A 144,179-nucleotide genomic window follows, 5' to 3' on the forward strand; every position below is an offset into this window, starting at 1 on the left:
GTACCATTTTGGTGTGGTTTGGTACCGTATGGATGTACTCGTACGGTATTCTACCGTTTTTGTGTTGTTTTTTACCGTATGGATGTACTCGTACGGTATTGCACCGTTTTGGTGTGGTTTGGTACCTTATGGATGTACTCGTATGGTATTGCACCGTTTTAGTGTGGTTTGGTACCGTATGGATGTACTCGTACGGTATTGCACCGTTTTTGTGTGGTTTGGTACCTTATGGATGTACTCGTACGGTATTACACTGTTTTGCTGTGGTTTGGTATCGTATGGATGTACTCGTACGGTATTGCACCGTTTTGGTGTGGTTTGGTACCTTATGGATGTACTCGTACGGTATTGCACCGTTTTGGTGTGGTTTGGTACCGTATGGATGTACTCGTACGGTATTGCACCGTTTCGGTGTGGTTTGGAACCGTAACGAATTACTCGTAAGGTATTGTACCATTTTGGTGTGGTTTGGTACCGTATGGATGTACTCGTACGGTATTGCACCGTTTTGGTGTGGTTTGGTACCTTATGGATGTACTCGTACGGTATTGCACCGTTTTGGTGTGGTTTGGTACCTTATGGATGTACTCGTACGGTATTGCACCGTTTTGGTGTGGTTTGGTACCGGATGGATGTACTCGTACGATATTGTACCATTTTGGTGTGGTTTGGTACCGTATGGATGTACTCGTACGGTATTCTACCGTTTTTGTGTTGTTTTTTACCGTATGGATGTACTCGTATGGTATTGCACCGTTTTGGTGTGGTTTGGTACCTTATGGATGTACTCGTACGGTATTGCACCGTTTTGGTGTGGTTTGGTACCTTATGGATGTACTCGTACGGTATTGCACCGTTTTGGTGTGGTTTGGTACCGTATGGATGTACTCGTACGATATTGTACCATTTTGGTGTGGTTTGGTACCGTATGGATGTACTCGTACGGTATTCTACCGTTTTTGTGTTGTTTTTTACCGTATGGATGTACTCGTACGGTATTGCACCGTTTTGGTGTGGTTTGGTACCTTATGGATGTACTCGTACGGTATTGCACCGTTTTGGAGTGGTTTGGTACCTTATGGATGTACTCGTACGGTATTGCACTGTTTCGCTGTGGTTTGGTATCGTATGGATGTACTCGTACGGTATTGCACCGTTTTGGTGTGGTTTGGTACCTTATGGATGTACTCGTACGGTATTGCACCGTTTGGGTGTGGTTTGGGCCCGTATGGATGTACTCGTACGGTATTGCACCGTTTCGGTGTGGTTTGGAACCGTAACGAATTACTCGTAAGGTATTGTACCATTTTGGTGATGTTTGGTACCGTATGGATGTACTCGTACGGTATTGCACCGTTTTGGTGTGGTTTGGTACCTTATGGATGTACTCGTACGGTATTGCACCGTTTTGGTGTGGTTTGGTACCATATGGAGTTACTCGTACGGTATTGCACCGTTTTGGTGTGGTTTGGTACCGGATGGATGTACTCGTACGATATTGTACCATTTTGTTGTGGTTTGGTACCGCATGGATGTACTCGTACGGTATTCTACCGTTTTTGTGTTGTTTTTTACCGTATGGATGTACTCGTACGGTATTGAACCGTTTTGGTGTGGTTTGGTACCTTATGGATGTACTCGTACGGTATTGCACCGTTTTGGTGTGGTTTGGTACCGTATGGATGTACTCGTACGGTATTGCACCGTTTCGGTGTGGTTTGGAACCGTAACGAAGTACTCGTAAGGTATTGTACCGTTTTGGTGTGGTTTGGTACCTTATGGATGTACTCGTACGGTATTGCACCGTTTTGGTGTGGTTTGGTACCATATGGAGTTACTCGTACGGTATTGCACCGTTTTGGTGTGGTTTGGTACCAGATGGATGTACTCGTACGATATTGTACCATTTTGGTGTGGTTTGGTACCGTATGGATGTACTCGTACGGTATTCTACCGTTTTTGTGTGGTTTTTTACCGTATGGATGTACTCGTACGGTATTGCACCGTTTTGGTGTGGTTTGGTACCGTATGGATGTACTCGTACGGTATTGCACCGTTTCGGTGTGGTTTGGAACCGTAACGAATTGCTCGTAAGGTATTGTACCATTTTGGTGTGGTTTGGTACCGTATGGATGTACTCGTACGGTATTGCACCGTTTTTATGTGGTTTGGTACCTTATGGATGTACTCGTACGGTATTGCACTGTTTTGCTGTGGTTTGGTATCGTATGGATGTACTCGTACGGTATTGCACCGTTTTGGTGTGGTTTGGTACCGGATGGATGTACTTGTACGATATTGTACCATTTTGGTGTGGTTTGGTACCGTATGGATGTACTCGTACGGTATTCTACCGTTTTTGTGTTGTTTTTTACCGTATGGATGTACTCGTACGGTATTGCACCGTTTTGGTGTGGTTTGGTACCTTATGGATGTACTCGTACGGTATTGCACCGTTTTGGTGTGGTTTGGTACCTTATGGATGTACTCGTACGGTATTGCACCGTTTTGGTGTGGTTTGGTACCGGATGGATGTACTCGTACGATATTGTACCATTTTGGTGTGGTTTGGTACCGTATGGATGTACTCGTACGGTATTCTACCGTTTTTGTGTTGTTTTTTACCGTATGGATGTACTCGTACGGTATTGCACCGTTTTGGTGTGGTTTGGTACCTTATGGATGTACTCGTATGGTATTGCACCGTTTTAGTGTGGTTTGGTACCGTATGGATGTACTCGTACGGTATTGCACCGTTTTTGTGTGGTTTGGTACCTTATGGATGTACTCGTACGGTATTACACTGTTTTGCTGTGGTTTGGTATCGTATGGATGTACTCGTACGGTATTGCACCGTTTTGGTGTGGTTTGGTACCTTATGGATGTACTCGTACGGTATTGCACCGTTTTGGTGTGGTTTGGTACCGTATGGATGTACTCGTACGGTATTGCACCGTTTCGGTGTGGTTTGGAACCGTAACGAATTACTCGTAAGGTATTGTACCATTTTGGTGTGGTTTGGTACCGTATGGATGTACTCGTACGGTATTGCACCGTTTTGGTGTGGTTTGGTACCTTATGGATGTACTCGTACGGTATTGCACCGTTTTGGTGTGGTTTGGTACCTTATGGATGTACTCGTACGGTATTGCACCGTTTTGGTGTGGTTTGGTACCGGATGGATGTACTCGTACGATATTGTACCATTTTGGTGTGGTTTGGTACCGTATGGATGTACTCGTACGGTATTCTACCGTTTTTGTGTTGTTTTTTACCGTATGGATGTACTCGTATGGTATTGCACCGTTTTGGTGTGGTTTGGTACCTTATGGATGTACTCGTACGGTATTGCACCGTTTTGGTGTGGTTTGGTACCTTATGGATGTACTCGTACGGTATTGCACCGTTTTGGTGTGGTTTGGTACCGGATGGATGTACTCGTACGATATTGTACCATTTTGGTGTGGTTTGGTACCGTATGGATGTACTCGTACGGTATTCTACCGTTTTTGTGTTGTTTTTTACCGTATGGATGTACTCGTACGGTATTGCACCGTTTTGGTGTGGTTTGGTACCTTATGGATGTACTCGTACGGTATTGCACCGTTTTGGAGTGGTTTGGTACCTTATGGATGTACTCGTACGGTATTGCACTGTTTCGCTGTGGTTTGGTATCGTATGGATGTACTCGTACGGTATTGCACCGTTTTGGTGTGGTTTGGTACCTTATGGATGTACTCGTACGGTATTGCACCGTTTGGGTGTGGTTTGGTACCGTATGGATGTACTCGTACGGTATTGCACCGTTTCGGTGTGGTTTGGAACCGTAACGAATTACTCGTAAGGTATTGTACCATTTTGGTGATGTTTGGTACCGTATGGATGTACTCGTACGGTATTGCACCGTTTTGGTGTGGTTTGGTACCTTATGGATGTACTCGTACGGTATTGCACCGTTTTGGTGTGGTTTGGTACCATATGGAGTTACTCGTACGGTATTGCACCGTTTTGGTGTGGTTTGGTACCGGATGGATGTACTCGTACGATATTGTACCATTTTGGTGTGGTTTGGTACCGCATGGATGTACTCGTACGGTATTCTACCGTTTTTGTGTTGTTTTTTACCGTATGGATGTACTCGTACGGTATTGCACCGTTTTGGTGTGGTTTGGTACCTTATGGATGTACTCGTACGGTATTGCACCGTTTTGGTGTGGTTTGGTACCGTATGGATGTACTCGTACGGTATTGCACCGTTTCGGTGTGGTTTGGAACCGTAACGAAGTACTCGTAAGGTATTGTACCGTTTTGGTGTGGTTTGGTACCTTATGGATGTACTCGTACGGTATTGCACCGTTTTGGTGTGGTTTGGTACCATATGGAGTTACTCGTACGGTATTGCACCGTTTTGGTGTGGTTTGGTACCAGATGGATGTACTCGTACGATATTGTACCATTTTGGTGTGGTTTGGTACCGTATGGATGTACTCGTACGGTATTCTACCGTTTTTGTGTGGTTTTTTACCGTATGGATGTACTCGTACGGTATTGCACCGTTTTGGTGTGGTTTGGTACCGTATGGATGTACTCGTACGGTATTGCACCGTTTCGGTGTGGTTTGGAACCGTAACGAATTGCTCGTAAGGTATTGTACCATTTTGGTGTGGTTTGGTACCGTATGGATGTACTCGTACGGTATTGCACCGTTTTTATGTGGTTTGGTACCTTATGGATGTACTCGTACGGTATTGCACTGTTTTGCTGTGGTTTGGTATCGTATGGATGTACTCGTACGGTATTGCACCGTTTTGGTGTGGTTTGGTACCGGATGGATGTACTTGTACGATATTGTACCATTTTGGTGTGGTTTGGTACCGTATGGATGTACTCGTACGGTATTCTACCGTTTTTGTGTTGTTTTTTACCGTATGGATGTACTCGTACGGTATTGCACCGTTTTGGTGTGGTTTGGTACCTTATGGATGTACTCGTACGGTATTGCACCGTTTTGGTGTGGTTTGGTACCTTATGGATGTACTCGTACGGTATTGCACCGTTTTGGTGTGGTTTGGTACCGGATGGATGTACTCGTACGATATTGTACCATTTTGGTGTGGTTTGGTACCGTATGGATGTACTCGTACGGTATTCTACCGTTTTTGTGTTGTTTTTTACCGTATGGATGTACTCGTACAGTATTGCACCGTTTTGGTGTGGTTTGGTACCTTATGGATGTACTCGTATGGTATTGCACCGTTTTAGTGTGGTTTGGTACCGTATGGATGTACTCGTACGGTATTGCACCGTTTTTGTGTGGTTTGGTACCTTATGGATGTACTCGTACGGTATTACACTGTTTTGCTGTGGTTTGGTATCGTATGGATGTACTCGTACGGTATTGCACCGTTTTGGTGTGGTTTGGTACCTTATGGATGTACTCGTACGGTATTGCACCGTTTTGGTGTGGTTTGGTACCGTATGGATGTACTCGTACGGTATTGCACCGTTTCGGTGTGGTTTGGAACCGTAACGAATTACTCGTAAGGTATTGTACCATTTTGGTGTGGTTTGGTACCGTATGGATGTACTCGTACGGTATTGCACCGTTTTGGTGTGGTTTGGTACCTTATGGATGTACTCGTACGGTATTGCACCGTTTTGGTGTGGTTTGGTACCTTATGGATGTACTCGTACGGTATTGCACCGTTTTGGTGTGGTTTGGTACCGGATGGATGTACTCGTACGATATTGTACCATTTTGGTGTGGTTTGGTACCGTATGGATGTACTCGTACGGTATTCTACCGTTTTTGTGTTGTTTTTTACCGTATGGATGTACTCGTATGGTATTGCACCGTTTTGGTGTGGTTTGGTACCTTATGGATGTACTCGTACGGTATTGCACCGTTTTGGTGTGGTTTGGTACCTTATGGATGTACTCGTACGGTATTGCACCGTTTTGGTGTGGTTTGGTACCGGATGGATGTACTCGTACGATATTGTACCATTTTGGTGTGGTTTGGTACCGTATGGATGTACTCGTACGGTATTCTACCGTTTTTGTGTTGTTTTTTACCGTATGGATGTACTCGTACGGTATTGCACCGTTTTGGTGTGGTTTGGTACCTTATGGATGTACTCGTACGGTATTGCACCGTTTTGGAGTGGTTTGGTACCTTATGGATGTACTCGTACGGTATTGCACTGTTTCGCTGTGGTTTGGTATCGTATGGATGTACTCGTACGGTATTGCACCGTTTTGGTGTGGTTTGGTACCTTATGGATGTACTCGTACGGTATTGCACCGTTTGGGTGTGGTTTGGTACCGTATGGATGTACTCGTACGGTATTGCACCGTTTCGGTGTGGTTTGGAACCGTAACGAATTACTCGTAAGGTATTGTACCATTTTGGTGATGTTTGGTACCGTATGGATGTACTCGTACGGTATTGCACCGTTTTGGTGTGGTTTGGTACCTTATGGATGTACTCGTACGGTATTGCACCGTTTTGGTGTGGTTTGGTACCATATGGAGTTACTCGTACGGTATTGCACCGTTTTGGTGTGGTTTGGTACCGGATGGATGTACTCGTACGATATTGTACCATTTTGGTGTGGTTTGGTACCGCATGGATGTACTCGTACGGTATTCTACCGTTTTTGTGTTGTTTTTTACCGTATGGATATACTCGTACGGTATTGCACCGTTTTGGTGTGGTTTGGTACCTTATGGATGTACTCGTACGGTATTGCACCGTTTTGGTGTGGTTTGGTACCGTATGGATGTACTCGTACGGTATTGCACCGTTTCGGTGTGGTTTGGAACCGTAACGAAGTACTCGTAAGGTATTGTACCGTTTTGGTGTGGTTTGGTACCTTATGGATGTACTCGTACGGTATTGCACCGTTTTGGTGTGGTTTGGTACCATATGGAGTTACTCGTACGGTATTGCACCGTTTTGGTGTGGTTTGGTACCAGATGGATGTACTCGTACGATATTGTACCATTTTGGTGTGGTTTGGTACCGTATGGATGTACTCGTACGGTATTCTACCGTTTTTGTGTGGTTTTTTACCGTATGGATGTACTCGTACGGTATTGCACCGTTTTGGTGTGGTTTGGTACCGTATGGATGTACTCGTACGGTATTGCACCGTTTCGGTGTGGTTTGGAACCGTAACGAATTGCTCGTAAGGTATTGTACCATTTTGGTGTGGTTTGGTACCGTATGGATGTACTCGTACGGTATTGCACCGTTTTTGTGTGGTTTGGTACCTTATGGATGTACTCGTACGGTATTGCACTGTTTTGCTGTGGTTTGGTATCGTATGGATGTACTCGTACGGTATTGCACCGTTTTGGTGTGGTTTGGTACCTTATGGATGTACTCGTACGGTATTGCACCGTTTTGGTGTGGTTTGGTACCTTATGGATGTACTCGTACGGTATTGCACCGTTTTGGTGTGGTTTGGTACCGGATGGATGTACTCGTACGATATTGTACCATTTTGGTGTGGTTTGGTACCGTATGGATGTACTCGTACGGTATTCTACCGTTTTTGTGTTGTTTTTTACCGTATGGATGTACTCGTACGGTATTGCACCGTTTTGGTGTGGTTTGGTACCTTATGGATGTACTCGTACGGTATTGCACCGTTTTGGAGTGGTTTGGTACCTTATGGATGTACTCGTACGGTATTGCACTGTTTCGCTGTGGTTTGGTATCGTATGGATGTACTCGTACGGTATTGCACCGTTTTGGTGTGGTTTGGTACCTTATGGATGTACTCGTACGGTATTGCACCGTTTTGGTGTGGTTTGGTACCTTATGGATGTACTCGTACGGTATTGCACCGTTTTGGTGTGGTTTGGTACCGGATGGATGTACTCGTACGATATTGTACCATTTTGGTGTGGTTTGGTACCGTATGGATGTACTCGTACGGTATTCTACCGTTTTTGTGTTGTTTTTTACCGTATGGATGTACTCGTACGGTATTGCACCGTTTTGGTGTGGTTTGGTACCTTATGGATGTACTTGTATGGTATTGCACCGTTTTAGTGTGGTTTGGTACCGTATGGATGTACTCGTACGGTATTGCACCGTTTTTGTGTGGTTTGGTACCTTATGGATGTACTCGTACGGTATTACACTGTTTTGCTGTGGTTTGGTATCGTATGGATGTACTCGTACGGTATTGCACCGTTTTGGTGTGGTTTGGTACCTTATGGATGTACTCGTACGGTATTGCACCGTTTTGGTGTGGTTTGGTACCGTATGGATGTACTCGTACGGTATTGCACCGTTTCGGTGTGGTTTGGAACCGTAACGAATTACTCGTAAGGTATTGTACCATTTTGGTGTGGTTTGGTACCGTATGGATGTACTCGTACGGTATTGCACCGTTTTGGTGTGGTTTGGTACCGTATGGATGTACTCGTACGGTATTGCACCGTTTTGGTGTGGTTTGGTACCTTATGGATGTACTCGTACGGTATTGCACCGTTTTGGTGTGGTTTGGTACCGGATGGATGTACTCGTACGATATTGTACCATTTTGGTGTGGTTTGGTACCGTATGGATGTACTCGTACGGTATTCTACCGTTTTTGTGTTGTTTTTTACCGTATGGATGTACTCGTATGGTATTGCACCGTTTTGGTGTGGTTTGGTACCTTATGGATGTACTCGTACGGTATTGCACCGTTTTGGTGTGGTTTGGTACCTTATGGATGTACTCGTACGGTATTGCACCGTTTTGGTGTGGTTTGGTACCGGATGGATGTACTCGTACGATATTGTACCATTTTGGTGTGGTTTGGTACCGTATGGATGTACTCGTACGGTATTCTACCGTTTTTGTGTTGTTTTTTACCGTATGGATGTACTCGTACGGTATTGCACCGTTTTGGTGTGGTTTGGTACCTTATGGATGTACTCGTACGGTATTGCACCGTTTTGGAGTGGTTTGGTACCTTATGGATGTACTCGTACGGTATTGCACTGTTTCGCTGTGGTTTGGTATCGTATGGATGTACTCGTACGGTATTGCACCGTTTGGGTGTGGTTTGGTACCGTATGGATGTACTCGTACGGTATTGCACCGTTTCGGTGTGGTTTGGAACCGTAACGAATTACTCGTAAGGTATTGTACCATTTTGGTGATGTTTGGTACCGTATGGATGTACTCGTACGGTATTGCACCGTTTTGGTGTGGTTTGGTACCTTATGGATGTACTCGTACGGTATTGCACCGTTTTGGTGTGGTTTGGTACCATATGGAGTTACTCGTACGGTATTGCACCGTTTTGGTGTGGTTTGGTACCGGATGGATGTACTCGTACGATATTGTACCATTTTGGTGTGGTTTGGTACCGCATGGATGTACTCGTACGGTATTCTACCGTTTTTGTGTTGTTTTTTACCGTATGGATGTACTCGTACGGTATTGCACCGTTTTGGTGTGGTTTGGTACCTTATGGATGTACTCGTACGGTATTGCACCGTTTTGGTGTGGTTTGGTACCGTATGGATGTACTCGTACGGTATTGCACCGTTTCGGTGTGGTTTGGAACCGTAACGAAGTACTCGTAAGGTATTGTACCGTTTTGGTGTGGTTTGGTACCTTATGGATGTACTCGTACGGTATTGCACCGTTTTGGTGTGGTTTGGTACCATATGGAGTTACTCGTACGGTATTGCACCGTTTTGGTGTGGTTTGGTACCAGATGGATGTACTCGTACGATATTGTACCATTTTGGTGTGGTTTGGTACCGTATGGATGTACTCGTACGGTATTCTACCGTTTTTGTGTGGTTTTTTACCGTATGGATGTACTCGTACGGTATTGCACCGTTTTGGTGTGGTTTGGTACCGTATGGATGTACTCGTACGGTATTGAACCGTTTCGGTGTGGTTTGGAACCGTAACGAATTGCTCGTAAGGTATTGTACCATTTTGGTGTGGTTTGGTACCGTATGGATGTACTCGTACGGTATTGCACCGTTTTTGTGTGGTTTGGTACCTTATGGATGTACTCGTACGGTATTGCACTGTTTTGCTGTGGTTTGGTATCGTATGGATGTACTCGTACGGTATTGCACCGTTTTGGTGTGGTTTGGTACCGGATGGATGTACTTGTACGATATTGTACCATTTTGGTGTGGTTTGGTACCGTATGGATGTACTCGTACGGTATTCTACCGTTTTTGTGTTGTTTTTTACCGTATGGATGTACTCGTACGGTATTGCACCGTTTTGGTGTGGTTTGGTACCTTATGGATGTACTCGTACGGTATTGCACCGTTTTGGTGTGGTTTGGTACCTTATGGATGTACTCGTACGGTATTGCACCGTTTTGGTGTGGTTTGGTACCGGATGGATGTACTCGTACGATATTGTACCATTTTGGTGTGGTTTGGTACCGTATGGATGTACTCGTACGGTATTCTACCGTTTTTGTGTTGTTTTTTACCGTATGGATGTACTCGTACGGTATTGCACCATTTTGGTGTGGTTTGGTACCTTATGGATGTACTCGTATGGTATTGCACCGTTTTAGTGTGGTTTGGTACCGTATGGATGTACTCGTACGGTATTGCACCGTTTTTGTGTGGTTTGGTACCTTATGGATGTACTCGTACGGTATTACACTGTTTTGCTGTGGTTTGGTATCGTATGGATGTACTCGTACGGTATTGCACCGTTTTGGTGTGGTTTGGTACCTTATGGATGTACTCGTACGGTATTGCACCGTTTTGGTGTGGTTTGGTACCGTATGGATGTACTCGTACGGTATTGCACCGTTTCGGTGTGGTTTGGAACCGTAACGAATTACTCGTAAGGTATTGTACCATTTTGGTGTGGTTTGGTACCGTATGGATGTACTCGTACGGTATTGCACCGTTTTGGTGTGGTTTGGTACCTTATGGATGTACTCGTACGGTATTGCACCGTTTTGGTGTGGTTTGGTACCTTATGGATGTACTCGTACGGTATTGCACCGTTTTGGTGTGGTTTGGTACCGGATGGATGTACTCGTACGATATTGTACCATTTTGGTGTGGTTTGGTACCGTATGGATGTACTCGTACGGTATTCTACCGTTTTTGTGTTGTTTTTTACCGTATGGATGTACTCGTACGGTATTGCACCATTTTGGTGTGGTTTGGTACCTTATGGATGTACTCGTATGGTATTGCACCGTTTTAGTGTGGTTTGGTACCGTATGGATGTACTCGTACGGTATTGCACCGTTTTTGTGTGGTTTGGTACCTTATGGATGTACTCGTACGGTATTACACTGTTTTGCTGTGGTTTGGTATCGTATGGATGTACTCGTACGGTATTGCACCGTTTTGGTGTGGTTTGGTACCTTATGGATGTACTCGTACGGTATTGCACCGTTTTGGTGTGGTTTGGTACCGGATGGATGTACTCGTACGATATTGTACCATTTTGGTGTGGTTTGGTACCGTATGGATGTACTCGTACGGTATTCTACCGTTTTTGTGTTGTTTTTTACCGTATGGATGTACTCGTACGGTATTGCACCGTTTTGGTGTGGTTTGGTACCTTATGGATGTACTCGTACGGTATTGCACCGTTTTGGAGTGGTTTGGTACCTTATGGATGTACTCGTACGGTATTGCACTGTTTCGCTGTGGTTTGGTATCGTATGGATGTACTCGTACGGTATTGCACCGTTTTGGTGTGGTTTGGTACCTTATGGATGTACTCGTACGGTATTGCACCGTTTTGGTGTGGTTTGGTACCTTATGGATGTACTCGTACGGTATTGCACCGTTTTGGTGTGGTTTGGTACCGGATGGATGTACTCGTACGATATTGTACCATTTTGGTGTGGTTTGGTACCGTATGGATGTACTCGTACGGTATTCTACCGTTTTTGTGTTGTTTTTTACCGTATGGATGTACTCGTACGGTATTGCACCGTTTTGGTGTGGTTTGGTACCTTATGGATGTACTCGTATGGTATTGCACCGTTTTAGTGTGGTTTGGTACCGTATGGATGTACTCGTACGGTATTGCACCGTTTTTGTGTGGTTTGGTACCTTATGGATGTACTCGTACGGTATTACACTGTTTTGCTGTGGTTTGGTATCGTATGGATGTACTCGTACGGTATTGCACCGTTTTGGTGTGGTTTGGTACCTTATGGATGTACTCGTACGGTATTGCACCGTTTTGGTGTGGTTTGGTACCGTATGGATGTACTCGTACGGTATTGCACCGTTTCGGTGTGGTTTGGAACCGTAACGAATTACTCGTAAGGTATTGTACCATTTTGGTGTGGTTTGGTACCGTATGGATGTACTCGTACGGTATTGCACCGTTTTGGTGTGGTTTGGTACCGTATGGATGTACTCGTACGGTATTGCACCGTTTTGGTGTGGTTTGGTACCTTATGGATGTACTCGTACGGTATTGCACCGTTTTGGTGTGGTTTGGTACCGGATGGATGTACTCGTACGATATTGTACCATTTTGGTGTGGTTTGGTACCGTATGGATGTACTCGTACGGTATTCTACCGTTTTTGTGTTGTTTTTTACCGTATGGATGTACTCGTATGGTATTGCACCGTTTTGGTGTGGTTTGGTACCTTATGGATGTACTCGTACGGTATTGCACCGTTTTGGTGTGGTTTGGTACCTTATGGATGTACTCGTACGGTATTGCACCGTTTTGGTGTGGTTTGGTACCGGATGGATGTACTCGTACGATATTGTACCATTTTGGTGTGGTTTGGTACCGTATGGATGTACTCGTACGGTATTCTACCGTTTTTGTGTTGTTTTTTACCGTATGGATGTACTCGTACGGTATTGCACCGTTTTGGTGTGGTTTGGTACCTTATGGATGTACTCGTACGGTATTGCACCGTTTTGGAGTGGTTTGGTACCTTATGGATGTACTCGTACGGTATTGCACTGTTTCGCTGTGGTTTGGTATCGTATGGATGTACTCGTACGGTATTGCACCGTTTGGGTGTGGTTTGGTACCGTATGGATGTACTCGTACGGTATTGCACCGTTTCGGTGTGGTTTGGAACCGTAACGAATTACTCGTAAGGTATTGTACCATTTTGGTGATGTTTGGTACCGTATGGATGTACTCGTACGGTATTGCACCGTTTTGGTGTGGTTTGGTACCTTATGGATGTACTCGTACGGTATTGCACCGTTTTGGTGTGGTTTGGTACCATATGGAGTTACTCGTACGGTATTGCACCGTTTTGGTGTGGTTTGGTACCGGATGGATGTACTCGTACGATATTGTACCATTTTGGTGTGGTTTGGTACCGCATGGATGTACTCGTACGGTATTCTACCGTTTTTGTGTTGTTTTTTACCGTATGGATGTACTCGTACGGTATTGCACCGTTTTGGTGTGGTTTGGTACCTTATGGATGTACTCGTACGGTATTGCACCGTTTTGGTGTGGTTTGGTACCGTATGGATGTACTCGTACGGTATTGCACCGTTTCGGTGTGGTTTGGAACCGTAACGAAGTACTCGTAAGGTATTGTACCGTTTTGGTGTGGTTTGGTACCTTATGGATGTACTCGTACGGTATTGCACCGTTTTGGTGTGGTTTGGTACCATATGGAGTTACTCGTACGGTATTGCACCGTTTTGGTGTGGTTTGGTACCAGATGGATGTACTCGTACGATATTGTACCATTTTGGTGTGGTTTGGTACCGTATGGATGTACTCGTACGGTATTCTACCGTTTTTGTGTGGTTTTTTACCGTATGGATGTACTCGTACGGTATTGCACCGTTTTGGTGTGGTTTGGTACCGTATGGATGTACTCGTACGGTATTGAACCGTTTCGGTGTGGTTTGGAACCGTAACGAATTGCTCGTAAGGTATTGTACCATTTTGGTGTGGTTTGGTACCGTATGGATGTACTCGTACGGTATTGCACCGTTTTTGTGTGGTTTGGTACCTTATGGATGTACTCGTACGGTATTGCACTGTTTTGCTGTGGTTTGGTATCGTATGGATGTACTCGTACGGTATTGCACCGTTTTGGTGTGGTTTGGTACCGGATGGATGTACTTGTACGATATTGTACCATTTTGGTGTGGTTTGGTACCGTATGGATGTACTCGTACGGTATTCTACCGTTTTTGTGTTGTTTTTTACCGTATGGATGTACTCGTACGGTATTGCACCGTTTTGGTGTGGTTTGGTACCTTATGGATGTACTCGTACGGTATTGCACCGTTTTGGTGTGGTTTGGTACCTTATGGATGTACTCGTACGGTATTGCACCGTTTTGGTGTGGTTTGGTACCGGATGGATGTACTCGTACGATATTGTACCATTTTGGTGTGGTTTGGTACCGTATGGATGTACTCGTACGGTATTCTACCGTTTTTGTGTTGTTTTTTACCGTATGGATGTACTCGTACGGTATTGCACCATTTTGGTGTGGTTTGGTACCTTATGGATGTACTCGTATGGTATTGCACCGTTTTAGTGTGGTTTGGTACCGTATGGATGTACTCGTACGGTATTGCACCGTTTTTGTGTGGTTTGGTACCTTATGGATGTACTCGTACGGTATTACACTGTTTTGCTGTGGTTTGGTATCGTATGGATGTACTCGTACGGTATTGCACCGTTTTGGTGTGGTTTGGTACCTTATGGATGTACTCGTACGGTATTGCACCGTTTTGGTGTGGTTTGGTACCGTATGGATGTACTCGTACGGTATTGCACCGTTTCGGTGTGGTTTGGAACCGTAACGAATTACTCGTAAGGTATTGTACCATTTTGGTGTGGTTTGGTACCGTATGGATGTACTCGTACGGTATTGCACCGTTTTGGTGTGGTTTGGTACCTTATGGATGTACTCGTACGGTATTGCACCGTTTTGGTGTGGTTTGGTACCTTATGGATGTACTCGTACGGTATTGCACCGTTTTGGTGTGGTTTGGTACCGGATGGATGTACTCGTACGATATTGTACCATTTTGGTGTGGTTTGGTACCGTATGGATGTACTCGTACGGTATTCTACCGTTTTTGTGTTGTTTTTTACCGTATGGATGTACTCGTATGGTATTGCACCGTTTTGGTGTGGTTTGGTACCTTATGGATGTACTCGTACGGTATTGCACCGTTTTGGTGTGGTTTGGTACCTTATGGATGTACTCGTACGGTATTGCACCGTTTTGGTGTGGTTTGGTACCGGATGGATGTACTCGTACGATATTGTACCATTTTGGTGTGGTTTGGTACCGTATGGATGTACTCGTACGGTATTCTACCGTTTTTGTGTTGTTTTTTACCGTATGGATGTACTCGTACGGTATTGCACCGTTTTGGTGTGGTTTGGTACCTTATGGATGTACTCGTACGGTATTGCACCGTTTTGGAGTGGTTTGGTACCTTATGGATGTACTCGTACGGTATTGCACTGTTTCGCTGTGGTTTGGTATCGTATGGATGTACTCGTACGGTATTGCACCGTTTGGGTGTGGTTTGGTACCGTATGGATGTACTCGTACGGTATTGCACCGTTTCGGTGTGGTTTGGAACCGTAACGAATTACTCGTAAGGTATTGTACCATTTTGGTGATGTTTGGTACCGTATGGATGTACTCGTACGGTATTGCACCGTTTTGGTGTGGTTTGGTACCTTATGGATGTACTCGTACGGTATTGCACCGTTTTGGTGTGGTTTGGTACCATATGGAGTTACTCGTACGGTATTGCACCGTTTTGGTGTGGTTTGGTACCGGATGGATGTACTCGTACGATATTGTACCATTTTGGTGTGGTTTGGTACCGCATGGATGTACTCGTACGGTATTCTACCGTTTTTGTGTTGTTTTTTACCGTATGGATGTACTCGTACGGTATTGCACCGTTTTGGTGTGGTTTGGTACCTTATGGATGTACTCGTACGGTATTGCACCGTTTTGGTGTGGTTTGGTACCGTATGGATGTACTCGTACGGTATTGCACCGTTTCGGTGTGGTTTGGAACCGTAACGAAGTACTCGTAAGGTATTGTACCGTTTTGGTGTGGTTTGGTACCTTATGGATGTACTCGTACGGTATTGCACCGTTTTGGTGTGGTTTGGTACCATATGGAGTTACTCGTACGGTATTGCACCGTTTTGGTGTGGTTTGGTACCAGATGGATGTACTCGTACGATATTGTACCATTTTGGTGTGGTTTGGTACCGTATGGATGTACTCGTACGGTATTCTACCGTTTTTGTGTGGTTTTTTACCGTATGGATGTACTCGTACGGTATTGCACCGTTTTGGTGTGGTTTGGTACCGTATGGATGTACTCGTACGGTATTGAACCGTTTCGGTGTGGTTTGGAACCGTAACGAATTGCTCGTAAGGTATTGTACCATTTTGGTGTGGTTTGGTACCGTATGGATGTACTCGTACGGTATTGCACCGTTTTTGTGTGGTTTGGTACCTTATGGATGTACTCGTACGGTATTGCACTGTTTTGCTGTGGTTTGGTATCGTATGGATGTACTCGTACGGTATTGCACCGTTTTGGTGTGGTTTGGTACCGGATGGATGTACTTGTACGATATTGTACCATTTTGGTGTGGTTTGGTACCGTATGGATGTACTCGTACGGTATTCTACCGTTTTTGTGTTGTTTTTTACCGTATGGATGTACTCGTACGGTATTGCACCGTTTTGGTGTGGTTTGGTACCTTATGGATGTACTCGTATGGTATTGCACCGTTTTGGTGTGGTTTGGTACCTTATGGATGTACTCGTACGGTATTGCACCGTTTTGGTGTGGTTTGGTACCGGATGGATGTACTCGTACGATATTGTACCATTTTGGTGTGGTTTGGTACCGTATGGATGTACTCGTACGGTATTCTACCGTTTTTGTGTTGTTTTTTACCGTATGGATGTACTCGTACGGTATTGCACCGTTTTGGTGTGGTTTGGTACCGTATGGATGTACTCGTACGGTATTGCACCGTTTCGGTGTGGTTTGGAACCGTAACGAATTACTCGTAAGGTATTGTACCATTTTGGTGTGGTTTGGTACCGTATGGATGTACTCGTACGGTGTTGCACCGTTTTGGTGTGGTTTGGTACCTTATGGATGTACTCGTACGGTATTGCACCGTTTTGGTGTGGTTTGGTACCATATGGAGTTACTCGTACGGTATTGCACCGTTTTGGTGTGGTTTGGTACCGGATGGATGTACTCGTACGATATTGTACCATTTTGGTGTGGTTTGGTACCGCATGGATGTACTCGTACGGTATTCTACCGTTTTTGTGTTGTTTTTTACCGTATGGATGTACTCGTACGGTATTGCACCGTTTTGGTGTGGTTTGGTACCTTATGGATGTACTCGTACGGTATTGCACCGTTTTGGTGTGGTTTGGTACCGTATGGATGTACTCGTACGGTATTGCACCGTTTCGGTGTGGTTTGGAACCGTAACGAAGTACTCGTAAGGTATTGTACCGTTTTGGTGTGGTTTGGTACCTTATGGATGTACTCGTACGGTATTGCACCGTTTTGGTGTGGTTTGGTACCATATGGAGTTACTCGTACGGTATTGCACCGTTTTGGTGTGGTTTGGTACCGGATGGATGTACTCGTACGATATTGTACCATTTTGGTGTGGTTTGGTACCGTATGGATGTACTCGTACGGTATTCTACCGTTTTTGTGTGGTTTTTTACCGTATGGATGTACTCGTACGGTATTGCACCGTTTTGGTGTGGTTTGGTACCGTATGGATGTACTCGTACGGTATTGCACCGTTTCGGTGTGGTTTGGAACCGTAACGAATTACTCGTAAGGTATTGTACCATTTTGGTGTGGTTTGGTACCGTATGGATGTACTCGTACGGTATTGCACCGTTTTGGTTTGGTTTGGTACCTTATGGATGTACTCGTACGGTATTGCACCGTTTTGGTGTGGTTTGGTACCATATGGAGTTACTCGTACGGTATTGCACCGTTTTGGTGTGGTTTGGTACCGGATGGATGTACTCGTACGATATTGAACCATTTTGGTGTGGTTTGGAACCGCATGGATGTACTCGTACGGTATTCTACCGTTTTTGTGTTGTTTTTTACCGTATGGATGTACTCGTACGGTATTGCACCGTTTTGGTGTGGTTTGGTACCTTATGGATGTACTCGTACGGTATTGCACCGTTTTGGTGTGGTTTGGTACCGGATGGATGTACTCGTATGATATTGTACCATTTTGGTGTGGTTTGGTACCGTATGGATGTACTCGTACGGTATTCTACCGTTTTTGTGTGGTTTTTTACCGTATGGATGTACTCGTACGGTATTGCACCGTTTTGGTGTGGTTTGGTACCGTATGGATGTACTCGTACGGTATTGCACCGTTTCGGTGTGGTTTGGAACCGTAACGAATTGCTCGTAAGGTATTGTACCATTTTGGTGTGGTTTGGTACCGTATGGATGTACTCGTACGGTATTGCACCGTTTTTGTGTGGTTTGGTACCTTATGGATGTACTCGTACGGTATTGCACTGTTTTGCTGTGGTTTGGTATCGTATGGATGTACTCGTACGGTATTGCACCGTTTTGGTGTGGTTTGGTACCGGATGGATGTACTCGTACGATATTGTACCATTTTGGTGTGGTTTGGTACCGTATGGATGTACTCGTACGGTATTCTACCGTTTTTGTGTTGTTTTTTACCGTATGGATGTACTCGTACGGTATTGCACCGTTTTGGTGTGGTTTGGTACCTTATGGATGTACTCGTACGGTATTGCACCGTTTTGGTGTGGTTTGGTACCGGATGGATGTACTCGTACGATATTGTACCATTTTGGTGTGGTTTGGTTCCGTATGGATGTACTCGTACGGTATTCTACCGTTTTTGTGTTGTTTTTTACCGTATGGATGTACTCGTACGGTATTGCACCGTTTTGGTGTGGTTTGGTACCTTATGGATGTACTCGTACGGTATTGAACCGTTTCGGTGTGGTTTGGAACCGTAACGAATTGCTCGTAAGGTATTGTACCATTTTGGTGTGGTTTGGTACCGTATGGATGTACTCGTACGGTATTGCACCGTTTTTGTGTGGTTTGGTACCTTATGGATGTACTCGTACGGTATTGCACTGTTTTGCTGTGGTTTGGTATCGTATGGATGTACTCGTACGGTAATGCACCGTTTTGGTGTGGTTTGGTACCGGATGGATGTACTTGTACGATATTGTACCATTTTGGTGTGGTTTGGTACCGTATGGATGTACTCGTACGGTATTCTACCGTTTTTGTGTTGTTTTTTACCGTATGGATGTACTCGTACGGTATTGCACCGTTTTGGTGTGGTTTGGTACCTTATGGATGTACTCGTACGGTATTGCACCGTTTTGGTGTGGTTTGGTACCTTATGGATGTACTCGTACGGTATTGCACCGTTTTGGTGTGGTTTGGTACCGGATGGATGTACTCGTACGATATTGTACCATTTTGGTGTGGTTTGGTACCGTATGGATGTACTCGTACGGTATTCTACCGTTTTTGTGTTGTTTTTTACCGTATGGATGTACTCGTACGGTATTGCACCGTTTTGGTGTGGTTTGGTACCGTATGGATGTACTCGTACGGTATTGCACCGTTTTTGTGTGGTTTGGTACCTTATGGATGTACTCGTACGGTATTGCACTGTTTTGCTGTGGTTTGGTATCGTATGGATGTACTCGTACGGTATTGCACCGTTTTGGTGTGGTTTGGTACCGGATGGATGTACTCGTACGATATTGTACCATTTTGGTGTGGTTTGGTACCGTATGGATGTACTCGTACGGTATTCTACCGTTTTTGTGTTGTTTTTTACCGTATGGATGTACTCGTACGGTATTGCACCGTTTTGGTGTGGTTTGGTACCTTATGGATGTACTCGTACGGTATTGCACCGTTTTGGTGTGGTTTGGTACCGGATGGATGTACTCGTACGATATTGTACCATTTTGGTGTGGTTTGGTTCCGTATGGATGTACTCGTACGGTATTCTACCGTTTTTGTGTTGTTTTTTACCGTATGGATGTACTCGTACGGTATTGCACCGTTTTGGTGTGGTTTGGTACCTTATGGATGTACTCGTACGGTATTGCACCGTTTTGGTGTGGTTTGGTACCGTATGGATGTACTCGTACGGTATTGCACCGTTTTTGTGTGGTTTGGTACCTTATGGATGTACTCGTACGGTATTGCACTGTTTTGCTGTGGTTTGGTATCGTATGGATGTACTCGTACGGTATTGCACCGTTTTGGTGTGGTTTGGTACCTTATGGATGTACTCGTACGGTATTGCACCGTTTTGGTGTGGTTTGGTACCGTATGGATGTACTCGTACGGTATTGCACCGTTTCGGTGTGGTTTGGAACCGTAACGAATTACTCGTAAGGTATTGTACCATTTTGGTGTGGTTTTGTACCGTATGGATGTACTCGTACGGTATTGCACCGTTTTGGTGTCGTTTGGTACCTTATGGATGTACTCGTACGGTATTGCACCGTTTTGGTGTCGTTTGGTACCATATGGAGTTACTCGTACGGTATTGCACCGTTTTGGTGTGGTTTGGTACCGGATGGATGTACTCGTACGATATTGTACCATTTTGGTGTGGTTTGGTACCGCATGGATGTACTCGTACGGTATTCTACCGTTTTTGTGTTGTTTTTTACCGTATGGATGTACTCGTACGGTATTGCACCGTTTTGGTGTGGTTTGGTACCTTATGGATGTACTCGTACGGTATTGCACCGTTTTGGTGTGGTTTGGTACCGTATGGATGTACTCGTACGGTATTGCACCGTTTTTGTGTGGTTTGGTACCTTATGGATGTACTCGTACGGTATTACACTGTTTTGCTGTGGTTTGGTATCGTATGGATGTACTCGTACGGTATTGCACCGTTTTGGTGTGGTTTGGTACCTTATGGATGTACTCGTACGGTATTGCACCGTTTTGGTGTGGTTTGGTACCGTATGGATGTACTCGTACGGTATTGCACCGTTTCGGTGTGGTTTGGAACCGTAACGAATTACTCGTAAGGTATTGTACCATTTTGGTGTGGTTTGGTACCGTATGGATGTACTCGTACGGTATTGCACCGTTTTGGTGTGGTTTGGTACCTTATGGATGTACTCGTACGGTATTGCACCGTTTTGGTGTGGTTTGGTACCATATGGAGTTACTCGTACGGTATTGCACCGTTTTGGTGTGGTTTGGTACCGGATGGATGTACTCGTACGATATTGTACCATTTTGGTGTGGTTTGGTACCGCATGGATGTACTCGTACGGTATTCTACCGTTTTTGTGTTGTTTTTTACCGTATGGATGTACTCGTACGGTATTGCACCGTTTTGGTGTGGTTTGGTACCGGATGGATGTACTCGTACGATATTGTATCATTTTGGTGTGGTTTGGTACCGCATGGATGTACTCGTACGGTATTCTACCGTTTTTGTGTTGTTTTTTACCGTATGGATGTACTCGTACGGTATTGCACCGTTTTGGTGTGGTTTGGTACCTTATGGATGTACTCGTACGGTATTGCACCGTTTTGGTGTGGTTTGGTACCTTATGGATGTACTCGTACGGTATTCCACCGTTTTGGTGTGGTTTGGTACCTTATGGATGTACTCGTACGGTATTGCACCGTTTTGGTGTGGTTTGGTACCGGATGGATGTACTCGTACGGTATTGTACCATTTTGGTGTGGTTTGGTACCGTATGGATATACTCGTACGGTATTCTACCGTTTTTGTGTTGTTTTTTACCGTATGGATGTACTCGTACGGTATTGCACCGTTTTGGTGTGGTTTGGTACCTTATGGATGTACTCGTACGGTATTGCACCGTTTTTGTGTGGTTTGGTACCGTATGGATGTACTCGTACGGTATTGCACCGTTTTTGTGTGGTTTGGTACCTTATGGATGTACTCGTACGGTATTGCACTGTTTTGCTGTGGTTTGGTATCGTATGGATGTACTCGTACGGTATTGCACTGTTTTTGTGTGGTTTGGTACCTTATGGATGTACTCGTACGGTATTGCACCGTTTTTATGGATGTACTCGTACGGTATTGCACCGTTTTGGTGTGGTTTGGTACCGTATGGATGTACTCGTACGGTATTGCACCGTTTCGGTGTGGTTTGGAACCGTAACGAATTACTCGTAAGGTATTGTACCATTTTGGTGTGGTTTGGTACCGTATGGATGTACTCGTACGGTATTGCACCGTTTTGGTGTGGTTTGGTACCTTATGGATGTACTCGTACGGTATTGCACCGTTTTGGTGTGGTTTGGTACCATATGGAGTTACTCGTACGGTATTGCACCGTTTTGGTGTGGTTTGGTACCGGATGGATGTACTCGTACGATATTGTACCATTTTGGTGTGGTTTGGTACCGCATGGATGTACTCGTACGGTATTCTACCGTTTTTGTGTTGTTTTTTACCGTATGGATGTACTCGTACGGTATTGCACCGTTTTGGTGTGGTTTGGTACCGGATGGATGTACTCGTACGATATTGTATCATTTTGGTGTGGTTTGGTACCGCATGGATGTACTCGTACGGTATTCTACCGTTTTTGTGTTGTTTTTTACCGTATGGATGTACTCGTACGGTATTGCACCGTTTTGGTGTGGTTTGGTACCTTATGGATGTACTCGTACGGTATTGCACCGTTTTGGTGTGGTTTGGTACCTTATGGATGTACTCGTACGGTATTGCACCGTTTTGGTGTGGTTTTGTACCGGATGGATGTACTCGTACGATATTGTACCATTTTGGTGTTGTTTGGTACCGTATGGATGTACTCGTACGGTATTCTACCGTTTTTGTGTACTTTTTTACCGTATGGATGTACTCGTACGGTATTGCACCGTTTTGGTGTGGTTTGGTACCTTATGGATGTACTCGTACGGTATTGCACCGTTTTGGTGTGGTTTGGTACCGTATGGATGTACTCGTACGGTATTGCACCGTTTTTGTGTGGTTTGGTACCTTATGGATGTACTCGTACGGTATTGCACTGTTTTGCTGTGGTTTGGTATCGTATGGACGTACTCGTACGGTATTGCACCGTTTTGGTGTGGTTTGGTACCTTATGGATGTACTCGTACGGTATTGCACCGTTTTGGTGTGGTTTGGTACCGTATGGATGTACTCGTACGGTATTGCACCGTTTCGGTGTGGTTTGGAACCGTAACGAATTACTCGTAAGGTATTGTACCATTTTGGTGTGGTTTGGTACCGTATGGATGTACTCGTACGGTATTGCACCGTTTTGGTGTGGTTTGGTACCTTATGGATGTACTTGTACGGTATTGCACCGTTTTGGTGTGGTTTGGTACCATATGGAGTTACTCGTACGGTATTGCACCGTTTTGGTGTGGTTTGGTACCGGATGGATGTACTCGTACGATATTGTACCATTTTGGTGTGGTTTGGTACCGCATGGATGTACTCGTACGGTATTCTACCGTTTTTGTGTTGTTTTTTACCGTATGGATGTACTCGTACGGTATTGCACCGTTTTGGTGTGGTTTGGTACCGTATGGATGTACTCGTACGGTATTGCACCGTTTCGGTGTGGTTTGGAACCGTAACGAAGTACTCGTAAGGTATTGTACCGTTTTGGTGTGGTTTGGTACCTTATGGATGTACTCGTACGGTATTGCACCGTTTTGGTGTGGTTTGGTACCATATGGAGTTACTCGTACGGTATTGCACCGTTTTGGTGTGGTTTGGTACCGGATGGATGTACTCGTACGATATTGTACCATTTTGGTGTGGTTTGGTACCGTATGGATGTACTCGTACGGTATTCTACCGTTTTTGTGTGGTTTTTTACCGTATGGATGTACTCGTACGGTATTGCACCGTTTTGGTGTGGTTTGGTACCGTATGAATGTACTCGTACGGTATTGCACCGTTTCGGTGTGGTTTGGAACCGTAACGAATTGCTCGTAAGGTATTGTACCATTTTGGTGTGGTTTGGTACCGTATGGATGTACTCGTATGGTATTGCACCGTTTTTGTGTGGTTTGGTACCTTATGGATGTACTCGTACGGTATTGCACTGTTTTGCTGTGGTTTGGTATCGTATGGATGTACTCGTACGGTATTGCACCGTTTTGGTGTGGTTTGGTACCGGATGGATGTACTCGTACGATATTGTACCATTTTGGTGTGGTTTGGTACCGTTTGGATGTACTCGTACGGTATTCTACCGTTTTTGTGTTGTTTTTTACCGTATGGATGTACTCGTACGGTATTGCACCGTTTTGGTGTGGTTTGGTACCTTATGGATGTACTCGTACGGTATTCCACCGTTTTGGTGTGGTTTGGTACCTTATGGATGTACTCGTACGGTATTTCACCGTTTTGGTGTGGTTTGGTACCGGATGGATGTACTCGTACGGTATTGTACCATTTTGGTGTGGTTTGGTACCGTATGGATATACTCGTACGGTATTCTACCGTTTTTGTGTTGTTTTTTACCGTATGGATGTACTCGTACGGTATTGCACCGTTTTGGTGTGGTTTGGTACCGGATGGATGTACTCGTACGATATTGTATCATTTTGGTGTGGTTTGGTACCGCATGGATGTACTCGTACGGTATTCTACCGTTTTTGTGTTGTTTTTTACCGTATGGATGTACTCGTACGGTATTGCACCGTTTTGGTGTGGTTTGGTACCTTATGGATGTACTCGTACGGTATTGCACCGTTTTGGTGTGGTTTGGTACCTTATGGATGTACTCGTACGGTATTGCACCGTTTTGGTGTGGTTTTGTACCGGATGGATGTACTCGTACGATATTGTACCATTTTGGTGTTGTTTGGTACCGTATGGATGTACTCGTACGGTATTCTACCGTTTTTGTGTACTTTTTTACCGTATGGATGTACTCGTACGGTATTGCACCGTTTTGGTGTGGTTTGGTACCTTATGGATGTACTCGTACGGTATTGCACCGTTTTGGTGTGGTTTGGTACCGTATGGATGTACTCGTACGGTATTGCACCGTTTTTGTGTGGTTTGGTACCTTATGGATGTACTCGTACGGTATTGCACTGTTTTGCTGTGGTTTGGTATCGTATGGATGTACTCGTACGGTATTGCACCGTTTTGGTGTGGTTTGGTACCTTATGGATGTACTCGTACGGTATTGCACCGTTTTGGTGTGGTTTGGTACCGTATGGATGTACTCGTACGGTATTGCACCGTTTCGGTGTGGTTTGGAACCGTAACGAATTACTCGTAAGGTATTGTACCATTTTGGTGTGGTTTGGTACCGTATGGATGTACTCGTACGGTATTGCACCGTTTTGGTGTGGTTTGGTACCTTATGGATGTACTTGTACGGTATTGCACCGTTTTGGTGTGGTTTGGTACCATATGGAGTTACTCGTACGGTATTGCACCGTTTTGGTGTGGTTTGGTACCGGATGGATGTACTCGTACGATATTGTACCATTTTGGTGTGGTTTGGTACCGCATGGATGTACTCGTACGGTATTCTACCGTTTTTGTGTTGTTTTTTACCGTATGGATGTACTCGTACGGTATTGCACCGTTTTGGTGTGGTTTGGTACCGTATGGATGTACTCGTACGGTATTGCACCGTTTCGGTGTGGTTTGGAACCGTAACGAAGTACTCGTAAGGTATTGTACCGTTTTGGTGTGGTTTGGTACCTTATGGATGTACTCGTACGGTATTGCACCGTTTTGGTGTGGTTTGGTACCATATGGAGTTACTCGTACGGTATTGCACCGTTTTGGTGTGGTTTGGTACCGGATGGATGTACTCGTACGATATTGTACCATTTTGGTGTGGTTTGGTACCGTATGGATGTACTCGTACGGTATTCTACCGTTTTTGTGTGGTTTTTTACCGTATGGATGTACTCGTACGGTATTGCACCGTTTTGGTGTGGTTTGGTACCGTATGGATGTACTCGTACGGTATTGCACCGTTTCGGTGTGGTTTGGAACCGTAACGAATTGCTCGTAAGGTATTGTACCATTTTGGTGTGGTTTGGTACCGTATGGATGTACTCGTACGGTATTGCACCGTTTTTGTGTGGTTTGGTACCTTATGGATGTACTCGTACGGTATTGCACTGTTTTGCTGTGGTTTGGTATCGTATGGATGTACTCGTACGGTATTGCACCGTTTTGGTGTGGTTTGGTACCGGATGGATGTACTCGTACGATATTGTACCATTTTGGTGTGGTTTGGTACCGTTTGGATGTACTCGTACGGTATTCTACCGTTTTTGTGTTGTTTTTTACCGTATGGATGTACTCGTACGGTATTGCACCGTTTTGGTGTGGTTTGGTACCTTATGGATGTACTCGTACGGTATTCCACCGTTTTGGTGTGGTTTGGTACCTTATGGATGTACTCGTACGGTATTGCACCGTTTTGGTGTGGTTTGGTACCGGATGGATGTACTCGTACGGTATTGTACCATTTTGGTGTGGTTTGGTACCGTATGGATATACTCGTACGGTATTCTACCGTTTTTGTGTTGTTTTTTACCGTATGGATGTACTCGTACGGTATTGCACCGTTTTGGTGTGGTTTGGTACCTTATGGATGTACTCGTACGGTATTGCACCGTTTTTGTGTGGTTTGGTACCGTATGGATGTACTCGTACGGTATTGCACCGTTTTTGTGTGGTTTGGTACCTTATGGATGTACTCGTACGGTATTGCACTGTTTTGCTGTGGTTTGGTATCGTATGGATGTACTCGTACGGTATTGCACCGTTTTGGTGTGGTTTGGTACCTTATGGATGTACTCGTACGGTATTGCACCGTTTTGGTGTGGTTTGGTACCGTATGGATGTACTCGTACAGTATTGCACCGTTTCGGTGTGGTTTGGAACCGTAACGAATTACTCGTAAGGTATTGTACCATTTTGGTGTGGTTTGGTACCGTATGGATGTACTCGTACGGTATTGCACCGTTTTGGTGTGGTTTGGTACCATATGGAGTTACTCATACGGTACTGCACCGTTTTGGTGTGGTTTGGTACCGGATGGATGTACTCGTACGATATTGTACCATTTTGGTGTGGTTTGGTACCGCATGGATGTACTCGTACGGTATTCTACCGTTTTTGTGTTGTTTTTTATCGTATGGATGTACTCGTACGGTATTGCACCGTTTTGGTGTGGTTTGGTACCTTATGGATGTACTCGTACGGTATTGCACCGTTTTGGTGTGGTTTGGTACCGTATGGATGTACTCGTACGGTATTGCACCGTTTCGGTGTGGTTTGGAACCGTAACGAAGTACTCGTAAGGTATTGTACCGTTTTGGTGTGGTTTGGTACCTTATGGATGTACTCGTACGGTATTGCACCGTTTTGGTGTGGTTTGGTACCTTATGGATGTACTCGTACGGTATTGCACCGTTTTGGTGTGGTTTGGTACCGTATGCATGTACTCGTACGGTATTGCACCGTTTCGGTGCGGTTTGGAACCGTAACGAATTAATCGTAAGGTATTGTACCCTTTTGGTGTGGTTTGGTACCGTATGGATGTACTCGTACGGTATTGCACCGTTTTGGTGTGGTTTGGTACCTTATGGATGTACTCGTACGGTATTGCACCGTTTTGGTGTGGTTTGGTACCGTATGGAGGTACTCATACGGTATTGCACCGTTTTGGTGTGGTTTGGTACCGTATGGATGTACTCTTACGGTATTGCACCGTTTTGGTGTGGTTTGGTATCGTATTGATGTACTCGTACGGTATTTCCCCGTTTTGGTGTGCTTTGGTACCTTATGGATGTACTCGTACGGTATTGCACCGTTTTGGTGTGGTTTGGTACCGTATGGATGTACTCGTACGGTATTGCACCGTTTCGGTGTGGTTTGGAACCGTAACGAATTGCTCGTAAGGTATTGTACCATTTTGGTGTGGTTTGGTACCGTATGGATGTACTCGTACGGTATTGCACCGTTTTGATGTGGTTTGGTACCTTATGGATGTACTCGTACGGTATTGCACTGTTTTGCTGTGGTTTGGTATCGTATGGATGTACTCGTACGGTATTGCACCGTTTTGGAGTGGTTTGGTACCTTATGGATGTACTCGTACGGTATTGCACCGTTTTGGTGTGGTTTGGTACCGTATGGATGTACTCGTACGGTATTGCACCGTTTTGGTGTGGTTTGGTACCTTATGGATGTACTCGTACGGTATTGCACCGTTTTGGTGTGGTTTGGTACCGTATGCATGTACTCGTACGGTATTGCACCGTTTCGGTGCGGTTTGGAACCGTAACGAATTAATCGTAAGGTATTGTACCCTTTTGGTGTGGTTTGGTACCGTATGGATGTACTCGTACGGTATTGCACCGTTTTGATGTGGTTTGGTACCTTATGGATGTACTCGTACGGTATTGCACTGTTTTGCTGTGGTTTGGTATCGTATGGATGTACTCGTACGGTATTGCACCGTTTTGGAGTGGTTTGGTACCTTATGGATGTACTCGTACGGTATTGCACCGTTTTGGTGTGGTTTGGTACCGTATGGATGTACTCGTACGGTATTGCACCGTTTTGGTGTGGTTTGGTACCTTATGGATGTACTCGTACGGTATTGCACCGTTTTGGTGTGGTTTGGTACCGTATGCATGTACTCGTACGGTATTGCACCGTTTCGGTGCGGTTTGGAACCGTAACGAATTAATCGTAAGGTATTGTACCATTTTGGTGTGGTTTGGTACCGTATGGATGTACTCGTACGGTATTGCACCGTTTTGATGTGGTTTGGTACCTTATGGATGTACTCGTACGGTATTGCACTGTTTTGCTGTGGTTTGGTATCGTATGGATGTACTCGTACGGTATTGCACCGTTTTGGAGTGGTTTGGTACCTTATGGATGTACTCGTACGGTATTGCACCGTTTTGGTGTGGTTTGGTACCGTATGGATGTACTCGTACGGTATTGCACCGTTTTGGTGTGGTTTGGTACCTTATGGATGTACTCGTACGGTATTGCACCGTTTTGGTGTGGTTTGGTACCGTATGCATGTACTCGTACGGTATTGCACCGTTTCGGTGCGGTTTGGAACCGTAACGAATTAATCGTAAGGTATTGTACCCTTTTGGTGTGGTTTGGTACCGTATGGATGTACTCGTACGGTATTGCACCGTTTTGGTGTGGTTTGGTATCGTATTGATGTACTCGTACGGTATTGCCCCGTTTTGGTGTGGTTTGGTACCTTATGGATGTACTCGTACGGTATTGCACCGTTTTGGTGTGGTTTGGTACCGTATGGATGTACTCGTACGGTATTGCACCGTTTCGGTGTGGTTTGGAACCGTAACGAATTGCTCGTAAGGTATTGTACCATTTTGGTGTGGTTTGGTACCGTATGGATGTACTCGTACGGTATTGCACCGTTTTGGTGTGGTTTGGTACCATATGGAGTTACTCGTACGGTATTGCACCGTTTTGGTGTGGTTTGGTACCGGATGGATGTACTCGTACGATATTGTACCATTTTGGTGTGGTTTGGTACCGCATGGATGTACTCGTACGGTATTCTACCGTTTTTGTGTTGTTTTTTACCGTATGGATGTACTCGTACGGTATTGCACCGTTTTGGTGTGGTTTGGTACCTTATGGATGTACTCGTACGGTATTGCACCGTTTTGGTGTGGTTTGGTACCGTATGGATGTACTCGTACGGTATTGCACCGTTTCGGTGTGGTTTGGAACCGTAACGAAGTACTCGTAAGGTATTGTACCGTTTTGGTGTGGTTTGGTACCTTATGGATGTACTCGTACGGTATTGCACCGTTTTGGTGTGGTTTGGTACCTTATGGATGTACTCGTACGGTATTGCACCGTTTTGGTGTGGTTTGGTACCGTATGGATGTACTCGTACGGTATTGCACCCTTTTGGTGTGGTTTGGTACCGTATGGATGTACTCGTACGGTATTCTACCATTTTTGTGTGGTTTTTTACCGTATGGATGTACTCGTACGGTATTGCACCGTTTTGGTGTGGTTTGGTACCGTAACGAAGTACTTTTAAAGTATTAAACCGTTTTGGTGTGGTTTGGTACCGTATGGATGTACTCGTACGCTATTGCACCGTTTCGGTGTGGTTTGGAACCGTAACGAAGTACTCGTAAGGTATTGTACCGTTTTGGTGTCGTTTGGTACCGTATGGATGTACTCGTACGGTATTGCACTGTTTTGGTGTGGTTTGGTACCGTATGGATGTACTCGTACGGTATTGCACCATTTTGGTGTGGTTTGGTACTGTATGGATGTACTCGTACGGTATTGCACCCTTTTGGTGTGGTTTGGTACCGTATGGATGTACTCGTACGGTATTGCACCGTTTTTGTGTGGTTTGGTACCGTATGGATGTACTCGTACGGTATTGAACCGGTTTGGTGTGGTTTGGTATCGTATGGATGTACTCGTACGGTATTGCACCGTTTTGGTGTGGTTTGGTGCCCTATGGATGTAGTCGTACGGTATTGCACCGTTTTGGTGTGGTTTGGTACCGTATGGATGTACTCGTACGGTATTGCACCGTTTTGGTGTGGTTTGGTACGGTATGGATGTACTCGTAAGCTATTGCACCGTTTCGGTGTGGTTTGGAACCGTAACGAAGTACTCATAAGGTATTGTACCGTTTTGGTGTGGTTTGTTACCGCATGGATGTACTCGTACGGTATTGCACCGTTTTGGTGTGGTTTGGTACCTTATGGATGTACTCCTACGGTATTGCACCGTTTTGGTGTCGTTTGGTATCGTATGGATGTACTTGTACGGTATTGCACCGTTTTGGTGTGGTTTGGTACCGTATGGATGTACTCGTACGGTATTGCACCGTTTGGGTGTGGTTTGGTACCGTATGGATGTACTCGTACGCTATTGCACCGTTTCGGTGTGGTTTGGAACTGTAACGAAGAACTCGTCAGGTATTGTACCGTTTTGGTGTCGTTTGGTACCGTATGGATGTACTCGTACGGGATTGCACTGTTTTGGTGTGGTTTGGTACCGTATGGATGTACTCGTACGGTATTGCACCCTTTTGGTGTGGTTTGGTACCGTATGGATGTACTCGTATGGTATTCTACCATTTTTGTGTGGTTTTGTACCGTATGGATGTACTCGTGCGGTATTGCACCGTTTTGGTGTGGTTTGGTACCGTATGGATGTTCTCGTACGCTATTGCACCGTTTCGGTGTGGTTTGGAACCGTAACGAAGTAGTCGTAAGGTATTGTACCGTTTTGGTGTGGTTTAGTACCGTATGGATGTACTCGTACGGTATTGCACCGTTTTGGTGTGGTTTGGTACCTTATAGATGTACTCGTACGGTATTGCACCGTTTTGGTGTGGTTTGGTACCGTATGGATGTACTCGTACGGTATTGCACCGTTGTGGTGTGGTTTGGTACCGTATGAAAGTGCTCGTACGGAATTGCACCGTTTCGGTGTGGTTTGGAACCGTAACGAAGTACTCGTACGGTATTGTACCATTTTGGTGTGGTTTGGTACCGTATGGATGTACTCGTACGGTATTGCACCGTTTTGGTGTGGTTTGGTACCTTATGGATGTACTCGTACGGTATTGCACCGTTTTGGTGTGGTTTGGTACCGTATGGATGTACTCGTACGGTATTGCACCGTTTCGGTGTGGTTTGGAACCGTAACGAATTACTCGCAAGGTATTGTACCATTTTGGTGTGGTTTGGTACCGTATGGATGTACTCGTACGGTATTGCACCGTATGGATGTACTCGTACGGTATTGCACCGTTTTGGTGTGGTTTGGTACCTTATGGATGTACTCGTACGGTATTGCACCGTTTTGGTGTGGTTTGGTACCTTATGGATGTACTCGTACGGTATTGCACCGTTTTGGTGTGGTTTGGTACCATATGGAGTTACTTGTACGGTATTGCACCGTTTTGGTGTGGTTTGGTACCGGATGGATGTACTCGTACGGTATTGTACCATTTTGGTGCGGTATGGTACCGTATGGATGTACTCGTACGGTATTGCACCGTTTTGGTGTGGTTTGGTACCGTATGGATGTACTCGTACGTTATGGCACCGTTTTGGTGTTGTTTGGTAACGTATGGATGTACTCGTACGGTATTTCACCGTTTTGGTGTGGTTTGGTACCGTGTGGATGTACTCGTACGGTATTGCACCGTTTTGGTGTGGTTTGATACCGTCTGGATGTACTCGTACGGTATTGCACCCTTTTGGTGTGGTTTGGTACCGTATGGATGTACTCATACGGTATTCTACCGTTTTTGTGTGGTTTTTTACCGTATGGATGTACTCGTACGGTATTGCACCGTTTTGGTGTGGTTTGGTACCGTAACGAAGTACTCGTAAAGTATTAAACCGTTTTGGTGTGGCTTGGTACCGTATGGATGTACTCGTACGGTATTGCACCATTTTGGTGTGGTTTGGTACCTTATGGATGTACTCGTACGGTATTGCACCGTTTTGGTGTGGTTTGGTACCATATGGAGTTACTTGTACGGTATTGCACCGTTTTGGTGTGGTTTGGTACCGGATGGATGTACTCGTACGGTATTGTACCATTTTGGTGCGGTATGGTACCGTATGGATGTACTCGTACGGTATTGCACCGTTTTGGTGTGGTTTGGTACCGTATGGATGTACTCGTACGGTATGGCACCTTTTTGGCGTTGTTTGGTAACGTATGGATGTACTCGTACGGTATTGCACCGTTTTGGTGTGGTTTGGTACCGTGTGGATGTACTCGTACGGTATTGCACCGTTTTGGTGTGGTTTGATACCGTCTGGATGTACTCGTACGGTATTGCACCCTTTTGGTGTGGTTTGGTACCGTATTGATGTACTCGTACGGTATTCTACCGTTTTTGTGTGGTTTTTTACCGTATGGATGTACTCGTACGGTATTGCACCGTTTTGGTGTGGTTTGGTACCGTAACGAAGTACTCGTAAAGTATTAAACCGTTTTGGTGTGGTTTGGTACCGTATGGATGTACTCGTACGGTATTGCACAATTTTGGTGTGGTTTGGTACTGTATGGATGTACTCGTACGGTATTGCACCCTTTTGGTGTGGTTTGGTACCGTATGGATGTACTCGTACGGTATTGCACCGTTTTTGTGTGGTTTGGTACCGTATGGATGTACTCGTACGGTATTGCACCGTTTTGGTGTGGTTTGGTACGGTATGGATGTACTCGTACGCTATTGCACCGTTTCGGTGTGGTTTGGAACCGTAACGAAGTACTCGTAAGGTATTGTACCGTTTTGGTGTGGTTTGGTACCGTATGGATGTACTCGTACGGTATTGCACCGTTTTGGTGTGGTTTGGTACCTTATGGATGTACTCCTACGGTATTGCACCGTTTTGGTGTCGTTTGGTACGGTATGGATGTACTCGTACGCTATTGCACCGTTTCGGTGTGGTTTGGAACCGTAACGAAGTACTCGTAAGGTATTGTACCGTTTTGGTGTGGTTTGGTACCGTATGGATGTACTCGTACGGTATTGCACCGTTTTGGTGTGGTTTGGTACCTTATGGATGTACTCCTACGGTATTGCACCGTTTTGGTGTCGTTTGGTATCGTATGGATGTACTTGTACGGTATTGCACCGTTTTGGTGTGGTTTGGTACCGTATGGATGTACTCGTACGGTATTGCACCCTTTTGGTGTGGTTTGGTACCGTATGGATGTACTCGTATGGTATTCTACCATTTTTGTGTGGTTTTGTACCGTATGGATGTACTCGTGCGGTATTGCACCGTTTTGGTGTGGTTTGGTACCGTATGGATGTTCTCGTACGCTATTGCACCGTTTCGGTGTGGTTTGGAACCGTAACGAAGTAGTCGTAAGGTATTGTACCATTTTGGTGTGGTTTAGTACCGTATGGATGTACTCGTACGGTATTGCACCGTTTTGGTGTGGTTTGGTACCTTATAGATGTACTCGTACGGTATTGCACCGTTTTGGTGTGGTTTGGTACCGTATGGATGTACTCGTACGGTATTCTACCGTTTTTGTGTGGTTTTTTACCGTATGGATGTACTCGTACGGTATTCTACCGTTTTGGTGTGGTTTTGTACCGTAACGAAGTACTCGTAAAGTATTAAACCGTTTTGGTGTGGTTTGGTACCGTATGGATGTACTCGTACGGTATTGCACCATTTTGGTGTGGTTTGGTACTGTATGGATGTACTCGTACGGTATTGCACCCTTTTGGTGTGGTTTGGTACCATATGGAGTTACTCGTACGGTATTGCACCGTTTTGGTGTGGTTTGGTACCGGATGGATGTACTCGTACGGTATTGTACCATTTTGGTGTGGTTTGGTACCATATGGATGTACTCGTACGGTATTGCACCGTTTTGGTGTGGTTTGGTACCTTATGGATGTACTCGTACGGTATTGCACCGTTTTGGTGTGGTTTGGTACCATATGGAGTTACTCGTACGGTATTGCACCGTTTTGGTGTGGTTTGGTACCGGATGGATGTACTCGTACGGTATTGTACCATTTTGGTGCGGTATGGTACCGTATGGATGTACTCGTACGGTATTGCACCGTTTTGGTGTGGTTTGGTACCGTATGGATGCACTCGTACGGTATTGCACCGTTTTGGTGTTGTTTGGTAACGTATGGATGTACTCGTACGGTATTGCACCGTTTTGGTGTGGTTTGGTACCGTGTGGATGTACTCGTACGGTATTGCACCGTTTTGGTGTGGTTTGATACCGTATGGATGTACTCGTACGGTATTGCACCCTTTTGGTGTGGTTTGGTACCGTATGGATGTACTCGTACGGTATTCTACCGTTTTTGTGTGGTTTTTTACCGTATGGATGTACTCGTACGGTATTGCACCGTTTTGGTGTGGTTTGGTGCCGTAACGAAGTACTCGTAAAGTATTAAACCGTTTTGGTGTGGTTTGGTACCGTATGGATGTACTCGTACGGTATTGCACCATTTTGGTGTGGTTTGGTACTGTATGGATGTACTCGTACGGTATTGCACCCTTTTGGTGTGGTTTGGTACCGTATGGATGTACTCGTACGGTATTGCACCGTTTTTGTGTGGTTTGGTACCGTATGGATGTACTCGTACGGTATTGAACCGGTTTGGTGTGGTTTGGTATCGTATGGATGTACTCGTACGGTATTGCACCGTTTTGGTGTGGTTTGGTGCCCTATGGATGTAGTCGTACGGTATTGCACCGTTTTGGTGTGGTTTGGTACCGTATGGATGTACTCATACGGTATTGCACCGTTTTGGTGTGGTTTGGTACGGTATGGATGTACTCGTACGCTATTGCACCGTTTCGGTGTGGTTTGGAACCGTAACGAAGTACTCATAAGGTATTGTACCGTTTTGGTGTGGTTTGGTACCGTATGGATGTACTCGTACGGTATTGCACCGTTTTGGTGTGGTTTGGTACCTTATGGATGTACTCCTACGGTATTGCACCGTTTTGGTGTCGTTTGGTATCGTATGGATGTACTTGTACGGTATTGCACCGTTTTGGTGTGGTTTGGTACCGTATGGATGTACTCGTACGGTATTGCACCGTTTGGGTGTGGTTTGGTACCGTATGGATGTACTCGTACGCTATTGCACCGTTTCGGTGTGGTTTGGAACCGTAACGAAGAACTCGTCAGGTATTGTACCGTTTTGGTGTCGTTTGGTACCGTATGGATGTACTCGTACGGGATTGCACTGTTTTGGTGTGGTTTGGTACCGTATGGATGTACTCGTACGGTATTGCACCCTTTTGGTGTGGTTTGGTACCGTATGGATGTACTCGTATGGTATTCTACCATTTTTGTGTGGTTTTGTACCGTATGGATGTACTCGTGCGGTATTGCACCGTTTTGGTGTCGTTTGGTACCGTATGGATGTTCTCGTACGCTATTGCACCGTTTCGGTGTGGTTTGGAACCGTAACGAAGTAGTCGTAAGGTATTGTACCGTTTTGGTGTGGTTTAGTACCGTATGGATGTACTCGTACGGTATTGCACCGTTTTGGTGTGGTTTGGTACCTTATAGATGTACTCATACGGTATTGCAACGTTTTGGTGTGGTTTGGTACCGTATGGATGTACTCGTACGGTATTGCACCGTTGTGGTGTGGTTTGGTACCGTATGGATGTGCTCGTACGGAATTGCACCGTTTCGGTGTGGTTTGGAACCGTAACGAAGTACTCGTACGGTATTGTACCGTTTTGGTGTGGTTTGGTACCGTATGGATGTACTCGTACGGTATTGCACCGTTTTGGAGTGGTTTGGTACCTTATGGATGTACTCGTACGGTATTGCACCGTTTTGGTGTGGTTTGGTACCGTATGGATGTACTCGTACGGTATTGCACCGTTTCGGTGTGGTTTGGAACCGTAACGAATTACTCGCAAGGTATTGTACCATTTTGGTGTGGTTTGGTACCGTATGGATGTACTCGTACGGTATTGCACCGTATGGATGTACTCGTTCGGTATTGCACCGTTTTGGTGTGGTTTGGTACCTTATGGATGTACTCGTACGGTATTGCACCGTTTTGGTGTGGTTTGGTACCTTATGGATGTACTCGTACGGTATTGCACCGTTTTGGTGTGGTTTGGTACCTTATGGATGTACTCGTACGGTATTGCACCGTTTTGGTGTGGTTTGGTACCATATGGAGTTACTCGTACGGTATTGCACCGTTTTGGTGTGGTTTGGTACCGGATGGATGTACTCGTACGGTATTGTACCATTTTGGTGTGGTTTGGTACCGTATGGATGTACTCGTACGGTATTGCACCGTTTTGGTGTGGTTTGGTACCTTATGGATGTACTCGTACGGTATTGCACCGTTTTGGTGTGGTTTGGTACCATATGGAGTTACTTGTACGGTATTGCACCGTTTTGGTGTGGTTTGGTACCGGATGGATGTACTCGTACGGTATTGTACCATTTTGGTGCGGTATGGTACCGTATGGATGTACTCGTACGGTATTGCACCGTTTTGGTGTGGTTTGGTACCGTATGGATGTACTCGTACGGTATTGCACCGTTTTGGTGTTGTTTGGTAACGTATGGATGTACTCGTACGGTATTGCACCGTTTTGGTGTGGTTTGGTACCGTGTGGATGTACTCGTACGGTATTGCACCGTTTTGGTGTGGTTTGATACCGTCTGGATGTACTCGTACGGTATTGCACCCTTTTGGTGTGGTTTGGTACCGTATGGATGTACTCGTACGGTATTCTACCGTTTTTGTGTGGTTTTTTACCGTATGGATGTACTCGTACGGTATTGCACCGTTTTGGTGTGGTTTGGTACCGTAACGAAGTACTCGTAAAGTATTAAACCGTTTTGGTGTGGTTTGGTACCGTATGGATGTACTCGTACGGTATTGCACCATTTTGGTGTGGTTTGGTACTGTATGGATGTACTTGACGGTATTGCACCCTTTTGGTGTGGTTTGGTACCGTATGGATGTACTCGTACGGTATTGCACCGTTTTTGTGTGGTTTGGTACCGTATGGATGTACTCGTACGGTATTGCACCGTTTTGGTGTGGTTTGGTACGGTATGGATGTACTCGTACGCTATTGCACCGTTTCGGTGTGGTTTTGAACCGTAACGAAGTACTCGTAAGGTATTGTACCGTTTTGGTGTGGTTTGGTACCGTATGGATGTACTCGTACGGTATTGCACCGTTTTGGTGTGGTTTGGTACCTTATGGATGTACTCCTACGGTATTGCACCGTTTTGGTGTCGTTTGGTATCGTATGGATGTACTTGTACGGTATTGCACCGTTTTGGTGTGGTTTGGTACCGTATGGATGTACTCGTACGGTATTGCACCCTTTTGGTGTGGTTTGGTACCGTATGGATGTACTCGTATGGTATTCTACCATTTTTGTGTGGTTTTGTACCGTATGGATGTACTCGTGCGGTATTGCACCGTTTTGGTGTGGTTTGGTACCGTATGGATGTTCTCGTACGCTATTGCACCGTTTCGGTGTGGTTTGGAACCGTAACGAAGTAGTCGTAAGGTATTGTACCGTTTTGGTGTGGTTTAGTACCGTATGGATGTACTCGTACGGTATTGCACCGTTTTGGTGTGGTTTGGTACCTTATAGATGTACTCGTACGGTATTGCACCGTTTTGGTGTGGTTTGGTACCGTATGGATGTACTCGTACGGTATTGCACCGTTGTGGTGTGGTTTGGTACCGTATGGATGTGCTCGTACGGAATTGCACCGTTTCGGTGTGGTTTTGAACCGTAACGAAGTACACGTACGGTATTGTACCGTTTTGGTGTGGTTTGGTACCGTATGGATGTACTCGTACGGTATTGCACCGTTTTGGAGTGGTTTGGTATCGTATGGATGTACTCGTACGGTATTGCACCGTTTTGGTGTGGTTTGGTACCTTATGGATGTACTCGTACGGTATTGCACCGTTTTGGTGTGGTTTGGTACCGTATGGATGTACTCGTACGGTATTGCACCGTTTCGGTGTGGTTTGGAACCGTAACGAATTACTCGTAAGGTATTGTACCATTTTGATGTGGTTTGGTGCCGTATGGATGTACTCGTATGGTATTGCACCGTTTTGGTGTGGTTTGGTACCGTATGGATGTACTCGTACGGTATTGCACCGTTTTGGTGTGGTTTGGTACCTTATGGATGTACTCATGGATGTACTCGTACGGTATTGCACCGTTTTGGTGTGGTTTGGTACCGTATGGATGCACTCGTACGGTATTGCACCGTTTCGGTGTGGTTTGGAACCGTAACGAATTACTCGCAAGGTATTGTACCATTTTGGTGTGGTTTGGTACCGTATGGATGTACTCGTACGGTATTGCACCGTTTTGGTGTGGTTTGGTACCTTATGGATGTACTCGTACGGTATTGCACCGTTTTGGTGTGGTTTGGTACCATATGGAGTTACTCGTACGGTGTTGCACCGTTTTGGTGTGGTTTGGTACCGGATGGATGTACTCGTACGGTATTGTACCATTTTGGTGTGGTTTGGTACCGTATGGATGTACTCGTACGGTATTGCACCGTTTTGGTGTGGTTTGGTACCTTATGGATGTACTCGTACGGTATTGCACCGTTTTGGTGTGGTTTGGTACCATATGGAGTTACTCGTACGGTATTGCACCGTTTTGGTGTGGTTTGGTACCGGATGGATGTACTCGTACGGTATTGTACCATTTTGGTGCGGTATGGTACCGTATGGATGTACTCGTACGGTATTGCACCGTTTTGGTGTGGTTTGGTACCGTATGGATGTACTCGTACGGTATTGCACCATTTTTGTGTGGTTTGGTACCGTATGGATGTACTCGTATGGTATTGCACCGTTTTGGTGTGGTTTGATACCGTATGGATGTACTCGTACGGTATTGCACCCTTTTGGTGTGGTTTGGTACCGTATGGATGTACTCGTACGGTATTCTACCGTTTTTGCGTGGTTTTTTACCGTATGGATGTACTCGTACGGTATTGCACCGTTTTGGTGTGGTTTGGTACCGTAACGAAGTACTCGTAAAGTATTAAACCGTTTTGGCGTGGTTTGGTACCGTATGGATGTACTCGTACGGTATTGCACCGTTTTGGTGTGGTTTGGTACGGTATGGATGTACTCGTACGGTATTGAACCCTTTTGTTGTGGTTTGGTACCGTATGGATGTACTCGTACGGTATTGCACCGTTTTGGTGTGGTTTGGTACCGTATGGATGTACTCATACGGTATTGAACCGGTTTGGTGTGGTTTGGTATCGTATGGATGTACTTGTACGGTATTGCACCGTTTTGGTGTGGTTTGGTGCCCTATGGATGTACTCGTACGGTATTGCACCGTTTTGGTGTGGTTTGGTACCGTATGGATGTACTCGTACGGTATTGCACCGTTTTTGTGTGGTTTGATACCGTATGGATGTACTCGTACGGTATTGCACTCTTTTGGTGTGGTTTGGTACCGTATGGATGTACTCGTACGGTATTCTACCGTTTTTGTGTGGTTTTTTACCGTATGGATGTACTCGTACAGTATTGCACCGTTTTGGTGTGGTTTGGTACCGTAACGAAGTACTCGTAAAGTATTAAACCGTTTTGGTGTGGTTTGGTACCGTATGGATGTACTCGTACGGTATTGCACCCTTTTGGTGTGGTTTGATACCGTATGGATGTACTCGTACGGTATTGGACCGTTTTGGTGTGGTTTGGTACCGGATGGATGTACTCGTACGGTATTGCACCGTTTTGGAGTGGTTTGGTACCGTATGGATGTACTCGTACGGTATTGCACCGTTTTGGTGTTGTTTGGTAACGTATGGATGTACTCGTACGGTATTGGACCGTTTTGGTGTGGTTTAGTACGGTATGGATGTACTCGTACGCTATTGCACCGTTTCGGTGTGGTTTGGAACCGTAACGAAGTACTCGTAAGGTATTGTACCGTTTTGGTGTGGTTTGGTACCGTATGGATGTACTCGTACGGTATTGCACCGTTTTGGTGTGGTTTGGTACCTTATGGATGTACTCCTACGGTATTGCACCGTTTTGGTGTCGTTTGGTATCGTATGGATGCACTCGTACGGTATTGCACCGTTTTGGTGTGGTTTGCTACCGTATGGATGTACTCGTACGGTATTGCACCGTTTGGGTGTGGTTTGGTACCGTATGGATGTACTCGTACGCTATTGCACCGTTTCGGTGTGGTTTGGAACCGTAACGAAGTACTCGTAAGGTATTGTACCGTTTTGGTGTCGTTTGGTACCGTATGGATGTACTCGTACGGTATTGCACTGTTTTGGTGTGGTTTGATACCGTATGGATGTACTCGTACGGTATTGCACCGTTTGGGTGTGGTTTGGTACCGTATGGATGTACTCGTACGGTATTGGACCGTTTTGGTGTGGTTTGGTACCGGATGGATGTACTCGTACGGTATTGCACCGTTTTGGTGTGGTTTGGTACCGTATGGATGTACTCGTACGGTATTGCACCGTTTTGGTGTTGTTTGGTAACGTATGGATGTACTCGTACGGTATTGCACCGTTTTGGTGTGGTTTGTGTACCGTATGGATGTACTCGTACGGTATTGCACCCTTTTGGTGTGGTTTGGTACCGTATGGATGTACTCGTACGGTATTGGACCGTTTTGGTGTGGTTTGGTACCGGATGGATGTACTCGTACGGTATTGCACCGTTTTGGTGTGGTTTGGTACCGTATGGATGTACTCGTACGGTATTGCACCGTTTTGGGGTGGTTTGGTACCGTATGGATGTACTCGTACGGTATTGCACCGTTTTGGTGTGGTTTGGTACCGTATGGATGTACTCGTACGGTATTGAACAGGTTTGGTGTGGTTTGGTATCGTATGGATGTACTCGTACGGTATTGCACCGTTTTGGTGTGGTTTGGTGCCCTATGGATGTACTCGTACGGTATTGCACCGTTTTGGTGTGGTTTGGTACCGTATGGATGTACTCGTACGGTATTGCACCGTTTTGGTGTTGTTTGGTAACGTATGGATGTACTCGTACGGTATTGCACCGTTTTGGTGTGGTTTGGTACCGTATGGATGTACTCGTACGGTATTGCACCCTTTTGGTGTGGTTTGGTACCGTATGGATGTACTCGTACGGTATTGGACCGTTTTGGTGTGGTTTGGTACCGGATGGATGTACTCGTACGGTATTGCACCGTTTTGGTGTGGTTTGGTACCGTATGGATGTACTCGTACGGTATTGCACCGTTTTGGGGTGGTTTGGTACCGTATGGATGTACTCGTACGGTATTGCACCGTTTTGGTGTGGTTTGGTACCGTATGGATGTACTCGTACGGTATTGAACAGGTTTGGTGTGGTTTGGTATCGTATGGATGTACTCGTACGGTATTGCACCGTTTTGGTGTGGTTTGGTGCCCTATGGATGTACTCGTACGGTATTGCACCGTTTTGGTGTGGTTTGGTACCGTATGGATGTACTCGTACGGTATTGCACCGTTTTGGTGTGGTTCGATACCTTATGGATGTACTCCTACGGTATTGCACCGTTTTGGTGTGGTTTGGTACCGTATGGATGTACTCGTACGGTATTGGACCGTTTTGGTGTGGTTTGGTACCGGATGGATGTACTCGTACGGTATTGCACCGTTTTGGTGTGGTTTGGTACCGTATAGATGCACTCATACGGTATTGCACCGTTTTGGTGTTGTTTCGTAACGTATGGATGTACTTGTACGGTATTGCACCGTTTTGGTGTGGTTTGGTACCGTATGGATGTACTCGTACGGTATTGCACCGTTTTGGTGTGGTTTGATACCGTATGGATGTACTCGTACGGTATTGCACCCTTTTGGTGTGGTTTGGTACCGTATGGATGTACTCATACGGTATTCTACCATTTTTGTGTGGTTTTTTACCGTATGGATGTACTCGTACGGTATTGCACCGTTTTGATGTGGTTTGGTACCGTAACGAAATACTCGTAAAGTATTAAACCGTTTTGGTGTGGTTTGGTACCGTATGGATGTACTCGTACGGTATTGCACCGTTTTGGTGTGGTTTGGTACTGTATGGATGTACTCGTACGGTATTACACCCTTTTGGTGTGGTTTGGTACCGTATGGATGTACTCGTATGGTATTGCACCGTTTTGGTGTGGTTTGGTACCGTATGAATGTACTCGTACGGTATTGAACCGGTTTGGTGTGGTTTGGTATCGTATGGATGTACTCGTACGGTATTGCACCGTTTTGGTGTGGTTTGGTGCCCTATGGATGTAGTCGTACGGTATTGCACCGTTTTGGTGTGGTTTGATACCGTATGGATGTACTCGTACGGTATTGCACCCTTTTGGTGTGGTTTGGTACCGTTTGGATGTACTCGTACGGTATTCAACCATTTTTGTGTGGTTTTTTACCGTATGGATGTACTCGTACGGTATTGCACCGTTTTGGTGTGGTTTGGTACCGTAACGAAGTACTCTTAAAGTATTAAACCGTTTTGGTGTGGTTTGGTACCGTATGGATGTACTCGTACGCTATTGCACCGTTTCGGTGTGGTTTGGAACCGTAACGAAGTACTCGTAAGGTATTGTACCGTTTTGGTGTCGTTTGGTACCGTATGGATGTACTCGTACGGTATTGCACTGTTTTGGTGTGGTTTGGTACCGTATGGATGTACTCGTACGGTATTGCACCCTTTTGGTGTGGTTTGGTACCGTATGGATGTACTCGTACGGTATTGCACCGTTTTGGTGTGGTTTGGTACCGTATGGATGTACTCGTACGGTATTGAACCGGTTTGGTGTGGTTTGGAATCGTATTGATGTACTCGTACGGTATTGCACCGTTTTGGTGTGGTTTGGTGCCCTATAGATGTACTCCTACGGTATTGCACCGTTTTGGTGTGGTTTGGTACCGTATGGATGTACTCGTACGGTATTGCACCGTTTTGGTGTGGTTTAGTACGGTATGGATGTACTCGTACGCTATTGCACCGTTTCGGTGTGGTTTGGAACCGTAACGAAGTACTCGTAAGGTATTGTACCGTTTTGGTGTGGTTTGGTACCGTATGGATGTACTCGTACGGTATTGCACCGTTTTGGTGTGGTTTAGTACGGTATGGATGTACTCGTACGCTATTGCACCGTTTCGGTGTGGTTTGGAACCGTAACGAAGTACTCGTAAGGTATTGTACCGTTTTGGTGTGGTTTGGTACCGTATGGATGTACTCGTACGGTATTGCACCGTTTTGGTGTCGTTTGGTATCGTATGGATGCACTCGTACGGTATTGCACCGTTTTGGTGTGGTTTGGTACCGTATGGATGTACTCGTACAGTATTGCACCGTTTGGGTGTGGTTTGGTACCGTATGGATGTACTCGTACGCTATTGCACCGTTTCGGTGTGGTTTGGAACCGTAACGAAGTACTCGTAAGGTATTGTACCGTTTTGGTGTCGTTTGGTACCGTATGGATGTACTCGTACGGTATTGCACTGTTTTGGTGTGGTTTGGTACCGTATGGATGTACTCGTACGGTATTGCACCCTTTTGGTGTGGTTTGGTACCGTATGGATGTACTCGTACGGTATTGCACCGTTTTGGTGTGGTTTGGTACCGTATGGATGTACTCGTACGGTATTGAACCGGTTTGGTGTGGTTTGGTATCGTATGGATGTACTCGTACGGTATTGCACCGTTTTGGTGTGGTTTGGTGCCCTATGCATGTACTCGTACGGTATTGCACCTTTTTGGTGTGGTTTGATACCGTATGGATGTACTCGTACGGTATTGCACCCTTTTGGTGTGGTTTGGTACCGTATGGATGTACTCGTACGGTATTCTACCATTTTTGTGTGGTTTTTTACCGTATGGATGTACTCGTACGGTATTGCACCGTTTTGGTGTGGTTTGGTACCGTAACGAAGTACTCTTAAAGTATTAAACCGTTTTGGTGTGGTTTGGTACCGTATGGATGTACTCGTGCGGTATTGCACCGTTTTGGTGTGGTTTGGTACCGTATGGATGTTCTCGTACGCTATTGCACCGTTTCGGTGTGGTTTGGAACCGTAACGAAGTAGTCGTAAGGTATTGTACCGTTTTGGTGTGGTTTAGTACCGTATGGATGTACTCGTACGGTATTGCACCGTTTTGGTGTGGTTTGGTACCTTATAGATGTACTCGTACGGTATTGCACCGTTTTGGTGTGGTTTGGTACCGTATGGATGTACTCGTACGGTATTGCACCGTTGTGGTGTGGTTTGGTACCGTATGAAAGTGCTCGTACGGAATTGCACCGTTTCGGTGTGGTTTGGAACCGTAACGAAGTACTCGTACGGTATTGTACCGTTTTGGTGTGGTTTGGTACCGTATGGATGTACTCGTACGGTATTGCACCGTTTTGGTGTGGTTTGGTACCTTATGGATGTACTCGTACGGTATTGCACCGTTTTGGTGTGGTTTGGTACCGTATGGATGTACTCGTACGGTATTGCACCGTTTCGGTGTGGTTTGGAACCGTAACGAATTACTCGCAAGGTATTGTACCATTTTGGTGTGGTTTGGTACCGTATGGATGTACTCGTACGGTATTGCACCGTATGGATGTACTCGTACGGTATTGCACCGTTTTGGTGTGGTTTGGTACCTTATGGATGTACTCGTACGGTATTGCACCGTTTTGGTGTGGTTTGGTACCTTATGGATGTACTCGTACGGTATTGCACCGTTTTGGTGTGGTTTGGTACCATATGGAGTTACTTGTACGGTATTGCACCGTTTTGGTGTGGTTTGGTACCGGATGGATGTACTCGTACGGTATTGTACCATTTTGGTACGGTATTGTACCATTTTGGTGCGGTATGGTACCGTATGGATGTACTCGTACGGTATTGCACCGTTTTGGTGTGGTTTGGTACCGTATGGATGTACTCGTACGGTATGGCACCGTTTTGGTGTTGTTTAGTAACGTATGGATGTACTCGTACGGTATTTCACCGTTTTGGTGTGGTTTGGTACCGTGTGGATGTACTCGTACGGTATTGCACCGTTTTGGTGTGGTTTGATACCGTCTGGATGTACTCGTACGGTATTGCACCCTTTTGGTGTGGTTTGGTACCGTATGGATGTACTCATACGGTATTCTACCGTTTTTGTGTGGTTTTTTACCGTATGGATGTACTCGTACGGTATTGCACCGTTTTGGTGTGGTTTGGTACCGTAACGAAGTACTCGTAAAGTATTAAACCGTTTTGGTGTGGCTTGGTAACGTATGGATGTACTCGTACGGTATTGCACCATTTTGGTGTGGTTTGGTACCTTATGGATGTACTCGTACGGTATTGCACCGTTTTGGTGTGGTTTGGTACCATATGGAGTTACTTGTACGGTATTGCACCGTTTTGGTGTGGTTTGGTACCGGATGGATGTACTCGTACGGTATTGTACCATTTTGGTGCGGTATGGTACCGTATGGATGTACTCGTACGGTATTGCACCGTTTTGGTGTGGTTTGGTACCGTATGGATGTACTCGTACGGTATGGCACCTTTTTGGCGTTGTTTGGTAACGTATGGATGTACTCGTACGGTATTGCACCGTTTTGGTGTGGTTTGGTACCGTGTGGATGTACTCGTACGGTATTGCACCGTTTTGGTGTGGTTTGATACCGTCTGGATGTACTCGTACGGTATTGCACCCTTTTGGTGTGGTTTGGTACCGTATTGATGTACTCGTACGGTATTCTACCGTTTTTGTGTGGTTTTTTACCGTATGGATGTACTCGTACGGTATTGCACCGTTTTGGTGTGGTTTGGTACCGTAACGAAGTACTCGTAAAGTATTAAACCGTTTTGGTGTGGTTTGGTACCGTATGGATGTACTCGTACGGTATTGCACAATTTTGGTGTGGTTTGGTACTGTATGGATGTACTCGTACGGTATTGCACCCTTTTGGTGTGGTTTGGTACCGTATGGATGTACTCGTACGGTATTGCACCGTTTTTGTGTGGTTTGGTACCGTATGGATGTACTCGTACGGTATTGCACCGTTTTGGTGTGGTTTGGTACGGTATGGATGTACTCGTACGCTATTGCACCGTTTCGGTGTGGTTTGGAACCGTAACGAAGTACTCGTAAGGTATTGTACCGTTTTGGTGTGGTTTGGTACCGTATGGATGTACTCGTACGGTATTGCACCGTTTTGGTGTGGTTTGGTACCTTATGGATGTACTCCTACGGTATTGCACCGTTTTGGTGTCGTTTGGTACGGTATGGATGTACTCGTACGCTATTGCACCGTTTCGGTGTGGTTTGGAACCGTAACGAAGTACTCGTAAGGTATTGTACCGTTTTGGTGTCGTTTGGTACCGTATGGATGTACTCGTACGGTATTGCACTGTTTTGGTGTGGTTTGGTACCGTATGGATGTACTCGTACGGTATTGCACCCTTTTGGTGTGGTTTGGTACCGTATGGATTTACTCGTACGGTATTGCACCGTTTTGGTGTGGTTTGGTACCGTATGGATGTACTCGTACGGTATTGAACCGGTTTGGTGTGGTTTGGTATCGTATGGATGTACTCGTACGGTATTGCACCGTTTTGGTGTGGTTTGGTGCCCTATGCATGTACTCGTACGGTATTGCACCTTTTTGGTGTGGTTTGATACCGTATGGATGTACTCGTACGGTATTGCACCCTTTTGGTGTGGTTTGGTACCGTATGGATGTACTCGTACGGTATTCTACCATTTTTGTGTGGTTTTTTACCGTATGGATGTACTCGTACGGTATTGCACCGTTTTGGTGTGGTTTGGTACCGTAACGAAGTACTCTTAAAGTATTAAACCGTTTTGGTGTGGTTTGGTACCGTATGGATGTACTCGTGCGGTATTGCACCGTTTTGGTGTGGTTTGGTACCGTATGGATGTTCTCGTACGCTATTGCACCGTTTCGGTGTGGTTTGGAACCGTAACGAAGTAGTCGTAAGGTATTGTACCGTTTTGGTGTGGTTTAGTACCGTATGGATGTACTCGTACGGTATTGCACCGTTTTGGTGTGGTTTGGTACCTTATAGATGTACTCGTACGGTATTGCACCGTTTTGGTGTGGTTTGGTACCGTATGGATGTACTCGTACGGTATTGCACCGTTGTGGTGTGGTTTGGTACCGTATGAAAGTGCTCGTACGGAATTGCACCGTTTCGGTGTGGTTTGGAACCGTAACGAAGTACTCGTACGGTATTGTACCGTTTTGGTGTGGTTTGGTACCGTATGGATGTACTCGTACGGTATTGCACCGTTTTGGTGTGGTTTGGTACCTTATGGATGTACTCGTACGGTATTGCACCGTTTTGGTGTGGTTTGGTACCGTATGGATGTACTCGTACGGTATTGCACCGTTTCGGTGTGGTTTGGAACCGTAACGAATTACTCGCAAGGTATTGTACCATTTTGGTGTGGTTTGGTACCGTATGGATGTACTCGTACGGTATTGCACCGTATGGATGTACTCGTACGGTATTGCACCGTTTTGGTGTGGTTTGGTACCTTATGGAGTTACTTGTACGGTATTGCACCGTTTTGGTGTGGTTTGGTACCGGATGGATGTACTCGTACGGTATTGTACCATTTTGGTGCGGTATGGTACCGTATGGATGTACTCGTACGGTATTGCACCGTTTTGGTGTGGTTTGGTACCGTATGGATGTACTCGTACGGTATGGCACCGTTTTGGTGTTGTTTAGTAACGTATGGATGTACTCGTACGGTATTTCACCGTTTTGGTGTCGTTTGGTACCGTGTGGATGTACTCGTACGGTATTGCACCGTTTTGGTGTGGTTTGATACCGTCTGGATGTACTCGTACGGTATTGCACCCTTTTGGTGTGGTTTGGTACCGTATGGATGTACTCATACGGTATTCTACCGTTTTTGTGTGGTTTTTTACCGTATGGATGTACTCGTACGGTATTGCACCGTTTTGGTGTGGTTTGGTACCGTAACGAAGTACTCGTAAAGTATTAAACCGTTTTGGTGTGGCTTGGTACCGTATGGATGTACTCGTACGGTATTGCACCATTTTGGTGTGGTTTGGTACCTTATGGATGTACTCGTACGGTATTGCACCGTTTTGGTGTGGTTTGGTACCATATGGAGTTACTTGTACGGTATTGCACCGTTTTGGTGTGGTTTGGTACCGGATGGATGTACTCGTACGGTATTGTACCATTTTGGTGCGGTATGGTACCGTATGGATGTACTCGTACGGTATTGCACCGTTTTGGTGTGGTTTGGTACCGTATGGATGTACTCGTACGGTATGGCACCTTTTTGGCGTTGTTTGGTAACGTATGGATGTACTCGTACGGTATTGCACCGTTTTGGTGTGGTTTGGTACCGTGTGGATGTACTCGTACGGTATTGCACCGTTTTGGTGTGGTTTGATACCGTCTGGATGTACTCGTACGGTATTGCACCCTTTTGGTGTGGTTTGGTACCGTATTGATGTACTCGTACGGTATTCTACCGTTTTTGTGTGGTTTTTTACCGTATGGATGTACTCGTACGGTATTGCACCGTTTTGGTGTGGTTTGGTACCGTAACGAAGTACTCGTAAAGTATTAAACCGTTTTGGTGTGGTTTGGTACCGTATGGATGTACTCGTACGGTATTGCACAATTTTGGTGTGGTTTGGTACTGTATGGATGTACTCGTACGGTATTGCACCCTTTTGGTGTGGTTTGGTACCGTATGGATGTACTCGTACGGTATTGCACCGTTTTTGTGTGGTTTGGTACCGTATGGATGTACTCGTACGGTATTGCACCGTTTTGGTGTGGTTTGGTACGGTATGGATGTACTCGTACGCTATTGCACCGTTTCGGTGTGGTTTGGAACCGTAACGAAGTACTCGTAAGGTATTGTACCGTTTTGGTGTGGTTTGGTACCGTATGGATGTACTCGTACGGTATTGCACCGTTTTGGTGTGGTTTGGTACCTTATGGATGTACTCCTACGGTATTGCACCGTTTTGGTGTCGTTTGGTACGGTATGGATGTACTCGTACGCTATTGCACCGTTTCGGTGTGGTTTGGAACCGTAACGAAGTACTCGTAAGGTATTGTACCGTTTTGGTGTCGTTTGGTACCGTATGGATGTACTCGTACGGTATTGCACTGTTTTGGTGTGGTTTGGTACCGTATGGATGTACTCGTACGGTATTGCACCCTTTTGGTGTGGTTTGGTACCGTATGGATTTACTCGTACGGTATTGCACCGTTTTGGTGTGGTTTGGTACCGTATGGATGTACTCGTACGGTATTGAACCGGTTTGGTGTGGTTTGGTATCGTATGGATGTACTCGTACGGTATTGCACCGTTTTGGTGTGGTTTGGTGCCCTATGCATGTACTCGTACGGTATTGCACCTTTTTGGTGTGGTTTGATACCGTATGGATGTACTCGTACGGTATTGCACCCTTTTGGTGTGGTTTGGTACCGTATGGATGTACTCGTACGGTATTCTACCATTTTTGTGTGGTTTTTTACCGTATGGATGTACTCGTACGGTATTGCACCGTTTTGGTGTGGTTTGGTACCGTAACGAAGTACTCTTAAAGTATTAAACCGTTTTGGTGTGGTTTGGTACCGTATGGATGTACTCGTGCGGTATTGCACCGTTTTGGTGTGGTTTGGTACCGTATGGATGTTCTCGTACGCTATTGCACCGTTTCGGTGTGGTTTGGAACCGTAACGAAGTAGTCGTAAGGTATTGTACCGTTTTGGTGTGGTTTAGTACCGTATGGATGTACTCGTACGGTATTGCACCGTTTTGGTGTGGTTTGGTACCTTATAGATGTACTCGTACGGTATTGCACCGTTTTGGTGTGGTTTGGTACCGTATGGATGTACTCGTACGGTATTGCACCGTTGTGGTGTGGTTTGGTACCGTATGAAAGTGCTCGTACGGAATTGCACCGTTTCGGTGTGGTTTGGAACCGTAACGAAGTACTCGTACGGTATTGTACCGTTTTGGTGTGGTTTGGTACCGTATGGATGTACTCGTACGGTATTGCACCGTTTTGGTGTGGTTTGGTACTTTATGGATGTACTCGTACGGTATTGCACCGTTTTGGTGTGGTTTGGTACCGTATGGATGTACTCGTACGGTATTGCACCGTTTCGGTGTGGTTTGGAACCGTAACGAATTACTCGCAAGGTATTGTACCATTTTGGTGTGGTTTGGTACCGTATGGATGTACTCGTACGGTATTGCACCGTATGGATGTACTCGTACGGTATTGCACCGTTTTGGTGTGGTTTGGTACCTTATGGATGTACTCGTACGGTATTGCACCGTTTTGGTGTGGTTTGGTACCTTATGGATGTACTCGTACGGTATTGCACCGTTTTGGTGTGGTTTGGTACCATATGGAGTTACTTGTACGGTATTGCACCGTTTTGGTGTGGTTTGGTACCGGATGGATGTACTCGTACGGTATTGTACCATTTTGGTGCGGTATGGTACCGTATGGATGTACTCGTACGGTATTGCACCGTTTTGGTGTGGTTTGGTACCGTATGGATGTACTCGTACGGTATGGCACCGTTTTGGTGTTGTTTAGTAACGTATGGATGTACTCGTACGGTATTTCACCGTTTTGGTGTCGTTTGGTACCGTGTGGATGTATTCGTACGGTATTGCACCGTTTTGGTGTGGTTTGATACCGTCTGGATGTACTCGTACGGTATTGCACCCTTTTGGTGTGGTTTGGTACCGTATGGATGTACTCATACGGTATTCTACCGTTTTTGTGTGGTTTTTTACCGTATGGATGTACTCGTACGGTATTGCACCGTTTTGGTATGGTTTGGTACCGTAACGAAGTACTCGTAAAGTATTAAACCGTTTTGGTGTGGCTTGGTACCGTATGGATGTACTCGTACGGTATTGCACCATTTTGGTGTGGTTTGGTACCTTATGGATGTACTCGTACGGTATTGCACCGTTTTGGTGTGGTTTGGTACCATATGGAGTTACTTGTACGGTATTGCACCGTTTTGGTGTGGTTTGGTACCGGATGGATGTACTCGTACGGTATTGTACCATTTTGGTGCGGTATGGTACCGTATGGATGTACTCGTACGGTATTGCACCGTTTTGGTGTGGTTTGGTACCGTATGGATGTACTCGTACGGTATGGCACCTTTTTGGCGTTGTTTGGTAACGTATGGATGTACTCGTACGGTATTGCACCGTTTTGGTGTGGTTTGGTACCGTGTGGATGTACTCGTACGGTATTGCACCGTTTTGGTGTGGTTTGATACCGTCTGGATGTACTCGTACGGTATTGCACCCTTTTGGTGTGGTTTGGTACCGTATTGATGTACTCGTACGGTATTCTACCGTTTTTGTGTGGTTTTTTACCGTATGGATGTACTCGTACGGTATTGCACCGTTTTGGTGTGGTTTGGTACCGTAACGAAGTACTCGTAAAGTATTAAACCGTTTTGGTGTGGTTTGGTACCGTATGGATGTACTCGTACGGTATTGCACAATTTTGGTGTGGTTTGGTACTGTATGGATGTACTCGTACGGTATTGCACCCTTTTGGTGTGGTTTGGTACCGTATGGATGTACTCGTACGGTATTGCACCGTTTTTGTGTGGTTTGGTACCGTATGGATGTACTCGTACGGTATTGCACCGTTTTGGTGTGGTTTGGTACGGTATGGATGTACTCGTACGCTATTGCACCGTTTCGGTGTGGTTTGGAACCGTAACGAAGTACTCGTAAGGTATTGTACCGTTTTGGTGTGGTTTGGTACCGTATGGATGTACTCGTACGGTATTGCACCGTTTTGGTGTGGTTTGGTACCTTATGGATGTACTCCTACGGTATTGCACCGTTTTGGTGTCGTTTGGTACGGTATGGATGTACTCGTACGCTATTGCACCGTTTCGGTGTGGTTTGGAACCGTAACGAAGTACTCGTAAGGTATTGTACCGTTTTGGTGTGGTTTGGTACCGTATGGATGTACTCGTACGGTATTGCACCGTTTTGGTGTGGTTTGGTACCTTATGGATGTACTCCTACGGTATTGCACCGTTTTGGTGTCGTTTGGTATCGTATGGATGTACTTGTACGGTATTGCACCGTTTTGGTGTGGTTTGGTACCGTATGGATGTACTCGTACGGTATTGCACCCTTTTGGTGTGGTTTGGTACTGTATGGATGTACTCGTATGGTATTCTACCATTTTTGTGTGGTTTTGTACCGTATGGATGTACTCGTGCGGTATTGCACCGTTTTGGTGTGGTTTGGTACCGTATGGATGTTCTCGTACGCTATTGCACCGTTTCGGTGTGGTTTGGAACCGTAACGAAGTAGTCGTAAGGTATTGTACCGTTTTTGTGTGGTTTAGTACCGTATGGATGTACTCGTACGGTATTGCACCGTTTTGGTGTGGTTTGGTACCTTATAGATGTACTCGTACGGTATTGCACTGTTTTGGTGTGGTTTGGTACCGTATGGATGTACTCGTACGGTATTCTACCGTTTTTGTGTGGTTTTTTACCGTATGGATGTACTCGTACGGTATTGCACCGTTTTGGTGTGGTTTTGTACCGTAAAGAAGTACTCGTAAAGTATTAAACCGTTTTGGTGTGGTTTGGTACCGTATGGATGTACTCGTACGGTATTGCACCATTTTGGTGTGGTTTGGTACTGTATGGATGTACTCGTACGGTATTGCACCCTTTTGGTGTGGTTTGGTACCATATGGAGTTACTCGTACGGTATTGCACCGTTTTGGTGTGGTTTGGTACCGGATGGATGTACTCGTACGGTATTGTACCATTTTGGTGTGGTTTGGTACCATATGGATGTACTCGTACGGTATTGCACCGTTTTGGTGTGGTTTGGTACCTTATGGATGTACTCGTACGGTATTGCACCGTTTTGGTGTGGTTTGGTACCATATGGAGTTACTCGTACGGTATTGCACCGTTTTGGTGTGGTTTGGTACCGGATGGATGTACTCGTACGGTATTGTACCATTTTGGTGCGGTATGGTACCGTATGGATGTACTCGTACGGTATTGCACCGTTTTGGTGTGGTTTGGTACCGTATGGATGCACTCGTACGGTATTGCACCGTTTTGGTGTTGTTTGGTAACGTATGGATGTACTCGTACGGTATTGCACCGTTTTGGTGTGGTTTGGTACCGTGTGGATGTACTCGTACGGTATTGCACCGTTTTGGTGTGGTTTGATACCGTATGGATGTACTCGTACGGTATTGCACCCGTTTGGTGTGGTTTGGTACCGTATGGATGTACTCGTACGGTATTCTACCGTTTTTGTGTGGTTTTTTACCGTATGGATGTACTCGTACGGTATTGCACCGTTTTGGTGTGGTTTGGTACCGTAACGAAGTACTCGTAAAGTATTAAACCGTTTTGGTGTGGTTTGGTACCGTATGGATGTACTCGTACGGTATTGCACCATTTTGGTGTGGTTTGGTACTGTATGGATGTACTCGTACGGTATTGCACCCTTTTGGTGTGGTTTGGTACCGTATGGATGTACTCGTACGGTATTGCACCGTTTTTGTGTGGTTTGGTACCGTATGGATGTACTCGTACGGTATTGAACCGGTTTGGTGTGGTTTGGTATCGTATGGATGTACTCGTACGGTATTGCACCGTTTTGGTGTGGTTTGGTGCCCTATGGATGTAGTCGTACGGTATTGCACCGTTTTGGTGTGGTTTGGTACCGTATGGATGTACTCATACGGTATTGCACCGTTTTGGTGTGGTTTGGTACGGTATGGATGTACTCGTACGCTATTGCACCGTTTCGGTGTGGTTTGGAACCGTAACGAAGTACTCATAAGGTATTGTACCGTTTTGGTGTGGTTTGGTACCGTATGGATGTACTCGTACGGTATTGCACCGTTTTGGTGTGGTTTGGTACCTTATGGATGTACTCCTACGGTATTGCACCGTTTTGGTGTCGTTTGGTATCGTATGGATGTACTTGTAAGGTATTGCACCGTTTTGGTGTGGTTTGGTACCGTATGGATGTACTCGTACGCTATTGCACCGTTTCGGTGTGGTTTGGAACCGTAACGAAGAACTCGTCAGGTATTGTACCGTTTTGGTGTCGTTTGGTACCGTATGGATGTACTCGTACGGGATTGCACTGTTTTGGTGTGGTTTGGTACCGTATGGATGTACTCGTACGGTATTGCACCCTTTTGGTGTGGTTTGGTACCGTATGGATGTACTCGTATGGTATTCTACCATTTTTGTGTGGTTTTGTACCGTATGGATGTACTCGTGCGGTATTGCACCGTTTTGGTGTCGTTTGGTACCGTATGGATGTTCTCGTACGCTATTGCACCGTTTCGGTGTGGTTTGGAACCGTAACGAAGTAGTCGTAAGGTATTGTACCGTTTTGGTGTGGTTTAGTACCGTATGGATGTACTCGTACGGTATTGCACCGTTTTGGTGTGGTTTGGTACCTTATAGATGTACTCGTACGGTATTGCAACGTTTTGGTGTGGTTTGGTACCGTATGGATGTACTCGTACGGTATTGCACCGTTGTGGTGTGGTTTGGTACCGTATGGATGTGCTCGTACGGAATTGCACCATTTCGGTGTGGTTTGGAACCGTAACGAAGTACTCGTACGGTATTGTACCGTTTTGGTGTGGTTTGGTACCGTATGGATGTACTCGTACGGTATTGCACCGTTTTGGAGTGGTTTGGAACCTTATGGATGTACTCGTACGGTATTGCACCGTTTTGGTGTGGTTTGGTACCGTATGGATGTACTCGTACGGTATTGCACCGTTTCGGTGTGGTTTGGAACCGTAACGAATTACTCGCAAGGTATTGTACCATTTTGGTGTGGTTTGGTACCGTATGGATGTACTCGTACGGTATTGCACCGTATGGATGTACTCGTTCGGTATTGCACCGTTTTGGTGTGGTTTGGTACCTTATGGATGTACTCGTACGGTATTGCACCGTTTTGGTGTGGTTTGGTACCTTATGGATGTACTCGTACGGTATTGCACCGTTTTGGTGTGGTTTGGTACCTTATGGATGTACTCGTACGGTATTGCACCGTTTTGGTGTGGTTTGGTACCATATGGAGTTACTCGTACGGTATTGCACCGTTTTGGTGTGGTTTGGTACCGGATGGATGTACTCGTACGGTATTGTACCATTTTGGTGTGGTTTGGTACCGTATGGATGTACTCGTACGGTATTGCACCGTTTTGGTGTGGTTTGGTACCTTATGGATGTACTCGTACGGTATTGCACCGTTTTGGTGTGGTTTGGTACCATATGGAGTTACTTGTACGGTATTGCACCGTTTTGGTGTGGTTTGGTACCGGATGGATGTACTCGTACGGTATTGTACCATTTTGGTGCGGTATGGTACCGTATGGATGTACTCGTACGGTATTGCACCGTTTTGGTGTGGTTTGGTACCGTATGGATGTACTCGTACGGTATTGCACCGTTTTGGTGTTGTTTGGTAACGTATGGATGTACTCGTACGGTATTGCACCGTTTTGGTGTGGTTTGGTACCGTGTGGATGTACTCGTACGGTATTGCACCGTTTTGGTGTGGTTTGATACCGTCTGGATGTACTCGTACGGTATTGCACCCTTTTGGTGTGGTTTGGTACCGTATGGATGTACTCGTACGGTATTCTACCGTTTTTGTGTGGTTTTTTACCGTATGGATGTACTCGTACGGTATTGCACCGTTTTGGTGTGGTTTGGTACCTTATGGATGTACTCGTACGGTATTGCACCGTTTTGGTGTGGTTTGGTACCATATGGAGTTACTTGTACGGTATTGCACCGTTTTGGTGTGGTTTGGTACCGGATGGATGTACTCGTACGGTATTGTACCATTTTGGTGCGGTATGGTACCGTATGGATGTACTCGTACGGTATTGCACCGTTTTGGTGTGGTTTGGTACCGTAACGAAGTACTCGTAAAGTATTAAACCGTTTTGGTGTGGTTTGGTACCGTATGGATGTACTCGTACGGTATTGCACCATTTTGGTGTGGTTTGGTACTGTATGGATGTACTCGTACGGTATTGCACCCTTTTGGTGTGGTTTGGTACCGTATGGATGTACTCGTACGGTATTGCACCGTTTTTGTGTGGTTTGGTACCGTATGGATGTACTCGTACGGTATTGCACCGTTTTGGTGTGGTTTGGTACGGTATGGATGTACTCGTACGCTATTGCACCGTTTCGGTGTGGTTTGGAACCGTAACGAAGTACTCGTAAGGTATTGTACCGTTTTGGTGTGGTTTGGTACCGTATGGATGTACTCGTACGGTATTGCACCGTTTTGGTGTGGTTTGGTACCTTATGGATGTACTCCTACGGTATTGCACCGTTTTGGTGTCGTTTGGTATCGTATGGATGTACTTGTACGGTATTGCACCGTTTTGGTGTGGTTTGGTACCGTATGGATGTACTCGTACGGTATTGCACCCTTTTGGTGTGGTTTGGTACCGTATGGATGTACTCGTATGGTATTCTACCATTTTTGTGTGGTTTTGTACCGTATGGATGTACTCGTGCGGTATTGCACCGTTTTGGTGTGGTTTGGTACCGTATGGATGTTCTCGTACGCTATTGCACCGTTTCGGTGTGGTTTGGAACCGTAACGAAGTAGTCGTAAGGTATTGTACCGTTTTGGTGTGGTTTAGTACCGTATGGATGTACTCGTACGGTATTGCACCGTTTTGGTGTGGTTTGGTACCTTATAGATGTACTCGTACGGTATTGCACCGTTTTGGTGTGGTTTGGTACCGTATGGATGTACTCGTACGGTATTGCACCGTTGTGGTGTGGTTTGGTACCGTATGGATGTGCTCGTACGGAATTGCACCGTTTCGGTGTGGTTTGGAACCTTAACGAAGTACACGTACGGTATTGTACCGTTTTGGTGTGGTTTGGTACCGTATGGATGTACTCGTACGGTATTGCACCGTTTTGGAGTTGTTTGGTATCGTATGGATGTACTCGTACGGTATTGCACCGTTTTGGTGTGGTTTGGTACCTTATGGATGTACTCGTACGGTATTGCACCGTTTTGGTGTGGTTTGGTACCGTATGGATGTACTCGTACGGTATTGCACCGTTTCGGTGTGGTTTGGAACCGTAACGAATTACTCGTAAGGTATTGTACCATTTTGATGTGGTTTGGTGCCGTATGGATGTACTCGTATGGTATTGCACCGTTTTGGTGTGGTTTGGTACCGTATGGATGTACTCGTACGGTATTGCACCGTTTTGGTGTGGTTTGGTACCTTATGGATGTACTCCTACGGTATTGCACCGTTTTGGTGTCGTTTGGTATCGTATGGATGTACTTGTACGGTATTGCACCGTTTTGGTGTGGTTTGGTACCGTATGGATGTACTCGTACGGTATTGCACCGTTTGGGTGTGGTTTGGTACCGTATGGATGTACTCGTACGCTATTGCACCGTTTCGGTGTGGTTTGGAACCGTAACGAAGAACTCGTCAGGTATTGTACCGTTTTGGTGTCGTTTGGTACCGTATGGATGTACTCGTACGGGATTGCACTGTTTTGGTGTGGTTTGGTACCGTATGGATGTACTCGTACGGTATTGCACCCTTTTGGTGTGGTTTGGTACCGTATGGATGTACTCGTATGGTATTCTACCATTTTTGTGTGGTTTTGTACCGTATGGATGTACTCGTGCGGTATTGCACCGTTTTGGTGTCGTTTGGTACCGTATAAATGTTCTCGTACGCTATTGCACCGTTTCGGTGTGGTTTGGAACCGTAACGAAGTAGTCGTAAGGTATTGTACCGTTTTGGTGTGGTTTAGTACCGTATGGATGTACTCGTACGGTATTGCACCGTTTTGGTGTGGTTTGGTACCTTATAGATGTACTCGTACGGTATTGCAACGTTTTGGTGTGGTTTGGTACCGTATGGATGTACTCGTACGGTATTGCACCGTTGTGGTGTGGTTTGGTACCGTATGGATGTGCTCGTACGGAATTGCACCGTTTCGGTGTGGTTTGGAACCGTAACGAAGTACTCGTACGGTATTGTACCGTTTTGGTGTGGTTTGGTACCGTATGGATGTACTCGTACGGTATTGCACCGTTTTGGAGTGGTTTGGTACCTTATGGATGTACTCGTACGGTATTGCACCGTTTTGGTGTGGTTTGGTACCGTATGGATGTACTCGTACGGTATTGCACCGTTTCGGTGTGGTTTGGAACCGTAACGAATTACTCGCAAGGTATTGTACCATTTTGGTGTGGTTTGGTACCGTATGGATGTACTCGTACGGTATTGCACCGTATGGATGTACTCGTTCGGTATTGCACCGTTTTGGTGTGGTTTGGTACCTTATGGATGTACTCGTACGGTATTGCACCGTTTTGGTGTGGTTTGGTACCTTATGGATGTACTCGTACGGTATTGCACCGTTTTGGTGTGGTTTGGTACCTTATGGATGTACTCGTACGGTATTGCACCGTTTTGGTGTGGTTTGGTACCATATGGAGTTACTCGTACGGTATTGCACCGTTTTGGTGTGGTTTGGTACCTTATGGATGTACTCGTACGGTATTGCACCGTTTTGGTGTGGTTTGGTACCATATGGAGTTACTCGTACGGTATTGCACCGTTTTGGTGTGGTTTGGTACCGGATGGATGTACTCGTACGGTATTGTACCATTTTGGTGCGGTATGGTACCGTATGGATGTACTCGTACGGTATTGCACCGTTTTGGTGTGGTTTGGTACCGTATGGATGTACTCGTACGGTATTGCACCATTTTTGTGTGGTTTGGTACCGTATGGATGTACTCGTACGGTATTGAACCGGTTTGGTGTGGTTTGGTATCGTACGGATGTACTCGTACGGTATTGCACCGTTTTGGTGTGGTTTGGTGCCCTATGGATGTAGTCGTACGGTATTGCACCGTTTTGGTGTGGTTTGGTACCGTATGGATGTACTCGTACGGTATTGCACCGTTTTGGTGTTGTTTGGTATGGTATGGATGTACTCGTACGCTATTGCACCGTTTCGGTGTGGTTTGGAACCGTAACGAAGTACTCGTAAGGTATTGTACCGTTTTGGTGTGGTTTGGTACCGTATGGATGTACTCGTACGGTATTGCACCGTTTTGGTGTGGTTTGGTACCTTATGGATGTACTCCTACGGTATTGCACCGTTTTTGTGTCGTTTAGTATCGTATGGATGTACTTGTACGGTATTGCACCGTTTTGGTGTGGTTTGGTACCGTATGGATGTACTCGTACGGTATTGCACCATTTTGGTGTGGTTTGGTACCGTATGGATGTACTCGTATGGTATTCTACCATTTTTGTGTGGTTTTGTACCGTATGGATGTACTCGTGCAGTATTGCACCGTTTTGGTGTGGTTTGGTACCGTATGGATGTTCTCGTACGCTATTGCACCGTTTCGGTGTGGTTTGGAACCGTAACGAAGTAGTCGTAAGGTATTGTACCGTTTTGGTGTGGTTTAGTACCGTATGGATGTACTCGTACGGTATTGCACCGTTTTGGTGTGGTTTGGTACCGTATGGATGTACTCGTACGGTATTGCACCGTTGTGGTGTAATTTGGTACCGTATGGATGTGCTCGTACGGAATTGCACCGTTTCGGTGTGGTTTGGAACCGTAACGAAGTACTCGTACGGTATTGTACCGTTTTGGTGTGGTTTGGTACCGTATGGATGTACTCGTACGGTATTGCACCGTTTTGGTGTGGTTTGGTACCTTATGGATGTACTCGTACGGTATTGCACCGTTTTGGTGTGGTTTGGTACCGTATGGATGTACTCGTACGGTATTGCACCGTTTCGGTGTGGTTTGGAACCGTAACGTATTACTCGCAAGGTATTGTACCATTTTGGTGTGGTTTGGTACCGTATGGATGTACTCGTACGGTATTGCACCGTTTTGGTGTGGTTTGGTACCTTATGGATGTACTCGTACGGTATTGCACCGTTTTGGTGTGGTTTGGTACCATATGGAGTTACTCGTACGGTGTTGCACCGTTTTGGTGTGGTTTGGTACCGGATGGATGTACTCGTACGGTATTGTACCATTTTGGTGTGGTTTGGTACCGTATGGATGTACTCGTACGGTATTGCACCGTTTTGGTGTGGTTTGGTACCTTATGGATGTACTCGTACGGTATTGCACCGTTTTGGTGTGGTTTGGTACCATATGGAGTTACTCGTACGGTATTGCACCGTTTTGGTGTTGTTTTGTACCGGATGGATGTACTCGTACGGTATTGTACCATTTTGGTGCGGTATGGTACCGTATGGATGTACTCGTACGGTATTGCACCGTTTTGGTGTGGTTTGGTACCGTATGGATGTACTCGTACGGTATTGCACCGTTTTGGTGTTGTTTGGTAACGTATGGATGTACTCGTACGGTATTGCACCGTTTTGGTGTGGTTTGGTACCGTGTGGATGTACTCGTACGGTATTGCACCGTTTTGGTGTGGTTTGATACCGTCTGGATGTACTCGTACGGTATTGCACCCTTTTGGTGTGGTTTGGTACCGTATGGATGTACTCGTACGGTATTCTACCGTTTTTGTGTGGTTTTTTACCGTATGGATGTACTCGTACGGTATTGCACCGTTTTGGTGTGGTTTGGTACCGTAACGAAGTACTCGTAAAGTATTAAACCGTTTTGGTGTGGTTTGGTACCGTATGGATGTACTCGTACGGTATTGCACCATTTTGGTGTGGTTTGGTACTGTATGGATGTACTCGCACGGTATTGCACCCTTTTGGTGTGGTTTGGTACCGTATGGATGTACTCGTACGGTATTGCACCGTTTTTGTGTGGTTTGGTACCGTATGGATGTACTCGTACGGTATTGAACCGGTTTGGTGTGGTTTGGTATCGTATGGATGTACTCGTACGGTATTGCACCGTTTTGGTGTGGTTTGGTGCCCTATGGATGTAGTCGTACGGTATTGCCCCGTTTTGGTGTGGTTTGGTGCCGTATGGATGTACTCGTACGGTATTGCACCGTTTTGGTGTGGTTTGGTACGGTATGGATGTACTCGTACGCTATTGCACCGTTTCGGTGTGGTTTGGAACCGTAACGAAGTACTCGTATGGTATTGTACCGTTTTGGTGTGGTTTGGTACCGTATGGATGTACTCGTACGGTATTGCACCGTTTTGGTGTGGTTTGGTACCTTATGGATGTACTCCTACGGTATTGCACCGTTTTGGTGTCGTTTGGTATCGTATGGATGTACTCGTACGGTATTGCACCGTTTTGGTGTGGTTTGGTACCGTATGGATGTACTCGTACCGTATTGCACCCTTTTGGTGTGGTTTGGTACCGTATGGATGTACTCGTATGGTATTCTACCATTTTTGTGTGGTTTTGTACCGTATGGATGTACTCGTGCGGTATTGCACCGTTTTGGTGTGGTTTGGTACCGTATGGATGTTCTCGTACGCTATTGCACCGTTTCGGTGTGGTTTGGAACCGTAACGAAGTAGTCGTAAGGTATTGTACCGTTTTGGTGTGGTTTAGTACCGTATGGATGTACTCGTACGGTATTGCACCGTTTTGGTGTGGTTTGGTACCTTATAGATGTACTCGTACGGTATTGCACCGTTTTGGTGTGGTTTGGTACCGTATGGATGTACTCGTACGGTATTGCACCGTTGTGGTGTAATTTGGTACCGTATGGATGTGCTCGTACGGAATTGCACCGTTTCGGTGTGGTTTGGAACCGTAACGAAGTACTCGTACGGTATTGTACCGTTTTGGTGTGGTTTGGTACCGTATGGATGTACTCGTACGGTATTGCACCGTTTTGGTGTGGTTTGGTACCTTATGGATGTACTCGTACGGTATTGCACCGTTTTGGTGTGGTTTGGTACGGTATGGATGTACTCGTACGCTATTGCACCGTTTCGGTGTGGTTTGGAACCGTAACGAAGTACTCGTAAGGTATTGTACCGTTTTGGTGTGGTTTGGTACCGTATGGATGTACTCGTACGGTATTACACCGTTTTGGTGTGGTTTGGTACCTTATGGATGTACTCCTACGGTATTGCACCGTTTTGGTGTCGTTTGGTATCGTATGGATGTACTGGTACGGTATTGCACCGTTTTGGTGTGGTTTGGTACCGTATGGATGTACTCGTACGGTATTGCACCCTTTTGGTGTGGTTTGGTACCGTATGGATGTACTCGTATGGTATTCTACCATTTTTGTGTGGTTTTGTACCGTATGGATGTACTCGTGCGGTATTGCACCGTTTTGGTGTGGTTTGGTACCGTATGGATATTCTCGTACGCTATTGCACCGTTTCGGTGTGGTTTGGAACCGTAACGAAGTAGTCGTAAGGTATTGTACCGTTTTGGTGTGGTTTAGTACCGTATGGATGTACTCGTACGGTATTGCACCGTTTTGGTGTGGTTTGGTACCTTATAGATGTACTCGTACGGTATTGCACCGTTTTGGTGTGGTTTGGTACCGTATGGATGTACTCGTACGGTATTGCACCGTTGTGGTGTAATTTGGTACCGTATGGATGTGCTCGTACGGAATTGCACCGTTTCGGTGTGGTTTGGAACCGTAACGAAGTACTCGTACGGTATTGTACCGTTTTGGTGTGGTTTGGTACCGTATGGATGTACTCGTACGGTATTGCACCGTTTTGGTGTGGTTTGGTACCTTATGGATGTACTCGTACGGTATTGCACCGTTTTGGTGTGGTTTGGTACCGTATGGATGTACTCGTACGGTATTGCACCGTTTCGGTGTGGTTTGGAACCGTAACGAATTACTCGCAAGGTATTGTACCATTTTGGTGTGGTTTGGTACCGTATGGATGTACTCGTACGGTATTGAACCGTTTTGGTGTGGTTTGGTACCTTATGGATGTACTCGTACGGTATTACACCGTTTTGGTGTGGTTTGGTACCGGATGGAGTTACTCGTACGGTATTGCACCGTTTTGGTGTGGTTTGGTACCGGATGGATGTACTCGTACGGTATTGTACCGTTCTGGTGTGGTTTGGTACCGTATGGATGTACTCGTACGGTATTGCACCGTTTTGGTGTGGTTTGGTACCTTATGGATGTACTCGTACGGTATTGCACCGTTTTGGTGTGGTTTGGTACCATATGGAGTTACTCGTAAGGTATTGCACCGTTTTGGTGTGGTTTGGTACCGGATGGATGTACTCGTACGGTATTGTACCATTTTGGTGCGGTATGGTACCGTATGGATGTACTCGTACGATATTGCACCGTTTTGGTGTGGTTTGGTACCGTATGGATGTACTCGTACGGTATTGCACCGTTTTGGTGTTGTTTGGTAACGTATGGATGTACTCGTACGGTATTGCACCGTTTTGGTGTGGTTTGGTACCGTGTGGATGTACTCGTACGGTATTGCACCGTTTTGGTGTGGTTTGATACCGTCTGGATGTACTCGTACGGTATTGCACCCTTTTGGTGTGGTTTGGTACCGTATGGATGTACTTGTACGGTATTCTACCGTTTTTGTGTGGTTTTTTACCGTATGGAAGTACTCGTACGGTATTGCACCGTTTTGGTGTGGTTTGGTACCGTAACGAAGTACTCGTAAAGTATTAAACCGTTTTGGTGTGGTTTGGTACCGTATGGATGTACTCGTACGGTATTGCACCATTTTGGTGTGGTTTGGTACTGTATGGATGTACTCGTACGGTATTACACCCTTTTGGTTTGGTTTGGTACCGTATGGATGTACTCGTACGGTATTGCACCATTTTTTTGTGGTTTGGTACCGTATGGATGTACTCGTACGGTATTGAACCGGTTTGGTGTGGTTTGGTATCGTATGGATGTACTCGTACGGTATTGCACCGTTTTGGTGTGGTTTGGTGCCCTATGGATGTAGTCGTACGGTATTGCACCGTTTTGGTGTGGTTTGGTACCGTATGGATGTACTCGTACGGTATTGCACCGTTTTGGTGTGGTTTGGTACGGTATGGATGTACTCGTACGCTATTGCACCGTTTCGGTGTGGTTTGGAACCGTAACGAATTACTCGCAAGGTATTGTACCATTTTGGTGTGGTTTGGTACCGTATGGATGTACTCGTACGGTATTGCACCGTTTTGGTGTGGTTTGGTACCTTATGGATGTACTCGTACGGTATTGCACCATTTTGGTGTGGTTTGGTACCATATGGAGTTACTCGTACGGTATTGCACCGTTTTGGTGTGGTTTGGTACCGGATGGATGTACTCGTATGGTATTGTACCATTTTGGTGTGGTTTGGTACCGTATGGATGTACTCGTACGGTATTGCACCGTTTTGGTGTGGTTTGGTACCTTATGGATGTACTCGTACGGTATTGCACCGTTTTGGTGTGGTTTGGTACCATATGGAGTTACTCGTACGGTATTGCACCGTTTTGGTGTGGTTTGGTACCGGATGGATGTACTCGTACGGTATTGTACCATTTTGGTGCGGTATGGTACCGTATGGATGTACTCGTACGGTATTGCACCGTTTTGGTGTGGTTTGGTACCGTATGGATGTACTCGTACGGTATTGCACCGTTTTGGTGTTGTTTGGTAACGTATGGATGTACTCGTACGGTATTGCACCGTTTTGGTGTGGTTTGGTACCGTGTGGATGTAATCGTACGGTATTGCACCGTTTTGGTGTGGTTTGATACCGTCTGGATGTACTCGTACGGTATTGCACCCTTTTGGTTTGGTTTGGTACCGTATGGATGTACTCGTTCGGTATTCGACCGTTTTTGTGTGGTTTTTTACCGTATGGATGTACTCGTACGGTATTGCACCGTTTTGGTGTGGTTTGGTACCGTAACGAAGTACTCGTAAAGTATTAAACCGTTTTGGTGTGGTTTGGTACCGTATGGATGTACACGTACGGTATTGCACCATTTTGGTGTGGTTTGGTACTGTATGGATGTACTCGTACGGTATTGCACCCTTTTGGTGTGGTTTGGTACCGTATGGATGTACTCGTACGGTATTGCACCGTTTTTGTGTGGTTTGGTACCGTATGGATGTACTCGTACGGTATTGAACCGGTTTGGTGTGGTTTGGTATCGTATGGATGTACTCGTACGGTATTGCACCGTTTTGGTGTGGTTTGGTGCCCTATGGATGTAGTCGTACGGTATTGCACAGTTTTGGTGTGGTTTGATACCGTATGGATGTACTCGTACGGTATTGCACCGTTTTGGTGTGGTTTGGTACGGTATGGATGTACTCGTACGCTATTGCACCGTTTCGGTGTGGTTTGGAACCGTAACGAAGTACTCGTAAGGTATTGGACCGTTTTGGTGTGGTTTGGTACCGTATGGATGTACTCGTACGGTATTGCACCGTTTTGGTGTGGTTTGGTACCTTATGGATGTACTCCTACGGTATTGCACCGTTTTGGTGTCGTTTGGTATCGTATGGATGTACTTGTACGGTATTGCACCGTTTTGGTGTGGTTTGGTACCGTATGGATGTACTCGTACGGTATTGCACCGTTTGGGTGTGATTTGGTACCGTATGGATGTACTCGTACGCTATTGCACCGTTTCGGTGTGGTTTGGAACCGTAACGAAGTACTCGTCAGGTATTGTACCGTTTTGGTGTCGTTTGGTACCGTATGGATGTACTCGTACGGTATTGCACTGTTTTGGTGTGGTTTGGTACCGTATGGATGTACTCGTACGGTATTGCAACCTTTTGGTGTGGTTTGGTGCCGTATGGATGTACTCGTATGGTATTCTACCATTTTTTTGTGGTTTTGTACCGTATGGATGTACTCGTGCGGTATTGCACCGTTTTGGTGTGGTTTGGTACCGTATGGATGTTCTCGTACGCTATTGCACCGTTTCGGTGTGGTTTGGAACCGTAACGAAGTAGTCGTAAGGTATTGTACCGTTTTGGTGTGGTTTAGTACCGTATGGATTTACTCGTACGGTATTGCACCGTTTTGGTGTGGATTAGTACCGTATGGATGTACTCGTACGGTATTGCACCGTTTTGGTGTGGTTTGGTACCGTATGGATGTACTTGCACGGTATTGCACCGTTGTGGTGTGGTTTGGTACCGTATGGATGTGCTCGTACGGAATTGCACCGTTTCGGTGTGGTTTGGAACCGTAACGAAGTACTCGTACGGTATTGTACCGTTTTGGTGTGGTTTGGTACCGTATGGATGTACTCGTACGGTATTGCACCGTTTTGGAGTGGTTTGGTACCTTATGGATTTACTCGTACGGTATTGCACCGTTTTGGTGTGGTTTGGTACCTTATAGATGTACTCGTACGGTATTGCACCGTTTTGGTGTGGTTTGGTACCGTATGGATGTACTCGTACGGTATTGCACCGTTGTGGTGTAATTTGGTACCGTATGGATGTGCTCGTACGGAATTGCACCGTTTCGGTGTGGTTTGGAACCGTAACGAAGTACTCGTACGGTATTGTACCGTTTTGGTGTGGTTTGGTACCGTATGGATGTACTCGTACGGTATTGCACCGTTTTGGTGTGGTTTGGTACCTTATGGATGTACTCGTACGGTATTGCACCGTTTTGGTGTGGTTTGGTACCGTATGGATGTACTCGTACGGTATTGCACCGTTTCGGTGTGGTTTGGAACCGTAACGAATTACTCGCAAGGTATTGTACCATTTTGGTGTGGTTTGGTACCGTATGGATGTACTCGTACGGTATTGAACCGTTTTGGTGTGGTTTGGTACCTTATGGATGTACTCGTACGGTATTACACCGTTTTGGTGTGGTTTGGTACCGGATGGAGTTACTCGTACGGTATTGCACCGTTTTGGTGTGGTTTGGTACCGGATGGATGTACTCGTACGGTATTGTACCGTTTTGGTGTGGTTTGGTACCGTATGGATGTACTCGTACGGTATTGCACCGTTTTGGTGTGGTTTGGTACCTTATGGATGTACTCGTACGGTATTGCACCGTTTTGGTGTGGTTTGGTACCATATGGAGTTACTCGTAAGGTATTGCACCGTTTTGGTGTGGTTTGGTACCGGATGGATGTACTCGTACGGTATTGTACCATTTTGGTGCGGTATGGTACCGTATGGATGTACTCGTACGATATTGCACCGTTTTGGTGTGGTTTGGTACCGTATGGATGTACTCGTACGGTATTGCACCGTTTTGGTGTTGTTTGGTAACGTATGGATGTACTCGTACGGTATTGCACCGTTTTGGTGTGGTTTGGTACCGTGTGGATGTACTCGTACGGTATTGCACCGTTTTGGTGTGGTTTGATACCGTCTGGATGTACTCGTACGGTATTGCACCCTTTTGGTGTGGTTTGGTACCGTATGGATGTACTTGTACGGTATTCTACCGTTTTTGTGTGGTTTTTTACCGTATGGATGTACTCGTACGGTATTGCACCGTTTTGGTGTGGTTTGGTACCGTAACGAAGTACTCGTAAAGTATTAAACCGTTTTGGTGTGGTTTGGTACCGTATGGATGTACTCGTACGGTATTGCACCATTTTGGTGTGGTTTGGTACTGTATGGATGTACTCGTACGGTATTACACCCTTTTGGTGTGGTTTGGTACCGTATGGATGTACTCGTACGGTATTGCACCATTTTTTTGTGGTTTGGTACCGTATGGATGTACTCGTACGGTATTGAACCGGTTTGGTGTGGTTTGGTATCGTATGGATGTACTCGTACGGTATTGCACCGTTTTGGTGTGGTTTGGTGCCCTATGGATGTAGTCGTACGGTATTGCACCGTTTTGGTGTGGTTTGGTACCGTATGGATGTACTCGTACGGTATTGCACCGTTTTGGTGTGGTTTGGTACGGTATGGATGTACTCGTACGCTATTGCACCGTTTCGGTGTGGTTTGGAACCGTAACGAATTACTCGCAAGGTATTGTACCATTTTGGTGTGGTTTGGTACCGTATGGATGTACTCGTACGGTATTGCACCGTTTTGGTGTGGTTTGGTACCTTATGGATGTACTCGTACGGTATTGCACCATTTTGGTGTGGTTTGGTACCATATGGAGTTACTCGTACGGTATTGCACCGTTTTGGTGTGGTTTGGTACCGGATGGATGTACTCGTATGGTATTGTACCATTTTGGTGTGGTTTGGTACCGTATGGATGTACTCGTACGGTATTGCACCGTTTTGGTGTGGTTTGGTACCTTATGGATGTACTCGTACGGTATTGCACCGTTTTGGTGTGGTTTGGTACCATATGGAGTTACTCGTACGGTATTGCACCGTTTTGGTGTGGTTTGGTACCGGATGGATGTACTCGTACGGTATTGTACCATTTTGGTGCGGTATGGTACCGTATGGATGTACTCGTACGGTATTGCACCGTTTTGGTGTGGTTTGGTACCGTATGGATGTACTCGTACGGTATTGCACCGTTTTGGTGTTGTTTGGTAACGTATGGATGTACTCGTACGGTATTGCACCGTTTTGGTGTGGTTTGGTACCGTGTGGATGTAATCGTACGGTATTGCACCGTTTTGGTGTGGTTTGATACCGTCTGGATGTACTCGTACGGTATTGCACCCTTTTGGTTTGGTTTGGTACCGTATGGATGTACTCGTTCGGTATTCGACCGTTTTTGTGTGGTTTTTTACCGTATGGATGTACTCGTACGGTATTGCACCGTTTTGGTGTGGTTTGGTACCGTAACGAAGTACTCGTAAAGTATTAAACCGTTTTGGTGTGGTTTGGTACCGTATGGATGTACACGTACGGTATTGCACCATTTTGGTGTGGTTTGGTACTGTATGGATGTACTCGTACGGTATTGCACCCTTTTGGTGTGGTTTTGTACCGTATGGATGTACTCGTACGGTATTGCACCGTTTTTGTGTGGTTTGGTACCGTATGGATGTACTCGTACGGTATTGAACCGGTTTGGTGTGGTTTGGTATCGTATGGATGTACTCGTACGGTATTGCACCGTTTTGGTGTGGTTTGGTGCCCTATGGATGTAGTCGTACGGTATTGCACAGTTTTGGTGTGGTTTGATACCGTATGGATGTACTCGTACGGTATTGCACCGTTTTGGTGTGGTTTGGTACGGTATGGATGTACTCGTACGCTATTGCACCGTTTCGGTGTGGTTTGGAACCGTAACGAAGTACTCGTAAGGTATTGGACCGTTTTGGTGTGGTTTGGTACCGTATGGATGTACTCGTACGGTATTGCACCGTTTTGGTGTGGTTTGGTACCTTATGGATGTACTCCTACGGTATTGCACCGTTTTGGTGTCGTTTGGTATCGTATGGATGTACTTGTACGGTATTGCACCGTTTTGGTGTGGTTTGGTACCGTATGGATGTACTCGTACGGTATTGCACCGTTTGGGTGTGGTTTGGTACCGTATGGATGTACTCGTACGCTATTGCACCGTTTCGGTGTGGTTTGGAACCGTAACGAAGTACTCGTCAGGTATTGTACCGTTTTGGTGTCGTTTGGTACCGTATGGATGTACTCGTACGGTATTGCACTGTTTTGGTGTGGTTTGGTACCGTATGGATGTACTCGTACGGTATTGCAACCTTTTGGTGTGGTTTGGTACCGTATGGATGTACTCGTATGGTATTCTACCATTTTTTTGTGGTTTTGTACCGTATGGATGTACTCGTGCGGTATTGCACCGTTTTGGTGTGGTTTGGTACCGTATGGATGTTCTCGTACGCTATTGCACCGTTTCGGTGTGGTTTGGAACCGTAACGAAGTAGTCGTAAGGTATTGTACCGTTTTGGTGTGGTTTAGTACCGTATGGATTTACTCGTACGGTATTGCACCGTTCTGGTGTGGATTAGTACCGTATGGATGTACTCGTACGGTATTGCACCGTTTTGGTGTGGTTTGGTACCGTATGGATGTACTTGCACGGTATTGCACCGTTGTGGTGTGGTTTGGTACCGTATGGATGTGCTCGTACGGAATTGCACCGTTTCGGTGTGGTTTGGAACCGTAACGAAGTACTCGTACGGTATTGTACCGTTTTGGTGTTGTTTGGTACCGTATGGATGTACTCGTACGGTATTGCACCGTTTTGGAGTTGTTTGGTATCGTATGGATGTACTCGTACGGTATTGCACCGTTTTCGTGTGGTTTGGTACCTTATGGATGTACTCGTACGGTATTGCACCGTTTTGGTGTGGTTTGGTACCGTATGGATGTACTCGTACGGTATTGCACCGTTTCGGGGTGGTTTGGAACCGTAACGAATTACTCGTAAGGTATTGTACCATTTTGATGTGGTTTGGTGCCGTATGGATGTACTCGTACGGTATTGCACCGTTTTGGTGTGGTTTGGTACCTTATGGATGTACTCGTACGGTATTGCACCGTTTTGGTGTGGTTTGGTACCATATGGAGTTACTCGTACAGTATTGCACCGTTTTTTGTGTGGTTTGGTACCGGATGGATGTACTCGTACGGTATTGTACCATTTTGGTGTGGTTTGGTACCGTATGGATGTACTCGTACGGTATTGCACCGATTTGGTGTGGTTTGGTACCTTGTGGATGTACTCGTACGGTATTGCACCGTTTTGGTGTGGTTTGGTACCATATGGAGTTACTCGTACGGTATTGCACCGTTTTGGTGTGGTTTGGTACCGGATGGATGTACTCGTACGGTATTGCACCGTTTTGGTGTGGTTTGGTACCGGATGGATGTACTCGTACGGTATTGTACCATTTTGGTGTGGTTTGGTACCGTATGGATGTACTCGTACGGTATTGCACCGTTTTGGTGTGGTTTGGTACCTTGTGGATGTACTCGTACGGTATTGCACCGTTTTGGTGTGGTTTGGTACCATATGGAGTTACTCGTACGGTATTGCACCGTTTTGGTCTAGTTTGGTACCATATGGAGTTACTCGTACGGTATTGCACCGTTTTGGTGTGGTTTGGTACCGGATGGATGTACTCGTACGGTATTGTACCATTTTGGTGTGGTTTGGTACCGTATGGATGTACTCGTACGGTATTGCACCGTTTTGGTGTGGTTTGGTACCGTATGGATGTACTCGTACGGTGTTGCACCGTTTTAGTGTTGTTTGGTAACGTATGGATGTACTCGTACGGTCTTGCACCGTTTTGGTGTGGTTTGGTACCGTATGGATGTACTCGTACGGTATTGCACCGTTTTGGTGTGGTTTGATACCGTATGGATGTACTCGTACGGTATTGCACCCTTTTGGTGTGGTTTGGTACCGTATGGATTTACTCGTACGGTATTCCACCGTTTTGGAGTGGTTTGGAACCGTAACGAAGTACTCGTAAGGTATTGTACCGTTTTGGTGTGGTTTGGTACCGTATGGATGTAATCGTACGGTATTGCACCGTTTTGGTGTGGTTTGGTACCGTATGGATGTACTCGTACGGTATTGCACCGTTTTGGAGTGGTTTGATACCGTATGGATGTACTCGTATGGTATTGCACCCTTTTGGTGTGGTTTGGTACCGTATGGATGTACTCGTACGGTATTCTACCGTTTTTGTGTGGTTTTTTACCGTATGGATGTACTCGTACGGTATTGCACCGTTTTGGTGTGGTTTGGTACCGTAACGAAGTACTCGTAAAATATTAAACCGTTTTGGTGTGGTTTGGTACCGTATGGATATACTCGTACGATATTGCACCGTTTTGGTGTGGTTTGGTACCGTATGGATGTACTCGTACGGTATTGCACCGTTTCGGTGTGGTTTGGAACCGTAACGAATTGCTCGTAAGGTATTGTAACATTTTGGTGTGGTTTGGTACCGTATGGATGTACTCGTACGGTATTGCACCGTTTTGGTGTGGTTTGGTACCTTATGGATGTACTCGTACGGTATTGCACTTTTTTGCTGTGGTTTGGTATCGTATGGATGTACTCGTACGGTATTGCACCGTTTTGGTGTGGTTTGGTACCTTATGGATGTACTCGTACGGTATTGCACCGTTTTGGTGTGGTTTGGTACCGGATGGATGTACTCGTACGGTATTGTACCCTTTTGGTGTGGTTTGGTACCGTATGGATGTACTCGTACGGTATTGCACCTTTTTGGTGTGGTTTGATACCTTATGGATGTACTCGTACGGTATTGCACCGTTTTGGTGTGGTTTGGTACCATATAGATGTACTCGTACGGTATTGGACCGTTTTGGTGTGGTTTGGTACCGGATGGATGTACTCGTACGGTATTGCACCGTTTTGCTGTGGTTTGGTATCGTATGGATGTACTCGTACGGTATTGCACCGTTTTGGGGTGGTTTGGTACCTTATGGATGTGCTCCTACGGTATTGCACTGTTTTGGTGTGGTTTGGTACCGTATGGATGTACTCGTACGGTATTGGACCGTTTTGGTGTGGTTTGGTACCGGATGGATGTACTCGTACGGTATTGCACCGTTTTGGTGTGGTTTGGTACCGTATGGATGTACTCGTACGGTATTGGACCGTTTTGGTGTGGTTTGGTACCGGATGGATGTACTCGTACGGTATTGCACAACTTTGGTGTGGTTTGGTACCGTATGGATGTACTCGTACGGTATTGCACCGTTTTGGTGTGGTTTGATACCGTATGGATGTATTCGTACGGTATTGAACCCTTTTGGTGTGGTTTGGTACCGTATGGATGTACTCGTACGGTATTCTACCGTTTTTGTGTGGTTTTTTTACCGTATGGATGTACTCGTACGGTATTCTACCGTTTTTGAGTGGTTTGGTACCGTAACGAAGTACTCGTAAAGTATTAAACCGTTTTGGTGTGGTTTGGTACCGTATGGATGTACTCGTACGGTATTGCACCGTTTTGGTGTGGTTTGGTACCTTATGGATGTACTCGTACGGTATTGCACAGTTTTGCTGTGGTTTGGTATCGTATGGATGTACTCGTACAGTATTGCACCGTTTTGGGGTGGTTTGGTACCTTATGGATGTACTCCTACGGTATTGCACTGTTTTGGTGTGGTTTGGTACCGTATGGATGTACTCATACGGTATTGGACCGTTTTGGTGTGGTTTGGTACCGGATGGATGTACTCGTACGGTATTGCACCGTTTTGGTGTGGTTTGGTACCGTATGGATGTACTCGTACGGTATTGGACCGTTTTGGTGTGGTTTGGTACCGGATGGATGTACTCGTACGGTATTGGAGCGTTTTGGTGTGGTTTGGTACCGGATGGATGTATTCGTACGGTATTGCACCGTTTTGGTGTGGTTTGGTACCGTATGGATGTACTCGTACGGTATTGCACCGTTTTGGTGTGGTTTGATACCGTATGGATGTATTCGTACGGTATTGAACCCTTTTGGTGTGGTTTGGTACCGTATGGATGTACTCGTACGGTATTCTACCGTTTTTGTGTGGTTTTTTACCGTATGGATGTACTCGTACGGTATTGCACCGTTTTGGTGTGGTTTGGTACCGTAACGAAGTACTCGTAAAGTATTAAACCGTTTTGGTGTGGTTTGGTACCGTATGGATGTACTCGTACGGTATTGCACCGTTTTGGTGTGGTTTGGTACCTTATGGATGTACTCGTACGGTATTGCACTGTTTTGCTGTGGTTTGGTATCGTATGGATGTACTCGTACGGTATTTCACCGTTTTGGTGTGGTTTGGTACCTTATGGATGTACTCGTACGGTATTTGCACCGTTTTGGTGTGGTTTGGTACCGTATGGATGTACTCGTACGGTATTGCACCGTTTTGCTGTGGTTTGGTACCGTTTGGATGTACTCGTACCGTTTGGGTGTGGTTTCGTACCATATGGAGTTACTCGTACGGTATTGCACCGTTTTGGTGTGGTTTGGTACCGTATGGATGTACTCGTACGGTATTGCACCGTTTTGGTGTGGTTTGATACCGTATGGATGTATTCGTACGGTATTGAACCCTTTTGGTGTGGTTTGGTACCGTATGGATGTACTCGTACGGTATTCTACCGTTTTTGTGTGGTTTTTTACCGTATGGATGTACTCGTACGGTATTGCACCGTTTTGGTGTGGTTTGGTACCGTAACGAAGTACTCGTAAAGTATTAAACCGTTTTGGTGTGGTTTGGTACCGTATGGATGTACTCGTACGGTATTGCACCGTTTTGGTGTGGTTTGGTACCTTATGGATGTACTCGTACGGTATTGCACTGTTTTGCTGTGGTTTGGTATCGTATGGATGTACTCGTACGGTATTGCACCGTTTTGGGGTGGTTTGGTACCTTATGGATGTACTCCTACGGTATTGCACTGTTTTGGTGTGGTTTGGTACCGTATGGATGTACTCGTACGGTATTGGACCGTTTTGGTGTGGTTTTGTACCGGATGGACGTACTCGTACGGTATTGCACCGTTTTGGTGTGGTTTGGTACCGTATGGATGTACTCGTACGGTATTGGACCGTTTTGGTGTGGTTCGGTACCGGATGGATGTACTCGTACGGTATTGCACAGTTTTGGTGTGGTTTGGTACCGTATGGATGTACTCGTACGGTATTGCACCGTTTTGGTGTGGTTTGATACCGTATGGATGTATTCGTACGGTATTGAACCCTTTTGGTGTGGTTTGGTACCGTATGGATGTACTCGTACAGTATTCTACCGTTTTTGTGTGGTTTTTTACCGTATGGATGTACTCGTACGGTATTGCACCGTTTTGGTGTGGTTTTGTACCGTAACGAAGTACTCGTAAAGTATTAAACCGTTTTGGTGTGGTTTGGTACCGTATGGATGTACTCGTACGGTATTGCACCGTTTTGGTGTGGTTTGGTACCTTATGGATGTACTCGTACGGTATTGCACTGTTTTGCTGTGGTTTGGTATCGTATGGATGTACTCGTACGGTATTTCACCGTTTTGGTGTGGTTTGGTACCTTATGGATGTACTCGTACGGTATTTGCACCGTTTTGGTGTGGTTTGGTACCGTATGGATGTACTCGTACGGTATTGCACCGTTTTGCTGTGGTTTGGTACCGTTTGGATGTACTCGTACGGTATTGCACCGTTTGGGTGTGGTTTCGTACCATATGGAGTTACTCGTACGGTATTGCACCGTTTTGGTGTGGTTTGGTACCGTATGGATGTACTCGTACGGTATTGCACCTTTTTGGTGTGGTTTGATACTTTATGGATGTACTCGTACGGTATTGCACCGTTTTGGTGTGGTTTGGTACCATATAGAGGTACTCGTACGGTATTGCACCGTTTTGGTGTGGTTTAGTACCGTATGGATGTACTCTTACGGTATTGCACCGTTTTGGTGTGGTTTGGTATCGTATGGATGTACTCGTACGGTATTGCACCGTTTTGGTGTGGTTTGGTACCTTATGGATGTACTCGTACGGTATTGCACTGTTTTGCTGTGGTTTGGTATCGTATGGATGTACTCGTACGGTATTGCACCGTTTTGGTGTCGTTTGGTACCTTATGGATGTACTCCTACGGTATTGCACTGTTTTGGTGTGGTTTGGTACCGTATGGATGTACTCGTACGGTATTGGACCGTTTTGGTGTGGTTTGGTACCGGATGGATGTACTCGTACGGTATTGCACCGTTTTGGTGTGGTTTGGTACCGTATGGATTTACTCGTACGGTATTGGAGCGTTTTGGTGTGGTTTGGTACCGGATGGATGTATTCGTACGGTATTGCACCGTTTTGGTGTGGTTTGGTACCGTATGGATGTACTCGTACGGTATTGCACCGTTTTGGTGTGGTTTGATACCGTATGGATGTATTCGTACGGTATTGAACCCTTTTGGTGTGGTTTGGTACCGTATGGATGTACTCGTACAGTATTCTACCGTTTTTGTGTGGTTTTTTACCGTATGGATGTACTCGTACGGTATTGCACCGTTTTGGTGTGGTTTGGTACCGTAACGAAGTACTCGTAAAGTATTAAACCGTTTTGGTGTGGTTTGGTACCGTATGGATGTACTCGTACGGTATTGCACCGTTTTGGTGTGGTTTGGTACCGTATGGATGTACTCGTATGGTATTGCACCGTTTTGGTGTGGTTTGGTACCGTATGGATGTACTCGTACAATATTGCACCGTTTTTGTGTGGTTTGGTACCTTATGGATGTACTCGTACGGTATTGCACGGTTTTGCTGTGGTTTGGTATCGTATGGATGTACTCGTATGGTATTGCACCGTTTTGGTGTGGTTTGGTACCTTATGGATGTACTCGTACGGTATTGCACCGTTTTGGTGTGGTTTGGTACCGTATGGATGTACTCGTACGGTATTGCACCGTTTTGCTGTGGTTTGGTACCGTTTGGATGTACTCGTACGGTATTGCACCGTTTTGCTGTGGTTTGGTACCATATGGAGTTACTCGTACGGTATTGCACCGTTTTGGTGTGGTATGGTACCGGATGGATGTACTCGTACGGTATTGTACCATTTTGGTGTGGTTTGGTACGGTATGGATGTACTTGTACGGTATTGCACCTTTTTGGTGTGGTTTGATACCTTATGGATGTACTCGTACGGTATTGCACCGTTTTGGTGTGGTTTGGTACCTTATAGAGGTACTCGTACGGTATTGCACCGTTTTGGTGTGGTTTGGTACCGTATGGATGTACTCTTACGGTATTGCACCGTTTTGGTGTGGTTTGGTATCGTATGGATGTACTCGTACGGTATTGCACCGTTTTGGTGTGGTTTGGTACCTTATGGATGTACTCGTACGGTATTGCACGGTTTTGCTGTGGTTTGGTATCGTATGGATGTACTCGTACGGTATTGCACCGTTTTGGTGTGGTTTGGTACCTTATGGATGTACTCCTATGGTATTGCACCGTTTTGGTGTGGTTTGGTACCGTATGGAGGTACTCGTACGGTATTGGACCGTTTTGGTGTGGTTTGGTACCGGATGGATGTACTCGTACGGTATTGCACCGTTTTGGTGTGGTTTGGTACCGTATGGATCTACTCGTACGGTATTGCACCGCTTTGGTGTGGTTTGGTACCGTATCGATGTACTCGTACGGTATTGCACCGTTTTGGTGTGGTTTGATACCGTATGGATGTACTCGTACGGTATTGCACCCTTTTGGTGTGGTTTGGTACCGTATGGATGTACTCGTACGGTATTCTACCGTTTTTGTGTGGTTTTTTACCGTATGGATGTACTCGTACGGTATTGCACCGTTTTGGTGTGGTTTGGTACCGTAACGAAGTACTCGTAAAGTATTAAACCGTTTTGGTGTGGTTTGGTACCGTATGGATGTACTCGTACGGTATCGCACCGTTTTGGTGTGGTTTGGTACCGTATGGATGTACTCGTACGGTATTGCACCATTTTGGTGTGGTTTGGTACCGTATGGATGTACTCGTATGGTATTGCACCGTTTTGGTGTGGTTTGGTACCGTATGGATGTACTCGTACGGTATTACACCGTTTCGGTGTGGTTTGGAACCGTAACGAATTACTCGTAAGGTATTGTACCATTTTGGTGTGGTTTGGTACCGTATGGATGTACTTGTACGGTATTGCACTGTTTTGCTGTGGTTTGGTATCGTATGGATGTACTCGTACGGTATTGCACCGTTTTGGTGTGGTTTGGTACCTTATGGATGTACTCGTACGGTATTGCACCGTTTTGGTGTGGTTTGGTACCTTATGGATGTACTCGTACGGTATTGCACCGTTTTTGTGTGGTTTGGTACCTTATGGATGTACTCGTACGGTATTGCACTGTTTTGCTGTGGTTTGGTATCGTATGGATGTACTCGTACGGTATTGCACCGTTTTGGTGTGGTTTGGTACCTTATGGATGTACTCGTACGGTATTGCACCGTTTTGGTGTGGTTTGGTACCGTATGGATGTACTCGTACGGTATTGCACCGTTTTGCTGTGGTTTGGTACCGTTTGGATGTACTCGTACGGTATTGCACCGTTTTGCTGTGGTTTGGTACCGTTTGGAGTTACTCGTACGGTATTGCACCGTTTTGGTGTGGTATGGTACCGGATGGATGTACTCGTACGGTATTGTACCATTTTGGTGTGGTTTGGTACCGTATGGATGTACTTGTACGGTATTGCACCTTTTTGGTGTGGTTTGATACCTTATGGATGTACTCGTACGGTATTGCACCGTTTTGGTGTGGTTTGGTACCATATAGAGGTACTCGTACGGTATTGCACCGTTTTGGTGTGGTTTTGTACCGTATGGACGTACTCTTACGGTATTGCACCGTTTTGGTGTGGTTTGGTATCGTATGGATTTACTCGTACGGTATTGCACCGTTTTGGTGTGGTTTGGTACCTTATGGATGTACTCGTACGGTATTGCACCGTTTGGGTGTGGTTTGGTACGGTATGGATGTACTCGTACGCTATTGCACCGTTTCGGTGTGGTTTGGAACCGTAACGAAGTACTCGTAAGGTATTGTACCGTTTTGGTGTGGTTTGGTACCGTATGGATGTACTCGTACGGTATTGCACCGTTTTGGTGTGGTTTGGTACCTTATGGATGTACTCCAACGGTATTGCACCGTTTTGGTGTCGTTTGGTATCGTATGGATGTACTTGTACGGTATTGCACCGTTTTGGTGTGGTTTGGTACCATATGGATGTACTCGTACGGTATTGCACCCTTTTGGTGTGGTTTGGTACCGTATGGATGTACTCGTATGGTATTCTACCATTTTTGTGTGGTTTTGTACCGTATGGATGTACTCGTGCGGTATTGCACCGTTTTGGTGTGGTTTGGTACCGTATGGATATTCTCGTACGCTATTGCACCGTTTCGGTGTGGTTTGGAACCGTAACGAAGTAGTCGTAAGGTATTGTACCGTTTTGGTTTGGTTTAGTACCGTATGGATGTACTCGTACGGTATTGCACCGTTTTGGTGTGGTTTGGTACCTTATAGATGTACTCGTACGGTATTGCACCGTTTTGGTGTGGTTTGGTACCGTATGGATGTACTCGTACGGTATTGCACCGTTGTGGTGTAATTTGGTACCGTATGGATGTGCTCGTACGGAATTGCACCGTTTCGGTGTGGTTTGGAACCGTAACGAAGTACTCGTACGGTATTGTACCGTTTTGGTGTGGTTTGGTACCGTATGGATGTACTCGTACGGTATTGCACCGTTTTGGTGTGGTTTGGTACCTTATGGATGTACTCGTACGGTATTGCACCGTTTTGGTGTGGTTTGGTACCTTATGGATGTACTCGTACGGTATTGCACCGTTTTGGTGTGGTTTGGTACCATATGGAGTTACTCGTAAGGTATTGCACCGTTTTGGTGTGGTTTGGTACCGGATGGATGTACTCGTACGGTATTGTACCATTTTGGTGCGGTATGGTACCGTATGGATGTACTCGTACGGTATTGCACCGTTTTGGTGTGGTTTGGTACCGTATGGATGTACTCGTACAGTATTGCACCGTTTTGGTGTTGTTTGGTAACGTATGGATGTACTCGTACGGTATTGCACCGTTTTGGTGTGGTTTGGTACAGTGTGGATGTACTCGTACGGTATTGCACCGTTTTGGTGTGGTTTGGTACCTTATGGATGTACTCCTACGGTATTGCACCGTTTTGGTGTCGTTTGGTATCGTATGGATGTACTTGTACGGTATTGCACCGTTTTGGTGTGGTTTGGTACCGTATGGATGTACTCGTACGGTATTGCACCCTTTTGGTGTGGTTTGGTACCGTATGGATGTACTCGTATGGTATTCTACCATTTTTGTGTGGTTTTGTACCGTATGGATGTACTCGTGCGGTATTGCACCGTTTTGGTGTGGTTTGGTACCGTATGGATATTCTCGTACGCTATTGCACCGTTTCGGTGTGGTTTGGAACCGTAACGAAGTAGTCGTAAGGTATTGTACCGTTTTGGTGTGGTTTAGTACCGTATGGATGTACTCGTACGGTATTGCACCGTTTTGGTGTGGTTTGGTACCTTATAGATGTACTCGTACGGTATTGCACCGTTTTGGTGTGGTTTGGTACCGTATGGATGTACTCGTACGGTATTGCACCGTTGTGGTGTAATTTGGTACCGTATGGATGTGCTCGTACGGAATTGCACCGTTTCGGTGTGGTTTGGAACCGTAACGAAGTACTCGTACGGTATTGTACCGTTGTGGTGTGGTTTGGTACCGTATGGATGTACTCGTACGGTATTGCACCGTTTTGGTGTGGTTTGGTACCTTATGGATGTACTCGTACGGTATTGCACCGTTTTGGTGTGGTTTGGTACCTTATGGATGTACTCGTACGGTATTGCACCGTTTTGGTGTGGTTTGGTACCATATGGAGTTACTCGTAAGGTATTGCACCGTTTTGGTGTGGTTTGGTACCGGATGGATGTACTCGTACGGTATTGTACCATTTTGGTGCGGTATGGTACCGTATGGATGTACTCGTACGGTATTGCACCGTTTTGGTGTGGTTTGGTACCGTATGGATGTACTCGTACGGTATTGCACCGTTTTGGTGTTGTTTGGTAACGTATGGATGTACTCGTACGGTATTGCACCGTTTTGGTGTGGTTTGGTACCGTGTGGATGTACTCGTACGGTATTGCACCGTTTTGGTGTGGTTTGGTACCTTATGGATGTACTCCTACGGTATTGCACCGTTTTGGTGTCGTTTGGTATCGTATGGATGTACTTGTACGGTATTGCACCGTTTTGGTGTGGTTTGGTACCGTATGGATGTACTCGTACGGTATTGCACCCTTTTGGTGTGGTTTGGTACCGTATGGATGTACTCGTATGGTATTCTACCATTTTTGTGTGGTTTTGTACCGTATGGATGTACTCGTGCGGTATTGCACCGTTTTGATGTGGTTTGGTACCGTATGGATATTCTCGTACGCTATTGCACCGTTTCGGTGTGGTTTGGAACCGTAACGAAGTAGTCGTAAGGTATTGTACCGTTTTGGTGTGGTTTAGTACCGTATGGATGTACTCGTACGGTATTGCACCGTTTTGGTGTGGTTTGGTACCTTATAGATGTACTCGTACGGTATTGCACCGTTTTGGTGTGGTTTGGTACCGTATGGATGTACTCGTACGGTATTGCACCGTTGTGGTGTAATTTGGTACCGTATGGATGTGCTCGTACGGAATTGCACCGTTTCGGTGTGGTTTGGAACCGTAACGAAGTACTCGTACGGTATTGTACCGTTTTGGTGTGGTTTGGTACCGTATGGATGTACTCGTACGGTATTGCACCGTTTTGGTGTGGTTTGGTACCTTATGGATGTACTCGTACGGTATTGCACCGTTTTGGTGTGGTTTGGTACCGTATGGATGTACTCGTACGGTATTGCACCGTTTCGGTGTGGTTTGGAACCGTAACGAATTACTCGCAAGGTATTGTACCATTTTGGTGTGGTTTGGTACCGTATGGATGTACTCGTACGGTATTGCACCGTTTTGGTGTGGTTTGGTACCTTATGGATGTACTCGTACGGTATTGCACCGTTTTGGTGTGGTTTGGTACCATATGGAGTTACTCGTACGGTATTGCACCGTTTTGGTGTGGTTTGGTACCGGATGGATGTACTCGTACGGTATTGTACCATTTTGGTGTGGTTTGGTACCGTATGGATGTACTCGTACGGTATTGCACCGTTTTGGTGTGGTTTGGTACCTTATGGATGTACTCGTACGGTATTGCACCGTTTTGGTGTGGTTTGGTACCATATGGAGTTACTCGTAAGGTATTGCACCGTTTTGGTGTGGTTTGGTACCGGATGGATGTACTCGTACGGTATTGTACCATTTTGGTGCGGTATGGTACCGTATGGATGTACTCGTACGGTATTGCACCGTTTTGGTGTGGTTTGGTACCGTATGGATGTACTCGTACGGTATTGCACCGTTTTGGTGTTGTTTGGTAACGTATGGATGTACTCGTACGGTATTGCACCGTTTTGGTGTGGTTTGGTACCGTGTGGATGTACTCGTACGGTATTGCACCGTTTTGGTGTGGTTTGATACCGTCTGGATGTACTCGTACGGTATTGCACCCTTTTGGTGTGGTTTCGTACCGTATGGATGTACTCGTACGGTATTCTACCGTTTTTGTGTGGTTTTTTACCGTATGGATGTACTCGTACGGTATTGCACCGTTTTGGTGTGGTTTGGTACCGTAACGAAGTACTCGTAAAGTATTAAACCGTTTTGGTGTGGTTTGGTACCGTATGGATGTACTCGTACGGTATTGCACCATTTTGGTGTGGTTTGGTACTGTATGGATGTACTCGTACGGTATTGCACCCTTTTGGTGTGGTTTGGTACCGTATGGATGTACTCGTACGGTATTGCACCGTTTTTGTGTGGTTTGGTACCGTATGGATGTACTCGTACGGTATTGAACCGGTTTGGTGTGGTTTGGTATCGTATGGATGTACTCGTACGGTATTGCACCGTTTTGGTGTGGTTTGGTGCCCTATGGATGTAGTCGTACGGTATTGCACCGTTTTGGTGTGGTTTGGTACCGTATGGATGTACTCGTACGGTATTGCACCGTTTTGGTGTGGTTTGGTACGGTATGGATGTACTCGTACGCTATTGCACCGTTTCGGTGTGGTTTCGAACCGTAACGAATTACTCGCAAGGTATTGTACCATTTTGGTGTGGTTTTGTACCGTATGGATGTACTCGTACGGTATTGCACCGTTTTGGTGTGGTTTGGTACCTTATGGATGTACTCGTACGGTATTGCACCCTTTTGGTGTGGTTTGGTACCATATGGAGTTACTCGTACGGTATTGCACCGTTTTGGTGTGGTTTGGTACCGGATGGATGTACTCGTATGGTATTGTACCATTTTGGTGTGGTTTGGTACCGTATGGATGTACTCGTACGGTATTGCACCGTTTTGGTGTGGTTTGGTACCTTATGGATGTACTCGTACGGTATTGCACCGTTTTGGTGTGGTTTGGTACCATATGGAGTTACTCGTACGGTATTGCACCGTTTTGGTGTGGTTTGGTACCGGATGGATGTACTCGTACGGTATTGTACCATTTTGGTGCGGTATGGTACCGTATGGATGTACTCGTACGGTATTGCACCGTTTTGGTGTGGTTTGGTACCGTATGGATGTACTCGTACGGTATTGCACCGTTTTGGTGTTGTTTGGTAACGTATGGATGTACTCGTACGGTATTGCACCGTTTTGGTGTGGTTTGGTACCGTGTGGATGTAATCGTACGGTATTGCACCGTTTTGGTGTCGTTTGATACCGTCTGGATGTACTCGTACGGTATTGCACCCTTTTTGTTTGGTTTGGTACCGTATGGATGTACTCGTTCGGTATTCGACCGTTTTTGTGTGGTTTTTTACCGTATGGATGTACTCGTACGGTATTGCACCGTTTTGGTGTGGTTTGGTACCGTAACGAAGTACTCGTAAAGTATTAAACCGTTTTGGTGTGGTTTGGTACCGTATGGATGTACTCGTACGGTATTGCACCATTTTGGTGTGGTTTGGTACTGTATGGATGTACTCGTACGGTATTGCACCCTTTTGGTGTGGTTTGGTACCGTATGGATGTACTCGTACGGTATTTGCACCGTTTTTGTGTGGTTTGGTACCGTATGGATGTACTCGTACGGTATTGAACCGGTTTGGTGTGGTTTGGTATCGTATGGATGTACTCGTACGGTATTGCACCGTTTTGGTGTGGTTTGGTGCCCTATGGATGTAGTCGTACGGTATTGCACCGTTTTGGTGTGGTTTGATACCGTATGGATGTACTCGTACGGTATTGCACCGTTTTGGTGTGGTTTGGTACGGTATGGATGTACTCGTACGCTATTGCACCGTTTCGGTGTGGTTTGGAACCGTAACGAAGTACTCGTAAGGTATTGGACCGTTTTGGTGTGGTTTGGTACCGTATGGATGTACTCGTACGGTATTGCACCGTTTTGGTGTGGTTTGGTACCTTATGGATGTACTCGTACGGTATTGCACCGTTTTGGTGTGGTTTGGTACCGGATGGATGTACTCGTACGGTATTGTACCCTTTTGGTGTGGTTTGGTACCGTATGGATGTACTCGTACGGTATTGCACCTTTTTGGTGTGGTTTGATACCTTATGGATGTACTCGTACGGTATTGCACCGTTTTGGTGTGGTTTGGTACCATATAGAGGTACTCGTACGGTATTGGACCGTTTTGGTGTGGTTTGGTACCGTATGGATGTACTCTTACGGTATTGCACCGTTTTGGTGTGGTTTGGTACCTTATGGATATACTCGTACGGTATTGCACTGTTTTGCTGTGGTTTGGTATCGTGTGGATGTACTCGTACGGTATTGCACCGTTTTGGGGTGGTTTGGCACCTTATGGATGTGCTCCTACGGTATTGCACTGTTTTGGTGTGGTTTGGTACCGTATGGATGTACTCGTACGGTATTGGACCGTTTTGGTGTGGTTAGGTACCGGATGGATGTACTCGTACGGTATTGCACCGTTTTGGTGTGGTTTGGTACCGTATGGATGTACTCGTACGGTATTGCACCGTTTTGGTGTGGTTTGGTACCTTATGGATGTACTCGTACGGTATTGCACCGTTTTGGTGTGGTTTGGTACCTTATGGATGTACTCGTACGGTATTGCACCGTTTTGGTGTTGTTTGGTAACGTATGGATGTACTCGTACGGTATTGCACCATTTTGGTGTGGTTTGGTACCGTATGGATGTACTCGTACGGTATTGCACCGTTTTGGTTTGGTTTGCTACCGTATGGATGTACTCGTACGGTATTGCACCCTTTTGGCGTGGTTTGGTACCGTATGGATGTACTCGTACGGTATTCTACCGTTTTTGTGTTGTTTTTTACCGTATGGATGTACTCGTACGGTATTGCACCGTTTTGGTGTGGTTTGGAACCGTAACGAAGTACTCGTAAAGTATTAAACCGTGTTGGTGTGGTTTGGTACCGTATGGATGTACTCGTACGGTATTGCACCGTTTTGGTGTGGTTTGGTACCGTATGGATGTACTCGTACGGTATTGCACCATTTTGGTGTGGTTTGGTACCGTATGGATGTACTCGTATGGTATTGCACCGTTTTGGTGTGGTTTGGTATCGTATGGATGTACTCGTACGGTATTACACCGTTTCGGTGTGGTTTGGAACCGTAACGAATTACTCGTAAGGTATTGTACCATTTTGGTGTGGTTTGGTACCGTATGGATGTACTCGTACGGTATTGCACCGTTTTGGTGTGGTTTGGTACCATATGGAGTTACTCGTACGGTATTGCACCGTTTTGGTGTGGTTTGGTACCGGATGGATGTACTCGTACGGTATTGTACCATTTTGGTGTGGTTTGGTACCGTATGGATGTACTCGTACGGTATTGCACCGTTTTGGTGTGGTTTGGTACCTTATGGATGTACTCGTACGGTATTGCACCGTTTTGGTGTGGTTTGGTATCATATGGAGGTACTCGTACGGTATTGCACCGTTTTGGTGTGGTTTGGTACTATATGGATGTACTCGTACGGTATTGCACCGTTTTGGTGTGGTTTGGTATCGTATGGATGTACTTGTACGGTATTGCACCGTTTTGGTGTGGTTTGATACCGTATGGATGTATTCGTACGGTATTGAACCCTTTTGGTGTGGTTTGGTACCGTATGGATGTACTCGTACGGTATTCTACCGTTTTTGTGTGGTTTTTTACCGTATGGATGTACTCGTGCGGTATTGCACCGTTTTGGTGTGGTTTGGTACCGTAACGAAGTACTCGTAAAGTATTAAACCGTTTTGGTGTGGTTTGGTACCGTATGGATGTACTCGTACGGTATTGCACCGTTTTGGTGTGGTTTGGTACCGTATGGATGTACTCGTATGGTATTGCACCGTTTTGGTGTGGTTTGGTACCGTATGGATGTACTCGTACGGTATTACACCGTTTCGGTGTGGTTTGGAACCGTAACGAATTACTCGTAAGGTATTGTACCATTTTGGTGTGGTTTTGTACCGTATGGATGTACTCGTACTGTATTGCACCATTTTGGTGTGGTTTGGTACCATATGGAGTTACTCGTACGGTATTGCACCCTTTTGGTGTGGTTTGGTACCGGATGGATGTACTCGTACGGTATTGTACCATTTTGGTGTGGTTTGGTACCGTATGGATGTACTCGTACGGTATTGCACCGTTTTTGTGTGGTTTGGTACCTTATTGATGTACTCGTACGGTATTGCACTGTTTTGCTTTGGTTTGGTATCGTATGGATGTACTCGTATAGTATTGCACCGTTTTGGTATGGTTTGGTACCTTATGGATGTACTCGTACGGTATTGCACCGTTTTGGTGTGGTTTGGTACCGTATGGATGTACTCGTACGGTATTGCACCGTTTTGCTGTGGTTTGGTACCGTTTGGATGTACTCGTACGGTATTGCACCGTTTTGCTGTGGTTTGGTACCATATGGAGTTACTCGTACGGTATTGCGCCGTTTTGGTGTGGTATGGTGCCGGATGGATGTACTCGTACGGTATTGTACCATTTTGGTGTGGTTTGGTACCGTATGGATGTACTTGTACGGTATTGCACCTTTTTGGTGTAGTTTGATACCTTATGGATGTACTCGTACGGTATTGCACCGTTTTGGTGTGGTTTGGTACCTTATAGAGGTACTCGTACGGTATTGCACCGTTTTGGTGTGGTTTGGTATCGTATAGATGTACTCTTACGGTATTGCACCGTTTTGGTGTGGTTTGGTATCGTATGGATGTACTCGTACGGTATTGCACCGTTTTGGTGTCGTTTGGTACCTTATGGATGTACTCGTACGGTATTGCACTGTTTTGCTGTGGTTTGGTATCGTATGGATGTACTCGTACGGTATTGCACCGTTTTGGTGTGGTTTGGTACCTTATGGATGTACACCTATGGTATTCCACCGTTTTGGTGTGGTTTGGTACCGTATGGAGGTACTCGTACGGTATTGGACCGTTTTGGTGTGGTTTGGTACCGGATGGATGTACTCGTACGGTATTGCACCGTTTTGGTGTGGTTTGGTACCGTATGGATCTACTCGTACGGTATTGCACCGTTTTGGTGTGGTTTGGTACCGTATGGATGTACTTGTACGGTATTGCACCGTTTTGGTGTGGTTTGGTATCGTATGGATGTACTCGTACGGTATTGCACTGTTTTGCTGTGGTTTGGTATCGTATGGATGTACTCGTACGGTATTGCACCGTTTTGGTGTGGTTTGGTACGTTATGGATGTACTCCTATGGTATTGCACCGTTTTGGTGTGGTTTGGTACCGTATGGAGGTACTCGTACGGTATTGGACCGTTTTGGTGTGGTTTGGTACCGGATGGATGTACTCGTACGGTATTGCACCGTTTTGGTGTGGTTTGGTACCGGATGGATCTACTCGTACGGTATTGCACCGTTTTGGTGTTGTTTGGTAACGTATGGATGTACTCGTACGGTATTGCACCGCTTTGGTGTGGTTTGGTACCGTATCGATGTACTCGTACGGTATTGCACCGTTTTGGTGTGGTTTGATACCGTATGGATGTACTCGTACGGTATTGCATCCTTTTGGTGTGGTTTGGTACCGTATGGATGTACTCGTACGGTATTCTACCGTTTTTGTGTGATTTTTTACCGTATGGATATACTCGTACGGTATTGCACCGTTTTGGTGTGGTTTGGTACCGTAACGAAGTACTCATAAAGTATTAAACCGTTTTGGTGTGGTTTGGTACCGTATGGATGTACTCGTACGGTATTGCACCATTTTGGTGTGGTTTGGTACCGTATGGATGTACTCGTATGGTATTGCACCGTTTTGGTGTGGTTTGGTACCGTATGGATGTACTCGTACGGTATTACACCGTTTCGGTGTGGTTTGGAACCGTAACGAATTACTCGTAAGGTATTGTACCATTTTGGTGTGGTTTGGTACCGTATGGATGTACTCGTACGGTATTGCACTGTTTTGCTGTGGTTTGGTATCGTATGGATGTACTCGTACGGTATTGCACCGTTTTGGTGTGGTTTGGTACCTTATGGATGTACTTGTACGGTATTGCACCGTTTTGGTGTGGTTTGGTACCGTATGGAGGTACTCGTACGGTATTGGACCGTTTTGGTGTGGTTTGGTACAGGATGGATGTACTCGTACGGTATTGCACCGTTTTGGTGTGGTTTGGTACCGTATGGATGTACTCGTACGGTATTGCACCTTTTTGGTGTGGTTTGGTACCTTATGGATGTACTCGTACGGTATTGCACCGTTTTGGTGTGGTTTGGTATCATATGGAGGTACTCGTACGGTATTGCACCGTTTTGGTGTGGTTTGGTACTATATGGATGTACTCGTACGGTATTGCACCGTTTTGGTGTGGTTTGGTATCGTATGGATGTACTTGTACGGTATTGCACCGTTTTGGTGTGGTTTGATACCGTATGGATGTATTCGTACGGTATTGAACCCTTTTGGTGTGGTTTGGTACCGTATGGATGTACTCGTACGGTATTCTACCGTTTTTGTGTGGTTTTTTACCGTATGGATGTACTCGTGCGGTATTGCACCGTTTTGGTGTGGTTTGGTACCGTAACGAAGTACTCGTAAAGTATTAAACCGTTTTGGTGTGGTTTGGTACCGTATGGATGTACTCGTACGGTATTGCACCGTTTTGGTGTGGTTTGGTACCGTATGTATGTACTCGTATGGTATTGCACCGTTTTGGTTTGGTTTGGTACCGTATGGATGTACTCGTACGGTATTACACCGTTTCGGTGTGGTTTGGAACCGTAACGAATTACTCGTAAGGTATTGTACCATTTTGGTGTGGTTTGGTACCATATGGATGTACTCGTACGGTATTGCACCGTTTTGGTGTGGTTTGGTACAATATGGAGTTACTCGTACGGTATTGCACCGTTTTGGTGTGGTTTGGTACCGGATGGATGTACTCGTACGGTATTGTACCATTTTGGTGTGGTTTGGTACCGTATGGATGTACTCGTACGGTATTGCACCGTTTTGGTGTGGTTTGGTACCTTATGGATGTACTCGTACGGTATTGCACCGTTTTGGTGTGGTTTGGTATCATATGGAGGTACTCGTACGGTATTGCACCGTTTTGGTGTGGTTTGGTACTATATGGATGTACTCGTACGGTATTGCACCGTTTTGGTGTGGTTTGGTATCGTATGGATGTACTTGTACGGTATTGCACCGTTTTGGTGTGGTTTGATACCGTATGGATGTATTCGTACGGTATTGAACCCTTTTGGTGTGGTTTGGTACCGTATGGATGTACTCGTACGGTATTCTACCGTTTTTGTGTGGTTTTTTACCGTATGGATGTACTCGTGCGGTATTGCACCGTTTTGGTGTGGTTTGGTACCGTAACGAAGTACTCGTAAAGTATTAAACCGTTTTGGTGTGGTTTGGTACCGTATGGATGTACTCGTACGGTATTGCACCGTTTTGGTGTGGTTTGGTACAGTATGGATGTACTCGTACGGTATTGCACTCTTTTGGTGTGGTTTGGTACCGTATGGATGTATTCGTACGGTATTGCACCGTTTTGGTGTGGTTTGGTACCGTATGGATGTACTCGTACGGTATTGAACCGGTTTGGTGTGGTTTGGTATCGTATGGATGTACTCGTACGGTATTGCACCGTTTTGGTGTGGTTTGGTGCCCTATGGATGTACTCGTACGGTATTGCACCGTTTTGGTGTGGTTTGGTACCGTATGGATGTACTCGTACGGTATTGCACCGTTTTGGTGTGGTTTGGTACGGTATGGATGTACTCGTACGCTATTGCACCGTTTCGGTGTGGTTTGGAACCGTAACGAAGTACTCGTAAGGTATTGTACCGTTTTGGTGTGGTTTGGTACCGTATGGATGTACTCGTACGGTATTGCACCTTTTTGGTGTGGTTTGGTACCTTATGGATGTACTCCTACGGTATTGCACCGTTTTGGTGTCGTTTGGTATCGTATGGATGTACTCGTACGGTATTGAACCGTTTTTGTGTGGTTTGGTACCGTATGGATGTACTCGTACGGGATTGCACCGTTTTGGTGTGGTTTGGTACCGTATGGATGTACTCGTACGCTATTGCACCGTTTCGGTGTGGTTTGGAACCGTAACGAAGTACTGGTAAGGTATGTACCGTTTTGGTGTCGTTTGGTACCGTATGGATGTACTCGTACGGTATTGCACAGTTTTGGTGTGGTTTGGTACCGTATGGATGTACTCGTACGGTATTGCACCGTTTTGGTGTGGTTTGGTACCGTATGGATGTACTCGTACGGTATTGCACCGTTTTGGTGTGGTTTTGTACCTTATGGATGTACTCGTACGGTATTGCACCGATTTGGTGTGGTTTGGTACTGTATGGATGTACTCGTACGGTATTGCACCCTTTTGGTGTGGTTTGGTACCGTATGGATGTACTCGTACGGTATTGCACCGTTTTGGGGTGGTTTGGTTCCATATGGAGTTACTCGTACGGTATTGCACCGTTTTGGTGTGGTTTGGTACCGGATGGATGTACTCGTACGGTATTGTACCATTTTGGTGTGGTTTGGTACCGTATGGATGTACTCGTACGGTATTGCACCGTTTTGGTGTTTTTGGTAACGTATGGATGTACTCGTACGGTATTGCACCGTTTTGGTGTGGTTTGGTACAGTATGGATGTACTCGTACGGTATTGCACCGTTTTGGTGTGGTTTGATACCGTATTGATGTACTCGTACGGTATTGCACTCTTTTGGTGTGGTTTGGTACCGTATGGATGTACTCGTACGGTATTCTACCGTTTTTGTGTGGTTTTTTACCGTATGGATGTACTCGTACGGTATTGCACCGTTTTGGTGTGGTTTGGTACCGTAACGAAGTACTCGTAAGGTATTAAACCGTTTTGGTGTGGTTTGGTACCGTATGGATGTACTCGTACGGTATTGCACCGTTTTGGTGTGGTTTGGTGCCCTATGGATGTACTCGTACGAAATTGCACCGTTTTGGTGTGGTTTGGTACCTTATGGATGTACTCGTACGGTATTGCACCGTTTTGGTGTGGTTTGGTACCGTATGGATGTACTCGTACGGTATTCCACCGTTTTGGAGTGGTTAGGACCGTAACGAAGTACTCGTAAGGTATTGTACCGTTTTGGTGTGGTTTGGTACCGTATGGATGTAATCGTACGGTATTGCACCGTTTTGGTGTGGTTTGGTACCTTATGGATGTACTCCTACGGTATTGCACTGTTTTGGTGGGGTTTGGTACCGTATGGATGTACTCGTACGGTATTGGACCGTTTTGGTGTGGTTTGGTACCGGATGGATGTACTCGTACGGTATTGCACCGTTTTGGTGTGGTTTGGTACCGTATGGATGCACTCATACGGTATTGCACCGTTTTGGTGTTGTTTGGTAACGTATGGATGTACTCGTACGGTATTGCACCGTTTTGGTGTGGTTTGGTACCGTATGGATGTACTCGTACGGTATTGAACCGGTTTGGTGTGGTTTGGTATCGTATTGATGTACTCGTACGGTATTGCACCGTTTTCGTGTGGTTTGGTGCCCTATGGATGTACTCGTACGGTATTGCACCGTTTTGGTGTGGTTTGGTACCGTATGGATGTACTCGTACGGTAATTAACCGGTTTGGTGTGGTTCGGTACCGTAACGAAGTACTCGTAAAGTATTAAACCGTTTTGGTGTGGTTTGGTACCGTATGGATGTACTCGTACGGTATTTCACCGTTTTGGTGTGGTTTGGTACTGTATGGATGTACTCGTACGGTATTGCACACTTTTGGTGTGGTTTGGAACCGTATGGATGTACTCGTACGGTATTGCACCGTTTTGGTGTGGTTTGGTACCGTATGGATGTACTCGTACGGTATTGAACCGGTTTGGTATGGTTTGGTATCGTATTGATGTACTCGTACGGTATTGCACCGTTTTGGTGTGGTTTGGTGCCCTATGGATGTACTCGTACGGTATTGCACCGTTTTGGTGTGGTTTGGTACCGTATGGAAGTACTCGTACGGTATTGCACCGTTTTGGTGTGGTTTAGTACGGTATGGATGTACTCGAACGCTATTGCACCGTTTCGGTGTGGTTTAGAACCGTAACGAAGTACTCGTAAGGTATTGTACCGTTTTGGTGTGGTTTGGTACCGTATGGATGTACTCGTACGGTATTGCACCGTTTTGGTGTGGTTTGGTACCGTATGGATGTACTCGTACGGTATTGCACCCTTTTGGTGTGGTTTGGTACCGTATGGATGTACTCGTACGGTATTGGACCGTTTTTGTGTGGTTTGGTACCGGATGGATGTACTCGTACGGTATTGCACCGTTTTGGTGTGGATTGGTACCGTATGGATGTACTCGTACGGTATTGCACCGTTTTGGTGTTGTTTGGTAACGTATGGATGTACTCATATGGTATTGCACCGTTTTGGTGTGGTTTGGTACCGTATGGATGTACTCGTACGGTATTGCACCGTTTTGGTGTGGTTTGATACCGTATGGATGTACTCGTACGGTATTGCACCCTTTTGGTGTGGTTTGGTACCGTATGGATGTACTCGTACGGTATTGCACCGTTTTGGTGTGGTTTGGTACTGTATGGATGTACTCGTACGGTATTGCACACTTTTGGTGTGGTTTGGAACCGTATGGATGTACTCGTACGGTATTGCACCGTTTTGGTGTGGTTTGGTACCGTATGGATGTACTCGTACGGTATTGAACCGGTTTGGTATGGTTTGGTATCGTATTGATGTACTCGTACGGTATTGCACCGTTTTGGTGTGGTTTGGTGCCCTATGGATGTACTCGTACGGTATTGCACCGTTTTGGTGTGGTTTGGTACCGTATGGATGTACTCGTACGGTATTGCACCGTTTTGGTGTGGTTTAGTACGGTATTGATGTACTCGAACGCTATTGCACCGTTTCGGTGTGGTTTGGAACCGTAACGAAGTACTCGTAAGGTATTGTACCGTTTTGGTGTGGTTTGGTACCGTATGGATGTACTCGTACGGTATTGCACCGTTTTGGTGTGGTTTGGTACCGTATGGATGTACTCGTACGGTATTGCACCCTTTTGGTGTGGTTTGGTACCGTATGGATGTACTCGTACGGTATTGGACCGTTTTTGTGTGGTTTGGTACCGGATGGATGTACTCGTACGGTATTGCACCGTTTTGGTGTGGTTTGGTACCGTATGGATGTACTCGTACGGTATTGCACCGTTTTGGTGTTGTTTGGTAACGTATGGATGTACTCATATGGTATTGCACCGTTTTGGTGTGGTTTGGTACCGTATGGATGTACTCGTACGGTATTGCACCGTTTTGGTGTGGTTTGATACCGTATGGATGTACTCGTACGGTATTGCACCCTTTTGGTGTGGTTTGGTACCGTATGGATGTACTCGTACGGTATTCTACCGTTTTTGTGTGGTTTTTTACCGTATGGATGTACTCGTATGGTATTGCACCGTTTCGGTGTGGTTTGGAACCGTAACGAAGTACTCGTAAGATATTGTACCGTTTTGGTGTGGTTTAGTACCGTATGGATGTACTCGTACGGTATTGCACCGTTTTGGTGTGGTTTGGTACCTTATGGATGTACTCCTACGGTATTGCACCGTTTTGGTGTGGTTTGGTACCGTATGGATGTACTCGTACGGTATTGGACCGTTTTTGTATGGTTTGGTACCGGATGGATGTACTCGTACGGTATTGCACCGTTTTGGTGTGGTTTGGTACCGTATGGATGTACTCGTACGGTATTGCACCGTTTTGGTGTTGTTTGGTAACGTATGGATGTACTCCTATGGTATTGCACCGTTTTGGTGTGGTTTGGTACCGTATGGATGTACTCGTACGGTATTGCACCGTTTTGGTGTGGTTTGGTACTGTATGGATGTACTCGTACGGTATTGCACCCTTTTGGTGTGGTTTGGTACCGAATGGATGTATTCGTACGGTATTGCACCATTTTGGTGTGGTTTGGTACCGTATGAATGTACTCGTACGGTATTGAACCGGTTTGGTGTGGTTTGGTATCGTATGGATGTACTCGTACGGTATTGCACCGTTTTGGTGTGGTTTGGTACCGTATGGATGTACTCGTACGGTATTGCACCGTTTTGGTGTGGTTTGGTACGGTATGGATGTACTCGTACGCTATTGCACCGTTTCGGTGTGGTTTGGAACCGTAACGAAGTACTCGTAAGGTATTGTACCGTTTTGGTATGGTTTGGTACCGTATGGATGTACTCGTACGGTATTGCACCTTTTTGGTGTGGTTTGGTACCTTATGGATGTACTCCTACGGTATTGCACCGTTTTGGTGTCGTTTGGTATCGTATGGATGTACTCGTACGGTATTGCACCGTTTTTGTGTGGTTTGGTACAGTATGGATGTACTCGTACGGGATTGCACCGTTTTGGTGTGGTTTGGTACCGTATGGATGTACTCGTACGCTATTGCACCGTTTCGGTGTGGTTTGGAACCGTAACGAAGTACTGGTAAGGTATGTACCGTTTTGGTGTCGTTTGGTACCGTATGGATGTACTCGTACGGTATTGCACTGTTTTGGTGTGGTTTGGTACCGTATGGATGTACTCGTACGGTATTGCACCGTTTTGGTGTGGTTTGGTACCGTATGGATGTACTCGTACGGTATTGCACCGTTTTGGTGTGGTTTTGTACCTTATGGATGTACTCGTACGGTATTGCACCGATTTGGTGTGGTTTGGTACTGTATGGATGTACTCGTACGGTATTGCACCCTTTTGGTGTGGTTTGGTACCGCATGGATGTACTCGTACGGTATTGCACCGTTTTGGGGTGGTTTGGTTCCATATGGAGTTACTCGTACGGTATTGCACCGTTTTGGTGTTTTTGGTAACGTATGGATGTACTCGTACGGTATTGCACCGTTTTGGTGTGGTTTGGTACAGTATGGATGTACTCGTACGGTATTGCACCGTTTTGGTGTGGTTTGATACCGTATGGATGTACTCGTACGGTATTGCACTCTTTTGGTGTGGTTTGGTACCGTATGGATGTACTCGTACGGTATTCTACCGTTTTTGTATGGTTTTTTACCGTATGGATGTACTCGTACGGTATTGCACCGTTTTGGTGAGGTTTGGTACCGTAACGAAGTACTCGTAAGGTATTAAACCGTTTTGGTGTGGTTTGGTACCGTATGGATGTACTCGTACGGTATTGCACCGTTTTGGTGTGGTTTGGTACCGTATGGATGTACTCGTACGGTATTGCACCGTTTGGGTGTTGTTTGGTACCGTATGGATGTACTCGTTCGCTATTGCACCGTTTCGGTGTGGTTTGGAACCGTAACGAAGTACTCGTAAAGTATTGTACCGTTTTGGTGTCGTTTGGTACCGTATGGATGTACTCGTACGGTATTGAACCGGTTTGGTGTGGTTTGGTATCGTATGGATGTACTCGTACAGTATTGCACCGTTTTGGTGTGGTTTGGTGCCCTATGGATGTACTCGTACGGTATTGCACCGTTTTGGTGTGGTTTGGTACCTTATGGATGTACTCGTACGGTATTGCACCGTTTTGGTGTGGTTTGGTACCGTATGGATGTACTCGTACGGTATTCCACCGTTTTGGAGTGGTTAGGAACCGTAACGAAGTACTCGTAAGGTATTGTACCGTTTTGGTGTGGTTTGGTACCGTATGGATGTAATCGTACGGTATTGCACCGTTTTGGTGTGGTTTGGTACCTTATGGATGTACTCCTACGGTATTGCACTGTTTTGGTGGGGTTTGGTACCGTATGGATGTACTCGTACGGTATTGGACCGTTTTGGTGTTGTTTGGTACCGGATGGATGTACTCGTACGGTATTGCACCGTTTTGGTGTGGTTTGGTACCGTATGGATGCACTCATACGGTATTGCACCGTTTTGGTGTTGTTTGGTAACGTATGGATGTACTCGTACGGTATTGCACCGTTTTGGTGTGGTTTGGTACCGTATGGATGTACTCGTACGGTATTGAACCGGTTTGGTGTGGTTTGGTATCGTATTGATGTACTCGTACGGTATTGCACCGTTTTCGTGTGGTTTGGTGCCCTATGGATGTACTCGTACGGTATTGCACCGTTTTGGTGTCGTTTGGTACCGTATGGATGTACTCGTACGGTATTGCACCGTTTTGGTGTGGTTTGGTACCGTATGGATGTACTCGTACGGTATTGCACCCTTTTGGTGTGGTTTGGTACCGTATGGATGTACTCGTACGGTATTGGACCGTTTTTGTGTGGTTTGGTACCGGATGGATGTACTCGTACGGTATTGCACCGTTTTGGTGTGGATTGGTACCGTATGGATGTACTCGTACGGTATTGCACCGTTTTGGTGTTGTTTGGTAACGTATGGATGTACTCCTATGGTATTGCACCGTTTTGGTGTGGTTTGGTACCGTATGGATGTACTCGTACGGTATTGCACCGTTTTGGTGTGGTTTGATACCGTATGGATGTACTCGTACGGTATTGCACCCTTTTGGTGTGGTTTGGTACCGTATGGATGTACTCGTACGGTATTGCACCGTTTTGGTGTGGTTTGGTACTGTATGGATGTACTCGTACGGTATTGCACACTTTTGGTGTGGTTTGGAACCGTATGGATGTACTCGTACGGTATTGCACCGTTTTGGTGTGGTTTGGTACCGTATGGATGTACTCGTACGGTATTGAACCGGTTTGGTCTGGTTTGGTATCGTATTGATGTACTCGTACGGTATTGCACCGTTTTGGTGTGGTTTGGTGCCCTATGGATGTACTCGTACGGTATTGCACCGTTTTGGTGTGGTTTGGTACCGTATGGATGTACTCGTACGGTATTGCACCGTTTTGGTGTGGTTTCGTACGGTATTGATGTACTCGAACGCTATTGCACCGTTTCGGTGTGGTTTGGAACCGTAACGAAGTACTCGTAAGGTATTGTACCGTTTTGGTGTGGTTTGGTACCGTATGGATGTACTCGTACGGTATTGCACCGTTTTGGTGTGGTTTGGTACCGTATGGATGTACTCGTACGGTATTGCACCCTTTTGGTGTGGTTTGGTACCGTATGGATGTACTCGTACGGTATTGGACCGTTTTTGTGTGGTTTGGTACCGGATGGATGTACTCGTACGGTATTGCACCGTTTTGGTGTGGTTTGGTGCCGTATGGATGTACTCGTACGGTATTGCACCGTTTTGGTGTTGTTTGGTAACGTATGGATGTACTCATATGGTATTGCACCGTTTTGGTGTGGTTTGGTACCGTATGGATGTACTCGTACGGTATTGCACCGTTTTGGTGTGGTTTGATACCGTATGGATGTACTCGTACGGTATTGCACCCTTTTGGTGTGGTTTGGTACCGTATGGATGTACTCGTACGGTATTCTACCGTTTTTGTGTGGTTTTTTACCGTATGGATGTACTCGTATGGTATTGCACCGTTTCGGTGTGGTTTGGAACCGTAACGAAGTACTCGTAAGATATTGTACCGTTTTGGTGTGGTTTAGTACCGTATGGATGTACTCGTACGGTATTGCACCGTTTTGGTGTGGTTTGGTACCTTATGGATGTACTCCTACGGTATTGCACCGTTTTGGTGTGGTTTGGTACCGTATGGATGTACTCGTACGGTATTGGACCGTTTTTGTATGGTTTGGTACCGGATGGATGTACTCGTACGGTATTGCACCGTTTTGGTGTGGTTTGGTACCGTATGGATGTACTCGTACGGTATTGCACCGTTTTGGTGTTGTTTGGTAACGTATGGATGTACTCCTATGGTATTGCACCGTTTTGGTGTGGTTTGGTACCGTATGGATGTACTCGTACGGTATTGCACCGTTTTGGTGTGGTTTGGTACTGTATGGATGTACTCGTACGGTATTGCACCCTTTTGGTGTGGTTTGGTACCGAATGGATGTATTCGTACGGTATTGCACCATTTTGGTGTGGTTTGGTACCGTATGAATGTACTCGTACGGTATTGAACCGGTTTGGTGTGGTTTGGTATCGTATGGATGTACTCGTACGGTATTGCACCGTTTTGGTGTGGTTTGGTACCGTATGGATGTACTCGTACGGTATTGCACCGTTTTGGTGTGGTTTGGTACGGTATGGATGTACTCGTACGCTATTGCACCGTTTCGGTGTGGTTTGGAACCGTAACGAAGTACTCGTAAGGTATTGTACCGTTTTGGTATGGTTTGGTACCGTATGGATGTACTCGTACGGTATTGCACCTTTTTGGTGTGGTTTGGTACCTTATGGATGTACTCCTACGGTATTGCACCGTTTTGGTGTCGTTTGGTATCGTATGGATGTACTCGTACGGTATTGCACCGTTTTTGTGTGGTTTGGTACAGTATGGATGTACTCGTACGGGATTGCACCGTTTTGGTGTGGTTTGGTACCGTATGGATGTACTCGTACGCTATTGCACCGTTTCGGTGTGGTTTGGAACCGTAACGAAGTACTGGTAAGGTATGTACCGTTTTGGTGTCGTTTGGTACCGTATGGATGTACTCGTACGGTATTGCACTGTTTTGGTGTGGTTTGGTACCGTATGGATGTACTCGTACGGTATTGCACCGTTTTGGTGTGGTTTGGTACCGTATGGATGTACTCGTACGGTATTGCACCGTTTTGGTGTGGTTTTGTACCTTATGGATGTACTCGTACGGTATTGCACCGATTTGGTGTGGTTTGGTACTGTATGGATGTACTCGTACGGTATTGCACCCTTTTGGTGTGGTTTGGTACCGCATGGATGTACTCGTACGGTATTGCACCGTTTTGGGGTGGTTTGGTTCCATATGGAGTTACTCGTACGGTATTGCACCGTTTTGGTGTTTTTGGTAACGTATGGATGTACTCGTACGGTATTGCACCGTTTTGGTGTGGTTTGGTACAGTATGGATGTACTCGTACGGTATTGCACCGTTTTGGTGTGGTTTGATACCGTATGGATGTACTCGTACGGTATTGCACTCTTTTGGTGTGGTTTGGTACCGTATGGATGTACTCGTACGGTATTCTACCGTTTTTGTATGGTTTTTTACCGTATGGATGTACTCGTACGGTATTGCACCGTTTTGGTGAGGTTTGGTACCGTAACGAAGTACTCGTAAGGTATTAAACCGTTTTGGTGTGGTTTGGTACCGTATGGATGTACTCGTACGGTATTGCACCGTTTTGGTGTGGTTTGGTACCGTATGGATGTACTCGTACGGTATTGCACCGTTTGGGTGTTGTTTGGTACCGTATGGATGTACTCGTTCGCTATTGCACCGTTTCGGTGTGGTTTGGAACCGTAACGAAGTACTCGTAAAGTATTGTACCGTTTTGGTGTCGTTTGGTACCGTATGGATGTACTCGTACGGTATTGAACCGGTTTGGTGTGGTTTGGTATCGTATGGATGTACTCGTACAGTATTGCACCGTTTTGGTGTGGTTTGGTGCCCTATGGATGTACTCGTACGGTATTGCACCGTTTTGGTGTGGTTTGGTACCTTATGGATGTACTCGTACGGTATTGCACCGTTTTGGTGTGGTTTGGTACCGTATGGATGTACTCGTACGGTATTCCACCGTTTTGGAGTGGTTAGGAACCGTAACGAAGTACTCGTAAGGTATTGTACCGTTTTGGTGTGGTTTGGTACCGTATGGATGTAATCGTACGGTATTGCACCGTTTTGGTGTGGTTTGGTACCTTATGGATGTACTCCTACGGTATTGCACTGTTTTGGTGGGGTTTGGTACCGTATGGATGTACTCGTACGGTATTGGACCGTTTTGGTGTTGTTTGGTACCGGATGGATGTACTCGTACGGTATTGCACCGTTTTGGTGTGGTTTGGTACCGTATGGATGCACTCATACGGTATTGCACCGTTTTGGTGTTGTTTGGTAACGTATGGATGTACTCGTACGGTATTGCACCGTTTTGGTGTGGTTTGGTACCGTATGGATGTACTCGTACGGTATTGAACCGGTTTGGTGTGGTTTGGTATCGTATTGATGTACTCGTACGGTATTGCACCGTTTTCGTGTGGTTTGGTGCCCTATGGATGTACTCGTACGGTATTGCACCGTTTTGGTGTGGTTTGGTACCGTATGGATGTACTCGTACGGTATTGAACCGGTTTGGTGTGGTTCGGTACCGTAACGAAGTACTCGTAAAGTATTAAACCGTTTTGGTGTGGTTTGGTACCGTATGGATGTACTCGTACGGTATTGCACCGTTTTGGTGTGGTTTGGTACTGTATGGATGTACTCGTACGGTATTGCACACTTTTGGTGTGGTTGGGAACCGTATGGATGTACTCGTACGGTATTGCACCGTTTTGGTGTGGTTTGGTACCGTATGGATGTACTCGTACGGTATTGAACCGGTTTGGTATGGTTTGGTATCGTATTGATGTACTCGTACGGTATTGCACCGTTTTGGTGTGGTTTGGTGCCCTATGGATGTACTCGTACGGTATTGCACTGTTTTGGTGTGGTTTGGTACCGTATGGATGTACTCGTACGATATTGCACCGTTTTGGTGTGGTTTAGTACGGTATGGATGTACTCGAACGCTATTGCACCGTTTCGGTGTGGTTTGGAACCGTAACGAAGTACTCGTAAGGTATTGTACCGTTTTGGTGTGGTTTGGTACCGTATGGATGTACTCGTACGGTATTGCACCGTTTTGGTGTGGTTTGGTACCGTATGGATGTACTCGTACGGTATTGCACCCTTTTGGTGTGGTTTGGTACCGTATGGATGTACTCGTACGGTATTGGACCGTTTTGGTGTGGTTCGGTACCGGATGGATGTACTCGTACGGTATTGCACCGTTTTGGTGTGGTTTGGTACCGTATGGATGTACTCGTACGGTATTGCACCGTTTTGGTGTTGTTTGGTAACGTATGGATGTACTCGTACGGTATTGCACCGTTTTGGTGTGGTTTGGTACCGTATGGATGTACTCATACGGTATTGCACCGTTTTGGTGTGGTTTGCTACCGTATGGATGTACTCGTACGGTATTGCACCCTTTTGGTGTGGTTTGGTACTGTATGGATGTACTCGTACGGTATTGCACCCTTTTGGTGTGGTTTGGTACCGTATGGATGTACTCGTACGGTATTGCACCGTTTTGGTGTGGTTTGGTACCGTATGGATGTACTCGTACGGTATTGAACCGGTTTGGTGTGGTTTGGTATCGTATTGATGTACTCGTACGGTATTGCACCGTTTTGGTGTGGTTTGGTGCCCTATGGATGTACTCGTACGGTATTGCACCGTTTTGGTGTGGTTTGGTACCGGATGGATGTACTCGTACGGTATTGCACCGTTTTGGTGTGGTTTGGTACCGTATGGATGCACTCATACGGTATTGCACCGTTTTGGTGTTGTTTGGTAACGTATGGATGTACTCGTACGGTATTGCACCGTTTTGGTGTGGTTTGGTACCGTATGGATGTACTCGTACGGTATTGCACCGTTTTTGTGTGGTTTGATACCGTATGGATGTACTCGTACGGTATTGCACCCTTTTGGTGTGGTTTGGTACCGTATGGATGTACTCGTACGATATTCTACCGTTTTTGTGTGGTTTTTTACCGTATGGATGTACTCGTACGGTATTGCACCGTTTTGGTGTGGTTTGGTACCGTAACGAAGTACTCGTAAAGTATTAAACCGTTTTGGTGTGGTTTGGTACCGTATGGATGTACTCGTACGGTATTGAACCGTTTTGGTGTGGTTTGGTACTGTATGGATGTACTCGTACGGTATTGCACCCTTTTGGTGTGGTTTGGTACCGTATGGATGTACTCGTACGGTATTGCACCCTTTTGGTGTGGTTTGGTACCGTATGGATGTACTCGTATAGTATTCTACCATTTTTGTGTGGTTTTGTACCGTTTGGATGTACTCGTACGGTATTGCACCGTTTTGGTGTGGTTTGGTACCGTGTGGATGTACTCGTACGCTATTGCACCGTTTCGGTGTGGTTTGGAACCGTAACGAAGTACTCGTAAGGTATTGTACCGTTTTGGTGTGGTTTAGTACCGTATGGATGTACTCGTACGGTATTGCACCGTTTTAGTGTGGTTTGGTACCTTATAGATGTACTCGTACGGTATTGCACCGTTTTGGTGTGGTTTGGTACCGTATGGATGTACTCGTACGGTATTGCACCGTTGTGGTGTGGTTTGGTACCGTATGGATGTGCTCGTACGGTATTGCACCGTTTCGGTGTGGTTTGGAACCGTAACGAAGTACTCGTACGGTATTGTACCGTTTTGGTGTGGTTTGGTACCATATGGATGTACTCGTACGGTATTGCACCGTTTTGGAGTGGTTTGGTATCGTATGGATGTACTCGTACGGTATTGCACCGTTTTGGTGTGGTTTGGTACCTAATGGATGTACTCGTACGGTATTGCACCGTTTTGGTGTGGTTTGGTACCGTATGGATGTACTCGTACGGTATTGCACCGTTTGGGTGTGGTTTGGAACCGTAACGAATTACTCGTAAGGTATTGTACCATTTTGGTGTGGTTTGGTACCGTATGGATGTACTTGTATGGTATTGCACCGTTTTCGAGTGGTTTGGTATCGTATGGATGTACTCGTCCGGTATTGCACCGTTTTGGTGTGGTTTGGTACCTTATGGATGTACTCGTCCGGTATTGCACCGTTTTGGTGTGGTTTGGTACCTTATGGATGTACTCGTACGGTATTGCACCGTTTTGGTGTGGTTTGGTACCGTATGGATGTATTCGTACGGTATTGCACCGTTTCGGTGTGGTTTGGAACCGTAACGAATTACTTGTAAGGTATTGTACCATTTTGGTGTAATTTGGTACCGTATGGATGTACTCGTACGGTATTGCACCGTTTTGGTGTGGTTTGGTACCTTATGGATGTACTCGTACGGTATTGCACCGTTTTGGTGTGGTTTGGTACCGTGTGGATGTACTCGTACGCTATTGCACCGTTTCGGTGTGGTTTGGAACCGTAACGAAGTACTCGTAAGGTATTGTACCGTTTTGGTGTGGTTTAGTACCGTATGGATGTACTCGTACGGTATTGCACCGTTTTAGTGTGGTTTGGTACCTTATAGATGTACTCGTACGGTATTGCACCGTTTTGGTGTGGTTTGGTACCGTATGGATGTACTCGTACGGTATTGCACCGTTGTGGTGTGGTTTGGTACCGTATGGATGTGCTCGTACGGTATTGCACCGTTTCGGTGTGGTTTGGAACCGTAACGAAGTACTCGTACGGTATTGTACCGTTTTGGTGTGGTTTGGTACCATATGGATGTACTCGTACGGTATTGCACCGTTTTGGAGTGGTTTGGTATCGTATGGATGTACTCGTACGGTATTGCACCGTTTTGGTGTGGTTTGGTACCTAATGGATGTACTCGTACGGTATTGCACCGTTTTGGTGTGGTTTGGTACCGTATGGATGTACTCGTACGGTATTGCACCGTTTGGGTGTGGTTTGGAACCGTAACGAATTACTCGTAAGGTATTGTACCATTTTGGTGTGGTTTGGTACCGTATGGATGTACTCGTACGGTATTGCACCGTTTTGGTGTGGTTTGGTACCTTATGGATGTACTCGTACGGTATTGCACCGTTTTGGTGTTGTTTGGTAACGTATGGATGTACTCGTACGGTATTGCACCGTTTTGGTGTGGTTTGGTACCGTATGGATGTACTCGTACGGTATTGCACCGTTTTGGTGTGGTTTGATACCGTATGGATGTACTCGTACGGTATTGCACCCTTTTGGTGTGGTTTGGTACCGTATGGATGTACTCGTACGGTATTCTACCGTTTTTGTGTGGTTTTTTACGGTATGGATGTACTCGTACGGTATTGCACCGTTTTGGTGTGGTTTGGTACCGTAACGAAGTACTCGTAAAGTATTAAACCGTTTTGGTGTGGTTTGTTACCGTATGGATGTACTCGTACGGTATTGCACCGTTTTGGTGTGGTTTGGTACTGTATGGATGTACTCGTACGGTATTGCACCCTTTTGGTGTGGTTTGGTACCGTATGGATGTACTCGTACGGTATTGCACCGTTTTGGTGTGGTTTGGTACCGTATGGATGTACTCGTACGGTATTGAACCGGTTTGGTGTGGTTTGGTATCGTATGGATGTACTCGTACGGTATTGCACCATTTTGGTGTGGTTTGGTGCCCTATGGATGTACTCGTACGGTATTGCACCGTTTTGGTGTGGTTTGGTACCGTATGGATGAACTCGTACGGTATTGCACCGTTTTGGTGTGGTTTGGTACGGTATGGATGTACTCGTACGCTATTGCACCGTTTCGGTGTGGTTTGGAACCGTAACGAAGTACTCGTAAGGTATTGTACCGTTTTTGTGTGGTTTGGTACCGTATGGATGTACTCGTACGGTATTGCACCGTTTTGGTGTGGTTTGGTACCTTATGGATGTACTCCTACGGTATTGCACCGTTTTGGTGTCGTTTGGTATCATATGGATGTACTCGTACGGTATTGCACCGTTTTTGTGTGGTTTGGTACCGTATGGATGTACTCGTACGGTATTGCACCGTTTGGGTGTGGTTTGGTACCGTATGGATGTACTCGTAAGCTATTGCACCGTTTCGGTGTGGTTTGGAACCGTAACGAAGTACTCGTAAGGTATGTACCGTTTTGGTGTCGTTTGGTACCGTATGGATGTACTCGTACGGTATTGCACTGTTTTGGTGTGGTTTGGTACCGTATGGATGTACTCGTACGGTATTGCACCGTTTTGGTGTGGTTTGGTACCGTATGGATGTACTCGTACGGTATTGCACCGTTTTGGTGTGGTTTGGTACCTTATGGATGTACTCGTACGGTATTGCACCGTTTTGGTGTGGTTTGGTACCATATGGAGTTACTCGTACGGTATTGCACCGTTTTGGTGTGGTTTGGTACCGGATGGATGTACTCGTACGGTATTGTACCATTTTGATGTGGTTTGGTACCGTATGGATGTACTCGTACGGTATTGCACCGTTTTGGTGTGGTTTGGTACCGTATGGATGTACTCGTACGGTATTGCACCGTTTTGGTGTTGTTTGGTAACGTATGGATGTACTCGTACGGTATTGCACCGTTTTGCTGTGGTTTGGTACCGTATGGATGTACTCGTACGGTATTGCACCGTTTTGGTGTGGTTTGATACCGTATGGATGTACTCGTACGGTATTGCACCCTTTTGGTGTGGTTTGGTACCGTATGGATGTACTCGTATGGTATTCTACCATTTTTGTGTGGTTTTGTACCGTATGGATGTACTCGTACGGTATTGCACCGTTTTGGTGTTGTTTGGTACCGTATGGATGTACTCGTACGCTATTGCACCGTTTTGGTGTTATTTCGTAACGTATGGATGTACTCGTACGGTATTGCACCGTTTTGGTGTGGTTTGGTACCGTATGGATGTACTCGTACGGTATTGCACCGTTTTGGTGTGGTTTGGTACCGTATGGATGTACTCGTACGGTATTGAACCGGTTTGGTGTGGTTTGGTATCGTATGGATGTACTCGTACGGTATTGCACCGTTTTGGTGTGGTTTGGTGCCCTATGGATGTACTCGTACGGTATTGCACCGTTTTGGTGTGGTTTGGTACCTTATGGATGTACTCGTACGGTATTGGACCGTTTTGGTGTGGTTTGGTACCGTATGGATGTAATCGTACGGTATTGCACCGTTTTGGTGTGGTTTGGTACCTTATGGATGTACTCCTACGGTATTGCACCGTTTTGGTGTGGTTTGGTACCGTATGGATGTACTCGTACGGTATTGGACCGTTTTGGTGTGGTTTGGTACCTTATGGATGTACTCGTACGGTATTGCACCGTTTTGGTGTGGTTTGGTACCGTATGGATGTACTCGTACGGTATTCCACCGTTTTGGAGTGGTTAGGAACCGTAACGAAGTACTCGTAAGGTATTGTACCGTTTTGGTGTGGTTTGGTACCGTATGGATGTACTCGTACGGTATTCCACCGTTTTGGAGTGGTTAGGAACCGTAACGAAGTACTCGTAAGGTATTGTACCGTTTTGGTGTGGTTTGGTACCGTATGGATGTAATCGTACGGTATTGCACCGTTTTGGTGTGGTTTGGTACCTTATGGATGTACTCCTACGGTATTGCACCGTTTTGGTGTGGTTTGGTACCGTATGGATGTACTCGTACGGTATTGGACCGTTTTGGCGTGGTTTGGTACCGGATGGATGTACTCGTACGGTATTGCACCGTTTTGGTGTGGTTTGGTACCGTATGGGTGTACTCGAACGGTATTGCACCGTTTTGGTGTTGTTTGGTAACGTATGGATGTACTCGTACGGTATTCCACCGTTTTGGTGTGGTTTGGTACCGTATGGATGTACTCGTACGGTATTGCACCGTTTTGGTGTGGTTTGATACCGTATGGATGTACTCGTACGGTATTGCACCCTTTTGGTGTTGTTTGGTACCGTATGGATGTACTCGTACGGTATTCTACCGTTTTTGTGTGGTTTTTTACTGTATGGATGTACTCGTACGGTATTGCACCGTTTTGGTGTGGTTTGGTACCGTAACGAAGTACTCGTAAAGTATTAAACCGTTTTGGTGTGGTTTGGTACCGTATGGATGTACTCGTACGGTATTGCACCGTTTTGGTGTGGTTTGGTACTGTATGGATGTACTCGTACGGTATTGCACCCTTTTGGTGTGGTTTGGTACCGTATGGATGTACTCGTACGGTATTGCACCGTTTTGGTGTGGTTTGGTACCGTATGGATGTACTCGTACGGTATTGAACCGGTTTGGTGTGGTTTGGTATCGTATAGATGTACTCGTACGGTATTGCACCGTTTTGGTGTGGTTTGGTGCCCTATGGATGTAGTCGTACGGTATTGCACCGTTTTGGTGTGGTTTGGTACCGTATGGATGTACTCGTACGGTATTGCACCGTTTTGGTGTGGTTTGGTACGGTATGGATGTACTCGTACGCTATTGCACCGTTTCGGTGTGGTTTGGAACCGTAACGAAGTACTCGTAAGGTATTGTACCGTTTTGGTGTGGTTTGGTACCGTATGGATGTACTCGTACGGTATTGCACTGTTTTGGTGTGGTTTGGTACCGTAACGAAGTACTCGTAAAGTATTAAACCGTTTTGGTGTGGTTTGGTACCGTATGGATGTACTCGTACGGTATTGCACCGTTTTGGTGTGGTTTGGTACTGTATGGATGTACTCGTACGGTATTGCACCCTTTTGGTGTGGTTTGGTACCGTATGGATGTACTCATACGGTATTGCACCGTTTTGGTGTGGTTTGGTACCGTATGGATGTACTCGTACGGTATTGAACCGGTTTGGTGTGGTTTGGTATCGTATTGATGTACTCGTACGATATTGCACCGTTTTCGTGTGGTTTGGTGCCTAATGGATGTACTCGTACAGTATGGCACCGTTTTGGTGTGGTTTGGTACCGTATGGATGTACTCGTACGGTATTGCACCGTTTTGGTGTGGTTTAGTACGGTATGGATGTACTCGTACGCTATTGCACCGTTTCGGTGTGGTTTGGAACCGTAACGAAGTACTCGTAAGGTATTGTACCGTTTTTGTGTGGTTTGGTACCGTATGGATGTACTCGTACGGTATTGCACCGTTTTGGTGTGGTTTGGTACCTTATGGATGTACTCCTACGGTATTGCACCGTTTTGGTGTCGTTTGGTATCGTAAGGATGTACTCGTACGGTATTGCACCGTTTTGGTGTGGTTTGGTACCGTATGGATGTACTCGTACGGTATTTCACCGTTTGGGTGTTGTTTGGTACCGTATGGATGTACTCGTACGGTATTGCACCGTTTCGATGTGGTTTGGAACCGTAACGAAGTACTCGTAAGGTATTGTACCGTTTTGGTGTCGTTTGGTACCGTATGGATGTACTCGTACGGTATTGCACTGTTTTGGTGTGGTTTGGTACCGTATGGATGTACTCGTACGGTATTGCACCCTTTTGGTGTGGTTTGGTACCGTATGGATGTACTCGTATGGTATTCTACCATTTTTGTGTGGTTTTGTACCGTATGGATGTACTCGTACGGTATTGCACCGTTTTGGTGTGGTTTGGTACCGTATGGATGTCCTCGTACGCTATTGCACCGTTTCGGTGTGGTTTGGAACCGTAACGAAGTACTCGTAAGGTATTGTACCGTTTTGGTGTGGTTTAGTACCGTATGGATGTACTCGTACGGTATTGCACCATTTTCGAGTGGTTTGGTATCGTCTGGATGTACTCGTACGGTATTGCACCGTTTTGGTGTGGTTTGGTACCGTATGGATGTACTCGTACGGTATTGCACCGTTTCGGTGTGGTTTGGAACCGTAACGAATTACTCGTAAGGTATTGTACCATTTTGGTGTGGTTTGGTACCGTATGGATGTACTCGTACGGTATTGCACCGTTTTGGTGTGGTTTGGTACCGTATGGATGTACTCGTACGGTATTGAACCGGTTTGGTGTGGTTTGGTATCGTATGGATGTACTCGTACGGTATTGCACCGTTTTGGTGTGGTTTGGTGCCCTATGGATGTAGTCGTACGGTATTGCACCGTTTTGGTGTTGTTTGGTACCATATGGATGTACTCGTACGGTATTGCACCGTTTTGGTGTTGTTTGGTACGTTATGGATGTACTCGTACGCTATTGCACCGTTTCGGTGTGGTTTGGAACCGTCACGAAGTACTCGTAAGGTATTGTACCGTTTTGGTGTGGTTTGGTACCGTATGGATGTACTCGTACGGTATTGCACCGTTTTCGTGTGGTTTGGTACCTTATGGATGTACTCCTACGGTATTGCACCGTTTTGGTGTGGTTTGGTACCATATGGAGTTACTCGTACGGTATTGCACTGTTTTAGTGTGGTTTGGTACCGGATGGATGTACTCGTACGGTATTGTACCATTTTGGTGTGGTTTGGTACCGTATGGATGTACTCGTACGGTATTGCACCGTTTTGGTGTGGTTTGGTACCTTATGGATGTACTCGTACGGTATTGCACCGTTTTGGTGTGGTTTGGTACCGTATGGATGTACTCGTACGGTATTGCACCGTTTTGGTGTGGTTTGGTACGGTATGGATGTACTCGTACGCTATTGCACCGTTTCGGTGTGGTTTGGAACCGTAACGAAGTACTCGTAAGGTATTGTACCGTTTTGGTGTGGTTTGGTACCGTATGGATGTACTCGTACGGTATTGCACCGTTTTGGTGTGGTTTGGTACCTTATGGATGTACTCCTACGGTATTGCACCGTTTTGGTGTCGTTTGGTATCGTATGGATGTACTTGTACGGTATTGCACCGTTTTGGTGTGGTTTGGTACCGTATGGATATACTCGTACGGTATTGCACCGTTTGGGTGTGGTTTGGTACCGTATGGATGTACTCGTACGCTATTGCACCGTTTCGGTGTGGTTTGGAACCGTAACGAAGTACTCGTCAGGTATTGTACCGTTTTGGTGTCGTTTGGTACCGTATGGATGTACTCGTACGGTATTGCACTGTTTTGGTGTGGTTTGGTACCGTATGGATGTACTCGTACGGTATTGCACCCTTTTGGTGTGGTTTGGTACCGTATGGATGTACTCGTATGGTATTCTACCATTTTTGTGTGGTTTGGTACCGTATGGATGTACTCGTGCGGTATTGCACCGTTTTTGTGTGGTTTGGTACCGTATGGATGTTCTCGTACGCTATTGCACCGTTTCGGTGTGGTTTGGAACCATAACGAAGTAGTCGTAAGGTATTGTACCGTTTTGGTGTGGTTTAGTACCGTATGGATGTACTCGTACGGTATTGCACCGTTTTGGTGTGGTTTGGTACCGTATGGATGTACTCGTACGGTATTGCACCGTTTTGGTGTGGTTTGGTACCGTATGGATGTACTCGTACGGTATTGCACCGTTGTGGTGTGGTTTGGTACCGTATGGATGTGCTCGTACGGAATTGCACCGTTTCGGTGTGGTTTGGAACCGTAACGAAGTACTCGTACGGTATTGTACCGTTTTGGTGTGGTTTGGTACCGTATGGATGTACTCGTACGGTATTGCACCGTTTTGGAGTGGTTTGGTATCGTATGGATGTACACGTACGGTATTGCACCGTTTTGGTGTGGTTTGGTACCTTATGGATGTACTCGTACGGTATTGCACCGTTTTGGTGTGGTTTGGTACCGTATGGTTGTACTCGTACGGTATTGCACCGTTTCGGTGTGGTTTTGAACCGTAACGAATTACTCGTAAGGTATTGTACCATTTTGATGTGGTTTGGTGCCGTATGGATGTACTCGTACGGTATTGCACCGTTTTGGTGTGGTTTGGTACCTTATGGATGTACTCGTACGGTATTGCACCGTTTTGGTGTGGTTTGGTACCATATGGAGTTACTCGTACGGTATTGCACCGTTTTGGTGTGGTTTGGTTCCGGATGGATGTACTCGTACGGTATTGTATCATTTTGGTGTGGTTTGGTACCGTATGGATGTACTCGTACGGTATTGCACCGTTTTGGTGTGGTTTGGTACCTTGTGGATGTACTCGTACGGTATTGCACCGTTTTGTTGTGGTTTGGTACCATATGGAGTTACTCGTACGGTATTGCACCGTTTTTGTGTGGTTTGGTACCGGATGGATGTACTCGTACGGTATTGTACCCTTTTGGTGTGGTTTGGTACCGTATGGATGTACTCGTACGGTATTGCACCGTTTTGGTGTGGTTTGGTACCGTATGGATGTACTCGTACGGTGTTGCACCGTTTTGGTGTTGTTTGGTAACGTATAGATGTACTCGTACGGTATTGCACCGTTTTTGTGTGGTTTGGTACCGTATGGATGTACTCGTACGGTATTGAACCGGTTTGGTGTGGTTTGGTATCGTATGGATGTACTCGTACGGTATTGCACCGTTTTGGTGTGGTTTGGTGCCCTATGGATGTAGTCGTACGGTATTGCACCGTTTTGGTGTGGTTTGGTACCGTATGGATGTACTCGTACGGTATTGCACCGTTTTGGTGTGGTTTGGTACGGTATGGATGTACTCGTATGTATTGCACCGTTTCGGTGTGGTTTGGAACCGTAACGAAGTACTCGTAAGGTATTGTACCGTTTTGGTGTGGTTTGGTACCGTATGGATGTACTCGTACGGTATTGCACCGTTTTGGTGTGGTTTGGTACCTTATGGATGTACTCCTACGGTATTGCACCGTTTTGGTGTCGTTTGGTATCGTATGGATGTACTTGTACGGTATTGCACCGTTTTGGTGTGGTTTGGTACCGTATGGATGTACTCGTACGGTATTGCACCGTTTGGGTGTGGTTTGGTACCGTATGGATGTACTCGTACGCTATTGCACCGTTTCGGTGTGGTTTGGAACCGTAACGAAGTACTCGTCAGGTATTGTACCGTTTTGGTGTCGTTTGGTACCGTATGGATGTACTCGTACGGTATTGCACTGTTTTGGTGTGGTTTGGTACCGTATGGATGTACTCGTACGGTATTGCACCCTTTTGGTGTGGTTTGGTACCGTATGGATGTACTCGTATGGTATTCTACCATTTTTGTGTGGTTTGGTACCGTATGGATGTACTCGTGCGGTATTGCACCGTTTTTGTGTGGTTTGGTACCGTATGGATGTTCTCGTACGCTATTGCACCGTTTTGGTGTGGTTTGGTACCGTATGGATGTACTCGTACGGTATTGCACCCTTTTGGTGTGGTTTGGTACCGTATGGATGTACTCGTATGGTATTCTACCATTTTTGTGTGGTTTTGTACCGTATGGATGTACTCGTACGGTATTGCACCGTTTTGGTGTGGTTTGGTACCGTATGGATGTACTCGTACGCTATTGCACCGTTTCGGTGTTGTTTGGAACCGTAACGAAGTACTCGTAAGGTATTGTACCGTTTTGGTGTGGTTTAGTACCGTATGGCTGTACTCGTACGGTATTGCACCGTTTTCGAGTGGTTTGGTATCGTCTGGATGTACTCGTACGGTATTGCACCGTTTTGGTGTGGTTTGGTACCTTATGGATGTACTCGTACGGTATTGCACCGTTTTGGTGTGGTTTGGTACCGTATGGATGTACTCGTACGGTATTGCACCGTTTCGGTGTGGTTTGGAACCGTAACGAATTACTCGTAAGGTATTGTACCATTTTGGTGTGGTTTGGTACCGTATGGATGTACTCGTACGGTATTGCACCGTTTTGGTGTGGTTTGGTACCGTATGGATGTACTCGTACGGTATTGAACCGGTTTGGTGTGGTTTGGTATCGTATGGATGTACTCGTACGGTATTGCACCGTTTTGGTGTGGTTTGGTGCCCTATGGATGTAGTCGTACGGTATTGCACCGTTTTGGTGTGGTTTGGTACCATATGGATGTACTCGTACGGTATTGCACCGTTTTGGTGTGGTTTGGTACGTTATGGATGTACTCGTACGCTATTGCACCGTTTCGGTGTGGTTTGGAACCGTCACGAAGTACTCGTAAGGTATTGTACCGTTTTGGTGTGGTTTGGTACCGTATGGATGTACTCGTACGGTATTGCACCGTTTTCGTGTGGTTTGGTACCTTATGGATGTACTCCTACGGTATTGCACCGTTTTGGTGTGGTTTGGTACCATATGGAGTTACTCGTACGGTATTGCACTGTTTTGGTGTGGTTTGGTACCGGATGGATGTACTCGTACGGTATTGTACCGTTTTGGTGTGGTTTGGTACCGTATGGATGTACTCGTACGGTATTGCACCGTTTTGGTGTGGTTTGGTACCTTATGGATGTACTCGTACGGTATTGCACCGTTTTGGTGTGGTTTGGTACCATACGGAGTTACTCGTACGGTATTGCACCGTTTTGGTGTGGTTTGGTACCGGATGGATGTACTCGTACGGTATTGAACCATTTTGGTGCGGTATGGTACCGTATGGATGTACTCGTACGGTATTGCACCGTTTTGGTGTGGTTTGGTACCGTATGGATGTACTCGTACGGTATTGCACCGTTTTGGTGTTGTTTGGTAACGTATGGATGTACTCGTACGGTATTGCACCGTTTTGCTGTGGTTTGGTACCGTATGGATGTACTCGTACGGTATTGCACCGTTTTGGTGTGGTTTGATACCGTATGGATGTACTCGTACGGTATTGCACCCTTTTGGTGTGGTTTGGTACCGTATGGATGTACTCGTACGGTATTCTACCGTTTTTGTGTGGTTTTTTACCGTATGGATGTACTCGTACGGTATTGCACCGTTTTGGTGTGGTTTGGTAGCGTAACGAAGTACTCGTAAAGTATTAAACCGTTTTGGTGTGGTTTGGTACCGTATGGATGTACTCGTACGGTATTGCACCGTTTTGGTGTGGTTTGGTACGGTATGGATGTACTCGTACGGTATTGCACCCTTTTGGTGTGGTTTTGTACCGTATGGATGTACTCGTACGGTATTGCACCGTTTTGGTGTGGTTTGGTACCGTATGGATGTACTCGTACGGTATTGAACCGGTTTGGTTTGGTTTGGTATCGTATGGATGTACTCGTACGGTATTGCACCGTTTTGGTGTGGTTTGGTGCCCTATGGATGTAGTCGTACGGTATTGCACCGTTTTTGTGTGGTTTGGTACCGTATGGATGTACTCGTACGGTATTGCACCGTTTTGGTGTGGTTTGGTACGGTATGGATGTACTCGTACGCTATTGCACCGTTTCGGTGTGGTTTGGAACCGTAACGAAGTACTCGTAAGGTATTGTACCGTTTTGGTGTGGTTTGGTACCGTATGGATGTACTCGTACGGTATTGCTCCGTTTTGGTGTGGTTTGGTACCTTATGGATGTACTCCTACGGTATTGCACCGTTTTGGTGTCGTTTGGCATCGTATGGATGTACTTGTACGGTATTGCACCGTTTTGGTGTTGTTTGGTACCGTATGGATGTACTCGTACGGTATTGCACCGTTTGGGTGTGATTTGGTACCGTATGGATGTACTCGTACGCTATTGCACCGTTTCGGTGTGGTTTGGAACCGTAACGAAGTACTCGTCAGGTATTGTGCCGTTTTGGTGTGGTTTGGTACCGTATGGATGTACTCGTACGGTATTGCACTGTTTTGGTGTGGTTTGGTACCGTATGGATGTACTCGTACGGTATTGCACCCTTTTGGTGTGGTTTGGTACCGTATGGATGTACTCGTATGGTATTCTACCATTTTTGTGTGGTTTGGTACCGTATGGATGTACTCGTGCGGTATTGCACCGTTTTTGTGTGGTTTGGTACCGTATGGATGTTCTCGTACGCTATTGCACCGTTTCGGTGTGGTTTGGAACCATAACGAAGTAGTCGTAAGGTATTGTACCGTTTTGGTGTGGTTTAGTACCGTATGGATGTACTCGTACGGTATTGCACCGTTTTGGTGTGGTTTGGTACCTTATAGATGTACTCGTACGGTATTGCACCGTTTTGGTGTGGTTTGGTACCGTATGGATGTACTCGTACGGTATTGCACCGTTGTGGTGTGGTTTGGTACCGTATGGATGTACTCGTACGGTATTGCACCGTTGTGGTTTGGTTTGGTACCGTATGGATGTGCTCGTACGGAATTGCACCGTTTCGGTGTGGTTTGGAACCGTAACGAAGTACTCGTACAGTATTGTACCGTTTTGGTGTGGTTTGGTACCGTATGGATGTACTCGTACGGTATTGCACCGTTTTGGAGTGGTTTGGTATCGTATGGATGTACACGTACGGTATTGCACCGTTTTGGTGTGGTTTGGTACCTTATGGATGTACTCGTACGGTATTGCACCGTTTTGGTGTGGTTTGGTACCGTATGGTTGTACTCGTACGGTATTGCACCGTTTCGGTGTGGTTTGGAACCGTAACGAATTACTCGTAAGGTATTGTACCATTTTGATGTGGTTTGGTGCCGTATGTATGTACTCGTACGGTATTGCACCGTTTTGGTGTGGTTTGGTACCTTATGGATGTACTCGTACGGTATTGCACCGTTTTGGTGTGGTTTGGTACCATATGGAGTTACTCGTACGGTATTGCACCGTTTTGGTGTGGTTTGGTTCCGGATGGATGTACTCGTACGGTATTGTACCATTTTGGTGTGGTTTGGTACCGTATGGATGTACTCGTACGGTATTGCACCGTTTTGGTGTGGTTTGGTACCTTGTGGATGTACTCGTACGGTATTGCACCGTTTTGTTGTGGTTTGGTACCATATGGAGTTACTCGTACGGTATTGCACCGTTTTGGTGTGGTTTGGTACCGGAAGGATGTACTCGTACGGTATTGTACCCTTTTGGTGTGGTTTGGTACCGTATGGATGTACTCGTACGGTATTGCACCGTTTTGGTGTGGTTTGGTACCGTATGGATGTACTCGTACGGTGTTGCACCGTTTTGGTGTTGTTTGGTAACGTATGGATGTACTCGTACGGTATTGCACCGTTTTGGTGTGGTTTGGTACCGTATGGATGTACTCGTACGGTATTGAACCGGTTTGGTGTGGTTTGGTATCGTATGGATGTACTCGTACGGTATTGCACCGTTTTGGTGTGGTTTGGTGCCCTATGGATGTAGTCGTACGGTATTGCACCGTTTTGGTGTGGTTTGGTACCGTATGGATGTACTCGTACGGTATTGCACCGTTTTGGTGTGGTTTGGTACGGTATGGATGTACTCGTACGCTATTGCACCGTTTCGGTGTGGTTTGGAACCGTAACGAAGTACTCGTAAGGTATTGTACCGTTTTGGTGTGGTTTGGTACCGTATGGATGTACTCGTACGGTATTGCACCGTTTTGGTGTGGTTTGGTACCTTATGGATGTACTCCTACGGTATTGCACCGTTTTGGTGTCGTTTGGTATCGTATGGATGTACTTGTACGGTATTGCACCGTTTTGGTGTGGTTTGGTACCGTATGGATGTACTCGTACGGTATTGCACCGTTTGGGTGTGGTTTGGTACCGTATGGATGTACTCGTACGCTATTGCACCGTTTCGGTGTGGTTTGGAACCGTAACGAAGTACTCGTAAGGTATTGTACCGTTTTGGTGTGGTTTGGTACCTTATGGATGTACTCCTACGGTATTGCACCGTTTTGGTGTCGTTTGGTATCGTATGGATGTACTCGTACGGTATTGCACCGTTTTGGTGTGGTTTGGTACCGTATGGATGTACTCGTACGGTATTGCACCGTTTTGGTGTGGTTTGGTACCGTATGGATGTACTCGTACGTATTGAACCTTTTTGGTGTGGTTTGGTACCGTATGGATGTACTCGTACGGTATTGCACCGTTTTGGTGTGGTTTGGTACCGTATGGATGTACTCGTACGGTATTGAACCGGTTTGGTGTGGTTTGGTATCGTATGGATGTACTCGTACGGTATTGCACCGTTTTGGTGTGGTTTGGTGCCCTATGGATGTACTCGTACGGTATTGCACCGTTTTGGTGTGGTTTGGTACCGTATGGATGTACTCGTACGGTATTGCACTGTTTTGGTGTGGTTTGGTACCGTATGGATGTACTCGTACGGTATTGCACCCTTTTGGTGTGGTTTGGTACCGTATGGATGTACTCGTATGGTATTCTACCATTTTTGTGTGGTTTGGTACCGTATGGATGTACTCGTGCGGTATTGCACCGTTTTTGTGTGGTTTGGTACCGTATGGATGTTCTCGTACGCTATTGCACCGTTTCGGTGTGGTTTGGAACCATAACGAAGTAGTCGTAAGGTATTGTACCGTTTTGGTGTGGTTTAGTACCGTATGGATGTACTCGTACGGTATTGCACCGTTTTGGTGTGGTTTGGTACCTTATAGATGTACTCGTACGGTATTGCACCGTTTTGGTGTGGTTTGGTACCGTATGGATGTACTCGTACGGTATTGCACCGTTGTGGTGTGGTTTGGTACCGTATGGATGTACTCGTACGGTATTGCACCGTTGTGGTTTGGTTTGGTACCGTATGGATGTGCTCGTACGGAATTGCACCGTTTCGGTGTGGTTTGGAACCGTAACGAAGTACTCGTACAGTATTGTACCGTTTTGGTGTGGTTTGGTACCGTATGGATGTACTCGTACGGTATTGCACCGTTTTGGAGTGGTTTGGTATCGTATGGATGTACACGTACGGTATTGCACCGTTTTGGTGTGGTTTGGTACCTTATGGATGTACTCGTACGGTATTGCACCGTTTTGGTGTGGTTTGGTACCGTATGGTTGTACTCGTACGGTATTGCACCGTTTCGGTGTGGTTTTGAACCGTAACGAATTACTCGTAAGGTATTGTACCATTTTGATGTGGTTTGGTGCCGTATGGATGTACTCGTACGGTATTGCACCGTTTTGGTGTGGTTTGGTACCTTATGGATGTACTCGTACGGTATTGCACCGTTTTGGTGTGGTTTGGTACCATATGGAGTTACTCGTACGGTATTGCACCGTTTTGGTGTGGTTTGGTTCCGGATGGATGTACTCGTACGGTATTGTACCATTTTGGTGTGGTTTGGTACCGTATGGATGTACTCGTACGGTATTGCACCGTTTTGGTGTGGTTTGGTACCTTGTGGATGTACTCGTACGGTATTGCACCGTTTTGTTGTGGTTTGGTACCATATGGAGTTACTCGTACGGTATTGCACCGTTTTGGTGTGGTTTGGTACCGGAAGGATGTACTCGTACGGTATTGTACCCTTTTGGTGTGGTTTGGTACCGTATGGATGTACTCGTACGGTATTGCACCGTTTTGGTGTGGTTTGGTACCGTATGGATGTACTCGTACGGTGTTGCACCGTTTTGGTGTTGTTTGGTAACGTATGGATGTACTCGTACGGTATTGCACCGTTTTGGTGTGGTTTGGTACCGTATGGATGTACTCGTACGGTATTGAACCGGTTTGGTGTGGTTTGGTATCGTATGGATGTACTCGTACGGTATTGCACCGTTTTGGTGTGGTTTGGTGCCCTATGGATGTAGTCGTACGGTATTGCACCGTTTTGGTGTGGTTTGGTACCGTATGGATGTACTCGTACGGTATTGCACCGTTTTGGTGTGGTTTGGTACGGTATGGATGTACTCGTACGCTATTGCACCGTTTCGGTGTGGTTTGGAACCGTAACGAAGTACTCGTAAGGTATTGTACCGTTTTGGTGTGGTTTGGTACCGTATGGATGTACTCGTACGGTATTGCACCGTTTTGGTGTGGTTTGGTACCTTATGGATGTACTCCTACGGTATTGCACCGTTTTGGTGTCGTTTGGTATCGTATGGATGTACTTGTACGGTATTGCACCGTTTTGGTGTGGTTTGGTACCGTATGGATGTACTCGTACGGTATTGCACCGTTTGGGTGTGGTTTGGTACCGTATGGATGTACTCGTACGCTATTGCACCGTTTCGGTGTGGTTTGGAACCGTAACGAAGTACTCGTAAGGTATTGTACCGTTTTGGTGTGGTTTGGTACCTTATGGATGTACTCCTACGGTATTGCACCGTTTTGGTGTCGTTTGGTATCGTATGGATGTACTCGTACGGTATTGCACCGTTTTGGTGTGGTTTGGTACCGTATGGATGTACTCGTACGGTATTGCACCGTTTTGGTGTGGTTTGGTACCGTATGGATGTACTCGTACGTATTGAACCTTTTTGGTGTGGTTTGGTACCGTATGGATGTACTCGTACGGTATTGCACCGTTTTGGTGTGGTTTGGTACCGTATGGATGTACTCGTACGGTATTGAACCGGTTTGGTGTGGTTTGGTATCGTATGGATGTACTCGTACGGTATTGCACCGTTTTGGTGTGGTTTGGTGCCCTATGGATGTACTCGTACGGTATTGCACCGTTTTGGTGTGGTTTGGTACCGTATGGATGTACTCGTACGGTATTGCACCGTTTTGGTGTGGTTTGGTATGGTATGGATGTACTCGTACGCAATTGCACCGTTTTGGTGTGGTTTTGAACCGTAACGAAGTACTCGTAAGGTATTGTACCGTTTTGGTGTGGTTTGGTACCGTATGGATGTACTCGTACGGTATTGCACCGTTTTGGTGTGGTTTGGTACCTTATGGATGTACTCTTACGGTATTGCACCGTTTTGGTGTCGTTTGGTATCGTATGGATGTACTTGTACGGTATTGCACCGTTTTGGTGTGGTTTGGTAACGTATGGATGTACTCGTACGGTATTGCACCGTTTGGGTGTGGTTTGGCTCCGTATGGATGTACTCGTACGCTATTGCACCGTTTCGGTGTGGTTTGGAACCGTAACGAAGTACTCGTAAGGTATTGTACCGTTTTGGTGTCGTTTGGTACCGTATGGATGTACTCGTACGGTATTGCACTGTTTTGGTGTGGTTTGGTACCGTATGGATGTACTCGTACGGTATTGCACCCTTTTGGTGTGGTTTGGTACCGTATGGATGTACTCGTGCGGTATTGCACCGTTTTTGTGTGGTTTGGTACCGTATGGATGTTCTCGTATGCTATTGCACCGTTTCGGTGTGGTTTGGAACCGTAACGAAGTACTCGTAAGGTATTGTACCGTTTTGGTGTCGTTTGGTAACGTATGGATGTACTCGTACGGTATTGCACTGTTTTGGTGTGGTTTGGTACCGTATGGATGTACTCGTACGGTATTGCACCCTTTTGGTGTGGTTTGGTACCGTATGGATGTACTCGTATGGTATTCCACCATTTTTGTATGGTTTTGTACCGTATGGATGTACTCGTGCGGTATTGCACCGTTTTGGTGTTGTTTGGTACCGTATGGATGTACTCGTACGCTATTGCACCGTTTCGGTGTCGTTTGGAACCGTAACGAAGTAGTCGTAAGGTATTGTACCGTTTTGGTGTGGTTTAGTACCGTATGGATGTACTCGTACGGTATTGCACCGTTTTGGTGTGGTTTGGTACGTTATGGATGTACTCGTACGGTATTGCACCGTTTTGGTGTGGTTTGGTACCATATGGAGTTACTCGTACGGTATTGCACTGTTTTGGTGTGGTTTGGTACCAGATGGATGTACTCGTACGGTATTGTACCATTTTGGTGTGGTTTGGTACCGTATGGATGTACTCGTACGGTATTGCACCGTTTTGGTGTGGTTTGGTACCTTATGGATGTACTCGTACGGTATTGCACCGTTTTGGTGTGGTTTGGTACCATATGGAGTTACTCGTACGGTATTGCACCGTTTTGGTGTGGTTTGGTACCGGATGGATGTACTCGTACGGTATTGTACCATTTTGGTGCGGTTTGGTACCGTATGGATGTACTCGTACGGTATTGCACCGTTTTGGTGTTGTTTGGTACCTTATAGATGTACTCGTACGGTATTGCACCGTTTTGGTGTGGTTTGGTACCGTATGGATGTACTCGTACGGTATTGCACCGTTGTGGTGTGGTTTTGTACCGTATGGATGTGCTCGTACGGAATTGCACCGTTTCGGTGTGGTTTGGAACCGTAACGAAGTACTCGTACGGTATTGTACCGTTTTGGTGTGGTTTGGTACCGTATGGATGTACTCGTACGGTATTGCACCGTTTTGGAGTGGTTTGGTATCGTATGGATGTACTCGTACGGTATTGCACCGTTTTGGTGTGGTTTGGTACCTTATGGATGTACTCGTACGGTATTGCACCGTTTTGGTGTGGTTTGGTACCGTATGGATGTACTCGTACGGTATTGCACCGTTTCGGTGTGGTTTGGAACCGTAACGAATTACTCGTAAGGTATTGTACCATTTTGATGTGGTTTGGTGCCGTATGGATGTACTCGTACGGTATTGCACCGTTTTGGTGTGGTTTGGTACCTTATGGATGTACTCGTACGGTATTGCACCGTTTTGGTGTGGTTTGGTACCATATGGAGTTACTCGTACGGTATTGCACCGTTTTGGTGTGGTTTGGTACCGGATGGATGTACTCGTACAGTATTGTACCATTTTGGTGTGGTTTGGTACCGTATGGATGTACTCGTACGGTATTGCACCGTTTTGGTGTGGTTTGGTACCTTGTGGATGTACTCGTACGGTATTGCACCGTTTTGGTGTGGTTTGGTACCATATGGAGTTACTCGTACGGTATTGCACCGTTTTGGTGTGGTTTTTTACCGGATGGATGTACTCGTACGGTATTGTACCATTTTGGTGTGGTTTGGTACCGTATGGATGTACTCGTACGGTATTGCACCGTTTTGGTGTGGTTTGGTACCGTAACGAAGTACTCGTAAAGTATTAAACCGTTTTGGTGTGGTTTGGTACCGTATGGATGTACTCGTACGGTATTGCACCGTTTTGGTTTGGTACTGTATGGATGTACTCGTACGTTATTGCACCCTTTTGGTGTGGTTTGGTACCGTATGGATGTACTCGTACGGTATTGAACCGGTTTGGTGTGGTTTGGTATCGTATGGATGTGCTCGTACGGTATTGCACCGTTTTGGTGTGGTTTGGTGCCCTATGGATGTACTCGTACGGTATTGCACCGTTTTGGTGTTGTTTGGTACCGTATGGATGTACTCGTACGGTATTGCACCGTTTTGGTGTGGTTTGGTACGGTATGGATGTACTCGCACGCTATTGCACCGTTTCGGTGTGGTTTGGAACCGTAACGAAGTACTCGTAAGGTATTGTACCGTTTTGGTGTGGTTTGGTACCGTATGGATGTACTCGTACGGTATTGCACCGTTTTGGTGTGGTTTGGTACCTTATGGATGTACTCCTACGGTATTGCACCGTTTTGGTGTCGTTTGGTATCGTATGGATGTACTCGTACGGTATTGCACCGTTTTGGTGTGGTTTGGTACCGTATGGATGTACTCGTACGGTATTGCAACGTTTTGGTGTGGTTTGGTACCGTATGGATGTACTCGTACGGTATTGCACCCTTTTGGTGTGGTTTGGTACCGTATGGATGTACTCGTACGGTATTGCACCGTTTTGGTGTGGTTTGGTACCGTATGGATGTACTCGTACGGTATTGAACCGGTTTGGTGTGGTTTGGTATCGTATGGATGTACTCGTACGGTATTGCACCGTTTTGGTGTGGTTTGGTGCCCTATGGATGTACTCGTACGGTATTGCACCGTTTTGGTGTGGTTTGGTACCTTATGGATGTACTCCTACGGTATTGCACCGTTTTGGTGTCGTTTGGTATCGTATGGATGTACTTGTACGGTATTGCACCGTTTTGGTGTGGTTTGGTAACGTATGGATGTACTCGTACGGTATTGCACCGTTTGGGTGTGGTTTGGCTCCGTATGGATGTACTCGTACGCTATTGCACCGTTTCGGTTTGGTTTGGAACCGTAACGAAGTACTCGTAAGGTATTGTACCGTTTTGGTGTCGTTTGGTACCGTATGGATGTACTCGTACGGTATTGCACTGTTTTGGTGTGGTTTGGTACCGTATGGATGTACTCGTACGGTATTGCACCCTTTTGGTGTGGTTTGGTACCGTATGGATGTACTCGTGCGGTATTGCACCGTTTTTGTGTGGTTTGGTACCGTATGGATGTTCTCGTATGCTATTGCACCGTTTCGGTGTGGTTTGGAACCGTAACGAAGTACTCGTAAGGTATTGTACCGTTTTGGTGTCGTTTGGTAACGTATGGATGTACTCGTACGGTATTGCACTGTTTTGGTGTGGTTTGGTACCGTATGGATGTACTCGTACGGTATTGCACCCTTTTGGTGTGGTTTGGTACCGTATGGATGTACTCGTATGGTATTCCACCATTTTTGTGTGGTTTTGTACCGTATGGATGTACTCGTGCGGTATTGCACCGTTTTGGTGTTGTTTGGTACCGTATGGATGTACTCGTACGCTATTGCACCGTTTCGGTGTCGTTTGGAACCGTAACGAAGTAGTCGTAAGGTATTGTACCGTTTTGGTGTGGTTTAGTACCGTATGGATGTACTCGTACGGTATTGCACCGTTTTGGTGTGGTTTGGTACGTTATGGATGTACTCGTACGGTATTGCACCGTTTTGGTGTGGTTTGGTACCATATGGAGTTACTCGTACGGTATTGCACTGTTTTGGTGTGGTTTGGTACCGGATGGATGTACTCGTACGGTATTGTACCATTTTGGTGTGGTTTGGTACCGTATGGATGTACTCGTATGGTATTGCACCGTTTTGGTGTGGTTTGGTACCTTATGGATGTACTCGTACGGTATTGCACCGTTTTGGTGTGGTTTGGTACCATATGGAGTTACTCGTACGGTATTGCACCGTTTTGGTGTGGTTTGGTACCGGATGGATGTACTCGTACGGTATTGTACCATTTTGGTGCGGTTTGGTACCGTATGGATGTACTCGTACGGTATTGCACCGTTTTGGTGTGGTTTGGTACCTTATAGATGTACTCGTACGGTATTGCACCGTTTTGGTGTGGTTTGGTACCGTATGGATGTACTCGTACGGTATTGCACCGTTGTGGTGTGGTTTTGTACCGTATGGATGTGCTCGTACGGAATTGCACCGTTTCGGTGTGGTTTGGAACCGTAACGAAGTACTCGTACGGTATTGTACCGTTTTGGTGTGGTTTGGTACCGTATGGATGTACTCGTACGGTATTGCACCGTTTTGGAGTGGTTTGGTATCGTATGGATGTACTCGTACGGTATTGCACCGTTTTGGTGTGGTTTGGTACCTTATGGATGTACTCGTACGGTATTGCACCGTTTTGGTGTGGTTTGGTACCGTATGGATGTACTCGTACGGTATTGCACCGTTTCGGTGTGGTTTGGAACCGTAACGAATTACTCGTAAGGTATTGTACCATTTTGATGTGGTTTGGTGCCGTATGGATGTACTCGTACGGTATTGCACCGTTTTGGTGTGGTTTGGTACCTTATGGATGTACTCGTACGGTATTGCACCGTTTTGGTGTGGTTTGGTACCATATGGAGTTACTCGTACGGTATTGCACCGTTTTGGTGTGGTTTGGTACCGGATGGATGTACTCGTACAGTATTGTACCATTTTGGTGTGGTTTGGTACCGTATGGATGTACTCGTACGGTATTGCACCGTTTTGGTGTGGTTTGGTACCTTGTGGATGTACTCGTACGATATTGCACCGTTTTGGTGTGGTTTGGTACCATATGGAGTTACTCGTACGGTATTGCACCGTTTTGGTGTGGTTTGTTACCGGATGGATGTACTCGTACGGTATTGTACCATTTTGGTGTGGTTTGGTACCGTATGGATGTACTCGTACGGTATTGCACCGTTTTGGTGTGGTTTGGTACCGTAACGAAGTACTCGTAAAGTATTAAACCGTTTTGGTGTGGTTTGGTACCGTATGGATGTACTCGTACGGTATTGTACCATTTTGGTGCGGTTTGGTACCGTATGGATGTACTCGTACGGTATTGCACCGTTTTGGTGTGGTTTGGTACCTTATAGATGTACTCGTACGGTATTGCACCGTTTTGGTGTGGTTTGGTACCGTATGGATGTACTCGTACGGTATTGCACCGTTGTGGTGTGGTTTTGTACCGTATGGATGTGCTCGTACGGAATTGCACCGTTTCGGTGTGGTTTGGAACCGTAACGAAGTACTCGTACGGTATTGTACCGTTTTGGTGTGGTTTGGTACCGTATGGATGTACTCGTACGGTATTGCACCGTTTTGGAGTGGTTTGGTATCGTATGGATGTACTCGTACGGTATTGCACCGTTTTGGTGTGGTTTGGTACCTTATGGATGTACTCGTACGGTATTGCACCGTTTTGGTGTGGTTTGGTACCGTATGGATGTACTCGTACGGTATTGCACCGTTTCGGTGTGGTTTGGAACCGTAACGAATTACTCGTAAGGTATTGTACCATTTTGATGTGGTTTGGTGCCGTATGGATGTACTCGTACGGTATTGCACCGTTTTGGTGTGGTTTGGTACCTTATGGATGTACTCGTACGGTATTGCACCGTTTTGGTGTGGTTTGGTACCATATGGAGTTACTCGTACGGTATTGCACCGTTTTGGTGTGGTTTGGTACCGGATGGATGTACTCGTACAGTATTGTACCATTTTGGTGTGGTTTGGTACCGTATGGATGTACTCGTACGGTATTGCACCGTTTTGGTGTGGTTTGGTACCTTGTGGATGTACTCGTACGGTATTGCACCGTTTTGGTGTGGTTTGGTACCATATGGAGTTACTCGTACGGTATTGCACCGTTTTGGTGTGGTTTGTTACCGGATGGATGTACTCGTACGGTATTGTACCATTTTGGTGTGGTTTGGTACCGTATGGATGTACTCGTACGGTATTGCACCGTTTTGGTGTGGTTTGGTACCGTAACGAAGTACTCGTAAAGTATTAAACCGTTTTGGTGTGGTTTGGTACCGTATGGATGTACTCGTACGGTATTGCACCGTTTTGGTTTGGTACTGTATGGATGTACTCGTACGTTATTGCACCCTTTTGGTGTGGTTTGGTACCGTATGGATGTACTCGTACGGTATTGAACCGGTTTGGTGTGGTTTGGTATCGTATGGATGTACTCGTACGGTATTGCACCGTTTTGGTGTGGTTTGGTGCCCTATGGATGTACTCGTACGGTATTGCACCGTTTTGGTGTGGTTTGGTACCGTATGGATGTACTCGTACGGTATTGCACCGTTTTGGTGTGGTTTGGTACGGTATGGATGTACTCGCACGCTATTGCACCGTTTCGGTGTGGTTTGGAACCGTAACGAAGTACTCGTAAGGTATTGTACCGTTTTGGTGTGGTATGGTACCGTATGGATGTACTCGTACGGTATTGCACCGTTTTGGTGTGGTTTGGTACCTTATGGATGTACTCCTACGGTATTGCACCGTTTTGGTGTCGTTTGGTATCGTATGGATGTACTCGTACGGTATTGCACCGTTTTGGTGTGGTTTGGTACCGTATGGATGTACTCGTACGGTATTGCAACGTTTTGGTGTGGTTTGGTACCGTATGGATGTACTCGTACGGTATTGCACCCTTTTGGTGTGGTTTGGTACCGTATGGATGTACTCGTACGGTATTGCACCGTTTTGGTGTGGTTTGGTACCGTATGGATGTACTCGTACGGTATTGAACCGGTTTGGTGTGGTTTGGTATCGTATGGATGTACTCGTACGGTATTGCACCGTTTTGGTGTGGTTTGGTGCCCTATGGATGTACTCGTACGGTATTGCACCGTTTTGGTGTGGTTTGGTACCGTATGGATGTACTCGTACGGTTTTGCACCGTTTTGGTGTGGTTTGGTACGGTATGGATGTACTCGTACGCTATTGCACCGTTTCGGTGTGGTTTGGAACCGTAACGAAGTACTCGTAAGGTATTGTACTGTTTTGGTGTGGTTTGGTACCGTATGGATGTACTCGTACGGTATTGCACCGTTTTGGTGTGGTTTGGTACCTTATGGATGTACTCCTACGGTATTGCACCGTTTTGGTGTCGTTTGGTATCGTATGGATGTACTCGTACGGTATTGCACCGTTTTCGTGTGGTTTGGTACCGTATGGATGTACTCGTACGGTATTGCACCGTTTTGGTGTGGTTTGGTACCGTATGGATGTACTCGTACGGTATTGCACCCTTTTGGTGTGGTTTGGTACCGTATGGATGTACTCGTACGGTATTGGACCGTTTTGGTGTTGTTTGGTACCGTATGGATGTACTCGTACGGTATTGAACCGGTTTGGTGTGGTTTGGTATCGTATGGATGTACTCGTACGGTATTGCATCGTTTTGGTGTGGTTTGGTGCCCTATGGATGTACTCGTACGGTATTGCACCGTTTTGGTGTGGTTTGGTACCGTATGGATGTACTCGTACGGTATTGCACCGTTTTTGTGTTGTTTGGTACGGTATGGATGTACTCGTACGCTATTGCACCATTTCGGTGTGGTTTGGAACCGTAACGAAGTACTCGTAAGGTATTGTACCGTTTTGGTGTGGTTTGGTACCGTATGGATGTACTCGTACGGTATTGCACCGTTTTGGTGTGGTTTGGTACCTTATGGATGTACTCCTACGGTATTGCACCGTTTTGGTGTCGTTTGGTATCGTATGGATGTACTTGTACGGTATTGCACCGTTTTGGTGTGGTTTGGTACCGTATGGATGTACTCGTACGGTATTGCACCGTTTGGGTGTGGTTTGGTACCGTATGGATGTACTCGTACGCTATTGCACCGTTTCGGTGTGGTTTGGAACCGTAACGAAGTACTCGTAAGGTATTGTACCGTTTTGGTGTCGTTTGGTACCGTATGGATGTACTCGTACGGTATTGCACTGTTTTGGTGTGGTTTGGTACCGTATGGATGTACTCGTACGGTATTGCACCCTTTTGGTGTGGTTTGGTACCGTATGGATGTACTCGTATGGTATTCTACAATTTTTGTGTGGTTTTGTACCGTATGGATGTACTCGTGCGGTATTGCACCGTTTTGGTGTGGTTTGGTACTGTATGGATGTACTCGTACGCTATTGCACCGTTTCGGTGTGGTTTGGAACCGTAACGAAGTAGTCGTAAGGTATTGTACCGTTTTGGTGTGGTTTAGTACCGTATGGATGTACTCGTACGGTATTGCACCGTTTTGGTGTGGTTTGGTACCTTATAGATGTACTCGTACGGTATTGCACCGTTTTGGTGTGGTTTGGTACCGTATGGATGTACTCGTACGGTATTGCACCGTTGTGGTGGGGTTTGGTACCGTATGGATGTGCTCGTACGGAATTGCACCGTTTCGGTGTGGTTTGGAACCGTAACGAAGTACTCGTACGGTATTGTACCGTTTTGGTGTGGTTTGGTACCGTATGGATGTACTCGTACGGTATTGCACCGTTTTGGTGTGGTCTGGTACCTTATGGATGTACTCCTACGGTATTGCACCATTTTGGTGTCGTTTGGTATCGTATGGATGTACTCGTACGGTATTGCACCGTTTTGGGGTGGTTTGGTACCGTATGGATGTACTCGTACGGTATTGAACCGTTTTGGTGTGGTTTGGTACCGTATGGATGTACTCGTACGGTATTGAACCGGTTTGGTGTGGTTTGGTACCGTATGGATGTACTCGTACGGTATTGCACCGTTTTGGTGTGGTTTGGTGCCCTATGGATGTACTCGTACGGTATTGCACCGTTTTGGTGTGGTTTGGTGCCCTATGGATGTACTCGTACGGTATTGCACCGTTTTGGTGTGGTTTGGTACCGTATGGATGTACTCGTACGGTATTGCACCGTTTTGGTGTGGTTTGGTACGGTATGGATGTACTCGTACGCTATTGCACCGTTTCGGTGTGGTTTGGAACCGTAACGAAGTACTCGTAAGGTATTGTACCGTTTTGGTGTGGTTTGGTACCGTATGGATGTACTCGTACGGTATTGCACCGTTTTGGTGTGGTTTGGTACCTTATGGATGTACTCCTACGGTATTGCACCGTTTTTGTGTCGTTTGGTATCGTATGGATGTACTTGTACGGTATTGCACCGTTTTGGTGTGGTTGGGTACCGTATGGATGTACTCGTACGGTATTGCACCGTTTAGGTGTGGTTTGGTACCGTATGGATGTACTCGTACGCTATTGCACCGTTTCGGTGTGGTTTGGAACCGTAACGAAGTACTCGTAAGGTATTATACCGTTTTGGTGTCGTTTGGTACCGTATGGATGCACTCGTACGGTATTGCACTGTTTCGGTGTGGTTTGGTACCGTATGGATGTACTCGTACGGTATTGCACCCTTTTGGTGTGGTTTGGTACCGTATGGATGTACTCGTATGGTATTCTACCATTTTTGTGTGGTTTTGTACCGTATGGATGTACTCGTGCGGTATTGCACCGTTTTGGTGTGGTTTGGTACCGTATGGATGTACTCGTACGGTATTGCACCGTTTTGGTGTTGTTTGGTACGGTATGGATGTACTCGTACGCTATTGCACCATTTCGGTGTGGTTTGGAACCGTAACGAAGTACTCGTAAGGTATTGTACCGTTTTGGTGTGGTTTGGTACCGTATGGATGTACTCGTACGGTATTGCACCGTTTTGGTGTGGTTTGGTACCTTATGGATGTACTCCTACGGTATTGCACCGTTTTGGTGTCGTTTGGTATCGTATGGATGTACTTGTACGGTATTGCACCGTTTTGGTGTGGTTTGGTACCGTATGGATGTACTCGTACGGTATTGCACCGTTTGGGTGTGGTTTGGTACCGCATTGATGTACTCGTACGCTATTGCACCGTTTCGGTGTGGTTTGGAACCGTAACGAAGTACTCGTAAGGTATTGTACCGTTTTGGTGTCGTTTGGTACCGTATGGATGTACTCGTACGGTATTGCACTGTTTGGTGTGGTTTGGTACCGTATGGATGTACTCGTACGGTATTGCACCCTTTTGGTGTGGTTTGGTACCGTATGGATGTACTCGTATGGTATTCTACCATTTTTGTGTGGTTTTGTACCGTATGGATGTACTCGTGCGGTATTGCACCGTTTTGGTGTGGTTTGGTACTGTATGGATGTACTCGTACGCTATTGAACCGTTTCGGTGTGGTTTGGAACCGTAACGAAGTAGTCGTAAGGTATTGTACCGTTTTGGTGTGGTTTAGTACCGTATGGATGTACTCGTACGGTATTGCACCGTTTTGGTGTGGTTTGGTACCTTATAGATGTACTCGTACGGTATTGCACCGTTTTGGTGTGGTTTGGTACCGTATGGATGTACTCGTACGGTATTGCACCGTTGTGGTGGGGTTTGGTACCGTATGGATGTGCTCGTACGGAATTGCACCGTTTCGGTGTGGTTTGGAACCGTAACGAAGTACTCGTACGGTATTGTACCGTTTTGGTGTGGTTTGGTACCGTATGGATGTACTCGTACGGTATTGCACCGTTTTGGTGTGGTCTGGTACCTTATGGATGTACTCCTACGGTATTGCACCGTTTTGGTGTCGTTTGGTATCGTATGCATGTACTCGTACGGTATTGCACCGTTTTGGGGTGGTTTGGTACCGTATGGATGTACTCGTACGGTATTGAACCGTTTTGGTGTGGTTTGGTACCGTATGGATGTACTCGTACGGTATTGCACCGTTTTGGTGTGGTTTGGTGCCCTATGGATGTACTCGTACGGTATTGCACCGTTTTGGTGTGGTTTGGTGCCCTATGGATGTACTCGTACGGTATTGCACCGTTTTGGTGTGGTTTGGTACCGTATGGATGTACTCGTACGGTATTGCACCGTTTTGGTGTGGTTTGGTACGGTATGGATGTACTCGTACGCTATTGCACCGTTTCGGTGTGGTTTGGAACCGTAACGAAGTACTCGTAAGGTATTGTACCGTTTTGGTGTGGTTTGGTACCGTATGGATGTACTCGTACGGTATTGCACCGTTTTGGTGTGGTTTGGTACCTTATGGATGTACTCCTACGGTATTGCACCGTTTTGGTGTCGTTTGGTATCGTATGGATGTACTTGTACGGTATTGCACCGTTTTGGTGTGGTTGGGTACCGTATGGATGTACTCGTACGGTATTGCACCGTTTGGGTGTGGTTTGGTACCGTATGGATGTACTCGTACGCTATTGCACCGTTTCGGTGTGGTTTGGAACCGTAACGAAGTACTCGTAAGGTATTGTACCGTTTTGGTGTCGTTTGGTACCGTATGGATGCACTCGTACGGTATTGCACTGTTTCGGTGTGGTTTGGTACCGTATGGATGTACTCGTACGGTATTGCACCCTTTTGGTGTGGTTTGGTACCGTATGGATGTACTCGTATGGTATTCTACCATTTTTGTGTGGTTTTGTACCGTATGGATGTACTCGTGCGGTATTGCACCGTTTTGGTGTGGTTTGGTACCGTATGGATGTAGTCGTACGCTATTGCACCGTTTCGGTGTGGTTTGGAACTGTAACGAAGTAGTCGTAAGGTATTGTACCGTTTTGTTGTGATTTAGTACCGTATGGATGTACTCGTATGGTATTGCACCGTTTTGGTGTGGTTTGGTACCTTATAGATGTACTCGTACGGTATTGCACCGTTTTGGAGTGCTTTGGTATCGTATGGATGTACTCGTGCGGTATTGCACCGTTTTGGTGTGGTTTGGTACCGTATGGATGTACTCGTACGCTATTGCACCGTTTCGGTGTGGTTTGGAACCGTAACGAAGTAGTCGTAAGGTATTGTACCGTTTTGGTTTTGTTTAGTACCGTATGGATGTACTCGTACGGTATTGCACCGTTTTGGTGTGGTTTGGTACCTTATAGATGTACTCGTACGGTATTGCACCGTTTTGGTGTGGTTTGGTACCGTATGGATGTACTCGTACGGTATTGCACCGTTGTGGTGGGGTTTGGTACCGTATGGATGTGCTCGTACGGAATTGCACCGTTTCGGTGTGGTTTGGAACCGTAACGAAGTACTCGTACGGTATTGTACCGTTTTGGTGTGGTTTGGTACCGTATGGATGTACTCGTACGGTATTGCACCGTTTTGGTGTGGTCTGGTACCTTATGTATGTACTCCTACGGTATTGCACCATTTTGGTGTCGTTTGGTATCGTATGGATGTACTCGTACGGTATTGCACCGTTTTGGGGTGGTTTGGTACCGTATGGATGTACTCGTACGGTATTGAACCGTTTTGGTGTGGTTTGGTACCGTATGGATGTACTCGTACGGTATTGAACCGGTTTGGTGTGGTTTGGTACCGTATGGATGTACTCGTACGGTATTGCACCGTTTTGGTGTGGTTTGGTGCCCTATGGATGTACTCGTACGGTATTGCACCGTTTTGGTGTGGTTTGGTACCGTATGGATGTACTCGTACGGTATTGCACCGTTTTGGTGTGGTTTGGTACGGTATGGATGTACTCGTACGCTATTGCACCGTTTCGGTGTGGTTTGGAACCGTAACGAAGTACTCGTAAGGTATTGTACCGTTTTGGTGTGGTTTGGTACCGTATGGATGTACTCGTACGGTATTGCACCGTTTTGGTGTGGTTTGGTACCTTATGGATGTACTCCTACGGTATTGCACCGTTTTGGTGTCGTTTGGTATCGTATGGATGTACTTGTACGGTATTGCACCGTTTTGGTGTGGTTGGGTACCGTATGGATGTACTCGTACGGTATTGCACCGTTTGGGTGTGGTTTGGTACCGTATGGATGTACTCGTACGCTATTGCACCGTTTCGGTGTGGTTTGGAACCGTAACGAAGTACTCGTAAGGTATTGTACCATTTTGGTGTCGTTTGGTACCGTATGGATGCACTCGTACGGTATTGCACTGTTTCGGTGTGGTTTGGTACCGTATGGATGTACTCGTACGGTATTGCACCCTTTTGGTGTGGTTTGGTACCGTATGGATGTACTCGTATGGTATTCTACCATTTTTGTGTGGTTTTGTACCGTATGGATGTACTCGTGCGGTATTGCACCGTTTTGGTGTGGTTTGGTACCGTATGGATGTACTCGTACGCTATTGCACCGTTTCGGTGTGGTTTGGAACCGTAACGAAGTAGTCGTAAGGTATTGTACCGTTTTGTTGTGATTTAGTACCGTATGGATGTACTCGTATGGTATTGCACCGTTTTGGTGTGGTTTGGTACCTTATAGATGTACTCGTACGGTATTGCACTGTTTTGGAGTGCTTTGGTATCGTATGGATGTACTCGTACGGTATTGCACCGTTTTGGTGTGGTTTGGTACCGTATGGATGTACTCGTACGGTATTGCACCGTTTCGGTGTGGTTTGGAACCGTAACGAATTACTCGTATGGTATTGTACCATTTTGATGTGGTTTGGTGCCGTATGGATGTACTCGTACGGTATTGCACCGTTTTGGTGTGGTTTGGTACCTTATGGATGTACTCGTACGGTATTGCACCGTTTTGGTGTGGTTTGGTACCATATGGAGTTACTCGTACGGTATTGCACCGTTTTGGTGTGGTTTGGTACCGGATGGATGTACTCGTACGGTATTGTACCATTTTGGTGTGGTTTGGTACCGTATGGATGTACTCGTACGGTATTGCACCGTTTTGGTGTGGTTTGGTACCTTGTGGATGTACTCGTACGGTATTGCACCGTTTTGGTGTGGTTTGGTACCATATGAAGTTACTCGTACGGTATTGCACCGTTTTGGTGTGGTTTGGTACCGGATGGATGTACTCGTACGGTATTGTACCATTTTGGTGTGGTTTGGTACCGTATGGATGTACTCGTACGGTATTGCACCGTTTTGGTGTGGTTTCGTACCGTATGGATGTACTCGTACGGTGTTGCACCGTTTTGGTGTTGTTTGGTAACGTATGGATGTACTCGTACGGTATTGCACCGTTTTGGTGTGGTTTGGTACCGTATGGATGTACTCGTACGGTATTGCACCGTTTTGGTGTGGTTTGATACCGTATGGATGTACTCGTACGGTATTGCACCCTTTTGGTGTGGTTTGGTACCGTATGGATGTACTCGTACGGTATTCTACCGTTTTTGTGTGGTTTTTTACGGTATGGATGTACTCGTACGTTATTGCACCGTTTTGGTGTGGTTTGGTACCGTATGGATGTACTCGTACGGTATTGCACCGTTTTGGTGTGGTTTCGTGCCCTATGGATGTACTCGTACGGTATTGCACCGTTTTGGTGTGGTTTGGTACCGTATGGATGTACTCGTACGGTATTGCACCGTTTTGGTGTGGTTTGGTACGGTATGGATGTACTCGTACGCTATTGCACCGTTTCGGTGTGGTTTGGAACCGTAACGAAGTACTCGTAAGGTATTGTACCGTTTTGGTGTGGTTTGGTACCGTATGGATGTACTCGTACGGTATTGCACCGTTTTGGTGTGGTTTGGTACCTTATGGATGTACTCCTACGGTATTGCACCGTTTTGGTGTCGTTTGGTATCGTATGGATGTACTTGTACGGTATTGCACCGTTTTGGTGTGGTTGGGTACCGTATGGATGTACTCGTACGGTATTGCACCGTTTGGGTGTGGTTTGGTACCGTATGGATGTACTCGTACGCTATTGCACCGTTTCGGTGTGGTTTGGAACCGTAACGAAGTACTCGTAAGGTATTGTACCGTTTTGGTGTCGTTTGGTACCGTATGGATGCACTCGTACGGTATTGCACTGTTTTGGTGTGGTTTGGTACCGTATGGATGTACTCGTACGGTATTGCACCCTTTTGGTGTGGTTTGTTACCGTATGGATGTACTCGTATGGTATTCTACCATTTTTGTGTGGTTTTGTACCGTATGGATGTACTCGTGCGGTATTGCACCGTTTTGGTGTGGTTTGGTACCGTATGGATGTACTCGTACGCTATTGCACCGTTTCGGTGTTGTTTGGAACCGTAACGAAGTAGTCGTAAGGTATTGTACCGTTTTGGTGTGGTTTAGTACCGTATGGATGTACTCGTATGGTATTGCACCGTTTTGGTGTGGTTTGGTACCTTATAGATGTACTCGTACGGTATTGCACCGTTTTGGGGTGCTTTGGTATCGTATGGATGTAGTCGTACGGTATTGCACTGTTTTGGTGTGGTTTGGTACCGTATGGATGTACTCGTACGGTATTGCACCGTTTCGGTGTGGTTTGGAACCGTAACGAATTACTCGTATGGTATTGTACCATTTTGATGTGGTTTGGTGCCGTATGGATGTACTCGTACGGTATTGCACCGTTTTGGTGTGGTTTGGTACCTTATGGATGTACTCGTACGGTATTGCACCGTTTTGGTGTGGTTTGGTACCATATGGAGTTACTCGTACGGTATTGCACCGTTTTGGTGTGGTTTGGTACCGGATGGATGTACTCGTACGGTATTGTACCATTTTGGTGTGGTTTGGTACCGTATGGATGTACTCGTACGGTATTGCACCGTTTTGGTGTGGTTTGGTACCTTGTGGATGTACTCGTACGGTATTGCACCGTTTTGGTGTGGTTTGGTACCATATGAAGTTACTCGTACGGTATTGCACCGTTTTGGTGTGGTTTGTTACCGGATGGATGTACTCGTACGGTATTGTACCATTTTGGTGTGGTTTGGTACCGTATGGATGTACTCGTACGGTATTGCACCGTTTTGGTGTGGTTTCGTACCGTATGGATGTACTCGTACGGTGTTGCACCGTTTTGGTGTTGTTTGGTAACGTATGGATGTACTCGTACGGTATTGCACCGTTTTGGTGTGGTTTGGTACCGTATGGATGTACTCGTACGGTATTGCACCGTTTTGGTGTGGTTTGATACCGTATGGATGTACTCGTACGGTATTGCACCCTTTTGGTGTGGTTTGGTACCGTATGGATGTACTCGTACGGTATTCTACCGTTTTTGTGTGGTTTTTTACGGTATGGATGTACTCGTACGTTATTGCACCGTTTTGGTGTGGTTTGGTACCGTATGGATGTACTCGTACGGTATTGCACCGTTTTGGTGTGGTTTCGTGCCCTATGGATGTACTCGTACGGTATTGCACCGTTTTGGTGTGGTTTGGTACCGTATGGATGTACTCGTACGGTATTGCACCGTTTTGGTGTGGTTTGGTACGGTATGGATGTACTCGTACGCTATTGCACCGTTTCGGTGTGGTTTGGAACCGTAACGAAGTACTCGTAAGGTATTGTACCGTTTTGGTGTCGTTTGGTACCGTATGGATGTACTCGTACGGTATTGCACTGTTTTGGTGTGGTTTGGTACCGTATGGATGTACTCGTACGGTATTGGACCCTTTTGGTGTGGTTTGGTACCATATGGATGTACTCGTATGGTATTCTACCATTTTTGTGTGGTTTTGTACTGTATGGATGTACTCGTACGGTATTGCACCGTTTTGGTGTGGTTTGGTACCGTATGGATGTACTCGTACGGTATTGCACCGTTGTGGTGTGGTTTGGTACCGTATGGATGTGCTCGTACGGTATTGCACCGTTTCGGTGTGGTTTGGAACCGTAACGAAGTACTCGTACGGTATTGTACCGTTTTGGTGTGGTTTGGTACCGTATGGATGTACTCGTACGGTATTGCACCGTTTTGGAGTGGTTTGGTATCGTATGGATGTACTCGTACGGTATTGCACCGTTTTGGTGTGGTTTGGCACCTTATGGATGTACTCGTACGGTATTGCACCGTTTTGGTGTGGTTTGGTACCGTATGGATGTACTCGTACGGTATTGCACCGTTTCGGTGTGGTTTGGAACCGTAACGATGTACTCGTAATATATTGTACCGTTTTGGTGTGGTTTAGTACCGTATGGATGTACTCGTACGGTATTGCACCGTTTTGGTGTGGTTTGGTACCTTATAGATGTACTCGTACGGTATTGCACCGTTTTGGTGTGGTTTGGTACCGTATGGATGTACTCGTACGGTATTGCACCGTTGTGGTGTGGTTTGGTACCGTATGGATGTGCTCGTACGGTATTGCACCGTTTCGGTGTGGTTTGGAACCGTAACGAAGTACTCGTACGGTATTGTACCGTTTTGGTGTGGTTTGGTACCGTATGGATGTACTCGTACGGTATTGCACCGTTTTGGTGTGGTTTGGTACCTTACCGGATGGATGTACTCGTACGGTATTGTACCATTTTGGTGTGGTTTGGTACTGTATGGATGTACTCGTACGGTATTGCACCGTTTTGGTGTGGTTTGGTACCTTATGGATGTACTCGTACGTTATTGCACCGTTTTGGTGTGGTTTGGTACCATATGGAGTTACTCGTACGGTATTGCACCGTTTTGGTGTGGTTTGGTACCGTATGGATGTACTCGTACGGTATTGAACCGGTTTGGTGTGGTTTGGTACCGTATGGATGTACTCGTACGGTATTGCACCGTTTTGGTGTGGTTTGGTACCTTATGGATGTACTCGTACGGTATTGCACCGTTTTGGTGTGGTTTGGTACCATATGGAGTTACTCGTACGGTATTGCACCGTTTTGGTGTGGTTTGGTACCGGATGGATGTACTCGTACGGTATTGTACCATTTTGGTGTGGTTTGGTACTGTATGGATGTACTCGTACGGTATTGCACCGTTTTGGTGTGGTTTGGTACCTTATGGATGTACTCGTACGTTATTGCACCGTTTTGGTGTGGTTTGGTACCATATGAAGTTACTCGTACGGTATTGCACCGTTTTGGTGTGGTTTGGTACCGTATGGATGTACTCGTACGGTATTGAACCGGTTTGGTGTGGTTTGGTATCGTATGGATGTACTCGTACGGTATTGCACCGTTTTGGTGTGGTTTCGTGCCCTATGGATGTACTCGTACGGTATTGCACCGTTTTGGTGTGGTTTGGTACCGTATGGATGTACTCGTACGGTATTGCACCGTTTTGGTGTGGTTTGGTACGGTATGGATGTACTCGTACGCTATTGCACCGTTTCGGTGTGGTTTGGAACCGTAACGAAGTACTCGTAAGGTATTGTACCGTTTTGGTGTCGTTTGGTACCGTATGGATGTACTCGTACGGTATTGCACTGTTTTGGTGTGGTTTGGTACCGTATGGATGTACTCGTACGGTATTGGACCCTTTTGGTGTGGTTTGGTACCATATGGATGTACTCGTATGGTATTCTACCATTTTTGTGTGGTTTTGTACTGTATGGATGTACTCGTACGGTATTGCACCGTTTTGGTGTGGTTTGGTACCGTATGGATGTGCTCGTACGGTATTGCACCGTTGTGGTGTGGTTTGGTACCGTATGGATGTGCTCGTACGGTATTGCACCGTTTCGGTGTGGTTTGGAACCGTAACGAAGTACTCGTACGGTATTGTACCGTTTTGGTGTGGTTTGGTACCGTATGGATGTACTCGTACGGTATTGCACCGTTTTGGAGTGGTTTGGTATCGTATGGATGTACTCGTACGGTATTGCACCGTTTTGGTGTGGTTTGGTACCTTATGGATGTACTCGTACGGTATTGCACCGTTTTGGTGTGGTTTGGTACCGTATGGATGTACTCGTACGGTATTGCACCGTTTCGGTGTGGTTTGGAACCGTAACGATGTACTCGTAATATATTGTACCGTTTTGGTGTGGTTTAGTACCGTATGGATGTACTCGTACGGTATTGCACCGTTTTGGTGTGGTTTGGTACCTTATAGATGTACTCGTACGGTATTGCACCGTTTTGGTGTGGTTTGGTACCGTATGGATGTACTCGTACGGTATTGCACCGTTGTGGTGTGGTTTGGTACCGTATGGATGTGCTCGTACGGTATTGCACCGTTTCGGTGTGGTTTGGAACCGTAACGAAGTACTCGTACGGTATTGTACCGTTTTGGTGTGGTTTGGTACCGTATGGATGTACTCGTACGGTATTGCACCGTTTTGGTGTGGTTTGGTACCTTACCGGATGGATGTACTCGTACGGTATTGTACCATTTTGGTGTGGTTTGGTACTGTATGGATGTACTCGTACGGTATTGCACCGTTTTTGTGTGGTTTGGTACCTTATGGATGTACTCGTACGTTATTGCACCGTTTTGGTGTGGTTTGGTACCATATGGAGTTACTCGTACGGTATTGCACCGTTTTGGTGTGGTTTGGTACCGTATGGATGTACTCGTACGGTATTGAACCGGTTTGGTGTGGTTTGGTACCGTATGGATGTACTCGTACGGTATTGCACCGTTTTGGTGTGGTTTGGTACCTTATGGATGTACTCGTACGGTATTGCACCGTTTTGGTGTGGTTTGGTACCATATGGAGTTGCTCGTACGGTATTGCACCGTTTTGGTGTGGTTTGGTACCGGATGGATGTACTCGTACGGTATTGTACCATTTTGGTGTGGTTTGGTACTGTATGGATGTACTCGTACGGTATTGCACCGTTTTGGTGTGGTTTGGTACCTTATGGATGTACTCGTACGTTATTGCACCGTTTTGGTGTGGTTTGGTACCATATGGAGTTACTCGTACGGTATTGCACCGTTTTGGTGTGGTTTGGTACCGTATGGATGTACTCGTACGGTATTGAACCGGTTTGGTGTGGTTTGGTATCGTATGGATGTACTCGTACGGTATTGCACCGTTTTGGTGTGGTTTCGTGCCCTATGGATGTACTCGTACGGTATTGCACCGTTTTGGTGTGGTTTGGTACCGTATGGATGTACTCGTACGGTATTGCACCGTTTTGGTGTGGTTTGGTACGGTATGGATGTACTCGTACGCTATTGCACCGTTTCGGTGTGGTTTGGAACCGTAACGAAGTACTCGTAAGGTATTGTACCGTTTTGGTGTCGTTTGGTACCGTATGGATGTACTCGTACGGTATTGCACTGTTTTGGTGTGGTTTGGTACCGTATGGATGTACTCGTACGGTATTGGACCCTTTTGGTGTGGTTTGGTACCATATGGATGTACTCGTATGGTATTCTACCATTTTTGTGTGGTTTTGTACTGTATGGACGTACTCGTACGGTATTGCACCGTTTTGGTGTGGTTTGGTACCGTATGGATGTGCTCGTACGGTATTGCACCGTTGTGGTGTGGTTTGGTACCGTATGGATGTGCTCGTACGGTATTGCACCGTTTCGGTGTGGTTTGGAACCGTAACGAAGTACTCGTACGGTATTGTACCGTTTTGGTGTGGTTTGTACCGTATGGATGTACTCGTACGGTATTGCACCGTTTTGGAGTGGTTTGGTATCGTATGGATGTACTCGTACGGTATTGCACCGTTTTGGTGTGGTTTGGTACCTTATGGATGTACTCGTACGGTATTGCACCGTTTTGGTGTGGTTTGGTACGGTATGGATGTACTCGTACGGTATTGCACCGTTTCGGTGTGGTTTGGAACCGTAACGATGTACTCGTAATATATTGTACCGTTTTGGTGTGGTTTAGTACCGTATGGATGTACTCGTACAGTATTGCACCGTTTTGGTGTGGTTTGGTACCTTATAGATGTACTCGTACGGTATTGCACCGTTTTGGTGTGGTTTGGTACCTTGTGGATGTACTCGTACGGTATTGCACCGTTTTGGTGTGGTTTGGTACCATATGAAGTTACTCGTACGGTATTGCACCGTTTTGGTGTGGTTTGGTACCGGATGGATGTACTCGTACGGTATTGTACAAGTTTGGTGTGGTTTGGTACCGTATGGATGTACTCGTACGGTATTGCACCGTTTTGGTGTGGTTTCGTACCGTATGGATGTACTCGTACGGTGTTGCACCGTTTTGGTGTTGTTTGGTAACGTATGGATGTACTCGTACGGTATTGCACCGTTTTGGTGTGGTTTGGTACCGTATGGATGTACTCGTACGGTATTGCACCGTTTTGGTGTGGTTTGGTACCTTACCGGATGGATGTACTCGTACGGTATTGTACCATTTTGGTGTGGTTTGGTACTGTATGGATGTACTCGTACGGTATTGCACCGTTTTGGTGTGGTTTGGTACCTTATGGATGTACTCGTACGTTATTGCACCGTTTTGGTGTGGTTTGGTACCATATGGAGTTACTCGTACGGTATTGCACCGTTTTGGTGTGGTTTGGTACCGTATGGATGTACTCGTACGGTATTGAACCGGTTTGGTGTGGTTTGGTACCGTATGGATGTACTCGTACGGTATTGCACCGTTTTGGTGTGGTTTGGTACCTTATGGATGTACTCGTACGGTATTGCACCGTTTTGGTGTGGTTTGGTACCATATGGAGTTACTCGTACGGTATTGCACCGTTTTGGTGTGGTTTGGTACCGGATGGATGTACTCGTACGGTATTGTACCATTTTGGTGTGGTTTGGTACTGTATGGATGTACTCGTACGGTATTGCACCGTTTTGGTGTGGTTTGGTACCTTATGGATGTACTCGTACGTTATTGCACCGTTTTGGTGTGGTTTGGTACCATATGGAGTTACTCGTACGGTATTGCACCGTTTTGGTGTGGTTTGGTACCGTATGGATGTACTCGTACGGTATTGAACCGGTTTGGTGTGGTTTGGTATCGTATGGATGTACTCGTACGGTATTGCACCGTTTTGGTGTGGTTTCGTGCCCTATGGATGTACTCGTACGGTATTGCACCGTTTTGGTGTGGTTTGGTACCGTATGGATGTACTCGTACGGTATTGCACCGTTTTGGTGTGGTTTGGTACGGTATGGATGTACTCGTACGCTATTGCACCGTTTCGGTGTGGTTTGGAACCGTAACGAAGTACTCGTAAGGTATTGTACCGTTTTGGTGTCGTTTGGTACCGTATGGATGTACTCGTACGGTATTGCACTGTTTTGGTGTGGTTTGGTACCGTATGGATGTACTCGTACGGTATTGGACCCTTTTGGTGTGGTTTGGTACCATATGGATGTACTCGTATGGTATTCTACCATTTTTGTGTGGTTTTGTACTGTATGGATGTACTCGTACGGTATTGCACCGTTTTGGTGTGGTTTGGTACCGTATGGATGTGCTCGTACGGTATTGCACCGTTGTGGTGTGGTTTGGTACCGTATGGATGTGCTCGTACGGTATTGCACCGTTTCGGTGTGGTTTGGAACCGTAACGAAGTACTCGTACGGTATTGTACCGTTTTGGTGTGGTTTGTACCGTATGGATGTACTCGTACGGTATTGCACCGTTTTGGAGTGGTTTTGTATCGTATGATTGTACTCGTACGGTATTGCACCGTTTTGGTGTGGTTTGGTACCTTATGGATGTACTCGTACGGTATTGCACCGTTTTGGTGTGGTTTGGTACGGTATGGATGTACTCGTACGGTATTGCACCGTTTCGGTGTGGTTTGGAACCGTAACGATGTACTCGTAATATATTGTACCGTTTTGGTGTGGTTTAGTACCGTATGGATGTACTCGTACAGTATTGCACCGTTTTGGTGTGGTTTGGTACCTTATAGATGTACTCGTACGGTATTGCACCGTTTTGGTGTGGTTTGGTACCTTGTGGATGTACTCGTACGGTATTGCACCGTTTTGGTGTGGTTTGGTACCATATGAAGTTACTCGTACGGTATTGCACCGTTTTGGTGTGGTTTGGTACCGGATGGATGTCCTCGTACGGTATTGTACCATTTTGGTGTGGTTTGGTACCGTATGGATGTACTCGTACGGTATTGCACCGTTTTGGTGTGGTTTCGTACCGTATGGATGTACTCGTATGGTGTTGCACCGTTTTGGTGTTGTTTGGTAACGTATGGATGTACTCGTACGGTATTGCACCGTTTTGGTGTGGTTTGGTACCGTATGGATGTACTCGTACGGTATTGCACCGTTTTTGTGTGGTTTGGTACCTTACCGGATGGATGTACTCGTACGGTATTGTACCATTTTGGTGTGGTTTGGTACTGTATGGATGTACTCGTACGGTATTGCACCGTTTTGGTGTGGTTTGGTACCTTATGGATGTACTCGTACGTTATTGCACCGTTTTGGTGTGGTTTGGTACCATATGGAGTTACTCGTACGGTATTGCACCGTTTTGGTGTGGTTTGGTACCGTATGGATGTACTCGTACGGTATTGCACCGTTTCGGTGTGGTTTGGAACCGTACCGAAGTACTCGTACGGTATTGTACCGTTTTGGTGTGGGTTGGTACCGTATGGATGTACTCGTACGGTATTGCACCGTTTTGGTGTGGTTTGGTACCTTATGGATGTACTCCTACGGTATTGCACCGTTTTGGTGTGGTTTGGTAACGTATGGATGTACTCGTACGGTATTGCACCGTTTTGGTGTGGTTTGGTACCGTATGGATGTACTCGTACGGTATTGCACCGTTTGGGTGTGGTTTGGTACCGTATGGATGTACTCGTACGCTATTGCACCGTTTCGGTGTGGTTTGGTACCGTAACGAAGTACTCGTAAGGTATTGTACCGTTTTGGTGTCGTTTGGTACCGTATGGATGTACTCGTACGGTATTGCACTGTTTTGCTGTGGTTTGGTACCGTATGGATGTACTCGTACGGTATTGGACCATTTTGGTGTGGTTTGGTACCGTATGGATGTACTCGTTTGGTATTCTACCATTTTTGTGTGGTTTTGTACTGTATGGATGTACTCGTACGGTATTGCACCGTTTTGGTGTTGTTTGGTACCGTATGGATGTACTCGTACGGTATTGCACCGTTGTGGTGTGGTTTGGTACCGTATGGATGTACTCGTACGGTATTGCACCGTTGTGGTGTGGTTTGGTACCGTATGGATGTGCTCGTACGGTATTGCACCGTTTCGGTGTGGTTTGGAACCGTAACGAAGTACTCGTACGGTATTGTACCGTTTTGGTGTGGTTTGGTACCGTATGGATGTACCCGTACGGTATTGCACCGTTTTGGTGTGGTT

The sequence above is a fragment of the Rhododendron vialii genome, chromosome 11a (genome assembly GCF_030253575.1).
Source record: "Rhododendron vialii isolate Sample 1 chromosome 11a, ASM3025357v1".
In the NCBI taxonomy this organism is placed as follows: Eukaryota; Viridiplantae; Streptophyta; class Magnoliopsida; order Ericales; family Ericaceae; genus Rhododendron; species Rhododendron vialii.